Genomic DNA, 144,179 nt, shown 5'->3' on the forward strand with positions numbered 1-144,179 from the left:
TGGACGGGACAGACACGTCATGGGAAGGAACAGGGAAGGGCAAGGAGGACCCTCAGGAAATGCTGGGGACACGAGTCCCAGGAGAGTGGTGACGTGAGCTGGGCCATGCAGCACAGGAGAGCAAAGCAGAGGAGGACTGCACTGGTATTTTTGTTCCTGGAAGCCAGAGAAACTGACTTTTCCAGTGAAAATATTTTCCTGGGAAATAGGAAAGGGGATGCTTTTAGCATAATGCACCAGCCCCTTCTCCTCACCAGCTGATCCAAGGCAGAAGTGCTTTCCAGTTCCTTCAGCATGATTCATAAGATCAGAAATAGTGTGTAGGAGCAGCAGGGACAAGCAGAAGAGCCCCCCTTGTGCTTGCATCTCAGAGCTTTCCTTTCTGAGGCTGCTAAGCATCTAAAACATAAACAGCGCTCAGTCGGGTGAGCATGGGGAAGGTGTGTTAGTCTGTTTTTATTTTTATTTTGGTGATGGGAAAGATTCTTTTTGGACCTGTTCAGGAGTAATTCTCAAGGTATGACTTAAAACACACTTTTCAAATTAGAACTTACCTTTCTTCCAGAACATTCCTCCTTGTTTTGCCTAATAACTGGCTCTGATCTTGTCATTGTTCCCTATATAGGAGTAAAAACAAAGTCTTATCAACTCATTAAGCAAATGAAAACTTTTTTTTTTTTTTTGATACCAGGGATTGAAACCAGGGGCACTCAACCAGTGAGCCACATCCCCAATCCTCTGCTCCTGCTTTTCAAAAAATTTTTATTTTGAAATAGGGTCTCACTAAGTTGCTCACTAATTTGCTGAGTCTGGCCTAAACTTGTGATCCTCCTGCCTCAGCCTCCCCAGCTGCTAGCATTACCACCACACCCAACTAGAAACTTATTTTCTCTGTGTTCAGTTTCCAGAGTGAAAGGAAATCTGTACTTGTTCATAGAATCCGGGGCTCTCATCTTCACTGAGGGCAATCAGCTTGAGAGCTCGCTTCAGCCTTCACACAGGATGTTGCTCTCAGAGTTGTTGTCTTTCAACTTTGAATTCTTCAGTGTGTTGGCCAGTCGAGGAGCTGAGTGCCAGGCCATAACTGTGGTCCGCATCGGAGCCCCTCAGATCAACCCCTCCCCGGTCCAGCAGCAGCTCCTTATCACTCCCAGGTGCGAATCCAGGTACCAATCAGTGGCCTCTCTCTGCCACTGACACGGAGTCCCCATGCATCCCGGGGAGCAGTCATGAGAGGTGACGGAGGGTTCTGAGAGCTCTGGTCATGCCACAAAGGAGGGATGCACTTCTGCGGTGAAGATCAGAAACTGTTATCCAGGTGATTTCTGGCAAAGAATCCATGCTCAGCCCAACCCCGGCCACTGTCCTGCCTGGGCTTCAGTCTTCCTTGCAGGCAAATTCCAATGAAGGAGTTGATGCCTTTCCTGCCCTGGCAAGGACAGACCTCGGTGCCTAGATCAGACTTCCCAGGCACCTGTGAATACTGCCCTGTGAAACAGTCGGGGAAGCCATTTCTGTCAAAGAAATCTTAAGGAGAACCAGCATCCTCCATTGCAGGCTCGTAAAATGTGGCGAGGTGGCTTCCTGGTTGGCTGTGGTTCTTCTCGGAAGTGTCAGGTGGTGTCTCCAGGCAATGAAGAAAAGGAAAAATCAAGAAAAATTAGGTAAAAGTTGTTATGATAATGTTTTTTAAACAATTCGCCAGCACATTTTGGTGAAACATATATCTCAGACATCAAAGGTATCAAGGTGACTGTCAGAAAGAAACAGGGAAGGCGCAGGAAACCCTATCTGTGATTGCAACACAGCATGACGACCTTCCACCTTCTGTGGAAGTCAGGTCTGAACTTCTCCTGAGACATTCCTGCCACATTCCACCTGTCCCCTGAGGCAGGAGTTGCAGGGACGGCTGGCCTGGGCTGAGCTCCCACCCCACCTGTCTCCCAGGCGCTTCTCTGATTTGTTTTGTTCCTCGCCTGTGTTAACTGCGGTCTCTTTTTCACATATCTGGCTGTGTTGCCCTGTCTGAGGCAGCTGATGGCAGCTCCCGGGCCAACTGGCAGAGCTTGGCAGAGCAACCTGGTAATTGAAAGGCGCCCCGTCACCCAAGGCCCTCCGCTGCCTCCTCGGAATGGTTGGTGCTTCTGACAATGTTATCAGCCAAGGCTGCAGGCCCAGATTGGCAAACTGGGGACACGCAGACTCCCGTCTTCACTTTGGCAAGGGAGGCCTGGCATTTGTGGCAGTGCCAGCAGGTTGGCATGTGCCTGAGGCTACTGAAAATCTGGCATTTTCACGAACAATCCAACTCTGATAGCTTCCCTGGTCAAGGAGAGCACTTTGATTGCAAACTCTCTCCCCCCGCTGGATCGTGGACTGGAGCTGCGAGCTTGTCTACTTAGATAACTTAGGGAAAAGTTAAAAGAAGTTCTCCCGGCATTATTTGTCAGCTTCAACTCCTCTTTGACTTCTGAAAGAGCAGCTTTCAGGGGCCCCTCAAAGGCAAGGAGGGACGCAGCCTCCCCCACCGAGGGGAGATGCCCGCCCAGCACAAGGCAGGTCAGGGGGCGACTGCAGATAATGGAATTTCAAAGCACGGTCAAGGAGCTGTCAGGCCCAGACTCGCTGAGAGGGGAGTGAGCCGTGGTCCCAACAAGTTGATGTCCCGGAGTAATGAAATGATGAGTCTGTTTCACACAATGGGCCTGTCAAGTACAATAGTGTGGCCGCTGTAGAGGGACCTGGGAAAGCTCTCTTTAGTGGCCTTCAAGGTATCAATTTTCAGGTGCTAAGTGGTAATTAAGGCGAGCGGGTTATAGTAGCATTCATGAAATTAGATCATGTCAAGGACAGCAGAAGGGTCAGGATCAGTGTTCATTCCCATGTAGGGAGCACTCCAGCCCGCCCGTGGTCACCGTGCAGAGAATACTGTTAGGCCGAGAGGGGACACATTCTTTATTTAATCAAAATTCTCCATTGAGAGAAAGGTCTGGTTCATTTATCTTTAATACTTAGAGAAATAGTTCATTGTTATAACAAATTTTCCTCATTAATCTTTTTTAGTGTTTAATAGCAGAAGTTCCCCCCCCCCCAAATGGACCGGTGTGCTTCTTTTATTTAAGAAGATGGGAGGGGAGGGGAGGGGAGGGGGGATAGTAGGGGATAGGAAAGGCAGCAGAATACAACAGTCACTAATATGGCATTATGTAAAAAAGTGAATATGTAACAGATGTGACTCTGCAATCTGTATTTGGGGTGAAAATGGGAGTTCAAAACACAATTTGAGTCAAATGTATGAAAGATTATATATCATGAGTTATGTAATGCTTTAAATAATCAATAAAAAAAATTTAAAAAAAAAGAACTAGGTCATATAACTTGGCAATAGTGCCACCCTCTTCCTGTGGGTTTTTTGTTTGTTTGTTTGTTTTGTTTTGTTTTGTTTTCTATGAAGTGCAGAGCTCTCAGAAGCCCAGTTGAAATGACAGTGACCACAACATTACTTTTCTTTTTTTTGGGGGGGGGGTACAATTATTCCTATCTCCTTCATTAGTTGATTCTTCTTTGTTTCAATCACTTTATCATAACTGTACGTTTTCTGAAGATTTATTTCAGAAAATAATTGGAAATAGGCACCCTAAACCAATAAATTCAGTAACCAAATAGTAATCAACTGCTAGAAATGAGACTTTGGCCACACAGTGAGCTGTGCCAGGTTTTGCTTGTGATGCCCTTGCTCTGAGGCTGTACCCATGAGGGCAGGTCCCAGGGGCCAAGGGACAAAGATGGGTGCTCATGGGAAGGTTGTTTGTCTAATGAAGAGCTCTGGAAGGGCGATGACAGCCAGGGGCCTGCAGGGACCTGAGGTCACTGTCGGAGGGAAGGTGGCCCATGCATCAAACTGGAATGACAAGGAAAGGTATAAACAGAGATTAGACCAGGAGAGCAGTCGTAAAGGGACCTGAAGAAATGCAGTGAGCGTCCAGGGGCAGGGTGGGTGACATCTGACAGTGGGGAATACATCTCCCATTTAGGCCTCCAGTGGATGTTTCTTTTATGTGAACCATATTTTGTGTCTTGTGGCTGGTGGGGTGGGGGGAGAGTTTTTTAAAGGAGCCAACCTAAGCAGCTAACACCTGCATAGTGTCCTCATGATGACTCATCAGAGGACAGGCCCCTGGTGCTGACTAGGGGATCTATGACTAGGGGCAGGAGTGGCCGCTCGCACATTTGCCATGTGAGGAGGGCTGCGTGGACCCAGCAACATGCTCTCTATCCACTAGGCCCACTGCTTAACCCAGCCCACTGCGCCCTGTGGGAAGGGGATGCTAAGAAGTGTGAATTTTCATATGAAGGTTCCAACTCACTCCATGTGGCCTCCAATCTATGAAAATGTGCAGACCAAGAAAAATCCAAAACATATATATGTATGTATAAAAATAAAAACATGTCTGTGGACTATATGTGGGCTCTGAGCCACACATTTGTGAATTCTAAATGACAGAGACATGTTTTGAGTCTGAGAACAGACTCAAGCTCCACGTCTGTTCTCTGCCACTTTCTGATGGCCGGATCTTGGACAGGGCAACAGGAGCCCCAGTCGCCCAGGCCACGTCCCTCGGTCCAGTGCTGCTGATCTGCCTCTCGTGGTCCTTAGCTGGAGCGCTAGCGCTTTCCACATGCCTGTATCCAGTGTCCCACGTGTGTCTTAAGGTCTGGGAAGACAGGTGCTATGCATTACATTTTCTTGAGTCTCGCTTTCGTACAGCACCATAACCAGCAATTATGAAAGCCTCCCAAGTATTTATTGCTTCATGGATACCTGATTAAATTTCCAGAGCGCTGAGCTATTCATTCGCATATTCTTTGTTGTTTATCTTCTCCCACTTCCAGTACCAGACACGTAATTCCGAACAAATGGTCTATGTAATTTTTCCATGTTTCCAATTTCTCATGTTCTAATTAGGTTATTTTCTTAAATAACTCCAAGATGTACATTCGGATCCTTTTTATTTATCTATTTATTTTATTTTTAAAGGACTTCCAGTTCTTTATTTTGCCAAGTACCACACTAAAGGAAGTAACCAAAAATACCTTCATGATTACTACTTGCTGTTTCTGTTATTTTATAAATAAAAGATCTTTTAAAACTAAAAATTAAAAATAAGAATGACTTAGTGTTAGGAAAGGAATTCTGTTTTTAAAACCATACAATTGAAGTTTTATACCTACAGATACCAACCTTCAGGAGCATCTGTCCCTTCCCACACATCAAAACACACGTATATGGAGTTTCCAGAATTAATACCTAGAGCGATATTGACTCAAGATTGGGGACCCACGTGTTTAAAAAGTTCCTCAGGTATTCTGATCCTTTCTTAAGTGAAAAAAAAAAATGAAATGCTAAGTGACAAAACCTGTCCTAATTTTTATTAAAATGTTGGACACAATAAGGTATGTGTGACACGTAAAGATGAAAGAACTCTGAAATGTCTCCCCAGAACTGAAATCTCAGATTTTAACATGAAGAATTTTAAGAAGGAAAGTTTTTCAGGTATGAAGCTTATTTCTTAGTTTTCTCCTAACTTGGGAGGTTAGATTTTTTTCCTGCTTTCATCTGTTATGACAGATCATGAGGAATCATAGGCATTCTGCATTTTTTTTATAAAAAAGCAAAGCATTGATGAAATATGATGTCTCAGTCTTGCCCTCCAACACAACCTGCAGAGCCCCCAGCTGTTTACCTGCTCACCCACTGCTCTCACTCAGTTTCATCATGGTCATTGCTCATACTGCATCTCCTCTTCCTGAAAGTGTCTGTGTCAGTCAGCATGAGCAGAGTCATGCTGCAACAACAAATGGCCAGGCTACTGAGGTGCATTCCAGTGCCAGAAGCTCTTACTCCATTCTCGCTTTCTGTCCCTCCTGTTTTGACTGAATTTCTGCTCCCTGTTGCCTTCACGGAGACCTGCACTGAAATGTGCTTTTTCTGGAAAATTGCAGCACAGAGGTAATCAACACACATAGTGAGCCCAGAATGGCTCTTAAAACATTTGTTTAGAAGTGACACATCACCCCAGATGTGGTGGTTCATGCCTGTAATTCCAGCAACTCAGGAGGCTGAGGCCGGAGGATCACAAGTTCAAGGACAGCCTGGGCAACTTTGCAAGACCCTGTCTCATAATAAATAAAATAATAAAATAAAAAGGTCTGGGGATATGGCCCAATGGTAGAGCACTACTGGGTTCAACCTCCAACAGTACTAAAGAAAAAGAAAAAAAAAGACACATCATATTCTATTCCTATCTCATTGGCAAAAGTACACAGGACAGAGGACTCAAATCTTCCTCCATGACTATTACTGCAAGAGGCCCCTTGGAGAGGGTCATCAGAATATTTGACCAATGGAAATGGAATGAATGACAACTCCTGTGCTTTGTGAGCCTCTTTCTCATTCTGATCTGTCATTCATAAAATTCCTGACCTAAATTGTCAGGCAACCAAAAAGGTTTGGTGAACTGAATGGCCAATTCTTTTTGTTAGGAATCTCTAAAAACATGGGTTTTGCAGGAATTATAGATTGGTTCAATATATTCAGGAAGCAAATTGCCTCCTGTTGTTACATTCCAGATCTATAGTTCTACTTAGAGGCATAGATCCTGGTCAAATGTATGTTGGTCTGCAGTAGGAAGAAGCAGAGGCCCTCACGGCAGCAGGATATCATGGAGTAAAATGAATGTTCTGCAATTTAAGTGAGGGAACTAGAGGCACATTCACACTACGAAGCTGAAATAAGATCAATGTGTGTCACCAGGAACAGATATCAAAACAATATCAAAACCCAAATAGAAAGATGCAAAGCTATACAGTGCAGTACAACACAATTTATAGGAACAACTTTAAAAGCAGCAGTGTGTGTGTGTGTGTGTGTGTGTGTGTGCGCGCGCGCGCGCGCGCGCACATGTGCCTGCATGTGTGTGTAATGTGGTCCAGCCATATTACATTGAATTCCCAGAATGATTGTCTCTGAGCTCTAGAAAATTTCACTGGAGACAGAAAAGGAAAGGGACAGCTCGTTTTATCAAAGATGCTTCATATGGTTTCTTAAAAAAATTAAAACCCACCAGATATTGGCATATGTTCATTCTAGGTAGTAGTTTTACAGTTGTTACTTTGTTACTTTCTGGATTTCTCCATAGTTTTTCCAACACAAAGCATTATATTTGCAGATAATCCACATGTTCTTATAAGAGAGTTTCTCCTATGTGTTGCCTCTTCCAGCTCAGATTTTCTCAAAGTAGACAGCCGTGTTCATCTATGTCAGCGAGGTCACTATGTCAGTTCATCTGTGTCATCAGCGAGGTCACTGCTAGTCCCTGTCCAGGAGATGCCTCCTGCTTCCTTCCCACTGCCTGAAACTTCGGCTTCCACCTGGTCAGGCCTGCTGAGCACTCAGTGACCTCCTCTGCTCAGTACCTGCCAGTGGTACTTCCATCTCCAGTGGCATGAAGTTTATCCCTGAATCCAAGGCTACCTCTGGGGACTGAGGTGACATACACCAAGAGTTGTCAGATGTATTTATCTGTGGCCTGAGTGAAGAAATGATTTCATGCTCCTTTAACCCACCACACTTCCCAATGTGTAAGCTATACCACTTTTCCTACCTTCCTGCCAAGCGCATGGTCCAGGAGGATTCTGGGACTCAGGCTCAGAAAGCAGCCCCTCCCTGGACAAATAAGTCTTCCTCATTGCTTTTGAAGGTAGGTTAAGGGATACAGGAGTATAAAAACTGAGGCTTATATGCCCCTCACTACTTTAATAGAAATCAACGTTCCCCGTGTGTTGGGGTTGGTTAATAACGCTCCGTCTTTGATAAATCTCCCTGCTCCTAGCTCTGCACCCCCGGATGAATGTGTCCCATGATGCTCCACTCTCCTTAGCCTAATAAATGCCTCTTAGCAGCACATCAACCCATTAAAGTCAGCTTCTCAAACTTTTGGCTTTGTCATTACTATTGAAACCCCACAGGTAGTAACTTAAGCCTCACAGCAAGACTCCAGAGGGGGGAAAATACCAAAAAGAAGCTTCCTCCACATGTTGTCTAGCTATGGGGAGAAACAGGGTTAGAAATGTGAGCTCTTGGCAAATTCCAGATCATTTTTCCCCGTCTTCCCCTTTCCAATCAACCACAAAACCTGTCTGCAGCAGCCAAACTTTCACTCCACACAGGCTGCATCTTTGACAATCAGAAAACACCCCTGGAAGTCATCAGGACTGTGCTCTCACTGAATGCCACTTTGGGGTCATTCCTGCCATGGAGCCCCCAGCACCAAGTACCACAGAGAGCTCATGACTCCAGCCAGGTCTCTCGAGGACTTCAGCTTTCTCTAACTTCCCAAAGCAGGTCCAGGGATCTGTCCACCTCCAATTCAAGAAGGCAAAACGTCACCTGACCAGTTTTACACCATCAGCAACAAAAAGCCAAGTGAGACAAGCATACCAGGCTTCATTCTGCGTTCTCTCCCTAGCCAGCCTCCCAACTGGTGGTTCTCTCTCCCTGGCTCCCACATTCCACAAACACAGGACGGTTCTCCTTCCTGAAGACGAACCCACCCCTCACCTCAGGCACCCTCACCTCTTATGAAACTGACTCTTGAGCTGCCCTCCACCCCGCTGGTAACCATGGTGATTTCATTAAACTCACACCTGTCCACGGGCCCGTTCTCCTAGGGTCCCCACCGATCAGAGCTGGAGCTTGCGGTTGAAATGTCATGAAAATCCCCACAGCTTTCCTCTGTCTTAAGGCCTCACCTTTTCCAGGGTCTCCACAAACCTTCTGCACTAGGCCGAGTTACCTGGGTTTTTGTTTGTTTTTTCTTTTGGCTTCCTATAAGTGCACTCTAGCTCTCTGTTCTTCAGACTACAGCTCCCCATTTCTCTCCTCCATGTTGAAGTCTGGCGGTTGGCGCCCCTTCTTCCCTGTCTTCAATTCTCAGCACCTCCTCGTAGGGCTGCTGCCGGCTCCTTGAAACAGTGCTCCCCAGGTTCAGGAAATCCTACGTTCCTGGTTTCCTTTCTACTTCAATCTTTTTTTTTTTTTTTTTTTTGTCTTTCTCTCTTTTTTCTTTTCCAGTGCTGGGAATGGAACCCAGAGCCTCATGCATTTGAAGGGAGGGCTCGGCCACTGAGCCCAGCACCCGCCCACACTGCCATCTCCATTACTTCCCAGTCTCGTCTGCTGGCTCGTGATTCTTGGCTCAACCACTGAATGAAGGGAGTGTCCCATGATTTGATCATAAATTTTATCCTATTTTATACTCCTCATTTCCTCCCTGATTTAGAGAGAGAGGAAGAGACCATGTGTCTGCAGCCAATACCTCCCTGAGCTAGCCCCTCACTGCTGCACCCGCCTGTGCTCCTGAGCTTGGCGTCACTGTGACCAAAGTGCCTGATAAGAACAACTTAGAGTAGGAAAAGTTTATTTGGGTTCATGTTTCAGAGGTTCAGCCCATGGTCAGCCAACGCCATGGCTCTGGGTCTGAGGTGAGCAGGGCATCATGGTGGAAAGGCCTGGGGAGGAAAGTGGCTCAGCTCACGGCAGGAAGCTTAGCCAGGAAGCAGAGAAAGCTCCCTGGGATGTGTCAGCGACAAAGTGAAACCTCAAGGGAAAACCTCAGGGATCTACTTTCTTCAGTCACATCCTGCCTTTTGCCTACAGCTACCACCCAGTTCAGTAGTTCTTCCAAATGATCAATCCATCAAATGGATTAATCCACTGATGGGGTTACAGCTATCATTGTCTAATCATTTCTCCTCTCAGCATTCCTGTGCTGTCTCACCCATGAGCTTTCGGCGGACACTCGTATCCAAACCATAACGTCACCTGTTTGGCTTCTTTATGGACGTGATGGTTTGTCTTCGCTGTCTATGTGGCTGGGCTACAGGGCCTCGTTATCTAAGGAAATGAACTGCATGCTCAATTTTATCAGCAAGTTCTAGAGTCTACCCCCATAAATTAAACCCAAGCCCCACCCACTTCTCTTTACCTCTGCTATTCCTCTGGTCCATGAGAACCACCTCCTGTCAGGCTCTCGGGAGGGACTCTCCTACAGTCCTGCACCCCAACAACTTATCCTAACTCAGTGGCTCAATGGGACAGAGAAGATACTTTGACTCCTTCATTGAGATCTTCTAATAGCCTCTCATATATTTAGAAAAGATAAACCCCAAATTCTTACCTCCAAAGCCTCCACTGCTGTCTGTCTGACCAGCTTGAGGTCTTCACCTCCTTTCTCTCTTCCCTCCTTCTGCTCCAGCCACGGCCCCTGACTAGGGCCCAGTATATTCCCAGCACAGGGCTGTGTCTGGCTTTGGCCTCAGCCTAGAACACTCCTTCTCAAAATCTTGAATTGGCTGCTTCCCTCTTGCCCTTCAAGCCCATTCCAGGTACCACAGGTTATGGTTTGGATCTCAACCCCAATGTCCCTGTGGTCACTGAAGGCTGGGTCCCCGGCTGGTGGTGCTGTTGGGAGGTGGGCCTAGTTGAAGGATGTAGGTCACTAGGGCTTGTCCGTGGAGGGTGTATATCACCACAACCTCACCCCATCTCTGTTTCCTGGCTGCCATAAGCTGACAGCTCTCTTCACCCCCCAAATCCTCCATGATGCTCTGCCTTACCTCAGGCCCACAGTGATGGAGCCAGATGCCCATGGACTGATCCTCTGAAACCATGAGCCAAAATAAGTCTTTCTTCCTTTAGGTTGTTTTTCTCAGGCACTTTTTCCCACAGGGATGAAAAGCTAGCAGGATCTCTGTGGAAAGGCCTCTGTCCCTGGCCCTGCTGGCCAGTTCCTCCAGTACCCACCCCCTGCCTATGTTGAGATGGCTGTGAGATGTGCCTGTGGTCATGGGATGCCGTGGAGGTCTGGGGGAGCCCAGGGTGGTGGCCACATGCTACTCTTCCCACCCCTCCCCTCTGCCTCAAGCTTTGGCAGAGTGTCCTCTAGCTGTCAACCCCCTCTGACCCATGAACGAGTTAAACTTGGGGAGGACCATGGTACCATTGTTCTTTCACATATGGTTCAGCCTGCTCTCTCCCACAGCCATGAAAACATAAAAACAAAACAAAATTTTAAAAACCTACTGCTATTTACGGTGAGTTCCTCCAGAGGCAATAAGCTATTTCAATTTTGAGAGAGCTACCTGTTGCTGACCCCCGGCCCAGCCTAGCCTGACCACATCCTGTGTGCATGGATCCCATACATGCCTTCAGCCAGCACGGGGTTCTTGACATCCACTTATCAACCAAGCACCCCAGAGCAGCACAGCAGTCTGGAACATGGGAATCTGGCCTGGGTCAGCGTTCCTCACCCATGCCAACTCGACCCGAGCACACAAACAGCCAGCGAGAGTCCTCCCCGAGACCCCGATCAGGCCCCCACTAGGATGTACTCAGTCTTTTATTTTCTCAGACCTCCTTAGAATCCTGCAAAGTTTCATTTGTATTTTTTTTAAAGGGACAGAGAACATTTTCTTCCTTAATTTGGCTATAAATTAGGGCTGAAGAGCCAACTGACATCCAAGGAACTTTCCCTTCAGTGAACTGCTAGAGGGCCAGCCAGGGTGTGGCGAAGGCAGCACTGTGAGGAGCATGTTGACCTTGGGTGAGCAGAGGCGATAGGTGAGCTCCTAGACTCCATGGGCTCCTTCTCCTATCTGTTTTTCTACTCCTGGGTAATATGCATCTAATGCCATGAGCCATGGATAGGTTTAGAAGGGAAGGCTGTGTAGCGACATGGACCCTCACCTGTTGGGTCCCTGAAGCCACACCTATGCACATGAACTAGCCCCTGAACCCTGGGCTGCATTCAGTGGGGAGGGGATTGGAGCATCATGCTGCTTGGATGCTAGGGTGCTAGAGGACTGTGAGGGCATCAAGAGCAACCTCCACTGCAAGAGGTGGGTGGCCAACCATGTGGCATGGCTTTCAGAAGCTCAGGTTCCACCCCAAAGCCCTCTCCTGCTTCCTGCTGCAGAAACTGTCATTCCGCCACAGGGTTTCACACCATTGGGCTAAACTCCTCATTTTCCAAAATTCTAATATGAATGAATTTCAGGTTGTTTCCTCTACAAGATGTGGACAAAGTTAGGGAATTGAAAGTGCACACAGGAAATACAATTTGTGGACTTTAATAAAGTCAGGAGGTGGAGAGTAGTTACCTCTTCTCATGATTTGTAGCAAACTTGTTCAGAACCAGCCCTTCTGGAGTAGATCCTCATCAGGGAGTTTATCTGCTTGTCTTCGTTGTATTTGTTGCTACTGCTGACACCATCCAGGTTGTTGTCACTGTTGTTCAGGAATTGTTCTGAAACAGGAATTCTTTTGAAGGACAGGCACTTCCAATGAGGGAAGCCAGTGTGAGGGGTGCAGCTGTGTCCTCCTGTAAGACAGGCCCACAGCTTGGCCTCTGGTTCAGCGCAGGCAGCTGTATTTGAAAGGAGAGTCTTTGTAGATGTCACCATGTCAAGGTGGGGTTTTTAAGGACAGTGTGAATCTAAAGTGACTGGTGTCCCTTGTTCAAAGAGCAAAACGCCAGGTGAAGGCAGGGTCACAGGGAGGATACCAGGTGACAGCAGAGGTGGCAATTGAAGAGACACACCCAGAAGTCCAGGAATACCTTGGAGGGGTTGAGGAGACACCCTGCTCATGTTTGCTTTCTTCACAGACGTGAAATAATAGCTAGGCAGTTGAGGCGGAATGGGAAGAATGAAGTAAGAAGTTACCTTGGTTTCCATTCATTCATTCAGCAAATGCACTCAGTGGGCAAACTTATGCCAGACACTGTGGACATCATTCTCCCTCTCTGCTTGACTCTCTTCTGGGAGCGCAGGCAGCTGGGGATAGAGCTAGTGTGAAAGGTAAAGGAAGGAACTTGGGCATGTGAGGTGTGGATGGCTGAAATCCTTCCACAGGGGGAGACAGCAAGATAAGCCCACCACCAAGGACGGTGTGGTCAGCAGGAACAGCGGGACTCAGAAAATCCAGTATTTCAAGACATGCAGCTTTAAGAAAGAACTTTCTGGAAACATTCAGAAAAAAAAGACAGGAGGAAAAACAAACTTCTAGCTGTTCCAACTCAGACAGTTATTTGTATTAATGTCCTTTGAAAAACAGAAAGATGGGTTAAAATGTTTGCACACACAGGTTTTAAGTTATATAATGGACATAATATGTTAAAAAGTTTTGAAAATCTTTATTGTTTAGAGTAGTTTTAGACTCACTGTCAAGCTGATGGGGAGGCACAGAGATTGGCCGTCCTTTCTGCCCCACCTGTGCACAGCCTCTGCAGAGTCAACTGGCCCCACTGCAGTGCATGACCTGTAGGACACAGGAATGTGCCCAGGGGCATGGTGCACATTCAGCTTCCCCGTGTGGTGTGGAGCGGGTTTTGACAATGTGTAAAGATGTATGTGCATCATTACAGTAACGCAGAGGGGTTTCACTGCCCAAAGAACCTGCTGCCTCTGAGGATCCCCAAGCCCTGGCACCACTGATCTTTTCATTGCATCTATGGTTTTGCCTTCTGAAACATATATTCAGACTTTACATAAGGTAGCAGGGGAAGCAGTGCCAATCCCCAGAGCAAAGGGGAATTTTTCAACATTTGGTGTAATACTGAATAACGATATTTCTCTGCTCTACTCATAATAAGTCTTTTTTTTTTTTTTTGTAAGAAAAGACAACAGGGCTGGGGATGTGGCTCAAGTGGTAGCACGCTTGCCTGGCATGCATGCTGCCCAGGTTGGATCCTCAGCACCACATACAAAAAAACAAAGATGTTGTGTCCACCGAGAACTAAAAAATAAATATTAAAATTCTCTCTCTCTCTCTCCCTCTCTCGCTCTCTCTTTAAAAAAAAAAAAAAAGACAATGGAAATGTAACTGATGTGACACAGCAATCTGTATACGGGGTAAAAATGGGAGTTCATAACCCACTTGAATCAATCTGTGAAATATGGTATATTAAGAACTATGTAATGTTTTGAACAACCAACAATAAAATAAAAAAAAACAAAAAAAAAAGAAAAGACAACAACTTAAAAACAGCATGTGAGAAACAGAGTGTAACTAATTTGTAAATGTGCATGTGTGTTTATGGGGCCAATAAGTATGTTTTCTTTCTAATTGTTTAGTGCAAACTCATTTAGAAAGATCAAAGAAATGTTAAGCTTTCTACAACATCTGAATATCTAGCTTCAAACTCTTGGGAGTTGATTCAAGATATCTGTACATGTGGTTCCTTTAGATTCCTCATGTAATATTAGTTAACCTGATTGTTTCCTGGGTTTCTGCTCCATATTTATTTTCAGATACCTACACAGATATTCTTGCTTCCGTAAATGCATTATGAAAATTAAATTTAAAATTTGCATACCATAGTAGTCTCATCTACCAAAAAAATGTGAAGGAAATGTAAATCCGTGAAAGAAATGCTGACATTAATGAAGTCAAAATAAAATCTTTCTTGTTAATGGTGGCTAAGCATGACCACCTTCATAGTAATATTTTTTAAATGGATAAATACCACTAGAAAATAATTATTTTGAATTTCTTTTCCTAATTTAAGTGTTTAAAAAAATGGTATCTTCAGTTCTAACATTTGCATTCCCTTTCTTGGGAGAAAGTTTACTGTATCACATAGACTTAATAAGATGCAGTTGTGTTACTAGCTATATCCTAAAAATTAGCTATGAAGTGGCATGGAAATGAGTGTTATTTGTAGATGGAATGTGCTTAAAACCCAAGCTGTAACTGAACACTTGTTTTGAAGATTTATGCACTTTTTGCAGTTCTAAGCACTTCATGACCCTGATCTCCAAACTCTGGACATGAATTCTATGATGACTTTTATGGAGAAATGAAGCAGGTTAAGGGTTTTGCAGATTGTGTTAAGTGTTGGGATCAGGCTATGAGGCTTTATTTTTGCACTGTTGCTTCAAAACATTATCCACATGGTGTTTCTTCGAGTTTCTGCTCAAAATGTGTACACAGTATACCTACAACTTCTGAATATGAGCCATTTGTCACGGACATATTGTAGCTCCAAAAAGCTAAATATCATGTTTTTATGCTAGAGGACTCATCTTACTAAAAACTGCTCCTACATTCCTTAATTGTTATATTTTCCCATCTCCTATTAATGTGTTTAATGGAACATTATCAAATTAGAATGTTATCATAGGGTTTGGCTAAAAAAATAAGTAAAATAATAAACATCCAAGCATTTAGTCATAAGGATATTTTCCAGCTTTTCAGCTGATAAAACAAGTAAACCTGGAAAGTAGATTAAGAAAATAATCAAAAGGGTAAAAATAACAATACGCAGATGAGAAGAATTAAACATTCCTGGGCCATTACAGACTTTGATTTTAACAACTACCCAGCTTGAAAGAAAAATTGTAAGCTGATGAAGGATGTGAATTGCTATTTCATCGTGGCCAAGTTCAGCTCTGTAGTCTGTTGCAACAAAATTATTACACCTTGAAAAACAAGCCTGTCATTTTCCAGGGTAAACTAGCACTTCAGTGTAGCCTCGCTCAGTATGTCTAACAGGGAGGCCCAGGTGCCTGGGGCGAGACGGTTTAATTATTCTTTAATTATCCCGAGTTCAGAACTTTGGTAAACCACCACTTCCTAAGCGACTCTGAAAAAATACTAATGACCATTGAAATGATTATACTCTACAAAATGCTTTTACACTTGGAAGGAATTTTATAGCCTTCTATTATTTCCCAGCAGCCCTACGGTGTTGAGAGAAACTTCCACTTCTGTGGCAATTTTGAGAACTTCAAGTGCAAAGAATTCACTCTGGGCTCTGATCCTGAGTTGGGAGCTTCATGGTTGAAGAGATGGAGACACGGGGCCTGAATCCCAGGGAGACACACAGGGTGGGTCCAGAGGGTGCTGCCGGGCTCCTGGGAAGGATCTGTCACATCCCAGCATGTTGAGTGGCCCAGAGGCCCCTGGGACCTCCTACCCCACAGGGCACCCTGAAGGCAGCCGAGGTGTAGTGGCTGACAGTCTGCATGGAGGTGACAAAGCCAACAGTGCATCACACACCCATAGGAACAGGGCAGGGCGCAGCAGCATTGTTGGACAAGACCCTTCCTGTCGGTTCCAATTTTTATGCTGACTCGTTCCTCCAAAATCATCACCGTAAGTAGCTTCAGAGACTCTTATACTGACACCCAGGAATGCAGATGAGCCTCAGCTTCCCTTCTGGCTTTGGCAAACAGAACCTCAAACCCTGGAGGATTTGGGAGGAGAAATTTGCTTTTCTTCAAGCTTTCTGTGTAGCTGCTATAGTCTGCATGCTGGGGTCGCCCCCAAATTCATATGCAATTCTCACCCTCAGTGTGATGGCTTTTCCAAGGTGATTTCCATGGGCAGAGTCCTCAGCAGGGGAAGAGTGCTCCTGTGAAAGCGGCCAGGCAGAACCCCCGGCCTCCACGACAGGACAGTTACCCATGAGCAGAACCTGTCTGTGCCTAGTCTTGGACATCCATCCTCCAGAACTGTGAGAAATAAATGTCTGCTCTTTGTAATCCACCCAGACTCTGTGTTCTGTTCTACCAGACAGTACACTATGGGTTGGAGAAAGGTTCACCAGTCCATGCCAGCACCCCAGACAGGTGGGCCACTGTGACCCCATCTGGCCAGTCCCTGGAGAGAGCATCTTCGCTTCCTTTGGTGTCCTGCCCACGTGGGTGTGAATACACGAGTAACCCAGCGCTTCAACGCTTCCCTGTGCAGAGTTACAAACCGGCTTGAAAACAACTACCTGCTGTCTCCCTCCAGGATGTCTGGCCAACTTCACTGACACTCCTCCAACCTCTAACCGACCTTCACAGAGAGCTGACTATGTAAAGCATTTTTCTAGGTCATGTGGGGACCGAGTGGATTGAAAGGAAGGATCCTGCCCTTAAGAAATTTCTGTATTGATCAGGAGAAGTGGGTGTCCATAAAATCCACAAGAAGCAAAAAAGATGAATACGAAGTGTTGATCAGAAGGTCGTGACCCACACAGAAATGGACCAGGGAGTGATGTGTAGCTGGGCCCTTCCCAGCTCCATGGAGTTCGTCACGTGCTTCTTGGCAGCTCCTTGCTCCAGCAGTGGACAATAGTCTTATTTGCAGAAATCTCATAAAGAAAAATTTTACAAAGACAAAGAAGGCTAATATGGGCTTTGGTTCAAGGGAGAGGCATGAAAAAGTGTAATTTCCCTTCCTCTTTCCTCATTTGCCCTTCCAAAGCCAGAGGGAAGACCTGCTCATGGCATACCCGGATGGTGGTAGGAAAGACACTCGCATTCTCCTTGGCTGTCTCGAGGACCCTTCATGCTCAGTGCATCCCAAACAGTCCACACTCACGGTGCATGAGACGAGTGAACGGTGAGGTGTTCCTCCTACGACTCAGAGACCACAGCTGCCCTGCCCGTCTCCCTGGGCTTCCCCATATGTAGCTCATCTCCAATTCCTATTGAGCTCAGCTTCTGGAAAACTTGCCCGTATTTCCTTCTCTCCCCCCATGGCCACTGCTGTGGTCCGTGCTGTCATCCTCTCTTGCCTGGGTCACCCTGATAGACCTCCAGCTCACCTCGCGGTAGGCCATTTCCTCTGCTTCTGCATGTCGTGGGCACAGAGCTGTCCGCTCACTCTCCTGCTCACCCACTCCGTGGTCTCCCGTCACTCCTCAGAATGCCCGGCCAGGCTCTCGGTCTCCTGCCTGCTTCCCGGGCCTCATCTTCCTCCCTTCCCTTTGCTCGTCATGCCTGGGCATTCTCCATCTCAGGCACCTTGTAACGTGCTTCTCCTGCAAACCCTGTCCCTCAGCCCAGACCGCCTGCCTAACTCGACTTCATCCTTCCTTGCTAGGTTGATTGACATGTTTCCAGGAAAACATCTTCACTCTTCCTAGACCAGATCGAGACTTCCTTTTCCGTGTATTCAATATAAATATTGTTCATTGCAATTCTCGTGTTTACAGAGTGAAAAGTTGATTTAAAAAAGTGTGTGTGTGTGTGTGTGTGGGGGGGAGATGCTATGGGAGCAAAGAGAAGAAAAAGCCCAATATTTTAGGTAAATAAAAGGGAAAATATCCCAAAGAAGGTTGATTTGAGCTTCGGATGAGGTCAAAGATGACGTGGAGGGAGGCAGGGGGAAGGGAAGGAATCCAGGCAGCCCTCTGTAGCAGGAGTATAGAAGCCAGAACTAAGGACCAGCCGTCTTCAAATGCCTCTGTTGTTCCTCACAACTGGAGCCGACAGCAGGCGGGTCAGGCTGAACCCCTTGCCAGGAACTTTGGGCTGGTGATTCTCATATATGCTGGATCCCAGAAGTCCTGCTGTGTTTTGGGAAACTATGTAAAGTATCCCTATATTAAGCTTCAAACAAATATATAATTTAGTGGTAAAGCAGATGCCATTTGTATTTTTAAAATCCTGAGAAAGACAAGTGTTAGCATGTTCTCGAGGCTTAAGCACTGTTTATCCTAGAAATGCCTGCACCCGGGTTCTTCTCCCTGGATGGGGAAGGACAGTGCCACCTTGTTAGCAGGGAGCCTTCAACTTGGCTGGCCCCAGGTGCCTCAGTGAGAGGCCGGCTCCAGGCTGACCCCGGGCCAGCAGCTGCAGGGGGAAGAGTTCCTCCTCAGTCTGTGGCTCAGAACCTTCTCTGTGACTCAGGTCTGGTCGCTGAGTGGCTTTCAAAGCCCTCTGACGTCCAGGGAAGCAGCCCCCTCTCCCTGTGACAGCTGCATTGCTTACTGAGGGGTGTTGCTCTCGCACCCGGAGGAGGGTGCCCAGGAAGGCCCACTGTCAAGTGCCCTTTCCAGTGTGGAAACATCTCATGCCTGAGATGGAGAAAAAAAGAAAAAAGAAAGAAAAGCCTGAGTGACCTCAGCCATTCTCAAAGGACCAGAGAGAGTCACATTGCTTAGGAGTGGGGGGCGACAAATGTGTTTTTTACTTTATTGGGTTTTTTTCTCCTGATTATAAAAGAAGCACATGCCCATTATAAAAAATTAATACAATTCAGAAATCTCTAACATGAAAAAGTGAAATTTTCTCGTACCTTTCTCCACAGAGAAACCCACTATTAACAGGCTTTTTTTCCCTCAAATTATAGACTGTTACTAACCCATAAATATAATAATCTCTTAACTAAAATGGAATCCTTCAATTGTTTCCCCCACCCCCCTTTTTCTTAATGAAATATTTGGACAACTTTACACATCCCCAAGCAAGTCTTGTTAAGTTCTTTTAGAAACATTGTCTTGTCTAAGTACTTGGAATTTTATTTGATTTTCAAAAATGCAGTAAATCAGTAACTGGCGGGTGTGTGTGTGTGTGTGTGTGTGTGTGTGTGTGTGTGTGTATAGAATACACATTGTATAATTTATCTTTCAATTTTTTTTGCATTAACTCAGTGGTAAGGATTGTTTTAAAAATGAAAAATCATTTAATGTTCTATGTAACAAGATGACCCCAAATAGAAGAGGTGATAAACAAGTTTATGTTTATTTTCCAAGGAAAAGCCACTTTTAAAAATTTATTCTGATTTGTTATACATGCTGGCAGAATGCAATTCATGTCATATTACACATATAGGGCACAATCTTTCAAGACACTGATTGTACACAGAGTATTTTCAAACCATTCTTGACTTATACATGTACTTAGGGTAATGATGAACAAATATATGTTTATTTTCCAAGGAAAAGCCACTTTTTGATGATAAATGATCCTAATACTTCATAGGTTTGTTCTTGTTCCTGCAGTTGCCTCCTAAAATTAAAACAAATAGGTAAATGAGTTTGCCGGTCCTGGGGTATCTTAGGAGACCTCACTGTGTTGGCATCCTGGAGGCATCCTGAAGGGCAGGCCAGGGCAGGGCTGCGTGGTACCTGCCCAGCTGGACACAGCGTCTGTGGTGTTAATAAAGTACTTCGGGGAAGGTTGTGGAGCACAAAGTGAGGAACAGAGGACAGTGCTGGAAGATGTCACTTCTGAGGAGCAGTAAGCCTTTCTGAATGGCATACAGCCTGCACGAGATGTTCTTTTATGGGGACTTTAATAGGGCAGCGTTTTGGTGAAACAAAAGCTAAGCCACAAGACAACAATAATGATCAGACTGCCCGCTCATTGGGGCTGTCACAAAAAGAACACAACTGGGCGTCTCACGAACACCAGAAGCTTCTTTCTCATGGCTCTAGAAGTTGAAAACCCTAGATAAGGTACCGGCAGATTTGTTGTCTAGCAAGGACTCCCTGTTAGTTTCCAGCACCTTCTCATTGTGTCTTCTTGTGGTGGAAGGGATGAGGGGACTCATGGGGAGTCCTTTTATAAAGGCACTCGTCTTGTACACAGCCCAGTAGCACCAGGGCAGTGGTGCAGGTTGTTGATAGGGCAAAGAAAATACCTGGGACAGCATGGGAGACTCATGGTTTATTGGGAGAGCTTCCAAGCGATCAGTGGCTGCTCCAAGATGTGCTCAGGGTAATGGGCCAGTCTCAGGGAGCACCAGTCTCTCACAGTGCTTTGCTTAGTTTGCCTGGGTGCCAGTGTCCCAAGGAGCAACTGTCCTGGTGTACGTGCAAGAAAGTAGCTTTCTACAGATAGCACTCACCTGACCTAGTTCCCAGGGTGCACAAGAGCAAACCATTGTCCCTCAAGATACTGTGTATCTGACTTTCCCACCCAGGCCTGCTCTCAGTGTCCTTTAACTTGGCTAGGTTTTGGGGACAGAAAGAGGGCACACAGGGACATGGTGTTTGACTGTCCCTCTATGCTTTAGGGCTGGTACAGCACTAACTACATTCCTGAAGGCTACCCCCTCATTACTGTCACCTCCCAAAGACTCCATGTCCAATACCATCATGGCAGGGACTAGGATTCAATATGTGTCCAGGGGGGTGGGTGCATAAGCCTTTCGTGTACAGCACTAGCAAAAGACCAAATCACAAATTTGTACGTTGTGCTGAATGAAGCAGAGAGAAAGAATCTGGAATGCAGGGGTGAAGATGTGCGGACTGAGGTCTGGCCTCTATCTCTTTACTAGAGGTCCCCAAAAGCCAGAGGCCCCTGTCCCTTACACCTAAGTACACACCTTCCCTCTTCCTGCCGCCTCTTTCTGTCCACTCAGCTGAGATTTCCATGGTCAGTCTTTCCAACAGCCCCAGGAAGAGCTCTTCCCTCCTGGGTCTGGGTTTCTGCCTTTTCACAGTGAGACTCGGCTCCTCCTGCAGATGACAAGCTGCTCAGAGAGCACGGCGTCTGCCCACAGTCTTCCCAAGCTGTGCAGCCAAGCCCTGGGGACGGAGGGGCTGCACAGAGGATTCTTGTTCAGGGCAAGAATGACCATGGTGGATAGTGCAGGGGAGGTGTTTCCCTCCTCATCCAAAATGAGGGTGAGGATGCCCATCTTTACTGCCTCTTGAACTTCACAAAGTCCATTCAATTCTTTGGACCAAATAAATAAATAAGATACTAACATGGAACACGTTTCATCTCGACCATGCAATCAAGTGGGGCCAATGTCTCCCTGTTTCCTTATCAGGTGCTCTGCAGCTTCTCAACAGTTTTAAGATCTTCTTTCATGGCTTGCTGTCAACATCCGCTTTTTAGGGACTCTAATGCCCTAAAACTGCCTCCTCATTACCTGTTACCTCCCAACATTGGCATTGGAGTGCCAAGTTGAGGCCCAGAACTACTTTGGTGAGGGTATGTGGATGTCTTTCTCTGCCATTGCTATTTTGATGTGTATTTGGTGTGGTATCAGGTTTATACTTCTGCATTAAATTGTATCTTGAATGCAAATTCTGTGTCTTTTCGTCTGTTCCAAGCGTTGGCCAGCACATACAATGCGCTCTCCCTGGAACTGCACGTTCTGCCGGTCTTCCATGCTACTTAGAACATAGCAAGTCAACAGGATGGTGTTTTACATGGGGAGGAGGTTGGGCACAGCAGAGTCAGAGCCAAACATCTGCAGTTCAGCCCGTGAAGAGGTGATTTACTTTGTACTTCTGTTGATAACAAGAGTTGGTGCCCTGAGTGCCAATGTCGAGGCCTAGAACTGCCCTGGTGAGGACGTGCTGGATGTCTTTCTCTGTCATTGCTCCTGCTTTACTGCATCATGGATGTTAAGCCTTGTCCTGAGGTGCCTGGGAGGCTGGGGTTGAAGGTCACAGAAGCGGAGAAGACATAAGAGGCGGCCTGTGCAGTGGTTAAATGAGAGGAGAGACCTGCAGGAAGAGTGCGGCCCGAATCCAGTTCCAAGGATGTCAGCATTGCCTGCCTGTTTTTTCTTGGGCAAACTCACTATACTTTCTCCAGTGTAAAATGGACACAATTCTTCCTATCTCACATAATTGGTGTGTTAGAAGATTTATGTTGGTGTGACCAAAACAACTGACAGAAATAATTAAGAGGAGGGAAAGTTTATTTTGGCTCAGAGTTGCAGAGGTTCAGTCCATGGTCAGCCAACTCCATCGCTCTGGGTCTGAGATGAGGCAGAATATCATGGAGGAAGGACAGGGTGGAGGAAATCTGCTCAACTCATGGGAGGAAGAAAGGAGAGAGAAAGAGAGAGAGAGAGAGAGAGAGAGAGAGAGAGAGAGAGAGAGAGAACACAGGAGAGATGCAGGGATGAAATACAGACCCCAAGGCCAACTCCCAGTGACCTACTTCCTCAAGCCATACCCCATCTGCCTACAGTTACCACCTGTTAATCCATTAAAATTATTAACCTATCTAAGGGATCAATCCACTGATCAGGTTACAGCTCTCATAATATAATCAACTTGCCCTGAACATTCCTGTGTTAACACAGGAGCTTTTGGGGACACCTCATATTCAAACCATAAACAGGTGTTGTGACAATGGAAGTGAACACTGGGGCTTAGGAACTTACCTGGTCCTAGTAACTGGAAATGCTAATGTAATTGAAGATGGCGTGCTGTCCTCCACTCTGTGGACACCATTTTGGTGCCAGCCCCATATGCAAGACCATCAGGCCTTCTATGCGGAGCAGCCTGGGGGTACCCCAAGAAGCCTGGCCCATTCATTCCTTGGTAGTTCTCTTCCCAGACTGTGGGTTGGACCTAGTAATTCACTTTTAACAAGAAGAAAACATTACTGAATGTCACTTCTGAGATGAGATTACAAGGATATGGGGCTCCTGCCTTGGGTGGCTCGCCCAGGAAGCCTGCTCCATTCCTGTGGAGAGGCCTGCGCAGGTGAGCTTGGAGGTAGTTCTTCTACGACTCCTGATGCCCCTTCAGCTCTAAGCCTTCTGCAGCTGTGGGACATAGGCAGGTAGCTGAGCCACACCTGGATTCCTGACCCCAGACACTGGGAGATCAGCGTGCATGCTGTTTAGCACGCAGGTTTCTGGGTGTTGGTTTTGCAGCAATGCATCACTAATCAGTGTCACAGCTGGAGCTGTCCTGGGACTCTCTATTGCTTGCCTGGCCAGCACTTCAGGTACAAAACTAACAAAGCGTGTTAGGAAAGGCTCACTGTGGTTTCAAGGGGGATGCGGGCCAAGCTCCCAGGTGCAGCTCTGGCTGCTGAGTCACACTGCCCATCTCATTCCCTGTGCTTTGTGCATGTGCTGTTCTCTCTGCATGGGATTGTCACCTACTTTCTCTGCAGGGAACAGCAAACCTCATGTGAGCTTCCCTCAGCTCTGCCTCTTATTCCCATGGCAGGCTGCACATCTCTTGTTGGTATTTGGGTGACTGTTGCTAGTTTAGCATGACCGGCATTTGCTTCCCTCCATGAGCTGTGCGTTTATTCAAAGACTGTGTTTCTTCAAGTCACCTAAGCCCTTGAATAAATCATGGCTGGCCAATAGGTGCTCACTGTGTGTTTTCTCAGTGAATGAGGGAAGGACTCCAACTTTCACATGGCAGTATTGTTTTCTGAATGAAACCTCTTATGAAGTGCAAATATGCTTTCCTTTATGTTCTCTTAATATGTGACATGGATTGTATTGCAATATAAATAGATCTAAAAGGAAAGGAAAGAGCCACTCATAGTTACCTGACTTGTAAACAGGCTGAAACAGACCAGTTTGGTTTGTGCAGATCTGTCAGAGGTGCTAAGTGAGGAGGCACGTTGTCATCATGCCAGCAGTGTGCAGGGGCTGCTGGGAAATTCAGTGGTCAGAATCACCTACATTTAGTTTGTGAATGGGGATGGAGAAATGGCCATTTCTGTGCACTTGTTTTTTTCTCTTACATTACCCCAGGATCTTGACATTTCCCTTCATTGAGTTTGGAAATTTAGGGAATGACGACAACATTTGTCTCTGGGTTGACTGGGTCTTACTCTAGAGATGTACTGGAGAGAGCCTGTGGCAGCGTCAGGGCCAGGACTCACTCTTGGCAGTTGCCACATTCATTCAGCTCTACTATAAAGACTTAGTGCCTTGCTCAGTTCTAGGTTCCAAGTCTCTTCCTAAGCACAGCAGGCCAAGGGACTTCTTTTGGTCTAACTGCAGAGTTCTGGTAAACTCAGTGGCACGTGGATGGAAGTGCCTGGAAGTGCTCCAACACTCCAGGGGCCTTATTTTCTAGAGCAAGACACCCCCAAAATGCTGAAGTCAATTTTTCAAGATGGAAAAGTGTGCGACAATGTTGACCTCTATTTCTGAAAGGAACTTGGAAATGTGGTAAATGTATGTCTATTTTGCATGAGATCTGGTTATGGATTTTATATTGATCAAAGCAATGGAAACAAAATACCAACTTTATTTTGCAGCTAGACAGTTTCAAATAAATGCAGAGAGCTAACTTTGAGTTTCTAGTGGAAGTATTGGGAGTGGGAGAGGAAAAGAACTTCAGGAACTCTGACTTACTCATCTTCACGTGCCGGGCTTGGTAGGTCACCAGGAAGTTGTCTGGATGAACACAGTCCAACGGCAAGCTCTATCTATATTCACTTCCAAGTAATTTATAATTTAGATCACACACTTAACAAATCTCCTTTAGAATATCATTTGCAATTTATATCTTATGAAAGTATGACATCAGATTTCACGGTCTTATCCTGTTCTTGTGAGTGTTGTTCAGTTGCCGTAGTAACCGGGTTGCCATGGATTACGCTGCAGGAGTTGTAAGGGTCAGCAAAGACTAGAGGCCTGTCATTCTTCATTCAAAGGCAATTGTCCCTGAAAAATGTGACTTGCTTCAATATTTAAGACCTGGGCGCTAATATTAAACGAGAATGATACTTCGGTTAAAAACCAATAATTAACCTTGTCTTCAACTCTAGGTCACACTTTAACAGCAATTTCATAAAGTGGACATTCCTGTGTCTTTCATTCTTGAAGTCCCTAGATAGGTTTTAAATAATATGATCCTGGAAAAGCACACGGGTAATCGTTGCAATTTATTTTATGTCATTATCTAAGCTCTTGAGACCTCACAATTCCAGTTCTTCTCTCAGAGGTATTTGCACATATCTTGGGAATAATGTGAGATGATGGTAGCATTCTGGCACCATCCCTTGAAAGAACTCACAGCCCGCAGTGCTGCTCTGTCTTCATGCCCTCCTCAAAATTTATCTTTAGAGAAGTATGGCTTTTCCTTCCCAGAGAACAATTGTCCTCAAACTCACAGTCTTCCAAGCCCCGGACGTGCAATACTCATCCTGCATGGCAGTTTGGCCGTCAACGTGGGGATTACGCAGCCTGATGTTGCTTATGATAAAGCCCCTTCAGATTACAAAGGAAGACCACCTTACAATTATGTAAGATGCTGTTCTTCTTTTAACATATCTCACTCTTTTTTTCCTCACTGAATTGTCTTAAATTACTGAAGAGCGGAGTGCAGGGCAGCAGAGAACGTGCTTCTGTGGTTCCTTGCATTTTTTTAAAAAATATTTTTTTTTTTTAGTTGCAGATGGACACGATACCTTTACTTTATTTGTTTATTTTTATGCAGTGCTGAGGACCGAACCTAGTGCCTCACACATGTTAGGCAAGCACTGTACCACTGAGACACAACCCCAGCCCTTACTTGCCTTTTTTAACACCAGTCATATGAAATTCTGGCACTCACATAAGGAACCTGTGAAATGGTACTCTCTTCCAACATAGAAATTTAATGTTTTTCCAGATTTCAGAAAATGTTGAAAAAGTTATCTGAAAAAGTTACATCTTACAAAGTCATGTCTTGAAAAATTTATCTTATTTGGAAAAGCCATCTCAAAAAGTAGGCATGTAAGGTTAAGTACACTATTTACAAACAAAGACAAAATTGAAATATATATACATGTATATATAAATTCCAATAGCATTACCTCTATAACATATTTAGAACTTTTTTCACATTAAAAAGTAGATTAACTATAAGAACTTTGATTATTTAAAATCTAAGGAGTATCTCCCTATTTCCTAATAACAAAAAAGTCTTAGGAAAGTGTTAATATGTTGTGCTCACATTCTTTCTGTATTCATTTTTTTAAAGGACAAAAATGATTTTTCTCACCTACCATTTTTGCTGCTAGTGATCAATAAAATTTTATGTGATGCCACATTCATTAGAGTCAGATGAATAACACTATTGATGTTAGGAAAGGAAATGATTCCAATTTACTCCGTTATTAAATACATTGATTATCTGACAGAGCATTATTTTCTTTGAGAAAAAGAAATTTTCTTCTTTTGGTAGAATTCAGAGGAACCCTAGGCAAGATATTTGATTTACTTTAGTGTCTAATTATAGTCATAATTGAAAATGCTGCAAGTGAGTTCCACTGTGATTTATCTAACTTTTGAGTTTGAATCCATATTTCAGCAGGAGTAAGGACACAGATCCACTCTAGAAAGTACATCTCAAATTCACTATAAAAGATCATTTTCCCTGCCCCTCTCCCAGTGATCCCTCCCTATTCAACAAGTTGGAAGTCAAGCAGATGAGGGAATTCTGATGGATCATCTAAAGACCTGACCCTTGGAATTGTCAAAATTGCTCTCCTTTTCATTCATTTGTTTTCAGAGAATAATAATAATTTTTTAAAATCCACACTTTCTAATGAGTATATGCTAATATCACTCCCTACTCCCTTGAAACACCAAGCTTGGGTAGATCTAGCCTTTATGAATTAAGGACTGAAGGATTGTGGTATTTCTCCATGATTATTATGTATTTGCCTTAGATACGTATCCATACTGTGTGTGAATTCTTTAAAAATTAGCTCCAACAAATGTGGTCTCTGCGGGTCTAACCCTGTCTGCTTGGGTCCTCCTGGAGTCTCCTCTGCATACTCCACACTACCTTTGATGTCCAGGAGATCTGGGCCTCAGAGGAGGATGACTTAGAGGCATAAAGAGTAATAAGAAAATCAAACTGAAAGTTCACATAAATGAGTTGAAAACAAAATTGGAGTGCACCAACATGACATCCACCTGTTTACCAAGTGAATGTTGGCTCTTATTTTAATTATGGACATTATTATTTATTACTGCTCCTCCTCTTCTTTCTAGGTACAAATCAGCCTGCCATATGATGCAATCTCATTTCCAACATGTTAGTGAAGAAGGAAGAAGGTCACATGCATTTTCATAAAAAAAAATAGTCATTCTTTAAAATCTTTGTTTTTAGATAAAATCTTTGTTTGGAGATGACTTGATTGGAATCCATGTCAAACTTTTCAGGATCCACCAACCACTAACTAAGAGGCTCCTAATGAAACATCAGTCTTTTTTAGGTGTGTGCTTTTATTTTCTCACTGTCTCTGCTCCTCTGACGGTCCTTTCTCTTTCTGCCAGGCCGCTGGAGTGCGACGTCCTGAGTGACATTTCAAGAGAACTCCCAAATGCAGCGTAACAGAGGTCAAGGCCCTCTGGGAGGCTAGAGCAGGTTTTTCAAAAACAAAATGAAGAGTTTTAATTATGTCCTTTCTGCCTACTTCACGCAGCTTCCCACCCTCCCATCCTAGGGCAGCAGACATAAAAACAGCAAGAGCATTTCTTCACACCTTTCCACCAGCAAGATTTAAAATCAGTTAGGCCTTCAAGCAGGGGCATTGTTCCGGCTCATTGCTGGAGAGACAAGCAGACCTCCTACAGCTCAATTATGATCTTGTTTTCAGTCATGCCCCCAGGATCTAGAGAAATGCCAGCAACAGCTTGAAAAATAGACCTGTTTTCAAAGAAGAGCGGCTGGGCTGTGACTGATGCCGCTGAGACCTCCAGCCACTCAGGTTTTCCTCCGAGACGGCCACCCCTTCACTCCCAGCCAGACTTTGCAGAACCGGAAAACAGCGAGAAGCAGTAGTGTCAATCACATTTCTGAGTGCTGCAAGGACAGTGGTGAGGAAAAAGCAATCATCTCCTAGGTACGGCACCCGCACCCTGCCAGTGGGCCCTTTGAGAAATCCTAAATCAAGGTCTTTCAAACGTCCAAGTTATTTCAATTCAGAGAAAGCACATTTGGTTCAGAGTGTCAAGTCCTGGTGTGTGGCTTGAAATGCTGGATTTTAAAATTAAAACTATGTCCCCTTGTCCACTTGATTGGTACAGGAGTAGCCCCTAGCAAAAAAAATCAACCCTCAGGAAGCAAACTCTCGGGAGTCCACGAACTTTTAATGGAAATAAATATTTGATGAAAAAAATGACAAGTTATTTTTTTTCAGTTAATTTTTTAGGGGGGTAAAATTCCAAAAAATATTTTTAATTCTACTGTCCTTTCCAGAATTATTTCAGCTCCTTCTTCTTGAGTTGGAACTTCTTGGGACACACGTAGCGTGTTTCTGTGCAGTGGGCAACTGCTTCAGGCTCTCTCCAGCGCTCCCTTGATAGTACAACCAATTTGGTGTTTTAAAACCCACTAATTCTACTACTTGCTACTTGGTGTGAGGCCATAGGACTCTCTGGGACTCACTGTCACATAGCTCAGATACCCTGTTAACCTAAGCTTGCCCTCAGATTTACCCCAAACACTACATGAACCACTCAAATCCATTGATGGAACAATTTTGTGAATTCAGTAAATATTAAGTTTAATGATAGGCTAAAGAGACAAGGCATGCATTTAAAATAGGAAGATGTTAATTTAAATTACAAATGGGTCACCATCCCTGAATCCTCACATTATAATGTACTGGTGGTGCCTCATGGGAGCACAAAAGATAAAGAATGGTGCTGTTTGCCCCTCTCACCACCTCTGAATGCTACTGCTTCACTCCGCATCTGCTCCCCCCCAACACACACACACCCTCATGCAGACACAGGCACGCGCTCTCTATTCCAGTTCCAGTGTCTTGTGGCCTGGAGATATTGTTTTTAAAATTGCCCGAGATGAACCCAACTCTTTTGTTACAGAGAAAAGGATATAATTATAGAAACGAGTAGGTCACAGGCACCTTGAGAGGGCTGTAAAACCTGATTCTACGCCAGACCGTGGAGTAATGCCCACACCACACTGTAGAGGTCACCTGGGAGGACGGCTTCTGTGCCCATCTCTCCTTGTACCTCTGCTGCTGGGACTCTACATAGGACCAGGCTGCCTTGCCACACCCTCAGCTGAGGCCACCAGCATGGTTTCTGGACCCATCTCCAGCAAGATGCAGAACCCGTTGCCTGGTGTAGAACAGTTCTCCAGTTTCAAGTCTCTCATGACATTTCCGTGACACCCTATGTTCTGGTGCCATGGGCGACTGGAGAAAATCCAGTCTCCAGCTTGTGGTTTGTGGGGTCAGAACGCTCCACATAGAATGTTTCCAGATCATAGCAAGAGTCCTCACGAAGGTTGTGGGCCTGACACCTCTCTGCAGGTGTGGATAGCTGTCCCAATGCCATCTCATGCTCCGTCACTCCTCTGTCCATCCGCGGATTCGTTCGTCTGTCTATTCTTTATTTTGAGAAATATTCATGGAGGATCTACAACGTGACAGAGAAGCTGTAGGGGTTTGGGGTACAACACCAGGCACTACTTTAAAGCACTCTTCATCTAAGGAGGAGGAAAGACAGGTGACAGGTGATTGCCTTGGGGGTGGTGGCCTTGGTGGTGACAGAGGCGGAGGGAAGTTGGCCTCCAGTGACTTGTGCTGACCGATGAATGGCAGGAGTGCAGAGATGTGCACCAGGGCCTTCTACGTCCCTTCCGTCCTTTATGGTGGACAGTGGAGGCCCTTGCTGCAGCTGATGTGAACAGAAAAGGAGGCCAGTCCCCAGACCCACGGAGCTTCTTAGGAGCAAGAGTTGGTACTTCCTGTTAAAACTTTGACAATGCAGGGTTTTTCAGTTGTCACAGCCAGCATTATTCACCATTAAAATCCAGGCCCTGTGATAAATCAGGAAAGCAGAATTATCCAGAGAAGAAAACTAGAAAATATCCTCTTCAAATCATTCAGTGCGGCTGGAATCAGACAGATGAGTCTGGAGCGGAAGTCAGAGGCCAGCTCTCGGGGGGCTTGGGTCTGTCTTGCTCAGAAGTTGGTTTTCTTCTTGAGACTCTGGGGAGACACTGAAGAATTTTAATACCTTTTCCACCTCTCCACCTGGGGAATGACTTACCAATACCCTTTCCAGGACTCAGCTAATCTGATACACAAAAATCTGCTCTGGCTAATAAAAAGATCGATCCTTCAGCCTTCCTGACTTCACGGGTTCGAATGTGCGATATTTTAAATATTGCACAATTGGTCTGCGAGTGTCAGGCCTGGGCAGGCTGAAGGACAGCTGTGCTGGATCCTGAGTGCTCTTCACAGCAGACATAGCATCTCATTTATGAGTCAGCCTGCACACAGGGCCAGCCCTGAGAAGGCTGAGCTGCAGACAGATTTATAGACCTGTAAAAACAATGCTGAAGAAGCGCGGCCGAGTCTCCGCGGTGTTCACCCAGGTCTTAAACCATTTCATAAGGTCTGATGTTTTTCACATCCAACACACGATCAGGAGGGGATGGCTTTCCATTCTTGGTGGGGTAGGTGGGGGACCAGTAGTAAGCTTGCATTTTATTTTACAGAAAATACATAAATCTTCAAAATTTGGGGTGCATTTTAGAGGAAAAGATACAGTTTGTAGTACTGCATTTACTATGGCAAAAAATCATAGAATAAAACACTTATTTGAGCATAAATTAATATCTTGTTGATTTAACAACTTCTACCCAATGTTTCAAATCTTTTGTTTTATTATATCTTTCCCCAACAAGTTAAGGTCACTCATTTTAAAGCAAGTTTGATGTCCTAAGAATTTTCTCTTTAGCTTTTTTTAGGACTATCAGTAACTCAACTAAAGGGTTAAATTTGGAAAGTTCTTCAAAATTGAGTTCCATATAATAATATCTATCTTCTTATTGATGTTATATGATTGTGGATGAATGAATGTGCACATTAGTTTTCTGGGGATGCCAGAAGAGAATGCCACAAACTGGGTGACTGAGAACAGCAGAAACTATTGTCTCAGAAATCAGACACTGAGGACTCAGCTGGACCATGTTCCCTCTGATAGCACAGGACGGTCGGTCTGTTCCAGGCCTCTCCCCTGGTAAATCCCTAGAATGTGGGAGGTCATTCTTTTTCCTTATGACTCTGCACATCATCTTCTCTTTGTGTGGTTCCCTATGTCCTACTTTCCCCCTTTTAAAAATATAATAATATTAGATTAGAGTTCACTCTATTGATTTCATCTTAACTTGATCATCTGCAAAGACCAGACCCTTTTTCCAAATAAGACCATATTCACAATTATTAGGATTTGAACTTCAGCATCTGCCTGGAGACACAATCCAACTCATAACCATGTTGTATCAGTTGACTCTCAGTAGATTATGCTTGGTAACAAGCAACCCCAGCATGTTAAGGACTTAAACACAGTCTTCCTTCTAGCTCACACTGGGTATGACTGGATAGACTGTGGCAATGCTGGGTTCTTCTCTGACTATCTTCTTCATTGTAGATTGCATTCTCTGGGACATAAGCAAGTCAGGTCAAATGGCCAAGACTGGATGTCAGTGAGGTAGGGGTACCTTCTTTCCAGGGAAGCAGAAAGTCAATGGAAAACATAGCCTACCATATTGTACAAAGACACTTTAAAAATGTGAAATAAAATAGTACCTTTCTTCTATCTGTGCTCCTCCCTAGGATTCATTAGCCAATTCCTCTTCTACTTTGGAGGCCAAGTTAGGAATCTGACCTCGATCTATAGAGATACACCAAACACTGCTTACGTTTAGCACTCACTGGATGGTGCCCCTGAGACACTAGGATTCTGCAGGAATGTAAGTACCTTCCCTGCAAAGCTCCTGGAGATAGCAGGCGAGTGTTACTTTACATCACTGGCTACATAGACAAGACTGGTAAAGAACTGGTAAAGAGGACGCCCTAGCGTTAGATTCCTAGGAACCATCAAGTTCTAGTTGAATGGCCTTAGTCTCTATTTTCTCATCTGCAAATAGGATTAATGGTAGTACCTGCCTGGAATAAAAATCCAGGTGGAATAAGAATCCAGGTGAGCAGCTTAGCTTGGTGCTCCGCAAATGCAGGTACCACTGTGGTGACGGTTTTCTTCTAGTTGTTCTTCTGGCAAAGGCTCAGAGTCTCCTTTGTGCCAGGTGCTGCAGCCAGCATGAGGGTGCTAGTGTGGAAGTCCTGGGCTTGGCCTCGGGGCATTTCCAGCTAATGAAAGGAAGCAGGGTGGGTGGCTGTGGCCTGATGGGCAGGCGATGCAGGCTGGGAATGTGGAAGGATCTGCTTACCAAGTGGAAAAGAAAATGAGGGTGGAATTTTGAGGGCCTTTAAAGCAGAAGAAAGAAAAGCGTCTCCAGGATGAAAACGAAAATGTTTATGGACCAAGGGAAATACATTAGTAGAGAGAGGAATTCACGACGTCATCGTGTTTCATGCTCTGAGAAGCATGGGGAGTGGGGTATTAGTGTTTAATGGGCACAGAGTTTCTGTCTGGGATGAAAAGTCCCTGAGATGCCTGTTGGTGACGGTTCCACAACATTGTGAATTACTTAATGCCACTGAGTTGTACACTTACAAATGTTCAAAATGGTTAATTTTACATTTATGTATTTCACCACATTAAAATTAAAAAAAATATATACACACACACAGACACACACACACAGACACACACACACACAGACACACACACACACAAGGAGGGACAATCAGCCATGAAAAGGAAAGGCAGATATACTCTGAACAGATGGAAAGTAAAAAAATGATTTTTTGAGGCAACCTGGAAGGAGTTTGAGTCCAGTGCCAGTATTCGTTTATCTAAAAGACGTGTGCTCGCTGATGGATGATGGAAGGATGGCTGTAGGGTCCAGGGTGTGGAAGGGCAAGGGTCCAGGGTGTGGAAGGGCAGGGCAAGTGAGATTCCCTGAAGATCCAGTTGATGTCCAGGATGATCTGGGGTCTCCCCAGGTCCTGTCTCTGATGAGAGAGAGAGCGGTCTTCAGTGTGGCAACATGGAGACAAAAATCTGTCAGGACCTGCATCTCCATATGCCTGAGGCAGAAACAGTGCACGGCCAGCCCTCTTCCTGCGAAAGCCCTGTGGTGGCGCCACATGGGTGACACACTCTTCCTCGTCCCAGGACTGAAAAAAAGCACAGCCTAGCAAGAGATGATGGCACCAATGGGCACCCGGGGACCAAGTTCAAGGGGGTGTTCTGTGTGCACATGAGTGTGTCTATACATTGGTTTTCTGAGACAGGGTCCCACAGTGTTGCCGAGGCTGCCTGTCCTCATGACATCCTCCTGCCTCAGCTCCCCAACAGCCAGTACCACAGGCACATGTCACCATGCCCAACAAATGAGGGGCTTTTTCAACAACGGAGTCACTGTGACTGAGGTGCTTACACTGTGAGAGGTCAAAGGAGCTGTGGCTGAAGGGGAAAAGGCACACTTACCTGCTTGCTTCCCCCTCCAAGGGGATTGTTGGCGTAAAGTTACATCAATTAGCATTTAGGTTATATTAGTCTTGCCTGAGCTGGTGCCTCCACTGCGTGGTAATGGAATGTCTGAATTACACAGCTCCCACGTAACCATGTAACATACCAAAGATATGTTTTTAGAGTCAAGTGATCTTAAAAGAGAAAATGTCTCTCTTTTTGTTTTTGGTGGGTGGGGTAAGTGCTGTAGTTTGAAGAGTCAGAAAGCCCTAGACAAACTTGTTGAGAATGACTAGGATCTGTGGGCCTGCTGATATCTTAAGGAGGAGAGGGGTGGGTCAAGCATAGGAACCATCAGGACAGGGAAAGTCAGTGGAGGGAGCAACATGGGTGGGGAAGAGCTAACTGATAGTGGACTTCAAAAGAGGGCAATAGTGAAAGAGGCTGGATCAGGAGTCAACAGGCACAGTTTTCCAAAATGGCGCCCTCTGAATTCCATTCAAGTCAGTAGGACAATAGAATATCCATTTTCCCTTGGAAAAGGATAATGTAGTTCCAGGAGTTGAGAATAGAATGAGGATTCCCAAGGGGAGATGCTAGAGGAATAATAAATGGAAACAGATGTAGGAGGCAGGGAGTTGGGTTAGATCTAGTCAGACATCTGAGAATGAGTGGCTTCCATGTTGGGTAAACCAAGTTCTGGCTACTGCACTCAAGAACCCACGTTCTTGCCACACTCTCTCCTGTTACCGCCACTCTTCAGTTCGCTTCCACGTTAATTCTCCTCACCCAACCAAAAGGACAATTGTGTTGAAAGCACCCAGGAATTTTGGGAGGCCACATCCAAAAGAGAGAGGAGAGTGTCCCTCCTGGTAACCTACATCACAGGAAAGCATTTCCCAGGTGCCTTTAGGTTTCTTCTGGTGTCACTGTTGGTTGGTCAACATTACATGCCTGTTCTAAGCCAGGAGAGTGGGATGGGCCCTCTGGCTTGCAGAACAGTCTCCCTGGTACACTACCTGTTCTAAGAATGGCTGACGTCCTATTAATAAGAGGGAGCCAATGGCATCTGCTGAAGCAACTGTTAAACAGAACCAATGCACAGAGTTGAAATCCGACTACACATATGTGAGCATCTCCAATCGTATAAAGGAAAACATAATTCAAATCTACCTCAGCAAGCACTGTGTTCCCACTGAGCCACCAAAATCACTCTTCCTGCAGTCACTAATGATCCTGATGTTAGAACGACTGGCTCTTGCCAGTGCCATTCTTCCTTGATTTCCTGCAGCAATTTGGGTGCCTGGTGCTCTTGTGCTCTGCTTCCGGCCTCTGGAGCTGCTCTTTGTACTTTTACTTGGCTTGTTTATTCTTCACCAGTGATTCTCAAGCACAGGCAACTTTGGCCCCTGTGGGAAGTTGGTGATGTCTGGAGACGCCTTCAGTTGTCATAATTGGAGGGATTATTTGAACACCTAGGGAGTAGGGGCTGGGATGCTGTTAAACCTCACACAAAAAACAGGGCAGTCCCCGGAATGATCTGACCCCAAATATCACAGAGCCAAATCCTGAAATGAGCTGCCTCTGATAAAGGTTTCTCAGGAGTCACTTTGGGGCCTCCTTCTCTTCCATCTTACCCCCTGGAGAGCTTGCTTCTCCCCACAGTTTTTAAAGAACATTTCTACACCAGCAATTTTTTTTTTCAGACAGATCTCTTTTCTGAGTTCCAAATCTAGATATTTGTTATCTCTCTACCTAAAAGTTACACCTGGATATCTCACAGGTATCTCAATTTAGTGTTTCCAAAGACTATCTGAGCAGTCCTCCTCAATGTTCTCCTCTTCCTCTGTCCTTCATTTCAGAAGCTGATACCCTTCACCCAGCTGTTCAAATGACAGGTCTCTAAGTCCTTCCTGAAGCCGCAGTTTCTACAACTCCAAACCCTGCCTCTGGTCTATAGTGAGACCTGTTGTGCAGATCTCCAGAATAATCCTGACTCAGGCCACTTTTCTCCACTGATGGCCACCACCCTAGCTGCACCTCTTGCTGGATTCCTGTAGTTGCCTTCTAACTGGTCCCCTGTCCAGTTTGTTCTCCAGGGCGGTTTGCTGGACTCTGTGGAAGCCTCAGCAGGCCACATCATCCCATTGTCCTGTAATAAGGGTTTGAAAGTGCTCAGCTTGGCCTACAGCAGTCCTCTCTAGTTTCCTTTCCTGATATTCTCTATATTTGTTTCCTAGGCTGAAACACAGTACCACAAACTCTGTGGCTTCCACAACAGGAGTGTACTGGGTCACTGTTCCAGTGGTTCGATATCTAAGTTCATGGCATCGGGAGGGCTGGTCACCAGGAGGCTGAGAGGATGGGGTTGCTTCCAGGCCTCTGTCCTTAGCTCAGAGCTGGTCACCTTTGTGTTCTCCTTGTTATTGCATCTGTCTGAGAATTTCCCCTTCTTATAGAGACACCAGTCCTACTAGATTAGAGCCCATCCTCATGACAACATTTTAATTTGATCATCATCGTGAAGGCTCTGTTTCCAAATAAGGTCACTTGCACAGGCTCCAGAGGTTAGGGCCTTGGCATTTGAATTCTGGGGAGACACAACCCAACCCAGCACACCCTTTTGACCATGCAGGATTTTCTCTCTGTTTCCTCTGTCTGGAAGGCTCCATTCCTTATTCTGTGCTTGCTTCACGTCTGTTCTACTCATCCTGAAAGTCTCTGGCCACATTAGACAGGCCATTCTTGATGCTTGCCATATTGAAGGGCCTTGGGACCCTCACTCACAGCATGTGTTTTTACTTCCTACTCATGTAACACTGTTTGTAGGTGATTTTGTTGTTGTTGTTGTTCAGTGCTTTGCTCCCTGCATAGAACGGTAAGTTCCACAGAGACTGAGACAGGGTGTAATTTGTACCTTGGTCGGTAGAACATCCCTAAGAAAATTTATTGAATGGACATGAAGAAATTAAAAATCACCCTCTTCTCAATTCTCTTTTGTTTCCTCTCCACTTCTGGTGCCATTTATTCCAAAAAGAACATCGTTTTCTCACCAGTGTTTCTAGGTAAGCAAACAGCAGAGATGCCAAGGCTGTCGAAGTGGGAAATGGCCTTGGTTGGGGACTCAGAGAAGACTCTTCATTACCAGCAGTGCGTGATTCATGTCTGTTCTTCAGAAAGATCACTAATGACTCTATGCCATGAACACTCACAGTGGTTTCTTATTCATGGACAAAGGTTATCTCTGAATGCCAAGGTTCTTTCAAATAAAAGTTTCATGAAAATTGCACATTTGCCTGAAATAAAGGCCAAAATGTGTGTAGACTGAATAAAGGCATGGTAGTTTTTTGGTTTTTGCTTTTTCTTGGCGAATTATGTCAGTTCAGTTTGGTGATGTAAGTTATTTCACTGATTAGAAGAGACTCTCATAGGAAAACAAAATATTAATTGATAAACTCCAGTGACTTAGTGTGAAATATTTTCAATACATGAAGTCCATGAAGGGTGGTTTTTTATTTAGGGGTGGGGGTGAAATGGCATGTTCAGCATCTATACAGTATTACAACCACATCTTCATTTGGGCTGGAAAAGTCAATGAGAAATAGTTGTACCAGTCTTTCAATAGCTTCCTCTGATCCATTAAACTTAAAACAGATTAATCTCTAGAGACAGTCAACTTACCGGACACAGCAATTACAGTGAAAGATGGCAGGCCCAGGACATCCATTTAGTGGAAACCTACCGCCCAATAGAGCTGCCTCCATAATTCTAGTTCTCATCTGTGCAGGCTGTATCTCCATCCCTGCTGCCAATCCATTCCATGCCAACTCATTTTTAGCCTTAAGAGGCAGAGAAGCATGAATTTCTGAACTTTGCAAGATGCTCATCTGAAAATGAGGTGGACTTAGGACACCCTGAAAAATAGTTAGCCAACTTTAAAAGAAAACAGAAAAATAAATAGAGTTCAGGTGACGCGTACCAAGATTGACCCATGGATGATTCAAAGGTGCTGGAACAATGTTTACACCGAGTTGCTACAGTTTACTCAAGGAATCAAAGCCAAGAAATATGATTACATATTTTTTAAAGCTTGTATTATCAGGAAAATGTTCTGGTGTCTTATGGAGAAATCCATCAGATTTGATAAGGGGAGTTAAAATGGGATTCATACTTAAGTTGTAGACTTCAAAGAAACTCTTCTCTGCACATAGAGAACGGTAACTATAATAAATTCATTCATTCTTAAAACCAATATTTATGGAGAGTTGCTTGTAAGGCAAGTCATTATCCAAAGATTTGAGTAACATCAGAACTGAAGTGGATACATAGAGCTGATCAGGTCCTGTCTCCCTCCCTGAAGACACTGAGATCCAGAGAGAAACAGTTCTCTGTCAGACCAAGTCAGAGCAGCTTCTAAAGTACACTGTTATCCCTGAAAACATCCACAAAGTTCCTAATCTAGGTAGCAGCACCATCTCAGAGAATCTGGCCCCTCTTCAAAGCCCTTTCATTTCGGGTGTGCTGTCTTCAGACAGCGAGCTCTTCTGGAACCTGTCAGTTTGTTATTCCACAGGGCCAGGGTGAGTCCCTTATTCAGGCTCCTAAATGGGTGTGCACAGCTTGGAATTCTCTGCTTGCTATAAAAGGGTGTGTGTGTGTGTGTGTGTGTGTGTGTGTGTGTTTTGGTTCAATCTCCTTTTAGTAGTTGGAGACCTGGTGAAAAAGGAAAATATTCTAAAGTTATGTATGTGAATATTGCAAAATTATATATAATAGGTGGTTGTAAGTAAGATAAATTTTAAAAAGTGCTTGACAACCAAATCTAAGATAAATAAAATGCTTACCCTTCTTCCCAATTTATGATGCTGTTCTCTCCCAATTCCTTATTCACAAGCCAAGTCCTTCACTGTTAGCCAATAATTTTGTATTTTATATTCAATATATTTAATTTTGCTAGAGCAATGAAATACCATTTGCAGCTTTGTACAACTCACTGAATGGTTTCCTATTGATTTTTGGTCCTAATTGCTGTGCATGCCTCTTGGTTATCAGTCTGTCTAACGGGCAGACTGCATGGGCTCTTGGGTCATTGTGGAGTTCATGCACTTACATGGTCTGGGTGCCGGGATTTCCATGTGGATGCTCTAGATCAGCTTCCTTTGTTTCCCGAGTGCTTTCTCTTTCTTTTTAACCTCACTGTTTTAGCTTTTTTTTTTTTTTTTTTTTTCTGCTGAGACCAAAGGATCTGAGCAGAACAATTTTGGAGGAGGAAGAGTTTATTTGAAGGCTCTTGGTTTCAGAGGTCTTAGTTCATACCAGGCCAGCTCCCTTCCTCAGGACTCGAGGTGAGGCTGAACATTATGGCAAGAGAGGGTGGCAGAGGGAAGCAGCTCACTCCATGGTGATCAGGAAGCAGAGAGAGACTCCATGTTCAGATTCAGAACATACACTCCAAAGCCATGCCCCAATTCCCGCCTCCACCAGTCACACCCTACCACTTCAGTTACCACTTAGTTAATCCCTACCAGGGGATTAATTCACTGTTAAGGTTAAGGCTATACCCCAATCATTTCTCCTCTGAGCCTTCTTGCATTGTCTCACACTGAGCTCACATTCACACCATAACATTACTAAAGAGAAAAAAATTCCAAAGTTGTGGCTCTAATTGTTATGATTTCCATTGGCAAGCCAAGGAACATCATACCTCAAGTGTTTTGAGAGCTTAGTACTGTTCTAAGCTTGTTTAGTATATGTGCTCACAAAAATCTTTGACATAGATACAATTATTATCTCCATTTTACAGATAAGAAAACTGAGCCCCAGAAAAGTAGAGTAACTTGCTCCAGGTCACAGTTAGTAAAGAGCAGTGTTAGCAACCAGATATAAGCAATCCAACTCTAGAGCCAGCCCTCTAAACTACCAAACTCATAGACAGTAACTTGCAATGATTTTAAAATAGTTATTTTTAATGAAATTATTGTTACCATTTTCTTAAGTCATTTACATTTCCTTATATCTAGGTAGCACATGTGGGCAGAAGAAAAATCAGTTTAGAATTCTGCTCCTTGGCCTCCAGGCCTAGGGTAGACTGATTCACGTCAGCTTGTGACACTATTGTTAGTATTCTCCTTCTCAAGAAATGCCCAAGCAAATTCCAAGTCCTTGGGTCTCTAAAAATGATTTTTTTTTCCTGAGGTATAATTTTGTGCCATAAAATGCAGCTTTTGTTTGTTTTTAAATCAAGTTTCAAACCTATTGCCCCACTACCACCTCTCACCCAAATGCCCTCTTCTCCCTGTCAGGCAGGCTCAGAATAGCTTCTTTCCTGTTTTACAAACTTGGCACTTTCTGGGCTTCCTGGGTGTCCATATGCAAACCCAGTAAGTGCCACGTCCCAGGTGGGAATGTGGATCATCCCCACAAGCTGGGAGTGGTTCCCAGGGAACAGCACCATCATGGTCCCTGTTGATGTGTCTTATTTATGTGATAAGCCTGTGTACTTCGTGCTGTGCAGATGGCTCTTGGGTTAGCTGTACCTTTGTGTTTACCTCCTAATCCAGTCTGTGTGGGGAATTGTCCGTATTGCACACTAAATTAGTTTAGGTATTTGTCAGTTTTATTGTCACCATCAGCTGCAAAAAGGGAAAGGAGGCATATTCTTCTAGAAACTATCACTAAATATTTATTACTACCAATCGATGGCTGGGGTTTTTCTACTGCTTGCAACTCAACTGAAGGAGCAGGGAGTTTGGGCATCTTCGTTTGCTCCTTCGAGCTCAGTGAGTTATCTCCGGTCCTGTGGCGGATGCTGGGTGCACAGGCCTGTGCCACCAACTCTTGGGTTGCAATCTCTCAAAGGGGCTCACAGTGTGCCAGGGGCCTGTTCTCATCCTACTGTCAGCAAAGAGGAGGCTCAGGGCCTGGCGAAGGCGCACACAGCCGTCAGCAGCTGGTGTGACTTGGGACTAGAGAAAGCTCAACCTCGGGCAACCATCCTCCGTGTTGCCCAAATGAAGGCGGCCTGCTTCTTGGACACCAGTTATGTGTTGTGCTTGTTGAGGGGACTTCCGTAATGGGCCCCACAGGAGGGGCCATATACAGGGCACTCATTCTCTTCAGCTCTGGGGACTAGATGGTCCTTTAAGCCAACTAAAAGTCTCAGGGGGTGGTTTCTTCTGAGGTCTCTTTTCCAGGCTCAGATGGCAGTCTTCCCTGTGTGTGTCCAGCTCCTCACGGCGGTGACAAGACACCAGAGAAAGTCAACCTAAAGGAAGAAAGATTTATTTTGGCTCATAGCTTCAAAGGTTTCAGTCCATTGCTTCTAGGTCTGAGATGAGGCAGAAACATCATGGCGGAAGGGCATGGCGGAACAGAGCTGCTCAGCTTTTCGCAGCCAGGAATGGAAAGGACAGGAGGAGGGAGGGGGAGGGAGAAAGAAGGGAGAGGGGAGGGAGAGAGGAGTGACAGGGGGAGGGGGGAGATGGGGAGAAAGATGAGAAGGGGGAGGGGGAGGGAAGAAGGGGCCAGGGAGAGATAGTCCCCAAGGGCATGCCCCCAGTGACCTACTTCCTCCAGCTAATTTCTGCCCCCTATAATTTTGGCCACCTTCCAGTAAAGCCATCAGATTATGACTCCCTCAATAGACTAATTCACCAATGAGTTCAGAGCCCTCATGATCCAATCACCCTTCCAAAGACCCCATCTCTGAACATTGCTGCATTGAGAACCAGCCACCAACACGTGAGCCTTTGGGGTATTTACCAGATCCAAACTGTAACAGTGTGCTTGTCTTGATGTCTTAAGCAGTCAGTCCTTTTGGTTTGGGGCTCACCTGTATGACTTCATTTTTCCTTCATCATCTCTCCACACCATCACATTCTGAAGCAGGAGGTTAGGACTTCTACAGGTGAATTTTGGGAGGACATAATTTATCCCATAAACTCTGCCAAGCCATGTATATATGTATGGTATTCTATACAGAAATCCTCTCATGGAAATATAGGCTTTTGCAGGTAAACACCTTGGGAAATGGAAAAGTGGAAGCATCTGGGACTTTCTGATTCTGTTTTCTAACCTAAGCACTTGCATGTGACGTTGGCTAACTTAAGCTCTGTTCTCAGGAGGGGGTGGAGTGTTCAAGAGCTGGCCCTCCCTAGTTACACAACACTACCTGTCTAAGGTGAGGCAACAGATCTGAACCCTCATAGTCAAGGACTCCTTACTGTTTTACTCTCTGGGATAGACCCACTATGGCTTCAATGGGTCCCCAAAGTTCATGTGTCAAAAACTTGACCTTGATCAATAGCTGTGAAGACCCCTTAAGGGGTGATTAGGTCAGCAGGGTTCTGACCCCGGAGATGGACTGATGTGGTCTGGGGATGGGTTCCTGATAAAGGTTTCTGCCCCCTCCCCTGCTCTCTCTCCTGAGCACTCTCTCCATGTGACACCTCTCACCACGTCATGGTGGCAGGAAGTCCTGTCCACCTTAGCCTTCCAGCCTCCAGAACCATGAGCCACATGATCTTCAGTTCTTGATAAATTACTCAGTCTGTGCCATTCTGTTTTGGCAGCACAAAATTGGATAAGACCACACTGGTTCACTTGATAAATCTGAAATGTTTTACTGGACGAACATCGAGACTCATCTAAAATCTATGTTGTCAGCCTCCCTTTCAAAAAGCCTTCTTGACCTTCAGTGACTTATTAACACGAGATCTGTTCTCCTCTCCTCGTGAGGTCTCCTTGCATATCTGAGCCACGAGACAGATCCTTGTTTGTTAGGCACATGCAGTTACTTCCCGGAGGGAATACGTAGTTGACCTCGTATGTAAGAGAAAGCCAGAAACTTTGATGAGGAGACTCTCATGATGAGGAGTCTGAGGAAGGATCACCCCCAGGTCCTAATTCTCCCTCCTTCCCTCTTCCACTGTGTCTGTTTTTCTTAAGATAAACTTAGTTTATTTCTGAGTGTGTGGGCTTATTATACTCCAGATATTCTACTTTTTTGGATGGTTGTACTGACTAAATGATATAATATGTATGGAGCAGACTGCCCAGGACACTGGTGTAAGGCATGGTGGTGGAGGGAACAGCCGTGTGCTGGGACCCAAACTCTTGGGTGTCGATGAGCATCCTTGTGCCACAGAGCCAAGGGCCTGCAGCAGCTGCTGTTGCTAGGATTCCACTCCTTCTGAGACACAGCCAAAGGAGAGGAGCTCTTTGATGTGATAATCCTGTTTTCTAATAAATACTGGACACAAAAAAAATTGATTCATAACAAGACTCATTATTACCTACACTTTTAAGCCTCTGATTCCAAAAACTAAGGTATCATGAAGTGAGTACTTCCTGCAAAACACGGGAGCCTGACTTGTACGTAAGGGAGGAATCACTACTTTTTTTCCTGGCATCCACTTTATAAAAACGGGTTGTAATATTTATGTGTAAACACCTTTTCCAAAATTAAATTTCTTCAACTGGCTTGTTAATTGCAACAATTATCTCCAGGGATTACCGCCGATGGTGTCAGGGATGGCTGAGGATCAGGGACCTGCTGGCTGCTCCTTGCACTCCTCTGGAGTGGATGAGACTCCACGCTTGCTGGCTAGACTCTCTCCCCAACCCTGTGGGAGGACAGGCAACAGGACAGGCAGTGGAGCGGGCAAGGCCTCCTCTTTGGTGAAGCTACCAGCTCTTGCAAAAATGCAGTCTAAGGGCAGGCACCTTTCAGAGTGTGGGTTTCTTCATTTTCACTATCAAGAATGAAAAGGCCAATTTTCCCTTTGGTGCAGGTGCCTTGAGCACGCCATAAGAAATGCCCTCTTGAGTGACTGCCCAAGCCCTGGGGACAGGGCTGGGGGGCAGACGGAGTTAGCAATGCCCCTGAAGAATCTCCCATCCCTGCCCCTTTGGAGGGCTAGGCAGGCCCTGGCTTGCTTCAGGCTGAGAAACCCCTGCAGGCCTTTTCTCTGTCTCACTGTGTGATTTGGGCCCTGAATATTAGAGAACGCGCTTGTTCCATTGATCTGTATCTGAGTCTTTGTTGTTCAGTGTCCTTGAGCATGAAATAACAGCTAGTAGAACTCAGGGCTACCACTTAGAGAGAATGTTCCAGAGATGCCAGGCATCCTTCTGAGAAGGTAGCAGGTAGCAACTTCGTAACTGAAATCCCAGGTCTCCAATTCCAGTATCTTCCATATTTTAAATTCAATGGCTGCAGGTAAAAGGCTCCCACTGCCAAGCCCAGCAGCCCAGCAGAGGCGGTCGGAGTGGCTACCTTGCTGAGCTCCCAGCACCAGCAGCTTGGTAACCTGAGGTTAAAGGTAAGTGTATCACAAGGCTTTGATGAAAACACAAATAGAGCCCTGAGAGGGCTTCACAGGAAGGCACTGGGATGCGAGAGTGTGCCTCAGGGAGGCCACCTGTGGGCAGAGCTTTGGGCAGCAGAGCTTCCTTTGCAGAGAAGGAATGCAGCATGTTTTCAGGGGCTGGAGAAGAATGAGCCCAGGGCATATTCTGAGGAAAAGCACAGGATGTATTTTAGGGACAGCGAGTACCTAACTCCTGATGTGGAGAGTAGGCTGCAATGACTCTTGGTGGCAGTATTAGGTCCCTGGGGACCTACGGGTAAAAAAGTGAGGAGCTGCTTGCACTCCATGTCAGGGAGGGTTAGAGAGTGGAAGGAAAAAGAAGAGTCTGGAAGAAGAGAGAGGAGGCCACTGCAACCATTGAGCAGCAGGGTAACACACTGGGGTGCTCAGGAGAGCGCAGAGGTGAGCTTGTGCGGGTCACATCTCTTCGTGGGAGAGGGAAAAGCAAGGGTCAACCCTAGTCACAGAGATCTGAAGGGGGGCCTGATGGTGGCTTTATTCGTAGAAGTCATGAAATCGGGAGTCGTGTGTAGGCGTGATTCTGCTATGGGATATGCAGAGTTTGAGGCCCTTCTATGACATTAATTTAGCAAAGACACACCAAAAAGGCCAAGCTGGGTCTTGGCCAATGAGAATCTTATTGCAAAGTAAAGGCACAGAGTTAATAGTCACCTAGCTCTATGGTATTTTTACCATTCACCATGTCAGAACAGTTTTTTTTAAAAATATTTTTTAGTTGTAGATGAACACAATATCTTTATTTATTTTTTAAATGTGGTACTGAGGATCAAACTCAGTGCTTCACATGTGAGGGGTAAGTGCTCTACCATTCTGCTATAGCCCCTGCCCCAGAACAGGTTTCTAAAAGGTCTGTAGCTTGACCTTACCTTCAATCTTCCTGCAGCATATAGATATTCAAATGTTTTATGTCATCTACCTTGGAGTACTTAACATGTAAATAAAAGTTACATATAATGTGTGTATACATATGTATATGTATATATTTATACTACTAAATACAGAAAAGATAAAGTACAAAGAGGCAAAAACTTAAAACCAAAATAAAACTGCATATCAACTCACTGTCCAAAGGTAACACCATTAACATTTTAGTATTTTCACTCTTTTGTAGTCTTTCAATGTGTAAGATTTCCCCCACATACCTGCAATCATACTATAGTTACATTTTCTTGTTAAACCTAATTCTGATCTGCATTTTGGAGGGGGGTGCTGGGGATTGAACCCAGGGCCTTGGGCATGCAAGGCAAACACTCTACCAACCAAGCCATATCCCCAACCTCTGATCTGCTTTTAAATCAGCTTTGTGTACCCTTCCTGTGCAATTATCTCCTAGTGAATATTTTAGAGAATTCAGAAAAAAAAATTATAATAAAAATTAAATAGAATTGGTAGAATTTCACCTGTGCTTTGGGCAATCCCCATAGCAAAATTTTATTCGCTAGTTTGCAATTTTCTGATATTTGTACCTCCTTTCAATTCAGGGGAAGATAACAATACCCTCTTTTATTTGTTTGTCTTTGGGCATTTATCTTCAGAATCCTCAGTAAATTTATATTGTTTATGAAAGCAGAATGTGGCCCCAGACACTAACTACTGTGTGTTTTGGTATAATTCCACACTCATTGCTAATGCACATTGGAAAATAAATTTTTCACCCAGCTTGTATAAAAATCTAAAGAGTGCAGCTGCCATCATTAAGGTAGATCCAATTAAAAAATAAGTCAACAAAACTCTTCTTGAATGCTTTGAAGTTGTTAGGGGAAACAAAAGCCCTTTCCCCTACCCTTTCTCCTCACAGTTGAGAAAACACCCTCAGCCTGGTTCCTGCTCCGGGATGCTGCCCCTCCCCCACGGTGCCTGCGAGGGGGCAGTGGGGGTGCTGGGCCAAGCCCCACACACCGGCCAGGCCCCTCCTTGGACTTTCACCTCAAGGTGGAGCTGCTCTGGGGTTCATCTCCCCTCCTGTCTGCAGACTCAGCTGCCTGCTGCAGACTGGGCTTCCTGTGTAGGAAGCCCTTCAACAGACCACCAGAAAACACCCCCTGGGACTCCAGGAAGGGACACCCCTTTGAGAATAACTAGAAAGCAAAAAGGCTGAATCCATTTGAAAATTTTTATGTTGTCAGTTCACTCCTAGCTTAGGGAAGCAGAGAGTTTGTAAGTTAGGTTTGTTTAATTTAAATCCATAGTCTAGTTTTGTATCAATATTGTATCCATTCATCTATGGAAACCTGGTGCCATTATGTATAAACTAAGGATGGGATGGACTCTAGTAGGAATAACACTTACAAATTATATACTGAGAATCGCAGATAAGGCTATGACTCTTGAATTTTATAATAACCAAGTAATTAGCTTATTTCAAATGGCAAAGGCTTCCAAATCCTTTTTTGTAATAAAATGCTTTTTTGTGAAATTTCTGAATATAATTCTAGGAACCTTTTTCTTGACTTGAAAGTACTGAGGTTTAAACAATATTCTCATCTAGGATTAGAGCCAAAACTTTTTAAAAAGCAGGATGTAAAATACCGCAGTGTCTCGTTATGGGGCTGAGGTCCACTTCTAATTTGTGCTGGTGGACTTGGGAATGCAGTACAGGGAGCCAGAAGGCTGTCTGTGCAGGACCCTTGAGAGGGGAGCAGGGGGGGTGCAGCAGGGGTGCAGGGCCAGGGCCTGGGCTGGGAGGAGGGCAGAGCCCAAGGCTGGGTCTTGGGAAGCACACTCACCATTTGTTTTGTTTGTTTGTACTTTCTAGATGGGGTTTTAGCATGTGACCCAGGCTAGTCTTGAACTCCTGGGCTTAGGCAATCCTCCTGCCTCAGCCTCTCAAGAAGCTGGGATACCATCAGGCCCCAGCTGTTCTTCAAAAAAATTAGAAGTTGCTCTGTGCATTGAAAAGAGAATGTCACTTGTGCACTTGGCTTGAGGCCACCCTAAATGGGGAGGTGGCTCAATTCTCTGGTTCATTGCTGCCTCACCAAAGGACGACTCTTTAAGACTAGGAGAACAGGAAAATGTGTCTGTTTTCACTCAACTCTCAAAGAAAACCACCCAGAGAAAGAAGCCTAGGGGCCGAGCTCACTTGTTCCTTGACAAGAAACAAGACACCCAATTGTAGCTATGTAGTGATATTGTGAAAGGAGTCGGACATTCAGAGATCCTTGGATAAAAAAGAGGAAGAGCTACTTTTTACTGAACATCTTTTTACTAGCATCATCTAATTTAATTTTCATTACATCTGCACGTGGTAGGATTCCTTGTCAACATTGTGGAGTTGAGAAAATGGACCCAGATGTTTGATGAGTTGCCTAGAGTTCTTCAGCTAGTTAAGGAGGACAGCCTCGTACCCTGGGTGGCTCCTCACCACGAGGCCCTCCCTTCCCTGTCTTTATTCTCATTCTTTGTGCTTTGGGATTTGACATTGTGAATGATTTAATCACCACCTCCAAGAAACGATATTGGACCCAAAAGTAACAGGTAGAATTCTGTATACTAGATTTTTAAGAAGCAAACTCTTAAAAAGTTGACTAAAAACTGTATTTTTCAAACATGAGGATATAATAAATATCCTCATGTTATTTAATCCATTATCCAAATCACAACCAAGAGTCTTAAACTTAGGATTAAAAGGAGGACACTTGTAGTCTTTCTCCTGGAGAAAATGCTGCTTTATGGCAGCAGTTAGATAGACACAATTGTGGCAGTGGGAGTGGCAGGGGCTTCTGTATGGTCTGTCACATTTGGCCAGTTCTGCAGGGCTGGGCTTTTCAGCTGGAAGCCAGCATGGGATGGTGATCTGTCAGCCTCTTTACCAAGCAAGCTGATTCCGGATCTGAAAGGTCCTGGGGTCTTAATGACACTCATTTGTTATCACCTTCAGCCTAAGCAGCTGAGGACAGTGCCTGTTGTTTTAGCCCTTCTTCAGTCTGGGGCATGTGGCCACAGCAGGAAGGACACCACAGGAGGCCACAGGACATGTCTCCATCAGCAACCCCATTCTGCATGTGATCAAGGAGACATGAATCCATGTGGGGCTAGAAAGCTCAGTGGAGCCAAAACTGCTGGCAACTTTCAGTGCTTTTTAAATAGACAATCACATTTACAAAACAACATCCTTGTAATGGCTCTCAGAAGCCCATCATTGTCTTTATGTAGAGAGTGATTTAGAGTAATTAAATATAGTAGTCAGTGGGACAGAAAGTGGAAAATTACTAGAATAAATTGAATACTTTTTTTCCCATTTGGAAAAGAAAACAGACACCTTTGGTGATTAGGACCCACTCTCTTCAAGAAGAGACAATTAACTCTTTTTCAATTTGTTTCCAAAAAAAGATGTTTAATGATGTAGTGCCTGTGTTGCAATTCAGCATAGAGCATTTTGTCAATCACTTGATTTAGTGACAGATGTTTAAACTTAATGACATTGCAGAACAAACTTTAAGAGGGCTACAAGCCAGATGTTCTCTATATTGTTATTTTGAAAGGCAAAAAAAAAAAAGTTTATTTTCACATTACTATGGACAAAAAGAAAATCTGTGGAAGAACCTAAAGGATGAAGCTCGAGAAAGGACCCAAATTGCACTGGTGTTCTGAAATGGAAAGGGAGCCCGGCATAAGTGAAGGTTTTCTGCAAATTCAAAAGATAGAGTTCACTTTTCTTATGACCCCAGCAATATTTTGAGCATGTGAAATCTGAAATCTGAGTGTCCCTGTGGTGGGAACAGGGAGATGGTAAAGAGCTCTGCACTCACAGCTGTGAGGGCAGGAGGCACCAGAGCCTAGGCTCCTACCTCTTCATCTCCAGCCACACCTGCTTCTCCTGCAGTCCCCAGGGCAAACCAGTCACAGCGACCCGGCTGGCTGTCCCGTAATCTGTTTCCCTGGCCAGCATGCAATAGGTGGAGGAAATGTAAAGTTGCAGCTGTTACTTTAAGAAAGAAAAAATAAATCAAAGTTCTGAGATTCATATACACATAACGAGTATATAAATAGCAGGTACTTTTCCCGATCTCCAGACTCTAGCTGTGTGTTTCGTCTCCACCCCCCTCTTCCTCTTCAAAGCAACTTGTGAAGTTCATTCTAACCAGACTTTTCTTGTAAAACTAAAGGGAGTTGGGGACAGGCACCTCTCAGCCCTGGCCCTTGTCACATCGGCACCCGAAGGTGTTTCCAGTCCTCTAATCTAGAAGAAAGGATGGCCTTCCTGGCCACTGTCCTTTCTACTGTTCTTCTCTGCTTTCTGTCCCCTCATCATTGTACACTAACTCCCCACTGGACGCTGTCTTCGATGCAGACAAACATCTTTCTTAAAGCAAAATGAAGAATCAGTGCAACCACTGCAAACTATTATTTTTTAAAAATCTGTCAGGCCAGGCGGTGGCGCATGCCTATAATCCCAGCGGCTCAGGAGGTTGAGGCAGGAGGATCACGAGTTCAAAGCCAGCCTCAGCAAAAGTGAGGTGCTAAGCAACTCAGTGAGACCCTGTCTCTAAATAAAATACAAAATAGGGCTGGGGATGCGGCTCAGTGGTTGAGTGCCCCTGAGTTCAATCCCCCCCCCCACCCCGTACCAAAACCAAACCAAATCAAACCAAAACAACAACAAAAACAAAAACAAAACCCAAGCTGTCAGGAAAAAAATAGGTGATGCTGTCGTATGAAACAATCCCCGAATGTCAGTAGCTTCAAACAACAAAGATTTAGGTCTACCTGGGCGACAGAATTGTCCCTGCATCAGCCAGAGAGGTGGAGTAGCCACCATCCTGAACAGGCGGTCCTACCAGAGAGAACAAGGTGGCTCAGCAGAAACTTGTCCCAGGAGTGAGAAGCAGGGTTCAGAAGGTCCCAGTATTCTCACTTCCGACACATGGTTCAGAACCAATCACACGGTCCCACCAGGAAGCAGAAGAACAAAACACCTTCCGCAGATGGAGGTAAGGGGAGTCCGTGAGCTCGGGCCACTCCCCAAGCTCCGCCCCCATGCTGTCTTTGATTGACAGAGGCCTCCATGCAGCGGTTATTCTGAGAAACGTTGATCTTTATTTTGGTAAGCATGTATGATCGTTAGACCTTTCGTTTTCCTTTATTCAACAGTAAAAGAGAGAGAGAGAAAGGCACAGGGTGTGCATTACTGAGGGCTTAAGGCACTGTCTTACGGCATCTCAGTGGCTGGGTTGACAGGACTCTACTTCCTCTGCTCTCTGGGTGTTCAGATCAAACCGAGTGTCAGAGAGCTGCAACGATTTTTCAAGTCTGGCATTTTTGTGATCTTTTTCCTGAAGAACGTTGGCAATCTTGTTTCATTTCCTCCTTTCTTCAAACTGGTATGAACTCCACACACAGCATCTAGAGGAAAGCAGAATTAACATTAGCATGTTGTTCTAGGAAAACTGGCTCAGCTCTCCTGCATGGCTCCTGTTGGGTTAAAATGCGGACTGTGTTTTCACTTTGGAGAACTTTAGAAAGATTCCTTTTGTGCGACTGTTGCCAGAAATCCAGTGCGAGGGGGCGTTCCCTCCCGCTCTGTGCTTTGTCCTGCGAGCAGCGGGGAGGCCCGCGAGCTGTGCTGAGTCCAGTTTTGCTTCACTAACTACATCCCAGTGAGGGCACATAGCAATTGCAACATAACAGAAGCTTTATGTTCCAACATCATGATTAAAGAATATCAATAATGCAGGCTCCAAGGAGGACACCTGACAGCGCCACTTCCTTTCAGTGTGGAGGAAGCCAAGAGGAACTGTCAATGAGGGCTGAGGTCCCTCCGCCTGGAGATCGATAGACAAACAGGTCCTTGCCTAGCACGAGAGTCACTCAAATGGCAGGGGTCTTTATGACATCTCTGGGAGCAGGGATAGATCTTTCTAGCGTACTTTGACTAAAATGCTTTTAGGGTACCAGACAGCAAAACTGTGCTTTGTCCAAGGGCTTCTGATATCAGAGCAGCCACTAAGTTAGGTGTTTGAAGTCTATTTTATTAGTACTAAGCCAACCGCAGAATAGATAAAACAGCTTTATGGCTTACATCTGGTTGAACAAGAAAACATATGGCTGTACCTTCCAGAAGGTGCAGCTGTAAGTTACTGTAAATGCCAACTCACGATTGGGACAGAGAGAAGCTCTTGGCACTCAGTGAGGCCTCTCGCAGTACCACCAGAGGCCGGTATTTATGGTGCCCAGACGTGTAGGGGTGGCGATTTGCTAATGACCCATGTTCTTCTGTTATTATTTTATTTTATTGAATCTAAAGCTATTGTGAGTTCAGGAAGGAGTTCCCATAAACTCTTCTATGCCTTATTTTATATTCATTCCTGTTCTGTCCAGCTGTTCTCCAGCTAAATCTTCCTGTTGACTTCAGAGGGATATTCTAAGGCAAGAGAAAAATTCAACCCGGATTTCTTCATATTTTAAGAGAGTGACTGTGTTGATGAGTAATAGATAAGTGACTTGAGGCGTGGCAGAGAGGAAGCTCTGAAACCAAGAGGTTCCAGAGCAGAAGAAGAAATAGGAAAGTCACGTCCTTACATCCAGTAAATTACTCCTGACGTCGCGGGCACTGAGCACCTGTCAAAAGCCGCCCCCTGCTCATTTATCTATCTGAAAAACAGGAGCACTAAACAAAATTTATGCCCAGGTCCAGCGTATATAAAAATGAGATATTTGCATAGCACATGACTGTACTGTACTCCTTTATTCCCATGGACTGTCTCCAGTCTGAGGGAGCAAAAAGGTTCCGAGGGGTGCTGGGTCTGTCACTTATGGAGTGAAGAACCGCAGAGTGGCCTCCTCGATTCTTGGTGGTGGTGCTGCTGGTAGGGACATGTGGCCTCCAAGCTGGTTGGAAAGTGGGGATCAGGGGGCCCCTTCTGCGCCACTCTGCCTGCCCAAGGTGAGAAGACCACAGAAGGCTGGTCTTGGCACAGGGTAGGCGCTGAGGGTGTGTCGGTGAGCAAGGCAGGGCTCTGTGGTTGTGGGGTTTGCTTCCTGCAGGAGGGGATGGGATGGAAAATGAGCAGCTGACCCGGGAGATAAGTGCACAGTGTATGAGGGTTCACGGGCGCCACGGAGAAGGGGGAAAGAGGGGTGGGCAGGGGAAAGAGGATCCAGAAAGAGGATGTTACGATTTCAAATAGAGTGGTCAGGGTAGGTCACCAAGACAGAGCCACTAGGTAGGGCTTTAAGAAGGCCAAGGAACAGACTCTGCGGACGTGTCAAGAAGGTCATTCTGGCAGGAGGCACAGACAGGCAAAGTCCTTACAGAAGCAACGTGGGGCCTGCAGAGGAATTGGGGGAACTCTGAGGAGTGAGCAGCTAGTGGGGAGCCGTCAGAGCAGGCTGGTGTAGACACTGGAGGCACCATGGCCTCAATTCCTGGTGGAACACAGCCATTGGATGAGTTTCAGGAGAGTGACGTGAAGTCCCTCACGTTTTGAAAGGATCCCTCGGCTGTTGTTGAGGAAACTCCAGGGCTAGGACTGTCAGACCCACCCGACGGCTGTCACAGGGATCCAGGCAGGAGAGGTTGATGCTCGGACCAGGTGAGGCTGCAAAAGTTAGAAGTACCGGACTCTGGCTGTATTTTGAAGGTAGAATCAGCAAGATTTTCTGGCCAATTGGACTTGTGACAGAAAGAGTGGAGGATGACCCCGAGGCAGGTGTAGTTTGCTGGCTTTTGACTTTAACCTTAACTTTCAGAAGGACGGTGTTGCTGCCAGCTGAGGTGGGAAAGCTGACCCCGGAGCGGACTCTGTAGGAAGATCAGTACTCTAGCTTACGTTGCTGGAAGTGAGATGTTGTATATTACTGAAATACAGATTTCTATTCAAATGCATTTGAATGAGTTGATTTAATAAACACTCTAATACTGGCACTAAGATATACCAAGTGTCACAACCGCTGTAAGTGAATGGGTATCATTTGGGAAACACGACAGGTGTTATGCAGCCCCGTAGGGTCAGAGCTGGTCTCTGGCAGCTCCAGGCTGTCTTCCACCAAACATGTCACTATGCAGGAAGCCAACCATGTTCAAGTGAGCTTTTTCTTTGACCGTTGCACAGTATGAATCTGGAACCAGGTCTTCCCATCCTTGTTGGCTGGAAAAGGTGATTTAGGTTACCTTAGTAGAAGTGTGAAGAAACCATTTGGAAGTTGTTTGGTCTTTTGGGGATTAATTAGCCCAGAGCCACAGAATGACCATTCACAGTGTGCAGAGAGCCTTGGCGGAGCACAAGTGTCCACAGTGAGACCGTCAGGACAAAGAAGAATGTGAGGATCCCATCCTGTGAAGAAAGAGTGGAAGAATGTGGAGGTCACGGAAGATAGGGACAAGGTTCCTTGATGTTTGGAGAAACACAGTGCGGTGCCATGTGCTCAGGAGAGGGACACAGTTCCAGAGGGCTAAGCTGGTGGACGATTGCCTGGAGGTGAGTGGGTCTGCACAGAAGCAGGCCCTTCTCACCAGGGAACACCTAGAAGGGAACAGGCTCACCTCATGAGCAAAGGGGTTCAGCCCAGGGGACCCAGCAGGCACTGGGTGACCACCAGTGATTTTCATGAAAACATTAAATTTTAGTTTTAAGAAGAATCTTTCAAACCTAGCATAGGAATTCCACTGAGAGAAGCTAGGGTAGGAAACCAGTGAAGTCTGATTCCCAGATTCTGGTACTGGCGAAGCTCTCTAAGTGCGTCCTCTCCATCTGTGCCATGGAACACAAGACTTAGGCCTTCCTCATGCTGACCGTGGACGGCTGCTTGGCTCTTCTCACCTGGCCTGTTTCTGCAGACTTCTCTGCTTACCAAGAGTCACTTACCCAGGTACGTTTATGCCCGTTTAAATTTGCTATTCTGATTACATAACTTAATTAAACGTAAAGCAAACCAATGGCATCTGGACTGAGAAGCGGATTGTTATTACTATGAATTCAAGAGATTGCTTCCAAAGATTGCCATAGGAGAATAGTAAAAATTGCTGTTGAATTAGATGTGGGAGAGAAAAGTCTTAAAGACCAAGGGACGATGTGAACATCTAGAAGGATTCTCCATTTAAACTGCCTTTTTTTTTTTTTTTTTTTTTTTGGTAGTGGGGATTTAACCCAGGGGAGCTTAACCACTGAGAAACATTTTCAGCTTTTTTATTTTATTTTTTTAGTTGCAGGTGGACACAATAACCTTTATTTTCTTTTATCTTTATGTGGTGCTGTCTCATGCATGCTAGGTGAGTGCTCTACTGCTGAGCCAAAACCCCAGCCACCATAGCCCTTTTTAATATTTTATTTACAGACAGGGTTTCGCTGAGTTGCTTATGGCCCCACTGAGTTGCTGAAGCTGGCTTTGAACTTGTGATCCTCCTGCCTCAGCCACCCCAGCTGCTGGATTACAGGCATGAGCCACCACTCCTGGCTTCAAACTATACATCTTGATGATTCATTTTAAAACAAATGGAACTTGAAAATTGTACCTGACGTTGTTATGGGCTGAATTGTGTCATCCCCCACCCCCAAAACATTCACATTGAAGTCCCCACCACTGTATTCGGAATGCAGCCATATTTAAAGAAAGGTAATTAGGTAAAGAGGTAATTAAATTACAATGAGGTCATTAGATTAGGCCTGGATCCAAAATGACTGGTGTCCTCATAGGAGGGAAAGAACCCCAGGGATGTTCCCTTGCAGCCAGCAGAGGAGGGAGGACTCAGCAGCCACCAACCCCGCTGACCTCTTGATCCTGGGTGTACACTCAGCGTGGAGCAATGAGTGTCTGCTGTTGAAGTGGGTGTGCAGTGTGTGCCATTTTGTTGGGTCTGACTGTCTTAGGCAGCTCTTCATCACTGTGACCAAAAGACAGACAAGAACAACTTCGAGGAAGAAAAGTTTATTTGGGGTTCATGGTTTCAGAGGTCTCAGTGCATAGTCGGCCAACTCCATTGCTCTGGGTCTGAGGAAGGCGGATCACCATGGTGAAAGGGCTCGGAGGAGGAGAGCAGCTCACTCCATGACAGCCAGGAGGCAGAGAGAGCATCAGGCACCAGGGACAACGTAAGAACCCCAGAGGCACACCCCACCTGCCTACAGTTACCACTCATCCAGCCCAGCCAATGGGTCAGTCCACTGACTGGGTCACACTTCTCCCGTCCCCCCTTGTTGGGTTACCATCTACCTATCAGAGAGAACACTTGACCTTTGGTTTGGGGGGGACTGTCGTATTTCACTTGGCATGATAGTCTCCAGATCCATCCACTTACTGGTGAAGGTCATAAAGTTGTTCTTCTTTCTGGGGGAGTAATATTCCACTGTGTATACACAAATGAAGTATACACAGTGGATTAGTGTTTTCTGTGGATTAGTTAGATAAAGGGGAATGAAGAGAAGGGAGCGGGAGGGGGATAGGAAAGGCAGTAGAATGAAGGGGACGTAACTTACTTATGTTCATATATGAATCCAGCCAGCACAGTGAATCTCCTCACCACGTACATGGGATCCTAATGAGAATAAGACCTACTTCGTGTTTGTATAAATATGTCAAAACATACTCCATTGTCATGTGTAACTAAGAAGAATTTTAAAAAATTAGAAAATGAACTCAGCTCAGGTGTTGGTTCCCTGTAGAAGTTTCCCGTTTCCCATAACAACCCTCACAAAGGATCACAAACCAAATGGCTTAAAACCACAGATTCCTTTTCTTGCAGTTTCATGGCCTAGAGGTGGGAACGCAGCCTCCCTGCTTCAATCAAGGCGTGGCAGGGCTACCTCCCGTTAGGAGGGAGGCTCGCGGAGATTCAGTTTCCTTGCCTTTTTCACTCCTAGAGGTTTCCACACCCGCAGCCCACGGCCACTTCCTCATCTCACCAGCACGACTGTCCCGCCCTCACGTCCCCTTCCCCGTCTCTTCCTCTGCCTTCCTGTTTCATTTTGGGGGGCGCACTGGAGGGTGAACACAGGGGTGCTTAACCACCAAGCCACCTCCCCAGCCCTTTTTATTATTTATTTTGAGACAGGGTCTCACTAAGTTGCTGAGGCTGGTCTTGAACTTGCGGCCCTCCTGCCTCAGCCTCCTGAGTAGCGAGGATTACAGGCATGCACCACTGTGCCGGCTTCCTGTCGCACTTTAAGGAGTACCATGATCACCTTGGGTCTCACCTGGATGATCCAGGGAGATCTTTGCAGCAGAGTGTCTAAAGTCCATCTTCAGCCTCACTTTCCCTTTGCCACGTGACCTCATATGGCCACAGGTTGGGTGCGAGGACATGGACGCCTCTTGGGGCCTTATTCTGTCTGCCCCAGAGAACTCCCTCGTCTTTTGATCAGCATGCCACTTCTTGCCTGCATCCGTCTCAAGCTACACCCTTACCAAGAGTCTTTTAAACTGTTTTAAACACGTTCATGATATTTTGCTGCCAGTTCTCTTCCACTGTACTTTCTGAGGGAAGATGCTGTCCTTTGTCTTACACTGCTTTTTTGTTCCTAATACCTAGGGCATAGTAGCTGCACAGTAAAGAAGGTAAAAGGGGTGGAAGAATTCTGTGCCTGGCACATTGACAGGGAATTTATCAATTGATGAAGATGTTTCTTAACTTATTTATTTGCAAAGTTTTGAGAGAGGAGACCGCTGACTCCCAGTATTTAGGAGAGAATTCTTTATGCACTGCAGGTAGTGAGTCTGAAAATGCGGTGCCAAGCCTACTGGTAATGAGAGAGAGTACAGGGAGTGTGGACTTCTGTTTTTGCCTTAACCTTCCACGTTTTACTTTTTCTCTGCAAGGGCAGAAGGAGAAGGTTGGTGAGGAAACCTCCTGATGTTGGGAGGCCAAGTTGAGCTGAGCTGGACGGGGGCGGGGGCACGGGGTACGACTTCACCAAGCCATCCTGTCTTACTTATTGCTGAATTCCACCTCCTTCCTCCTCTGATGATCATGGGGCTCATGTTGGCTGGAATTTCTGATACTACCTATCGTTTTCTAGGTACCTACTTTGTGTCCAGGTGTTGCAGAGTCATTATTTATACCTAAAAGTTCCTGCAAATTTATTCCAATTTTGTAGCTAAACAAATAAACACCCTCCTCAAAGTGCCAGTTGGTAAGCCACTGAGCTCTGTCATGTGGATCTAATCCAAACCTGGTTTTCCTCTTCCAGTTACTCGAGTGGGTATGTGCAGAGGTGGGAGAGATGCCAGAGCCAGGCAGCAGGGTGGGGCCAGGGTGAGAGGTGATTCAGGTAGGGAGACACCACCTTGAACACGCTGCTGTTCTTGATTTCTTTGAAAAGGTAGGCTCCTGCTCAGGTGTGTTAGGAACATCCTTAAAACTGTACACAAGGATGTCTTAGGTGACATCTGAGACAGGTTGCTGGACTTTTCAGGAATTTCTTTTCCCTCCCTTCATTTTGGATGATGGAGAAAATTAATATATTTAAAACATGCCACCGGACTCTGTCTGGTGGGACCCATAGTGGTCCGCAGCACCAGAAGCCGGCCAGCCAGGGACAGGCTAGCACATGCTCCCCTCCACCTGGCACCAAGGCCATGTTCGCCTTGGCCCCATCTCTCTGCTGAGCATAACTTGTCAATGTGGGGCTTTTAGGACTGGATGCTCTCAGAATAGGCAGGGTGTTTTCTCAATCTTTCTCATCATTGTCTGTGATGGGGAATTTGAGGAGGGTGTGGAGGCTGAGATTGCTTTTCCATGCAGAATTCTCCCAAAGGCATGCTGGCTCCTGGCGCCATCCCAGGGGTCCTGCCTTGGGAGGGTGAGGGACTGTGGGTCTTCTGAAGCTGAGAAGGCCTTTCAGCACAGGCTCCTTGACCTTCAAAGAGGCTGAGGCTTTGATTTGCGGAGGCGGGCTCAGTGTCAGGGGTTTCCTTCTTCGCTTTCAACGCTGTCTTCATGAAAGGACCTCTCAGTTCCAGATTTTTATATCGTTTCGCATCTGTCGTCCCGAGCACAGTCAACAGAAATGAGGAAGGAGGTTGACATGTTCAGAAGCAGCACAAACTCTTAAGAAAAATATAGATCTTCAAAATGTAGTGAGTCGCAAACCCAAGAAGAAAGCAAATGCTTACAATGAGAGTCGCTGGGTGTGGCTGGTCCTGGCTTCCCCCTCCCTGTAGGAGACCCACTGGCTCACTAATTGCTCACTAATTGCTCAAGATTGATCGGCATCTAATTCCCAGGAAGATGACAAAAATGGCTTATCAATAAGCTCCTGCGAAGCAAGGAAAACAAATGAAATGCAGATCTGACAAATTAGCCTTGAGATTTCTGCACAGCGGGAACACTTCAGGCGCTTGGCTTCGCCTCTTGCCCAGATCAAATCCTACTGGGGATTGCCACTGCTTCAGCATTTGCGGGATTCATGACAGAAGTCACAGCCTTTGCTTTCAAAGCCATGTTTGAAAAAATAAATTTGTGTGTTAAACATTAAGATGAAGTTTAATACCTACTTGTTAGAAACCTTTGAAGAGAGAAAATGGGATACTTTGTTCTGGAATCGATCACTAGCTTGAGTTTGACATTACTTTTATCATGTTTCCTTTGAAAGATGCGTCTGACTTAACACTTGACCTCTCTGAGAAGATAAAAGTCCAATATCCTATTGACAAAAATGTGTTTGTGTAAATTAAATACATTCCGTCATCACAGAAATACAGTTCAATGGCTTCAAGATTATAGGATGTAAAACAAACTTTAAGAGCTCAAGTTTGATATTCTACAATTATAAACATGTTTACAAGTCTATCATACAGGTAGCATACATAAACAGTGTCATTACATAGTAAGTTATATTATAACTTCTTTGCCTTAAAAATTTTAGGATAAAACAAACCATTCTGAATGTATAGTGATGTTCTATTTTGTGTGTCTGTATGTGTGTGTGTGGGGGGAGGGCAAGGAAACCAGAGACCAAGAGTAGTATATTTCTAACCCTTTTAAAATTTGAATGAAACACTAGCATAATGAAATAAATCAGAAGAAATACTTAAAACACTGATATCTGAGCCGGGCATGGCAATGTACTCAGAAAGCTGAGGCAGGAGGATCACAAGTTCCATGCAACTGAGCCACAGGCTATCTCAAAGAATAAATATCTCAAAGAACTGGGGATGTAGCTCAGTGGTAAAGCACCCCTGGGTTCAATACCTGATACAACACACAAAACAGCATAAACAATCCTCCCCACCTTCGTACCTGGGTTCTTCTTCCAGAAATTATGGTGTAAGTTGGTCTGTAGTGCGATCCTGGGCCTCAAGAAGTTTGGCCACATCCCAGATGATTCACACGGGGTGGCCAAGCTGAGCATCAGTGTTCGAGCTGTACATTTTTATTAAACTAAGTTCTCAAACTTGAGTAATCATCAATGCATTTAAGAATACCTTTGCACTCCAAGCCAGCGGTTCTCAAGATTTAGGGTGTAACCAACACCTGGAGGGCTTGCTGCTCCCATCCAGAGATTAGGATTCAGAAAGCAGAGGAAGGACCTGAGAATCTGGTAGTTCCTGGGGATCCTGATGCAATTGTCCCAGGGAACACATTTTGGGAACCACTGTCTGAAGCAGAACTGTCACCGAATCATCTGAACATCCTGGTTACAAACACCATCCAAAGCAAATCATCCAAGGAAATCCTATCTTGGCTGGAGTGGGGCACATCCATTTCCATCTACTCCTCTGGTACTCTGCTGCTTGCTAGTTTTAGGAAATACTGCAATAGTGAAATCAAATTCACACTGTTGACAGAAGTATGGAGTTCCCATCAGCCCCAAATCAAACATCAAGTCAGTGATATTCAAAGGAAAGGTGAGGTGTGCAGGACCTCTCTTTGTCTTCTCCATCGAGGTTTGCATTCAAATAAGAAATGCTGGTATATCTCTGCAGAATGTGTCAAGGTCTTGGTGATCAGGGCATACCTGCTCTTCATAAAAGATCTCTCCTGGGGCTAGGCCTTGGCCCATCTTCCACATGATCCCAGCCACCGACAGAATGTCTGGGACATGGCCGGTGCTGTGTAAATGGCACCCATGACAGTGTGACTGGCTCATACTGTGCGCTACCTTCATAGACTGGGCTTCCTCACCATTCACACACGAAGAAAGAGCCTTGCCAATGTGTGGCATCTAGGACTGCCCGTGCTGGATCTGTGTCCTGCACTGGGTTTCTGCACCACATAGTGATGCCTTGTCATTGTGAAGGCTAAGCTTTCAGGAGTGTCTCTTTGCAGTGCCAAGTGATGTGGCTTTGTTTAGGAGATTTCGATTGTAATGAAAAATCACCTTACATGAATGTTTCACAAGTTATGGTTTATGTAGTGTATCATACTCATCCATACCGACTGTTTAAACAATTCAGATGCATTACAAAAACTGTAAGTCTACTTAAGGTAACCATATTAAGAAACAATAATATAGGTATTACTCTTATACAACAAAAAACATGTCAATGTTTGGGGAGCATTGCTTTGCACTATAAAGAGTAGTGCTTTAGAGTATAAACATTCCTTGGAAAACTTGGAATGGAACCACCATTTGACCTAGCTATCCCACTCCTCAGTCCATATCTAAAGGACTTAAAAACAGCATACTACAGGGACACAGCCATATCAATGTTTATAGCAGCACAATTCATAACAGCTAAATTGTGGAACCAACCCAGATGCCCTTCAGTAGATAAATGGATAGGGAAACTTTGGTGTATATACACAATGGAACATCACTCAGCATTAAAAGAGAATAAAATCATGACATTTGCAGGTAAATGGATGGAGTTGGAGAATATAATGCCAAGTGAAATAAGCCAATCCCCCCAAACCAAAGGCTGAATGTTTTCTTTGATATGAGGATGCTGACTCATAATGGCTATGGGATGGGGGGGGGCATGGGAGGGATGGAGGAACTTTAGATAGGATAAAGGGGAGGGAGAGAAAAGGAGGGGGCTAGGGGGTAGGAATGATGGTGGAATAAATTAGACATTATTATCCTAAATACATGTATGAAGACACAAATGGTGTGAAAATACTTTGTGTACAGAGACTTGAAAAATTGTGCTCTATATGTGTAATATGAAATGGATTGCATTCTGCCATCATGCGTAACAAGTTAGAATAAATAATTTTAAAAAGAGTAGTGCTTTATTTAGATAATATGGTCTTTAATACACTTACAATGTTGGGACAGGCAAGGGATTTATGTGTGTGGCAGTTCTTTATGAGGGAAGATCCAGATGTCCCCATTTCTCCCCGACTTTCCTGTATGTGTGTGTGTATATAATTCCTCTATCACTCTAAAGTTTAAGAAGCTTCATGAAATAGCCATGATCCATTGCGGATCTTTGTATGAAAAATATTTCAAAGACAATAAAGAAAGTTTTCTTTTCTTCTTTTCTATTTTTTAGGGATGAGGTCTTGCTTTTTAATCAAGACAAAATATTCTTTTAAAGCAGTATCCTTGACATTTACAGTGTTGGTGACAAGGTCATAATTTCTGATGTAATGAGGTGCTTTTTAAATAATGCATGGCCCCTAATGGAGGAAATGGCACAGTGGCTCACAAGCTATGCTCATGGCCAATACTTCCTGTTAAGTTCTGGTGACTCTGAGCAGGTCACTTTTTTTTTTCTGCTTTTATTTCAGAGAATGGTCAGCTGTGAATACAAGCTCTCAGCACAGTCTCAGGAGTTTTTCACGGGCACAGATGAGAATGAGTAGGAGGTGATAGGATTTTGATTTTGGAAACATTTTTGGATTTTTTCCAGTTTTTCAATAATGTCACATGCAAAGGCACTGCCACTGCTCTGAGGAGGGAAAGAGCGCCCCCCCCCCACTAGTTGGTATACACTGGTTAGAATCTAACATATACACATACATATAAGAGAAATTCTGCAAAACATTAAATGTTTAGGAAGGAATAGAGCACTACCCTGGTTCTTCTGTGACCATGTGAGGGTCTGTGCGTGCTCTTGTGTGTCCTCTATAAACTTGTTGTCACTACACTTACACCTAACTCTATATTATGAGAACTGTATTCTATGTCGTTAAATATTCTTAAGAAATGGGATTTAAAAATTTTCCAGGTAGGAAACTAAGTGTTAATGTGGATTTTTAAAAGCCATTTGAACGTATAATTGACTTTGGGTGGGTAAAACCACTGAGATAACATTCACCCGTCTTAAACACATGCAGAACACATAAAAAGGGTGACTTGGAAGTGTCCAGGAAAATGAATGGCCCATCATAGGCCTCAATCCATACTTATTACACAAGCCAGAAAAAAAAATTCATCTTTAACTAAAGGCTGAGTTCTGAGATCTGCTTTTTGCCAGCTTCAGGCCAGGAAAACCCTGAGCGTAGCCATAGGCCACACGGGAAGGATGGAGGGAGGACACGGAGAGCCAAGCATCCAAGTCCGGTCTGCGTCTGAAGACCTGAGAACCTGGGGTGGACTGGTACCCCTGCCTGTGAAGTACTGTTTCAGACAAGCACCTCCCCAGGAGCACAGGCGTCTCTCCAGGGTGACCCTCGTGGCCAGGTCCTTGGCTGCTCAGGTTCTCGGGCCCTGCCATCAGAGGCTGTGTGTATCTTCGTGGCTTCCCGTCTCGTGTCTCTTGTATCTCTGAAAGATCTGCATCACGCAATAAACTTGGCAAAATCGCTCTAGTCTCTCCCACCTACAGTTGTACTTTCATGTTTGCTGGCTTTGAAACATGAATCATAAGACGCAAACGATGTTGCCAAATGTCTGCCTCAATTTATCGGTTTAAATGCTCAGTTAATTACGGACGTTGTGCAGTCAGTATTTCGCAGTCCCGGAAAGAACTACACAGTTTTATCAGCATTAAAAAAAAAAAAAAAAACTTTCTGTTTTCCTTATGGATTTGTTAAATAGACCTGAGACTGAATTACTTTACTCAGTTTCTGTGTTAAACGTAAACATATACATATTTTACAAGAATATTAAAATCATCTGGAAGGCTTATTCTTGAGACCACTCAGTGTAAAAACAACAACAACAACAACAAAACTTCCTTAAGGATTTGTTAAATAGTCCCTCTCGTTGGTGGAATCGCTTGTGGCCTGTTGGTGTGAAATGCGGTGCTTTTTCAGCTGTCCCTTATTCGGGTGGATGGACACCTGAGCTCTTGCAGATATCTGTGCGCTCCTATTGACTCTCAGGCAGATGGTCATTTCCTGACCAGAGTGAAGGGGAAAGACTGCAGGAGGCCAGGTCGCCTTCCCTCCAGGATGTGGCTGGCTCCCAGCCGCCCCTTTCTGATGCAGCAGTGATTAACTTGAAGGCACGCAGCTGCCCAGAGCCTTTTGATGTTTCCTGCTTTACATGGTAATGACTCTTCTTACTTCTCTTTGGAGACATTTAAGCAAGACCTGCCATGGAGGCAGCATTGTGTCATATGATTCATGTTGGGGTATTGTTCTCACCTGTCTGGAAATAACCCCGCAGACTTTTAATCAAAGTGGTTACTGACTTCCAGGAAATAACCAAAGGTCAGGGTTATGGTTGCTATTCTAGAAACATATGTAAGGAAAAACAAGTCGATTACCATTTTGGGTTCAAGCTAATTTGATTCACATATTATTCTGGATAATGGTATAAAAACAAGCGAAAGGGGTGTTCATCCTTCACCTTCTCTGGATTTATATTCCTCTTCATTGTCACTTTTCTGAGCACTTAGAACATTGGCACCTAAGACTGAAAACACCAAACTACAAACAAGCTGAGTTTTTTATATTGATTTTAGCAACTTTGACCTGAGACTAAATAACTTTATTCAGTTTCTTCCTGTGTTAACAGTAGTCATATACATATTTTACAAGAATATTAAAATCATCGAGAAGGCTTATTCTTGAGACCTCTCTGAAGCTTCAAAGTTCTGTTGTACAAATATTTGCATTTATCATGTGCATGATTTTAAGCCTTTACAGAAGGAACAAAAATGTAAACATATATTGACTTGAAATTCCAGGTGTTCTGGAAAAAAAAATATTACTTGACATTTTCTAAGTAGAAAGCACTCTTTCTGATGGTTTGCAGTTTGAAAGTCACACTATTGAGTCCTTTTTGAACTGCTTTCTGGACAGAGCGCTGCCTGGCATCCTTCATCACCAACAGAGCCATGATGTTTTCACAAGTTAGTCCACTTGACACATCGTCCCTCCTCATGCCAATGGGGAAGTTCATGGATACAAGCCATTGGCTGAAGCCTGGACGAGGGTGGATCACCCAGGAGATCTTTGCAGTCTTACCTGGCTGCACGTGTTGCTAGTGGTTGAGCAATTCTGCATGACTTTGCCTTCTGCAGCTGGGAATACTGATTTCCTTGATAATAATAGGACATGGGACCCCAGAACATGAAGGTTGTTGTCAGATAGCATTTTAACTTTGCATCTATTTTATGAAAAGATACAGACAGACTGAACATATTTCCACAGGGTTTGTTTCTATTGCTTCTAGTGCAGCACCGTCAAATTTAAGCTAGGGAATTCTTGTGTATAATTCCAAGATATGGAGTCCCATGCACAGCATAGGACTATTTCTGAGGTCTTTCCTCTGTGGGCCTTACTGTTCCAGGGCTTAAATCTTGGTCTCTATGGTGACCACTCTAGGAAAAATCTTCCTTAGCAGAGCCAGCTCTCTCCAACTTTACATATCTAGCAATGGAAGTGCTTTATGTTGCTGAAATGATGTTTTCAACTACATTAAACTATGATAGTTATGGGAGTGATTAACAATGTATTTATCAATCTTTTCTGTGCTAAATATCAGCATCAAAAGAACTGTCAGTTTAGTGGGGCTGGTTTTGGTCAAGAAAGCATGAAAAGTATCCTTGGCTTACTCAGGACTGGAAGATATTCTGTGACTAGTACTTGAGCCCATGATAATTATTCCAACGAAGTTCATCCTAAGTATTCTAGCTTATTTCTCAAATATTCTTCTGAAATGATTTAGTGCAAGAGTCTCATTTAACAGTGAAGGTAAGGAATAAGAGCAATGCTAACCTATTAGTAATCTCAGTGTAAATTTCTTAGATGGTGCAACTCAGGTGCAAAGCCATTTTCTGCTCTGGACTCTAAGAATTACATTTCTTACTATTCACAAAAGAACATGGTTACATAGAAAGTGGTAGCTTAGATCTCCAAAGGACACTGAAATTGTGGAAGAGGAGTGGTTTTATGTTTGGGAGGACACAACCATGCAAAAAGAGCACAGAGGATTTGGAGGTTGTGATGTGAGCTGGAAGATCATCTGTTATTCCCTGCAGCTTTATTTTTTCAACTTTCCCGGCACGTGGGCTGCATCTTTGTGTGGCTGCAGACATGGCAGTTCTGTGCCTTTTCTGATCTAGTCCCCAGGTGACTGTTGCTCTGACTTCCTGGGTCCTGCTTGGTCTACCACATGTGGGAGGAGCAGGCAGAATCTTCCCTGGTTGAAACTGCATTCCCTCTGCCCCAGGACATAACAGAAAGATACATCTTCTGGCTGCTGTGCAATTACGGACTACCCCCCTGGCCTGTATTTTTGCCATGAAGAGAAATTTGTTTCCCGATGAAATGAGTCCGCAGTTCTTGTAGGCTCTAAAGAAATACTGAGGTCAATCTAAGCACCCTCTACTGAGATAGAGCTTCAGAGATCACCAGAATTAGGTGAGATTTATTAGTTTTGTTGTGAGGAGTCATTTACCAAATGAGGTTTGTGGGTCTGGAAAAGTCCATTTGGTTATTTTCATAATTTGGGGGAAATGTGTTTGGCTCACTGTCTGGAATAAAAGCTCTCCTGACTTGTATGTGCAGTGGCTGAGCACTATATTTTGCTGGAAAGAAGAACACACCGTCTCTACCTGTCTAGTTTTCTTTTCATGACTTTTATATTGATTTATATTTTAATGAAACTTTGGCCCATCTACTAAATGTAAGTTTCTCAGAGACAAGATGTTAATCTGTATTTAATGCATGTATCATAAGGTTAAATCTGGCATGAAAGGCAATTGAGATTACCACACTTTTTGGTTCAGTGCTTTATGGGAAAGAACAGGAGCACAAATCTAATTTTACAAGGAAATTGCTGAATTGATGTAATAGAATGGATATAATAGAACAAGGTATTTAAAATTTGCATGCTCAGGTGAGTAATAAGCACTTAGAAATTATCTCTGACCACTGAAAAACGCACATTTGCAAAAACGATACTACTGTTTTTTGATAGCCATGAGTCAGGTTATTAACTTTGCCTTTTTTGAATTGGATATTTTACTATTAAGGTGACTTTACCTTGAACATATTTTATTGTGGAAGTTCCAAGTGGAGCGAATGTGTGCATGCATGTATTTGAATATATGTGAAATAAATACACGTGAGAGAGGAGAGGATTGGTCTTGCAGTTGTAAGGAGGAAAACGCCGGAGTGCTAGTGTGGAGAGATGGGGCCCTGCTCTGTGACGTCAGGGGGCAGGCTGTAGGGGCAGAAAGGACCGGAAGTTTAATCACCTCTGCCAATGCACATGTGTGTCTGTGTGTTTGCTTAAAGGGAAACAAATGTGAATATACAGTTTATTACAACATCAGAGAGGGAGCACACTGGCATTCTTGGGATTTGGTGCTTCATTTTAGAATACATTTTTGAAAAGAAGAGTAATTTTCAAACTAAAAAAAGTGAAAGTGATTTCCAAATTAAAAAAAAAAAAAGAATCTTATGGGGCTTTGATTCTTGTTGCCAGAGAGTGTGATGAACTTGGTTTGAGGGTCAGCGGAACTGGTGTCACCATCTGTAACAAAGGACAGGGAAGCAGGGCCGGGTGGGTCTTGTGGGAGGCATGGCACGAACAGCCTGTGATTCTGAAGCCAGCTGCATGTGGGCCACTTGCTGTAGTGATTTTTTAGTTTCTAGGAAACAAGCTGCAAGGTAAGCAATGACCTTGGTGAGTCCTGGGGACTGCAGGGTGATGCAGAGCAAGAAAATGGTGAACTGCAGTTCTGACGAGTGTTGGCAACCTGTGGGCCCTGTGGAGGGACTTGTTCTGTGAACTTCTGGATGGCCCAAAAAGCAAGGGCGATCATGCTGATTATAGATTAGAGACAACACACAAACCTCCACTGCTGTCTCTGATGGAGCAGACTGGGGTTGGCTCTGAGCATTAATGCTACATTTATGGTGGTGATGTCTGGTGTCATCTTTTAAAAATAGCATAAGCTCTAAAATAACATTTACAGAAGGATGTGCTATTTTAAAGTACAGTTGTTCAATAGCACTGCAAGGACACATGAAACATCAAGAAATACAACATTCCCAACAATTTAGAGAATGCTCAGTGGGAAATGCACAAAAAGGACAATTTTTTTTTTGGTCATCTCCTCCTCTCACTGATAAGATGACCTTTTAAACAACTATTCCATTTCCTTGTTGATTGTAGGTGGTTACACAGGAGGTGCTGGGTAAGAATGTTTGTGTCCTTCCTAGATTTGTGTTGTGACTTTATCCCCAATGTCAGAGCAAGAGGATGGGTGCCTTCAGGAGGCCATTAGGGGGTTAGTTCCTGTTAAAGGGACCTGAGGTGGTCTGTCCCTTCTGTCCTTTTGCCTTGAGGGGACAGCTGCCTAATGCCATCAGTGAGGCCCTGGTCTGGGGCTTCCCAGCCTCCGGATTTGTGACACTATGTTCCTGTGGTTTATAAGCCACCTGTGCAAGGCCTTTGGTTATGGCAACAGGAATAGACTAAGGCAGGACTTCCACTATTCTGTGAACCTGACATTCTGAAGTGAACAAAGTGACAGTGAATACAGCGATTCTGTTTAGTAGATGACCCCTTTAAGTGCTAAGGCTGAAATTCTGTTTGTACATTCGAGGTTCTGAGTCCTAAAGGCAGAGTGACTGACTGTTCAGAACCTGTCCCCAAAGCAAATCAGTTGAACACGCACAGTGCTGGGCTGCCCACTGCCCTCTGCTTAGGTGCACGTGGGCACTCTGCCCTCTGTGGGCACTCCTGTACGGGCTCCTTCAGCCAGTGTCAGCCAATGGAGGACCCGAGTCAGGTTGTCACGGTGGTTTCCACCAGTTACCACCCAGTGAAGGAGATGCCTCCATGTGCCTGATGACCCGCAGCCTTAGTAGGAGGCTGAGTGTATCCCGAATACCTTACGGTGGGGATTCTTAGAGGTTGACCAGTTCTCCAGTCAGGTGGGCTCTAAGGGAGTCTCTGGCCAACCTACGGGAAAGCTGGGCACATGGAAGGCACCAAGGATGACTTAACAACTTTAGTAGGGATGAAATGAGCACCACATACAATGTCCACGGTGGGAAAAGTGGAGGAGAGCGTCCAACCACACCTGGAGCAGGTGCCATGAGGAGGCTGTGGCCTCGGCCTGTGGGTCAAAGGCAGAGGAAAACTTGCTCACTCCTTCCCAGATTTCCCAGCAGCTAGACACTCACCTGCAGTTAAGGAAGCAGGGAGGACAAGTTTAACTCTAAGCTGTCTTGATAACAGATGCCCTTGGCTATCAGAGGGCAGAGCTATGGAAAGCAGGTTCCAACATGTTGGGGATAGACAGCGAGATGCAGAGAATCAAGTCCTGCGCACGAGGACAGGCCCCAGGGATGCTGGGAACTGTGGAGGTGAAATTGACGTCTCTCTCTTAGTGCCACAAAGGGTGAGGAAAGGATGTTGTGTCTTATGAGTTGGATTGTATCCTCCCAATTTCAATGTTGAAGGCCTGACGCCCACCACCTCACACTGGGACCTGATTAGGAAATCAGGTCCTTGCAAGATGCAATTAGCTAAGATGAGGTCAGACTGAAGTAGGGAGCCACTCTGATCCAGTATGACTGCTTTGTTCATGTAAAGTGGGGAGAGCTGGGTGCAGGCATGGCTGTGGAAAGAACGCTGTGTGGACATCAGGACACAGCCTTCTGCAAGCCCTGGAGTGCCAAAGATTGGCAGTACACCTCCAGAAACGGGGAGAAAGGCTGTGACAGATTCTCACTCCAGCCCTGAAGGAGGGGACCGTGCAGACTTCCAGCCTCCAGAATCAGGAGAGAATTCATTTCTGTTGTTCAAACCACCCAATCTGTGGTGGTTTATTACAACAGCCCCACAGATACAGTATGTTATTCAAATTCAAAGTGATGCAGTTTTTCTGGAAAAGTCCAGGGTTCAAACCTTTCTTCTCATGAGCTATGCATCCCACCTGAGACATAAAGGTGACCATATGTTTGCCTTATGGGGTCCTTGCAAAGACGAGATGAGGTCATGGCCTTGGAGCTCTCTTAGAGAAACATAAAAGGTTTGTAACGGGCTGTCTCCATTCAAAGTTTTGCAATGAGTATTGAGCTCTAAAATTTGGAATAGTTGGAGCAGGAGCTCTTTGGATTTCAAAAGGTAAGATGTGTGCATAAAGAAGAGGGCCAAGTGAGATGGCTGATCTGAAACCCAGGTTTGTCAATCACGTGCCTAGCAGTGGTAAATTCACCGTGTGCTGTGAGTAGTGTGTGAGTAGTGACTTGCCTGTTTAACAACATCAGTGTGGCTTTAAGTAGCTGTCCGCAGTTAAAATGCAGAGTGGCCAATTTTCATATGTGATTGTGATTGACAAAGACTATGACTAGAGGCAGCCAGAAGAATCCCCACAAAGGAGGCTCCAGAAAGCCCCATGTAGGGGTGGTGCTTGCTGGGTGCCATTGGGCACCCTCCTTTGATAACCTCACCATGCAGGTCAGGAAGTAGATCCTGGTCTTCCATCAAGCCAGTGCTGGCTGACCAATGGCTCTTTGCAGTTGAACATTACCATTTTCGTGGAAAATACTGTTCTAGAAGATATTGGGGGGTTGCACACCAAATATGTGCTCAGTAATATTCAGATGTACCTTTTTCCACTAATCAATCTAAAGATCTTTTTCTGTTTTTGTGAAGAAGAGAAAGGAGGAGGAAGAGGAAGAAGAGAAGGGGAAGACGAAAGAGGAAAAGCTGGGTAGGGGTGAAAGATCTGAGCTCTTGTTTAGTTTGGAAAGGAAAGACTGGGCAAGTGTGAGTCTGGGGGATCCAGGCATCTCTCTGTGGAGTCTGCAAGAGCCAGAATAAGAGAGGATGTCTCCAGAGCTCACTGTGACTCACCACCCCCCAGGCCAGGCCCAACTCCGGCTCTCAGGTACCTGGCTGAAAGGCCTCATGGGTCAGGGGGATCACAAGAGAGCCTGTCATGACCAGCTCATCAACTGCACAGAGGGTGATGTCGATCTGAGAACAGATGAAGGCTCAAGAGGGTGAAAGGTTAACCTCCCTCCAGTTACCTAAATGCTTCTCAGATCAAGATAAAGATGGAAAGATGTGCTGACAACCACACACACACACACACACACACACACACACACACACCTCTCCTCTCGAGTTCTATAAAATAATGCAAAGATGACAGCTCTGAATGACATGTCTGTGTCCAGGGAGGTGGACACTGCTGACTGCCCCTTTTGCTGACGTTTACCTCCATTAGTGGCAACCTCATCTTTCCTGTAACTAGGTGCATCTGGAAATATCAGCAGGAGACGTCTGGAGTGCGGCTAGCCACAGCTGAGTGCCTTTCTCCAGGTAAGTGGTCAGAGCTGTAACAAATAGGAAAGGAAGGGGAACGTTCAAATACACAGATGCATGTCATTTTTCCCCCCATTTAATATTAGGGACCATGATAGAGAAGGAAATTTGCAGATGGAACCTGAAGGAGTAGACTTCAGGGAGGCCGTGGCTTTTGAAATGAGTCAAGGAGGTTCTTTGTGTTCTGAAAAATATCTATGGACAGCAATCTACTGTCTGCCCAGGGGCAAGACGAAAAGCATTCAGAAATAGTTCTTGCCTCATGAGATAGCTGGGACAAGATCCTCAGGACTTCCTTATCTTTTGGAAATGCTGTAAAGGCACAGGTGCAGGGAATCATTATTATACTGCATCTGATACCCTAGGTTTATTTGTCCAGTGAAATCTTTTTTTTAATGACAAAAATGAAATAAACCAATTTTATTGTTATGTGCTAAGACTTAATGAAATTTGAAATTGAGTTTGAAAAATATCTTACATGGGGAAAGAAAACTTATTTTTTTTAAATAATGTCCATATCATTCTACCATCTTCCCTCCCATACCGTTCTCCTTCCCTCCCCCTCCCTTCTGCTGAATCCAAAGTTCCCCACCCCCTCTGCCCATTGTGGATCAGCATCCACTTATCAGAGAAATAATTTATTTGGCCTTTTTTTTTTTTTTTTGGTTGGGGGGAGACTGGCTTACCTCGCTTAACATGATATTCTCCAATTCTGTCCACTTAACCGAAAATGCCAAAATTTCATTCTTCTTTAAGGCTGAGTAGTATTCTATTGTGTATATACACCACAGTTGTTTTTTTTTTTTAACGCATTCATCTATTGAAGGGCATCTAGGCAGCTTCCACAGTTTAGCTATTGTGAATTGACTGCTATAAACATTGAGGTGGCTGCATCACTGTGATGTGCTGCTTTTAAGTCTTTTATGTATAGACAGAGTGGAATAGCTGGGTCAAATGGTGGCTCCATTCCCAGTTTTCTAAGGTATCTCCATACTGCAGTGAAATCTTGCAAAGTTTTAAGCCTAAGTGTAAAAATGGTAGTTTGCTAACCTCTTGCCACCTACATTTTTCTTCTCTTTTTGTTAATTCAACTCACTTTCTTCAGGCAATGGCTTTGTTTATTGTTTCAATGTTTGTCTGGGATTTGCATTATTCTTATCTTGAAGGGAGTTGTTCCAAACCTGGGTTTCTGCCTGGAGGCTGTTTCTCCAGGGCTCCTGACCCAAGTACACAGACTTCCACCTTGAGCTCAAGGGTTTCCAGATCCTTCTTTCCTTGACAGCCCTTTCTTGAGCATCTGCAGAGCGGGGTCTCACTTTGCTTGTCATTCCTTCTAATCCAAGCGCTGGCGGTGCGGGGAGGTGGCAGGGTGCTGCGTGCACTGGGGACGAGCTCCTCAGCTCGGCAGACCTGGCTGAGACCCTCGGGAAGGTTCTCGGCGAGGCTGAAGGTAACAGAACTGAGTTCAGGTTCGAGTTGAAGGAGGCAGCCTAGAGGAATGAATGGTTCCCCTGGCAGACAGAGGGGGTGCGCTCCTGAGGACGGCGGAGACGCCTGGGGTTACGGAAGTAACAGTGTTGAAGTCGCTCAGATCACAGACGTGCATAAATACACGGTGACAGGCAGGGCCCGGAGCAGATGCAAAGAGACGTTTATAATTGTGTTGGATTATTTCTTCATCGTGGAGGAAAGAATGTTAAGGGGGGAAAAAAAACAGAGCTCCTGAGACTTTCTCAGTCCTTAATGATTGGAGTCTGTGAGAGGGCGACGCGCACCCTCACCCACAGGGTCAAATGGATCGATCCGCTGCTCAGAAACTTCCCTTAAAGATTTTTCTCAGCCTTTAGAAAGAGAGCAGTGAGGACCCACCGTGTCTGCGTTTCCCGTAAGGCACGAGCGCAGGCTCCGCAGGTCAGAAGCAAGATGCGCCAGTGCGGGGCCCTCTAATGAGTGTTCCCCGAGACAGACCGTGGGAGAGGAGGGGGGCTAGAGAGAGGGGAACTTATGCTCTCTATTAGGATAACTGTGTACGTCATCTCCCAAACTCATTCATGTTTTAAAACAACTTCACATTGAGAGGAACTTAAGAGAAGATGAGTTTCCTTGGGTCGGGTGGTGGGTGAATGAGTTCCCCCACAGACATCCAGGTCCTAACCCTGGAACCTGGGAGCACTTCCCTACACACAGAGGGCTTTGCAGATTGTGCAAAGGTCATTGAGGTGGGGAGATGATGCTGGTCAGCAGGGTGGACCCCAAATCTGGCTGCAATTGTCCTCATAGGAGGGAGAAAGGAGGCTGGAGGACAGGAGGGAGGAATGGCAGAGGCTGTCCTTGGAAGGCAAGGCAAGGACCCAGGGCCAAGGGAAGCAGGAGCCCCGAGCTCTGGGGAAGGGAAGAGATTCTCCCCAGACCTGCAGCAGCCCAGCTGGCCGGGCCTTTGCTTGGTGGCCTGGAATCAGCTTCAGAGTTCTCACCTCCAGGACAGGAAGGAGTAGCACTGTGTGAGCCAGGCCTCAGCATAAGCGGTGATCTGTTTCAGGACAATGGGAAAAGAACACTCAGATTCACCAGTCGTCACACTGTGATACATTTTCCCATTCTCTCTCTTCCTGTCTCTCTGTATCCATTAGCATCATCATGGTAAACGTATTATTATCAGGAACTGTTTAGAGGTGTAAGCCAGGACACTCCTAGTGAAGGCAGAAATGGCAGTAAGTAGAAGCCAGGGCCATCCTGGGAAAGCCAGGGCCATCCTGGGAAAGCCAGGGCCTTCCTGGGGAAGCCAGGAGCATCCTGGGAAAGCCAGGGCCTTCCTGGGAAACCCAGGAGCATCCTGGGAAAGCCAGGGCCTTCCTGGGAAAGCCAGGAGCATCCTGGGAAAGCCAGGGCCTTCCTGGGAAAGCCAGGGCCATCCTGGGAAAGCCAGGGCCTTCCTGGGGAAGCCAGGAGCATCCTGGGAAAGCCAGGAGCATCCTGGGAAAGCCAGGGCCATCCTGGGAAAGCCAGGGCCTTCCTGGGAAACCCAGGAGCATCCTGGGAAAGCCAGGAGCATCCTGGGAAAGCCAGGGCCTTCCTGGGAAAGCCAGGAGCATCCTGGGAAAGCCAGGAGCATCCTGGGAAAGCCAGGGCCTTCCTGGGGAAGCCAGGGCCTTCCTGGGAAACCCAGGAGCATCCTGGGAAAGCCAGGGCCTTCCTGGGAAAGCCAGGAGCATCCTGGGAAAGCCAGGAGCATCCTGGGAAAGCCAGGGCCTTCCTGGGAAAGCCAGGAGCATCCTGGGAAAGCCAGGGCCTTCCTGGGGAAGCCAGGGCCTTCCTGGGAAAGCCAGGAACATCCTGGGAAAGCCAGGAGCATCCTGGGGAAGCCAGGAGCATCCTGGGGAAGCCAGGGCCTTCCTGGGGAAGACAGATTTTGGTGACCCTGTGATGCTGTCCTTCTGTTTCTCCTACTGCTCTGCAGCCTCTGCCAGCACAGCCCGTGCCTGGTGTCTCTTCCCTCCTGGGTTGCAGGTGGCTGCCCTCCTTGCTGGCCTGCTGGGTGCATCCTTGACACCGTGGGCTCTGGTGGGTCTCAGGCTGATGCACGTGGCACCATCTGGAGCATCCTGGGAAAGCCAGGGCCTTCCTGGGAAACCCAGGAGCATCCTGGGAAAGCCAGGGCCTTCCTGGGAAACCCAGGAGCATCCTGGGAAAGCCAGGGCCTTCCTGGGAAAGCCAGGAGCATCCTGGGAAAGCCAGGGCCTTCCTGGGAAAGCCTACACCTGTTGGCGCCTTCTGCCTGCTGCCCCATGCGTACCTGGCCCTCGGTGGCCTTCTGTCTTCTGGTCACTTGCCTGTGGGGCATAGAGAACCTTCCTCTGCACCATGTCCCACACCAGCAGCCCACAGGGTCGGTCCCCTGTTTTACGCATTCACCTCATTTGGCGCTTTTGTGCTTCGCACCTGTTACAATCACGATTCCCTGATCACTGGTGTTTGGAGCAGGCTGGAGAGATGGGACTTTAAGCAAATGCGAATTTCCTAAAAACCTGGGTGTGGGTGGCAGGTCGCCATGAAGCAGGTTTTGCTCATTATGGGAGGAACCTGGCTTGCCTCCTTCCTGTGGCCATGTGGTAGTGACGCAAGTGCCTGGCAGAGCGGGCACGTGAGGGGAGCCCACTCACTGAGTCATCTTTCATTTGTTTTCTGTCTTCCCGAAGGCCCTTCTTTCCTCTGCAATCTACAGTGTGGGAAACGGAGGCAGAGGTTTTCTCGAGGGACACAGGAGAAGACACCAGCAGTCCCCTCGGCTTTCCAAGTGAGACACTGGAATGACTCAGGATGGGCTAAAGGGGCCGATGGGCAGGAGAGAAGAGGGCAGGCCCTGAGCTGGCATCATTTAAAACACTGTCACTGTTTCCCTGAGGCTGGCGCCACCCTGGGACTGGATTGAGGATCTGGATCTGGGCATATGAGTGTGAAATGGGAGAGCGTTGAGACCTGGGGGCCAGGGGCTGTGGCTCACTGGGCGGGAGAGAGTACCAGATTCAGTGTGTAAAAATAGCTCACGTGGATGCACATCTTCAGCAGGAAGGTGAGAGCACCCAGTGCAGGCAGACCACCTCCAGGAGATGAGACCACAGCACACAGATGCCATCACCTGTCTGGAAGTCAGCCTCCCACAGTGGACTGACCATGTCAGGGCAGTGGTCCTTTGACTTGAGTGAGATGCCTACAGCCCTGGTCCTGCCTGGGAAGGGACTGTGTTAAGAGGATGAATAAAATGACACTTATGAACTAAAAAGTCGACATTCAGCCATCAGCTTCTCCTTAGGACTTCACGAATAATATCACTTTCTCCCTTCAGTTTAGTGAAGGTCTGGGATCTCTGTCTGCCTGTCCATCTGTCCATCCATTCCTCTGGCCACCTGTGTCTCTTTATAGGTAAATAGTGCATACATGTATGATATCTATTCCAGTATGACTGCGAAGGACTGCACATTTTATTTTCTATTTTTCTTCTGTCATTGACCTACGTGTCCAACTACCAGTTCCTCGATGGACCAGGTTGTTCCTCCTCCCTCCCTCTCTCCCTCCCTCCCTCTCTCCCTCCTTCCCTTCCTTCCTTGCATTGCTTCACATTTTGAAGTACAACACTCTTCTTTTAATGTGAAAACTGAAAGTTCCAGATGGACCTCCCTTCTTCCCTCATGATAGGAACTACATTTGCTGTATCCTTTAACAAAGGAGGCAGAAGCGCGAGGTTCTGGGGGCTCAGAGGAATGCATTGTATACTTCTCTCCACTGAGACCAGCCTTTGTTTGACAACAGCTTGAGGATCTGCGGCTGGGTACCTGGGGACTCCACCCCCAATACCTACTTAGTTTTCTGTTACTGTAACGAATACCTGAGGCAATCAGCTTATACAGAGAAAAGGGTTGTTTTGGTTCACAGATTTAAAGATATCCGTCCTCACTGCTTTTGGACCTGTGACAAGGCAGCACATCATAGCGGGAACACATGACAGAGCAGCACTGCTCACCTCATGGCCAGGAACAAAGGAGAAAGAGGAAGAGACAGGTCTCACAGTCTCCTTCCAGGGCATGCTGGCAATTGCCTACGACTTCCTATTGGGCTCCTCCTCTTCAAAGTGCCATAGTGCCAAGCCTTCAGCACATGAGGCACAGGGCACATTCCAGATGCAAGTGACAGCAGTTTCCCTTCAGGTGGCAGAAAATCTTTTGTGCCATAATTAGAAAAAAGTTCCCAGTTTACATGCACTGTCTGTTGTAGGTCATTGCTGTGCTGTTTTGTCACAGTAGAGCCGCTAGCTGGGGCACAGGGACACCGTCATGAACAAAGACATAGAACCCTGAGATGAGGAAGAACTGAGCTTCACGAGCACTGTGTAACTGCTTTTGGCCACCGCGGTGGAGGTTTGCATCAGATAGGATTATTTAATAAGGACCGACCTTGATCCTTTTCCAGGACCACAGTGGAAATTTTCAATAGGAGAAAGTCTGTTTAATAAATATACTTTGTAAACATTAAATCAAATTCACTAAAAGTTTCTTTTACTTTTATGTAGCTTTACACAATATGTTCCATCTGGGAAAACCCACATTTTCCGGGGGTGGGAGTGGAGTTCTATTTTATTCCCAGGAAATGCTGTGAATTCACCAACCTCTCCCATTCTTTTGACCACCAACACTAATCTTCATCCAGTGACTTGGGGGTGGGGGTGAGGCTGCCCATTAAGACTCAGCAGCTGTTTCTGCATTACTGTTCAATATTTAATGCTGTGACCGACTTTTCAGCCAGAAAGGGTCTTCTGGAAACCACACAGCTCTATAGGGTGCCAGCTGTGGGGAGATGCGCGCCACCCCCACCCCCAACAGCATCTCCTCCTCTGTGTGTCAAGGAAGTGGTAGCCTTTGTCTGGGACGGGCCAAGTATCTTTTCAACAGGACAAGAGGCACATCAGATACGGGGAGGGGCATGGAATCATGAAAAATTATCCAAGAAGCTGGGCTCTTCTGTGGGAAAATTATAAGTCCAAAAGTAAAATAAAATAAAATAACTCTTCCCAGGAACTCGTGGACAGCGAGGCTTGGAGGAGTGGGTGTTATTTCTGGGTTCTTACTTGCACTGTGTTGGTAAACAGATTCCTTTTGAGTCTCAGTAATTCCAAGTAATTCTCTTAATTTGTTTTCCCAGTGACAGAAATATATTCATATCCATATCCAAACTCACAAATTGAATCCAGAAATTAGCAGAAGCCTAGGAAAATGCTCCGTGGAGTATCCAAGCCTCCAGTCGTGGAAAATCCAAGACTCAAGCACATGAGAGGAGACTGCTCCGTGCTGTTGGCAGCAGATCTGTCCCACCCTTTCCTGTCCATCCTGGGGCCCTTGTGCTCCTGAGGGGGCAGGCAGGCCCCCTGGCCCCCTGAAAGTCCACCCCTGAATCCTGGTACACTCGTTGTTCTGCAGGGACTGTGCTGGTCCCATGTGGGAAAGCCCCTGGTGTCTGATGTCTGTCCATGTTGTAGAAGTTGATTTGCAGACTTGGAAACCATGTGCCTGATCACCTCATCCTCAAGAGACTGTATCTCTGATCCAAACTCACCCCCCAAGGTGCCCTCAACGTGTCAGGCTTCAGCAATCCGACCCAGAGGGTGTCTGAGCCCTGGATCTTGTTCAGGAAGTGTGAAGGGAAGACCCACAAGAGGGATTAGGAAATTTGAATATCACAAGAAATACTTAGAGAGGCTCGGGCTGTGTGAGCCCTGGTCCCGAGGCTATAGGATCGCTTTTCTTCAAAAACATTTTTTTAACCTTTCTGTGTATTCTGCCTACTGTTATATATTAACCTGTGTCAAAATTTAATGGTTTCGAGTAATGTGACTTCTCAGGATTCTATGGGTAAAGAATTTGGGCAGAGGTCAGGTGCTACCCCACGTGTTGTTACCAGCTGTGTTCACCATTAATGGCACTCTGCCGACGCTGGACCCAGGAAGGTCTAAACAGGCCCAACTCCTAGGCCTGGTTCCTCTCCAAGTGGCCTGGTCAGCTCTCACGGCTCCCCCGGTCAGGGTAGTCCTTTTTTTGCTTGGTGGTTGGCTTCTTCAAAGGACAAGAAATCTTCAATGTAGTCTGGAGATGGGCACAACAGGACTTCTGCCACAAGTCGTCACTCAGAGTAAGAAACAAGACCAGTCAAAACGTAAAGACGGAGGATGAAGGCCATGCTCCTGGACATGAGGAAGAGTGTGTGCACACAGGAGGTGAGGGGTGCGTGGCTGCCATCTTGGTTGTGCATCTACCACACTGTACACTACAGGTGGCATCCAGAGCACATCTCCATTCCTTACAAACTGGCAAAGCTTCCTTGACTGGTGGCTGCTTGCTATTTCTTGGAGTTCTAATGCATAAAAGGATTTGGGGCTGGGGGTGGGGGGACGGACCTACAAACATCACTGGTCAAAGGGAAATTTTTCTCTCCTTGGGAATACATGTGCACAAAGATGAAAAAATAACATGAGCTAGCTTTTGAAATTAGCAAGTCTAAAATTTGGAACGGAATGAACAAAAGATGAATATAATTTGAGAAGTATCAGAAGAGGAGTGAGAGGTTTGAAAGGGAGAAGGCTTGGAGCCTATTTTCACGTATCTCTTCTGTGTGTATTAGAGAAGTTCTTCTTGAAGTGGATGGGTTTCTTACAGACTAGGAGCCAGGACTTATTTCTCTTGAGGCTGATCAATAGAGTCTCACAGATTCCATCTGTCACGAAGGCGGAGGGTGATGTCTGTGGCTGGGCACTGTTGGTGGCAGTGGCAGTGTGGACGGGGGTGAGCGGCGTAAGATGGATAAGGGCGTTTCACCAAGATTGCCTTGTGAGTTCTGGAGGTGAGCCCTTTCCTTCTGAGCCAAGGTCTTGGCAAAATCCACAGAGACTCTCAGGCATCCTCCTCCTTCCTCTCCTCCCCCTGCTTCCTGCAGCATCCCTACACTCACACCCCCAGCACACACAGGCAGAGATGAAAGCAGCCCTGGTGGAGCCTCCCTGGCCCCTGCCCCCCCCCCCCCCCCCCCCGCCCTCACTTGTCACCAGCTACTTCCAGCTGAAATGCGCAGAGCTGCTCAGCAGGTACGTTAGTCTGGCTTTATTTGAGGGTGAGGGCTTCTTGGTTTATTTTGTTTTTGTTTTGAAGACCAGCTCCCGTCTGGTGGCCATATGTAGTCACACAGGCTTCCCATAAACCACCCTAATGACACGGCAGGGCTCACAGCACCATTTTGTTTTCCCTAGCTAGGCTAATTTGAATTTACAGTTTGTGCAGCAGGTTGAGAAGATAGGACCCTCAAGTCAGGTTAATCTACTAGTACATTTTTTCCTGCCGTTCACATCCAGTGGGGGTCTTGCTGCTCCTGAGCCTTTCAGCACCTCCCTCCACCCAGAAGCCCTCACCCTGGGGCAGGCCTTGGCTCCTCCAATCCACCTGTCAATCATCTTTGCTCCTTATGTAAACACAGACAGTTTTGTCATTATTCTAAAAATAGGAGCTTTCAGGAAGGCTGGTAACTGGTTTATCTTGTTCTTTTCTGTAGCTGTTTGACTTGTAGCAGCAATATCAGACATGCCCACTCTTTTTCAGTGCAGTAATACAGTTCTCTCGCTGAAATAAACAACTCACCTTTTGGCCTTGTAGTTTACTCACTGGGGAGTACGATTATTTTTTTTTATTGGCTTGTAAAATAGCTTGCCTGTCACATTGTAGCTTAATTGGGAACACAAAATAATAAATAATTTAAAATAAGGAATATTGCCTTTCTATGGAGGTGAGCAAAACAGAGCCCCAGACTCTGTCCTCCCGCCCCCCAGCACAGGGCTTTCAGTTGTATTTGGTGACAGGATTTCTTGAAACGTGGCTGGATTTGTTCTTGCCTCAATATCTCCATAAAAATGATTTGAGTTGTTTTGTTTTTCCATAAGCAGATTAGACATCTCTTGCCATCAATTTGCCCAACAGGAGGATGTTATCTCTCTGCACCTCTGCTGACTTGAACATTGGCAGTGATAATAGGACCTTCCTGTTGAGCTACTGGAAGTGCTTATGCAGATAGCCATGCAAAGTGCTTATCAGAGGGCTTGGCCCAGAGGACAGACTGAGTGACTGTCAGGAAGAAAGTCCAGTGCACTTTGCAACCTTAAACAGAACCAATACCCTACCCTGTGAGGCTGGGTTTGGCCACTTCAAATACACATCCCTGGAGAGAGGACATGGACTGGGACATGGTCCCTTTCTGTGATCTGCCCCAGGTTGGCTGATTTTATGTGTCAGCTGGGCTGTTGGGGAACCCATTTGTCAGTCTGTTACTAGGGTGTTTCTGTGCAGGGGCTTTGTAGGTATGGAGGTAAGTGTCCTCAGTTGACCTTAGTAAAGCAGAGGACCCTCCAAGGCTGAGGCCTCATGCAACTTGCTGAAGGCTTGGGAACAAACATGGAGGCTTCCTGGAGGAGAAGTTTTGCTTTGGGCATACAACTTAGAAACCCCGCCTGAGTCTCCCGCCTGCTGTCTGCTTGCAGATGTGGACTCCAGACTGCAGTGTCAGCTCTGACCTGGATATCCAGCTGCTGGCTGGACGAGTCAGCAACCGACTGCAGACTTGCTGGCCCCTCGACTGCCTGAGATGATTCTTTAAAATAAATCTCTCTCTCTTAATAGATACACATCTAATTTGTTCTGTTTTCCTGGAGAGCTCTCACTAATGCACTACTCTCTTGTTGTATTTATTTTAATCCATATGCATGAATTACTTTCATAAAAGCAGATATTGGATTTCAGGGTGCAGATGGATGTGAGGTGAAGACTCTGAAGCTGTCTTCCAATCCCTGAGTTGTGTGGTCATGGGAAATGCCAGTCACAGAGATGCTTCAGAAGTCAGCAGGTAGGGCCTGTGTTACCTTGTGGCTTCCGGCTGGGCATGTGCTAACTAGACTTCAACTCCAGAAGTTGCTGTTAGCTTTCACAGTGTCAGCTGTCGAAATGTAAAATGGCTTTTAGTGATAATCTGAGACCCATCATATAGCAACAGGAAATCATTAAGTTGCTAGAGTGGAATATTTGATATTGTCTACACAAGTGTTTGATCTTTTGAAGTGTGAGGATGATTTGGGGGGTATTACAAGTGACCATTTACATCTGAGTAATGGGGGTGGTGGTGTCTGGCTTCTTAAGTAACTGTGCAGCCCTGGAACGTCCCCCAACTTTTCTGGACCTCATTCTTTCTTAAAAAGAAAAGGGTAGAAGTAAATAATCTTTGAAATTCATTGATTTCTACAAAATGAAAAGTGCAGGGCACAGTGTCCCGCCCAGCTCTCTGCTGCCTTGCCCTCCGTGTCCCAGAACCACTCCCTTTCCTGGAGTTTCTACTCGTGTGACTGTGCTAAGAAGCTTGGGCAATGGTTTCAGTTTCTAGGTCAACTCTCTCTACCTGGGCTGAGGAGGAAGTGAGGTAGTTTGATGAAATAGTTAGTCCAAGGTCAAGTGGAAAACTAGAAAGCTCTGAGGTTAGAGAACTCAGGGAAACACCCAGAAGTTGGACATGGGTCAAGCAGAGACGAAGAGCAGAGCTTCATGTAAGAGAAGAATAGATTTTTACATCAAAGGGCAGCATCATTCGTGGTCTGTGCTCTGACCTTTGCCTGATGCAACTCACTGGTGGACACCAGTGTCGGATTCCGTGGCAAAGTGCTGGCCTCTGTCCAGTGGCTATTTGATCCAGAAACTTACATACATGCATAATTGAATACTTATAAGCAATCTTGAGTTTGGTATTATTTCCCAATTTTTATAAGCAATGATAATGAGAGTCAGGTTGTTAAGAAGCTTTACTGGGATCAGAATATTAATATTATTAATAAGGGTCTAGGGGTTTAGGTTAGTCGTGGAGCACGGGCTAGCCAGCACAAGACCTGGGTTCAATCCCCAGCACCGCCAGAGGGGAAAGACAAAGAGGAGGAGGGGAATAGTGAAATTGGTAAGCAGTGGCACTAAGATTATGACTGTGGTCTTTCTGACTCCCAAATTCATGGGCAACTTGATACACACCTGTGTTATGAAATGAATGGATGAAAAATACATATTTGACTGGCTTGTTGGATAATTTACGGCAGTAATTTATACCACACTGCATAACACATCTCAAAATTTTTTCCAGAAGAGTGCTTATGAGGAGGGGAGGTGCCGGGTGGGGCTTGGGTCTTGTTGGTTCTCCAAGTCAGCAAGCATGCAGGACCAATGCTGTCTTCTCCTGTCTGAGAATCTGGTAGAGCTGGCGTACAGGAGCCAAGAAAGGGTGGAGAGGTGATGCTGTCAAGGACTCACAGGGCCACCCACATGTTAGTGTTCACCACGCTAAATTCTTTGTCCTGGGAATTGGCAGTGAAAACCTCCCCCTTCAGCGTCAAGTTGACATGCTGGGTAGATGAGATAAGTCACATAAACTTGCATCATTGGATTCATCTCATGGTTAGTCATGCATGCTTGCTTTTATGAATAGTTACCTGGAGAAAGAACTCATGACCACAGGGCCTGACTCGGGAGTTTGGGGGAGGGCTAGATTATGGCCCAGGTGCACTCCAAACAGAGGGGCCCCATAGCTGGGCCATTGGGAACAAACAGAGCCCTCTGTCCCAATTTTTAGGGGAAAAGCAAACTTGGGAACTCTTCTACTGAGAAGGCCTTTCTCTGAGAAACAGGGGGGACACTGTCTCTAGAGAGTCACTGTCAAATTGCATATTTTACCCAGAATAACCTGGGATTGTGAGGCATGAGCTGGGTGTCCTCTTACCTGCCATGTGCTGTTCTTAACAGAAAACCACACACTGGGTGATTTCTAAGGGACAGAAATTCGTTCATTCCCACTTCTGGAGACTGGAAATCCAATATAGGGTTCTCCAGTCTGGCAGGGTCTTCTACCTGCATCGTCACATGACAGGAGGAGAAGGAGAGAGAGAGGGAACAAGAGCATGCCCTGGAGGGGTCTAACTTGTCTGTTTATAACAGCACCATTTCCATCTGTGAGGGCAGAGCCCCCATGCCTCCCCACCTCTTCAAGGTCCTCCTGCTGCTATTACAGTGGCGGTTGTGTCAGTCAGCTCTCCATCACTATAACAAATAACTCTGACAATCAGCTTATAGAGAAAAGGGTTTCTTTGTCTCACTGTTTTGGAGGACCAAGCCCATGATGACTGGCCCTCTTGCTTTGGGGCCTGTGTTGGGGCAGTTCCTTATGGTGGGCAGTGCAGGGCAAAGCAAAATCTCACATTTCTTGGCTGGGAAGCAAAAGAGGAAGAGGAGAGGCTGGGCCATTGGCTCTTCTTAAAGGGCACATCCCAATGGCCTGGAGACCCCCCCAGTGGGCTACATATTCCAAAAGCTCCACATCTTCTGGGGGACAGGCCCACATGGTCCTTTGGTCACACTGCAGATCTAAACCATAACAGTAACTAAGTTTCAGCATGAGAGTGAGTGGGGACCAGCACTGGGACCATGGTAGGCCCCTTCCATTCTAGGACTTATGTCAGAACAGATCATTTTAGTAGATTGTATTAGTAAATAATACAGAGGAAGGCCCCAATGATTAATCAGGCTCAAGGTGGCAGGTCCAGTGGGACATTGGAGCCTGGCAGCCCACCTGAGGCTGCCTGGGCTGGAGCCGGTGCCCAGGTTGGGCACTGGGCACAGATCAGCCAGACCACTAGCAGACATTTATGTTTTCCAAATAGGGAATGTGGGCAGTCAACACTTTGAATATTTTTTAGGGGAAAAGCAAACTTGGGCAAAATATGCTAAAAATTTAAACTTAACAACATAAACAACGTGATCCTAGTTTTGAAGAATTTCAATAAACATAATTCAGATTTTTATTTATGTATTTTTCAGTGTTGGGGATGGAACCCAGGGCCTCTGGCATGGCAGCCAAGTGCTCTTACCACTGAGCTCATCCTCAGCTAATTCAGATTTTTAAGCAAGTTACAGAAGCCCCTTTGCTAAATGAATAGGACTGGACATGGCACGGACACAGCCACCGCACACCTCCTCTCCCCCTGTTGGCTTGCTCCCTCTGCAGAGTGATGGTGGGGGACAGCCAGGGACTGGCTTGGGCCGTGACACCCGTGGTGCACGGTATGGTCTTGGGTGGCTGCACTGCTCTGCGCCTCAACGCGCTCCTCTATCGAGGGGAGGGTTGTGCTAGGTGCTCTTGCAGTTTCTTTCTGGATTTGAAAAGCTGCAATTTTTTCATAACCTTCATTTATGTCTTTGCTTTCTGCTCTGTACCTAATTTCAATAGAAGACGGGGAAGAGAAAAACCAGAGAAAGAGAATGAGAGAGAGAGAGAGGAGAGAGAGAGAAATATTCAAATATTCAAGAAGCATAGATCAAGTACTAGCCGCATAGACCAGTTATTGTATTTAATCCTAAAATATATGTAGGGAATAATGTTGTTGTCACCATTTTACAGGTGTGAGTGCAGAAATTAAATGCTTGTCCAGGTGTACAAGGAGCAAGCTGTTGTCTTGGCCCATTTGAGCAACTACTGCAGAGTACCAAAGACTGGGCGGGGTTCCTAACAACAGGAATTTATCCCGCACAGTGCTGGAGACTGGGAGGCCCAGATCAGGTACCAGCACAGTGGGTCTGGTGAGGCCTGCATCCTGCTCCACCACGGTGGTCTCCTCACTGTGCCCTCCATGAAGGAAGAGGCATGGGGTCTGTGACCCTTCATAGGGACACCAACCCCCCTAGGAGTGCCCTGCCCTTGTACCTATTCACCTCCCGAGGCACCTCTTCTTGACACCGTCACTCTAGGGCTAGGCTTCAACATCTGGATTCTGAGGGGACACAGCCACTTAGTCCATGGTGGGACTCCAGGGCATCATACCCACCCAGGTCTGGGAGACTTCAGATGAATGACTTTCCCAGGCTCTGTCTGCTTAGCAGGCTCACTGTCTCCCAAGAGGGGGAGAAAAGGAAAGTCAGAAGGAAGAGGGGAGGTGGCAAAGGATCAGGGGAGACACCTGCGTTGCAGACAGGTGATTGCCAGCACAGCAGGGGCCGCAAGAGGCCTCCAGGGACCTGGCCACTCCCCTGCTCTCCCCTCCTACCTGGTGGGCGGTGACACGCACCTCAGTGGCCAAGGGGGTCACCCATAACAGGCTTGTGCTCCGGGCCTCGGGAACTCTCCAGGGAGATGTGTGGCATTTCTTAACACCTTCTTGGTACCTCTGGGGTGCTGCTGGAGAGGATCCAGGGAGAGAGGAAGCTCTGAGGGAAGAGGGAGAGTGTCCACCTGTCCTCCCCTGCCCCGTGGAATCAGCATGATAAGAACTGTTCCAAGAGGCAATCCTAGCCTGAGGCGTGGCCCTCACAGGTTGCTCAGGTGCACACTGAAGCTCAGCTGCTTCCTGCTTCCTGCTCGCTCAGGACAAGATGTCATTACAACCATCCTGAGGTGTCTGGTCTCCGCCCTTCTCAGTTCCCCAGGTGTGAGAGGCGCCCGTGGCTGGGCGCTCCTGGCAGGGCCTTGGGATCTCTGCGGGACGTGGTCCTGCCCAGACACGGCTTGGCCCTGTTCCTTTGAGTCAGTCAGGAGCCCATTTCCAGAGGGCTGGGGTGTGCTGGAGGCGGAGTCTGAAGGGGTCATCGTAGTTTTAATTACCTTTCAGGTATCCCTGTGGGTTCAACTGGATGCAGCGTCTCCACCGCCTGCCTGTAATTCAAACGCATCCCTGTTGCTAAGTGGAAAATCTTGTCACACTCTCCAGATGTAGCCTCCTGTCCAACCCACAGCCCCTGGCCTTTCCTCCTGACCTCTCCCCAGAGCCCTCTGTAACTTCCGTCAACATGGGTGGGTGTCGTGTGCACCCCTTCATGAGTCGCCCTTGCCTTCTCTTGGCTCCTGAAGAGAACGAGACAGAGGTGACTCTGAGGCCCAAAGTGCGGGCAGAGGCCGCACCCTGGTCTCCTCCCTGTCCACGGAGGCTGGGGGCTGTGTCAGGGATCTGCAGTGAGAGGCGTTCCCAGGTCAGGGCCTGGGAATGGGAGGGCACTCGGTCCCCTCTCAAAGCTGGAATCAGGCCTCCCCCTCTCGGGTCTCCTGGGAATGCAGCACCAAGGACAGTGAGAACACTCCTGCCACCTGTAGGGACGCTCTCAGGCCGATGAGGTCCTGGGTGGGGGGAGGGCGGGGGAGCCAGGCCGGCAGGGAGAGAGGAGTGGAGAGGGCAGCAGCTGGCCCGGAGAGCGACACAAGGAGCGTGCAGTGTGTTGGCAGAGGAGCCCCGAGAGAGTCCCTGGCCATGACTCAGCCTCTGAGACAGCTCTTCCTTCATTTTTTAGGGGTGAAATATAGACCAGGCTTTCTCAGCCTTGGCGTATCCAGAGCTGGATGCTCCTTTGTGGTAGGGACTGCCCTGAGCCTTGAGGGATGTTCAGCACCTGCCCAGCAGACGCCACGAGCAACGCCCCTCCCACCTACATACTGTGACACCAAAAGTGTCTTGGACTTTGCCAAATGCCTCCTGGAGGTAAAGCTCACCTGGTGAGAGGCGCAGGAGGCCCAGTGCTTTCTCTTCAGACCACGTGGATGGACTTGTGCGAAGCAGAGGTGGCCCTCCAAACCCCTCCTCACTCAGCCATGGAGAGATGAGCTGCTTTCAGCAGAGGCCATTCCAGACCCTGGCCACCGTGCTGGTCAACCAGGAGACTCCTGCCTCTTGTCTCCCACTGCAGAAGGGTCATCATGGCTCTATCAAGAAAGGACTCTGGGTGTCAGGGCCCCGAGCTTAGCCTAGGCAAGAACTTTGAATCCCGGGCCATGGCCCAGAGACACCCCTCGGAGACTGGCCACCGTCCTGAGGTGTCTGGACTGGCCTGTGAGCACCGGCAGCACCCTGCATAGGCAAACGGGCAGCTGGTGGCAGTGGAGTCTCTCAGACCTGCCATTCAAGCAGCTCCCACTGTTCACTGTCATTTGGACTTGGAGACACAGGGGCTGCCCCAGTTCCAGAAGGCAGGCAGCGCTCGGGGCCAGCGTTTTGCTGGCCTGGAGAGCAATGGACGTTCTAGGCCTGCGGCCACCACTGGTCCTTTTCTTCAGGGTATCTGAGAGTTGCTGAGAGATGAGATCAGCTGAGCCTTCAGATGAGAGGTGGGCAGCCCTTGAGCTCCTGCCAAGACGACACCCAATATCTGTTCATGCTGTGACCCAGGGTGGCTCCCGTGGGTGCATGGGGCCTTCCCCTGGAGCCCAGGCTGGTGTGTGGGGATGCCAACTGTGCCTGTGTCTGTGTCACATGCCACAGGTGAGGGGCGGATCCCTGGCCCTGGGTCTTGCCGAAGCTGTGGCTGGGAGGTCCCCTGGGCTCGTGCGCTGCTGTGGCACTTCCCACCAGGAGCACTTTGGTGGCTTGTGTCCTCCCTACCCTTCTGCAGTTTTTGTTTGTCTTCAATGAAAGCTTTCCTAGAGTCTTTAAATTCTGAAGGAAAAAGTATTCTTCTCCAAGGGGAAACGATGATTTTTTTCCTTCCCTGAAATTATGTAGATGGAGATGTGTCTGCACTTGGTTAGTCGCATGTCTACCAAGATGTCATTACTTACAGAGGAGCCGGGGATTTTCAAGAATAGTAACATGGTAATTTGTCTTTCAAATACTGTTTTACTTATAGCAGCAATAACAGGAAATGTATACTGTTTTTCAGTGTTATAATCTGATTCACTCTTTGATATAAACAGCTTTATCTCATCTCATTGTTTATTTCACATTCCTATTCCTCTGGAAAGAATGATATTTTTCCCCTGAAAAGTAATATATTCTTGTCTAAGGGTGGCTTAAATAAGTAACAGATGGCCTCTTTTTGGTGTATCGCCTGCCTCTACTGCTCTCCACATTTGATGGGATATTAAAATCAGTGTCTTTGGAGTGTTGCACGTGCCCAAACTTAGAGATTTGTTACCAACTGGCTTCTGTTATTTACGGGATGCTGGTGATACTTGGATAGGTTTAGGATAGAGGCAATTTAATCAATTTATTTCTGCTTGTCAAATAGAAGGTGCTTTCACAAGTCTCTTTCCTGGTTTCCAGTTTCCCAGGACAGTGCTGGGAAGAGATACTGGAGCATACCATGTGCCACGCCACATTGGTGACAAAATGGAACACACCGTGCATCTCTGCATGGATCCCACCAATCCACTTATGTACATCTCAGTTCTAATATTAAAACTTGTTCTGGGACCCAGACAGAATCTTTCTCATCATGAAGAAGTTTGGTTTGGTTTGGTTTGGTTTGGGGAGAAGATAGAAGCTTAGAAGCTGGAGATGCTCTTTGTGGTCTTGCCAGCTTGCCAAGTTGGGAATGTCATAGGGTTACCTCCACTCAGGGTTCCTCACAGAATATGATGGCTCACCTATTGCAAGGGTAGTATCAGGTAATAGTTTTGCAAATGCTTTAAAAATCCAACGCAACTAAGCTATTTAATTTTAACATTAAAATCAAGCAATTAACTAAATATGTTGCATAATGAAAGGCTTTTCTCTATAACACTGCAGTTAGTAGATTAGCCTTATAGTCAAAAGGCATTCTTTCAAAAGGTATCTTTTGTTTACAATGAGAACTTTGAGAAAAAAAAAAAACACCACAAATATGTAATAGGTCATTACTGTAAACTGTCACACTGGGGCAGGGATTGAGACAAACTCATTTCTACTTAAACACTACAGCCCTTTGAGCTATATAGGTGCTTGAATGTATATTGAACAAAAATGTGAATATTGTTGTGGAAAAGTCATTCTAAGGTTTGGTTTCAAAAAATCTTTAAACTTTGAAGTTATATAATTTTGTACTCTTGATTTATCCTTTTCTATAATCATTGAAATTGTTTTTTTCCCCTTACTAGATAGAAAGCTGAGGACATGATTATTATAGAAAAGTTGAAGAATACAGAAATACAAAAAAGAAATCACCATCTTGCTGTCTCCACAGATATTACAGGGACAGATCTCCAACATACATCAGTATATAAAAAAGCAAGTCACAAAACAATATTTATATATAACAGCAATTACATAAAGTGTATGTGTACATATGCATATGGGTGTTGGTGTGTCTATATAGTATGTCTGTGCAGATGGATGGATAGCAGAAAGACAGGAAGGACACATTGCAACGCACAGGGTAAGTCTGCAGAGAAAGTACCCTGGGGAAAATCAGAGGGAAGAGGAAGCTGTGAGCAGGAGTGTTTGGGTGCAGACTGATGGAAGGGGGTGGGTTTGAGATGAGCCTTGGAGGACAGCACCATCTTGAAACACAGAGAGGAAAGAGAAGCAGATTCCTGGTGAGGGTTGGCACAGGAACCAGGTGTCACACATCGCTTTCGTGCGGTATGTTTAAGTGCAGGTGAGAAGTCTGGTCTCCTACCACACCGTTGTGAGGTGAGAGAGGTGTCTGGAAAGCTGGATGTGGACACTGTGGAAGGAGGTCAGGGGCAGCTCGAGGCAGTGGGAACCAACCAGTGAAAGCTAAGAGCAGGGGAGTGAGATACAAAATTAAGATTTCCTGAAGCCAATCTGGGGTGTTTAGTAGAATGTGTTGGAGGGGAGAGGAGGGAGAGGCTGGTTACCCAGGTGAGAAATGGCGTTCACTGCGGAGGCCAAGGCCACAGCACATGAAGCAGTGGACCACGTGGATTACCTTTTGAGGCATCATAGGACTCGGCGCCTGATAAGATGGGGGCGGACGGGAGAAAGAAGATTCTAAGGTACAAGCTGCAAAGTGTTAAGCCTGAGTGACTGAAATGATGGGGCTGTTGCCAGAAGTGGGGAGACGGAAACTGTGTTGTAGGGAGGAGAATTGATTATTATATTTTTTACTGGAAAAGATCTAAATGTCAGGAGTTGTTATGTGGTTTAAATTGTCAAGATTTGAGACTGCTGGTTCTTGGAAGTGTGATATAAAATGCTGTAATGTGGTATGCTGCTGCAAATTAGCTTTATTGATTTGGTATTGTCAAGAAATATAATACCTCAAAAATAGGCAGACTAGCTAAGGAAAAGATACCCCACCGGCAGGTGCGGGTACCATTGTATGGTTTTCCAGCAACAATATCCACAAAGAGTTGGCAGTGTTGCTGCTGGTGCAAATGATATTGAAAGCACCCTTACCTTTCCCCAAGTCCACTGGATGGGAAGTGTGTCCATCTGCCATTCCACCCTGACTCACAGGTTCGCAATGCAATGCATATGGCAGCCCTTAGTGGCAGATGGGAGAGGAACAGATGACCTGTTCCACTGTTTTGTCAACAGGGTTTTGCAGGTATGCACTAAGACCCTGATTCATTTTTGACCCAGAAAAAAGGAGATAACTACAGGCTGTAATTTGAGGGCTGAGGACAAAAGGGCAGCCCCAGGGAGAATGAGTCAGAAATGACCAAGAGCGATCTGGAAATGTATTTATTGGCTTCCTGGAGGGCTTGTGACTTTTGTTGCTCACAGCCCCACCCCAGGTAGTCTTCAGACTAACACAGCTGTCCTTTAATGGCAAGTGGGGTGTTGGAAGATCTGTTTTTGCAGTATGTTTAAATGTTTTTTTTTTCAGCATATTTGTGTTGTTTATGGCTTTTACACTTTTCTATCATTTATTTAGCTGGGAGAGTGCTGTGAAAGATCTTTCACAGATTAAATTAATATACATCATGGAAAAATGCAAATTTAACATATTTACCTAAAGTGTAGCTTTGCAGTATCTCGAACAAACCATAAGTTAGAACAGTTATGATCACAATAAGAACTCTTTTATAGTAAGAAGAACTTTATTTTTCAGTAAGAAGAACTAGTACATTTATTGTTATTATCATCCTTGCCTGAACATAGTTACTGGCACTTTGAAAACTAGAAAGTCATTTAGAGGCAAGTGAATTTTCTATGTTTCCGTGTTAATTAGAGAGTATTTCTAGTATTATGAGTAAAACTAGGCAAATAATGTGTTTCAATTTCAATTTTTAAAGTAAAATTGTCCTGTCTCCTTCATACCTTTGTATTGGACATTATTTACCTACCAAAATGTATTGTTTTGCTCTTTTCTAACATTGCCATTTTCACAAGATGGTAACCCTCTAAATTCTACCTGAAACAAGCTGCAGTTGATAAGTTGAAGCCTCATGAAGGGCACAGGATCAGGAGCTAACGTTACTTTGAGCCCTGATCTCTCCAGGCGCAGCAGCCCATTGACTAATTTCCTTCATTGAGCCCAAGGACAGGCCAGGCTTCAGGCTGACCTGGAGACCCTTGTCCTGTGGCCACTTCTCTTCAAAGCGACGCCGGCAGAGAGGCTGTTGGCCTCAGTGACTCCCAGCACCAGAGCTCTCTCTGGAGTTTTGTGTCTCCTCTGGGTAGAGTTGGCTCTAGGTTGGGGCCTTGGGGAAATACCCAAGCTCTCCTCTTGCTGACCTGGACCAGGGGTACCTCCTTTCCCTGCAGAACAGGTGTGTGGGGCATGAATGTGTAGAGCACACTCCGAAGAGGGAGCTAGGCCTTGTGAGACAGGAGCATCCCTGTGGGAAATGCAGGCAGCCATCCTCACAGAACTGTCTTCCTTCCCGTTGACCTCAGCAAGAACCTGGGCCCAGCAAGATCCTCAGGGGGTCAAGGCCACCTGGTCCAGAGCAGAGAGGAAAAGAGGTCTTGAAAGGTTGGTCCTGGCCACTCCCTCCCCTGGGGTCCTGAGACTAGGCCTCTGAAGGGAAAGACCTTCTAATGCTCCTCATTCCTGTCCCCAGGCCACTTGCTGCTCTGGCCAAGACATCTGCAGTGCTCCTGTTCCTGAGGCCTGGAGATTCCAAGACATGTCCAAGACATGTTAAGACACTTCTTGAATCCAAAGCAGCCCCTGCCTGAGGAGCACCAAACATCACAGCTGAGGGGTGCCCAGCTTTGGGGCACCCCTCCCTAGGCCCAAAGACGTCCTCAAAGCTTTGAAGGCTATTCTGGTCATGCCCCATGTAATGTCGGTGTCTACAGAAAAACGTGCAGGGCAAGAGTATAAATATCTGCTTGTTTTGATCACATATTAAACTATTTAAAGGTATACAGGATTAATATGTAGTTCTAAATAGATGTTCTTAAAAGATAAACTAAAATAAATCCAATTAATCCAAGGTTCTAACCCAGACTTATCACAGCTAATGGAATGCACTTGGTATTCATTATAATTTAGCAGTAGGTAGAGCCACCATTAAATTCACTAATAGCTTTAGTTTTGAGCTACAAATTACATGTGTTCAAACTAATTAGGTACACAGCCTTTTCTTTTTTTTCATATTTCTTCCTTGTTGATTGCTAATTTTTCATCCTAAGAATTAAAATAACAGCATCACTCATTTGCATTGGTTTCCTTTTTAGATAAATGATTTTCTGATATCACCTCAAACAACTTTAATGCCTTTGCTCTTAGTGCTCCTTTTCAAATAAACATGGGGCGTCTCCAGTCTTTCTCTGTGCTGAGAAGCGACTGCCGAATCCCTTAGAATGTTCTCTTTGGACATCATCGACCTAACATCTTTTTTTTTTTCATTATTCATTTTTTTAGTTGTTGGTGGACATAATATCTTTATTTCATTTTTATGTGGTGCTGAGGTTTGAACTCAGTGTCTCATGTGTGCTAGGTGAGCGCTTGACCACTGAGCCCCAGCCCCAGCCCTGGCCTGACATCTTACTGTTCATCTTTCCTAAGAAAAATAGACCTTTCTTCTTACAAGTTTGGGACTTTAAAAATAACAACTACAAAGTGTTTTTCTATGGTAAATGCTCATCATAACTCATTATTTTTCTTGAATCCCTCTGCTCATTTCTTAAGGAAGAGAAGGGGGAGAAGCTTGGATTGTGGTCCACCCAGGACGTCACATTTGCTGGGGGTGAGGGTGGGGGGAGTTGCTCACTTCCTGCCAAGTAACCTGGTTCCTTCTGCTGTTCTTAATACACAGACCTCCTGTGGGAGAGCCACCCCCGCTAGGCCGAAGCAGGAAGGAGAAGCCAAACTCTGTGTAAAATCTGGGCCCTTCGACCCGTGGACTTTAAGTTTTTTCCTGTGAGGTTCCCTAAAGGCCCTGAAGACGGAGCTGAGTCCCATTGCCAAGCGGGAACCGAGCAGCTGCACCTGGGGAGACCAGAACAAATGCTCTGGTACTCAGAGGAAGCTCGTGGGATGGCTGTCAGCGGCTCCACTGTTCCTGTGCAGCTTACTCTTTTGACCTTTCAAGGATCTTCTTGCAATTAAAAGCTCCCTGGAAACCAGAAAGAGCTGAAGTGGAAAACACAGAGATGCCCCCCGCACTCAGCACTGGCACACGCCCAGGCGGACCCCAGGTAGCAGTGGTAAAATGAGCCTCGCCCCCTGCGCTATTTCCAAGGCTGTGAACTTCATGCCAAGGGCAGGAGTGGCCTGCAGCTGGTCAAAGCCCATTCACTGGGCTCTCCAGAGCAGGAGTGCTGGCCTATTGAAAGAGGGCACCAGGCACACGCACATGCTCCCTCAGGATCGAGGTGCGTCCATTTGGTCTGTGGATGTCACAGTCCAGTGGTTACATCAGCTGACCTGTAGAATATCTACTCTCTTGTCGACTCCAGATGCCGGAGACTGAGCCAGGGTCAAGGCTGAGACTCCTGGACAGGAGCTGGGAAGCCTCTGTGGTGTCGATCGCTTTCAAGCCTGCACTCTGAACTGAAAGACAAAAACAAAGTCCAGCCAAGCAGCTTGATTGTTACTCGATTTGCTAGTTTTGTGCTCCAGGTTCTGGCGACAACTGTACCCAAGTCAGGATCTGAGGGTTTTTGAGGTGTGTGCACGCCAGGATGCTCACACCATGGAAACGGGCGCTTCCCGTTGCTCTGGGGAAACAGTTGAGTTAGGAAAACATTTTAAACCAGACATCAGGCCTTGAAGCCATAAAAGAAGTGATCAGTTAGACTCACCGAAAAGTGAACTTTCGTGTCAAAAGACTACCACCACGTCAAAACAAAAGACACACTGGAAACAAACTCTGCAACACGATGGGGAAGTTTACTGTTTAAATTTAGAATTAGAATTTTACTGTTAAAATTCTATTATTATATATGATTTGGAAAGACATTCTGAAAGTCTGTGATTAAGATGGCAACAGGAAAAAAAGGGCAAATGACATGAACAGGCATGTGGAATAAAAACTGCACATATGCAGTACGAGACCTGTAACCCTCATGAACCGCAAGCCATGCCAATGGCATATTTTGACTTGGAAAGGCACATATAAATCCAAATGTTTGATTTTTGCTATCGGGGAATTGGGTAAACAGGTATTCCATATACTCTTACTATATATGCAAATTAGTTTGAGACTTGCCTATAATAATTTCAAATCTTCCTCTCAACTGTTCTGGTAAGTCCGATTCTAGGAATGAGCTTTAGAAACTCACACGACTGCATTAACAAGAAAATATAAGCTGTAGCAATTGTTTGTAATGGTAAAAGGTTAGAATTGACCCAAATATCTATTATTGCATAATTATAGTAAAAATAAATATTGTGAAACTAGTCATTTACCTAAGAGACAGACTTCCACTTACTGACATGAAAAGGCTTAAGTGACTTTCAGAGTGGCAGAGATCCCACTTTTTCCATAAGAACATACTTTTACATATTTTACCCATGAAACAATTTTGGAGTAGGTTTCCCTAGACTTCTTGTATGGCTGCCACCAAGGTGGGAGGAAAGTGTGTGGAGTGGATGAGGGATTTTACTGTTAAAATTCTATATTTCTTTTTTTATATCAAGAGCATATTATTTTTCAAATCAGAAAAATAATGCTATAAAAAGTGAAGACAAAATGGGTGGCAAAGTCAGGATTACCCGCAGCCGGCCACCCATTGTCGGTACACTATTCAATATCTAATGGCAATCTTCATGGTCTCTGAGTTCTTCCAACCTGTCAGAGTCGCTGGAGGAGATGATCGGATGGTGAAGCACTTGGCTCCTCCCATCTTCCTTTTTTCCTCCGCGTTGAAGAGGAGTCTAATTCTGCTCATCTTGGTGGCCCGTTTCTCTGCTGACCTGTGGGTGGTTCTGACAAAGGCCAGGTCACAGACCCTAAAAAGCCATGTGGTCTAGTCCACTGCTTGGTATTTGTAAACTCCCTGGCGTTGGCTGGTGATGCTGGTGGCATTTGGCCCCTCCCAGGGAAGGCTAGGACCCCTTGATCTCAGGTATCTCCAAGTGGTTCTCTCGGGCTTGTGGCCAGGGCCCTGGAGTGCCTTCTTTTGTCCTGTTTCCCCGTCAGGATTTTGATAGCCAAGCACCATTCTGTCCTCACTCTCCTTTGCCTCAGGTTCTGGGATTTTTTTTTTCATCTCCTTAATAAAATTTATTGCTATTCTGCTAGTAAGAATAATCATTTAATTCTTCCTATTCAAGGTAAGTGACTGCTGATATTTTAAAATGTCCCTCCTTTCTGGGGGGTATGGGCACAGAGCTAAATCAAATGCATCAATTATTTAAAATATTTTAAAAGCAGATACATTAATTTGCACAGGTGATACAGCTACAATCCGTGAAGGAGGGAGAATGCATGGTGGGAGGGTGGAGCGGCAGGAAGGAGGAGGGCTACCTCCCAGGTAAGCCGCATCTCCACCTGGGCTTTGCTACTCCTCTCCGTGTGTGCCGGGACCCTTAAGTATGCATCTATGGCTGATCTTTAGAATATCATTTTAAAGCTCATACATGGAGTGGGCATTTCAAGTTTTGGTGTCTGAATCTCAGCATAGGTACACGTCTGCACCCGTCACCATGACACGGATATGGGAGACCAGTGGCCCACAGGTTGGCCATGTGGCATGTGTGGTTCACCCATCGCCCTGGCATCCACTGCCTGGACACGTGCCCTGAGGCAAGGTTTGGTTTTTGGAGGATGCCGTGAAAGTGGAATAATAATACAGTGTGCAACCTCTGTGCAGCTTACCCACTGGGGTTTACAGAGCTGTGCGCTATGGTTTCTTTTATTTCCTGGCCAAGTTGGGTGGAGGGGAAACCCGGAGTTTGTTACCCACTGGGGAACATTGGAGTGCTCCGGTACTTGGTGATTATGAACCCACCTGCTATAAACCTTTGGTTCACATTTCTGGGTGAAGTAAGTTTTTATTTCTTTAGGGAAAATAACCAGGTGTGGGATTGCTGGGTTCTAGATATGTACGTGTTTAATGTCATGAAACACTGGATCTTTATACATAATATTGCGTTTTTAAATTTAATTTTTCCAATTGTTTGTTGCTATCTCTGGAAATGGAATTGATTTTTGTATTATTGATATTTTATTCTATAATCCTGCAAAATCATTTATTGGTACTTAGGAGGAGGTTTTTATTTATTTTATTTTTTTAAATCTTTGGGATTACTTAAAGACAGTCACATCCTCTGAGTGTAGGGATGGCTTTTATTTCTTCATTTTCAATCTGTATGCTCTGAATTTCTTCTTCTTGCCCATTGAACAGGGCAGGGGTTCCAGTCTGATGTGAAACAGGAGTGAGGAGAGATGATATCTTTGCTTTCTTCTTCCTCTTGGGGGAGTAGCAAGCCGTTCACTGATAAGTACTCAGCTGAAATTTTGTTCTTTTGATCTGTTTGCAAATGTCCTTGATCACGTGTTCCTTTCTGTTGTTCAGTTTGCTAAGAGTTTTTTTCCTCTTTCTTTCATATCCATTTATAGTAGATGTGAAGTTTCATTAAGTATTTTTTTTCCCATCAATTGATGTGATCATGAGCTTGAGCCTCTTCAGACTGTTAATCTTAATGGTTCATTTTCAGATATTGGCCAACCTTGCATTCCTGGGATAAATCCCACCCCGCTCTGGTTCTTTTTTCATGCCACTGTGTTTGAAAGGCTAACACTTTGCCCTGCAGCGTTCTTTTCTTGCACCCTCTCTGTCTGCTTTTGGAGTCTGGCAATGCTGGCTTGTCGAAGGGCTTCCAGGTGTGGCTATTACTGATGGTCCTGCCATGAACTGGTTTTATGTCTCTGGGGCACAAACGTGCAGATCCACAGAGGAAGTTTGAATGACTGCTCTGAAGAAACTTGACCACAACATCATGTGTGGCGGATACTGCTGGTGCCCAGCTGCTGGTCCCTATGCCTTTCCTCCTTTGGAGGAATGCATGGACCCACACCCCTTCAGCGGGAGGTGACCAGATGGTCTGGTGCTGGCCAATGAGATTCAGATGGAAGTCTTTGGAGTTGATTTTCTAGAAAAGCGTTAGTGATGCTGATTAAAGTGACAGACTCCACTGGAAATAGCTTGTTTCCCTCCTGCCTTCTCTCTGGAATCCCTGCTGATGTCTGGGCGTGGAGGGTCACCTTTAACCATGAGCATGAATGCCCCTCTCCCAGGACGAGGCAGGGGAGCTCCTGGCTCGCTCGTGGTGGCCTGGGACTGTCTTTCTCTGGACTGGTGACCTGGGACAGTGGTCTCCATTTCATTTGCTCACCCGCCTGCCACCAGGTGCTGCTCCCTGAGGCCAAAGGCAGAATCCAGAGAGCTGGCCCACCTGGCTCCACTGTTTCTCTGAATATCTCCTGGGACAGTGTTCTGCAGCAGAGAGGAATTTGTTCAGAAAGGAATGTGAAGGCCATCTTGTACCTGACCATCTCTAACAAAGATACCAGTGCTGAGAGGGGCTCAGGGTGGCATGGCATCGGCTCCAGGACCTGCAGGACTAGGCCTGTACATGCTGATGCATCCCATCCACCTCCAGAGATCTCGCCAACCCCAATTACATCGCATTGAAGAGAAATCTATCTCCGTCCTCATAAGGTTAATGTGAGGGTATGCAAAAGCTTATCTTCCTCCGTTTCATAAGCCTTATTTCAGTGGAAAATCAATATGTTGTGACTTGAATTGGTATTAATTATCCTCATTGGAAAATGGTAAATTTAGCAAAATACATTGGCTTTATGTTTAAAAATATTGCCTGAAGTTCTGCCATGTGGCAAACACCAAGCTTAAAGGGGCCAGACAGTCCGGCCCTGCCCGCCCTCACAGCCTCACAGCCCAGAGGTGGACACACAGGGGACCCAGCATGCTGAGCCAAGGAGAACTGAGTCGAGATCGTGGAAAACAAAAGATTATGTCTTACACTGTTGTCTCCCTGGAGACTCCTGTGCAAAGCAGCCTACATGCACAGACGGAGTCTGCTCTGGGCCCAACAGACACAAAGCTACTTCTCAACATCATTTTAAAGATACAGAGAACCCAGTGGAGAAATGATAATACTAGGAAAATCTGAGAAATGCCACGAAGTCTCTGGAAATCATGTTTCAACCTTAGAAAGGAAGCACATATTCTCGGAGCACTTGCTAAATGTGGGTTTATCCTCACAGTCCTAAGTGCATTTGAAAAATGGAAATATCCTGGTTGATTTTTGTTCCAACTTTGTTTTCTCCACATCCTGACATTTTCTTCTGATTTCTAGAAATGTGGGTGCTGGCTGCAAACCCAGATATTTCTTCTGCTCAATGAATGCTCATCTTTTTTCCTCCTAAAGAATTGATATTGAAATGTACACCATCAGGGGTGATGGGATTAAAGAATTTAATGAATTACAGAAGTATTCTATTAAGGACTAGAGATCATTCTTATAAACCATGAATTAATTTTTATGAATTAGGTCCAAAGAGCTTAAGTAAAATACAGCTAATATTTCATAAGTAATTTCAGCCCTCTTTAATAGTACAAGTCTCTGGTGTGTAATATTTAGGTAATGATTATCATAAAATAGACATCTTTTGAGGGCAATTATGTGTTCTCTGTACCTCTTTGTGAAGGAGCTGGGAGGAGGATGTCATTACATTTGACAGTATATTTATCTCCCCTAATATGCATGATATTCGGATGGAAATGTGGTTATCTTCCTCTCTAGGAGGGTAATTCTGGGAGCCCTGAATACCAATCATGTCCCCAAACCTGCTCAGACGTGAAAAACAGCTCAACCAGACTCCCAAAGTACAGCCTGTTCCTGGGGATAGGGAGTCGCTGGTTTGGTTGATGAACACAGAGGGCTGTCTTCCTGGGGAGGGGGTAGGCCCCAGCAAGGGGAGAGATGGCTCAAAGAGATGGCTTACATCAGGGAAATGGTAAACACATTTCAAGGTGAAGGTGAGACTCCTCTGGGTTTGTGTTTTCAAGGAGAGTAGGATGACTGAAACAGGCCCCCAGGGAGGCCGTGAGCTCCATCCCCTGCACCTGCTCTGTCATTTTTGTTCTAGAACTGATGGTCATGGTAGTGGTGGTGGGGGTGGGGGTGGTAGAGGTGGTAGAGGTGGAGGTGGAGGTGAAGGTGGAGGTGGTGGAAGTGGTGGTGGAGGTGGTGGAAGTGGTGATGGAGGTGGAGGTGGAAGTGGTGGTGGAGGTGGTGGAAGTGGTGATGGAGGTGGAGGTGGAGGTGGAGGTGGAGGTGGTGGAGGTGGTGGTGGAGGTGGAGGTAGTGGAAGTGGTGGTAGAGGTGGTGGAGGTGGAAGTGGTGGTAGTGAAGGTGGTGGTAGAGGTGGTAGAGGTGGTGAAGGTGGTGGTAGAGGTGGTGAAGGTGGTGGTAGAGGTGGTGAAGGTGGAAGTGGTGGTGGTGATGGTAGCGGTGGAGGTAGAGGTGGTGGTGGTGGAGGTGGTAGAGGTGGTGGAGGTGGAGGTGGTAGTGGAGGTAGAGGTGGAGGTGGTGGAGGTGGTAGAGGTGGAGGTGGAGGTGGAGGAGGTGGAGGTGGAGGTGGAGGTGATGGTGGAGGTGGAGGTGGAGGTGGAGGTGGTGGAAGTGGTGGTAGAGGAGGTGGAGGTGGAGGTGGAGGTAGTGGAAGTGGTGGTAGAGGTGGTGGAGGTGGAAGTGGTGGTGGTAGAGGTGGTGGTAGAGGTGGTAGAGGTGGTGAAGGTGGTGATAGAGGTGGTGAAGGTGGAAGTGGTGGTGGTTATGGTAGAGGTGGAGGTAGAGGTGGTTGTGGTAGAGGTGGAGGTGGTGGTGGAGGTGGTAGAGGTAGTGGAGGTGGAGGTGGTAGTGGAGGTGGAGGTAGAGGTGATGGAGGTGGTGGTGGAGGTGGAGGTGGAGGTGGAAGTGGAGGTGGTGGAAGTGGTGGTAGAGGTGATGGAGGTGGTGGTGGAGGTGGAGGTGGAGGTGGTGGAAGTGGTGGAGGTGGTGGTGGTTGTGGTGGTGGAGGTGGAAGTGGTGGTGGTAGAGGTGGTGGTAGAGGTGGTAGAGGTGGTGAAGGTGGTGGTAGAGGTGGTGAAGGTGGAAGTGGTGGTGGTTATGGTAGAGGTGGAGGTATAGGTGGTTGTGGTGGTGGAGGTGGAGGTGGTGGTGGAGGTGGTAGAGGTGGTGGAGGTGGAGGTGGTGTTGGTGGTGATTTGTAGTGGAGATGGAGGTGATGGTAGAGGTGGTGGTAGTAGTGGTGATGGAGTTGGTGGTGGTGGTGGTTGTAGTGGAGATGGAGGTGTTGGTAGAGGAGGAGGTGGTGGTGGTGGTGGTGGTGGTGGTGATAGCAATTTGCATTGCTGTTGTGTCTTTCACACCAGCCTTGGAATATTTTATCTGTACCTTCTAATATTCCAATGGGACAAAGATACTCTGTTTTTTTTTCTCTCATTAATGGAGAGAAAAATCAAAGCATAAAGCATAATTCAGTTAGTGTATGATGAAATCAGAACCCTGAACCCAAATCCATAGTATAAATCAGATGTGGGGACTGTGTCTGAAACATGATTTCAACTCCAGGGATCGACTCTGTGTGTGTCCTGGGTTCTGTTGCTCCCAATTCAGCTGTCATGTTCAAGAGGCCTGTACATAAAAGTATCAGGCCATCTCGTGGCTCAGAAATGTTCTGATTTCGGCTAATGGGATCATGAAGTCAGTTATCCAGGTGTGAAAACATGGGAGTAGAAAAAAATCAAGTAAATTTTTGTTTGTTTGTTTTGTTGGTATGTTGTTTTTTCGAAATTCAGAAGAGAAGGCCTACAGAGTCTGCAAAGCTGAATAATTCACTTTCTAGACTTTGGTAGTCAGGAGAAGCATTAGGACATAGTGTGGACCAGTGAGACGCAAGAGTCGGTCTCTGGCAACGATTTTCCATCCCTTATAAAGAGTAGAAGCCCAAAGAAAACAAAGTCCTTCACCCTTCATCTTTCTTCCTGTCTAGCATTTGGACCTCATGGCTGGAAGTGCAACCACCATCTTGTGACTATGAGGCAGTGAACTGTAGGACAAGGTCTATGGAGGTAGAGAGACACTGGCCAAGTTGCTGAACCCAGACCAGTGGCCACTGACCTCTGCCTGTCCAAACCCGTTCATTGAGGTTCTTACTAAGCCGGTGTTCTGAACTGATGTAGTGTACATAACACCATTTCCTAGCCTTTTTTTTTTTTTTTTTGATGACAGAGTAAGGGTGATATGCCAGATATGAAGGAAGACATTGCAAAAGGCGCTAAGTGTAATTCCTTGTCTTAATTCAAAAAAATTATTTAAAATTCACTTCTATTTCTCCTGCCATCGGATTTGTTTCTTCAGCATGTGAATACCTGCCGCCTACATGGTGGTGATGTGCCTTGTCCAGTGTTTGATCCACAATGCCACCAGAGGGGAGGGTGGAACTTTCTGTCCTAGGTGGCCCAGACCAAATGACACATCCCTCCGCCCTTGTGTATATTGAGTGTGCTCTGTACCTACTTTTACACTGTAACCCGAGTCCCCCTCAGGCCCCATGAGTCTGGGGTATTAAGGAGGCCCCGTTAATAGTGAAGATTCGGTTCCATGAGCTCGTGGTGCAGCACCCCCTACATCCCACCCCCCCCCCACAGCCCCCACACCCCATTCCTGGGAGTTGCTGGGGTGTTTCTCAGGGGGTCTGGAGCAGTCCTTTTGCCCCTTAAGCTCCACCCCTTGACTGTAATAATGCCGGCCGCTCCGCCCCGCCCCGCTCCGTGTGCTGGCAGGGCCACTGTGAGCCCAGGCTGGCTCCTGGGGCTGCCGGGCCAGGCCAGGCTGAGCCACAGGTGCACACAGAGAGTGCCCTTTGTCACCTCTACCCAACACCAAGTGTAGACTCAGCTGGGGACCTGTATGAACCCTAAAAATGAACACATGCACATAGTGGGCAGCAAAGCAGATAAAATTTCAAATACATTTTAAAACCATGGTACAAAATGATGGAACTAATGAATGCCTCGTCGGATACCAGGAGCTCCGCTCCTCTTTCCCGTCCCAGAAGCGCTCCAACCCCACCCTGTGTGGGCCCAGGGCGGCAGGGCCTGTCCCCATCCTGGGGTGAGTCCGGGTGGCGAAGCCAGTTAGGTGGGTCACTCACGATATGTGTGAGTGACAGAACCTGCCCGGGAGGCGGAGCTTCAGCAGGGAAGACCGTGGGAAGCCAGTCAGGGCAGGCGGCAGGCAACAAGTCCTCAGATGTATCAGGAGTGTCAGGTGGCCCACGGACAGCAGGGTACCTGGCACCCCCACACAGGCACTGGACACCAGGTTTCCTGCTCCAAACGTAATGATCACTTATCACCATTGTGTCATGGATTAGTTTTGAAGCAGTTAATGATTTAAAAAAATAAGTTCCCATTTTAATAATATTCAGTTTCAGTAAAATTGTCTGGGAACTGCAGTTTGCACTTATCAAATAAAAAATCTATGAGTTTGCACTCAATTCCACATCTCTAGGAGGGTGCTCTTGAAGCTGCAGGGTAGTAATTCTGGGTGTTGCAGGGCTCCATGCGTGTGTTAACCCACAGGGGATACAGTGTGCTAAACCGAGGTTCACAGACACTGCTGTGCTCCACTGTCCTACAGTGACCACCGAGGACTGGTAGAGCCAAGGTCTTGTTGGGAGGGGTGTTATTGTCCTGCTTTTCTTGCAGACAGTGGCCACAGGAAGCAGACTGCAGTTGGTTTTATTATTGCCTCCACATTGACCACAAAAAGCACAGCCTTGTATCTGCCACTGGGTGGGCAGCTCCACCTCTTGGCCCTCGACTGGACCTGGTGATCCACTGGCCACTTCGAGGTCCTGGGAGCAGCTGTCCTGAGGTCAAGGCCACTGTGACTGGGGGAGAGTGGGAAGGAGCGTGGTATCCTGAGGATTCTGGAAGCCTCACAAGGACTCAGTCCTGTCTTGGGTGTGTCCAAGAGATACTGTCTGTCCCTTCTTGGGGAAGTCAGGGTGCTCAAGTGCTTCTGAAACATCAGAGAGCACCAGGGTGGGACAGAGAGAGGGACAAGAAAAGCCTCCTGGCCCAGTAAGCTGGTGCACCTGCATTCTTCTCACCAGACCTGTTATAGGATCCTAATAAAACTACAGAAGCAGCGGGCATGGTGGCCCACGTCTGTAATCCCAGCGACTTGGAGAGAGGCGGACAATTGTAAGTTTGAGGTCAGCCTCTGAAACTTAGTGAGACCTTGTTTCAAAATAAAATATAAAAAGGGCTGGGAATGTAGCTCAGTAGTTAATGGCCCTGGGTCAGTCCCCAGTACTACCCCCACCCCTCCGGGGGGAAAAAAAATCCTGCTTTGACAGAAGCAGAATGTTTGCACAAGATGAAATTGTTACCAGGGAGGAAGTTAAATAAACCCTCTATAGGCTGGGGCTGGGGCTCAGTGGTAGAGCACTTGTCTGGCATGCGTGAGGCACTGGGTTTGATTCTCAGCACCGCTTATAAATAAAATAAAGGCCCATCGACAACTAAAACAGTGAAAATAAACCCTCTAGCTTCATTTTCTTTGTCCATTTAAGAGTCAGCAAGGTTTGGAGATCCCAGCTGCACAGTACATTGTCACCTCTGACGTGGGAGTATGAGGACGGTCACCCGGTTACTCTCAGAGACTCGGGCTGCTTGGATGAAGACGCCCTCTTCACTTGTGCCTGTGGCTGTCCACTGGGAAGGTGGAATGGGACAAAAGGTGTGGCACCTCTGTCTTCATACTCTGCCTGTGCCCTTTGCTGCCTTAGCGTAGGTCAGAGTCACTGAGCTCCACATGTGGACATGCTGCCTGCCGTGGGAGCTGGTGTGTTCCTTCTACCCCACCCTGTGCCTTCCCGGCACCCACAGCAGCCCAGGCACCGACAGTCCTTCCACCCTGTCACCAGGCCCCGGTGGAGCCATGAGGACAGGAGGTTTGTACAGGACAGTGGTGCCAGCTGTAAGAGTCACTCAGTGGACCCCAGGACACATTGACTGTGCACACTTGGTGGTCTGAGACTGTTGCAAAAGAAACATCTTTTGAAACTCTGCCCCTGGCCAGTGGGAAAGGACGGAACTCTACTACCCCAGCAAGTGAGCCAAAGCCCCACCTGCCTTTGCTCAGGGAGCAGCCTGCCCCCATCAGTGCTGCCTCCCTTCCACTGAAACCCCCGTGCAAACCTTGCCTGTAATTTGTGCCAGTGGCTGGGTCTCATTTCTCCCTCGGTGGGTCAGAAGCCATCCTCTGCAGCAGCGCCTGTCTTCCCACCATGCTAGTGCCGAGATCCCAGGCCTGTCTGCGTCCACACTCCGCCTGCTCTCACCTGGGAGGCCCACCTCTTAGGTGGAAGCAGCAGGCTCTCTTGCCCTCTGGCTTCTGGTGGGGCTGGCAGTGGGAGCCTGGGCACGATTTGGGAGGATGTAGTAATTCCCCAGTGCTGCAACTCCTACCCTGCGTGGGGCACTTCAGGGGGGCTCAGCTCTTGCCTCCCCAAGCCAGCATCATCCTGTCCCCTGGTCCCTTTAGACATGGGTGGTGACATAACCATCTTGCTCCTGGTGGTATTGGCACCCCTGGTATTGCCCTTAGCCCTGCTCCTCTTCCAAGTGACCTCCCCATGAAGGTGCTGCATGGGGACATTGGCCAGGGAGCCATCATTCTGCCACCCTGCCTGATAAAATAGTCAACTATTTCTCCTGGGTTGCTTCAGTGCCTCCTTTGTTAGCAGGTGCTCTCCCTAACCTTACTCAAAGACGCTAATTAGAATATCAATGACTTTCTAAATCTTTGTGGATTTTATCATAATGTTAGATTCCTTGGAAGCTCCACTTTTCTCTCCCCTGACAAGTTACTGCCAAATTCTACTACAGGTCTTATGCTGAGCTCATCACTTCTGAAATGCCCCCTTCTCTATCCTGTCCTGATGGAATCTCCCCTCCGACTTGGAGGCGATAGATAGCCCTGGTGTGACAGTCCCTCCTCACTCTTAAAACCTGAGGCCACCTCTGGTCTTCCGTTTCTCCTGAAGGCCTCTGGTATGAGATAATCCTCTGCTCTGGGGGCCCTTGCTCCTGCTGAACTCCTCTCCTCAGCCTGTGGCAGAGCCTGAGCCAGGCACTCTCCTCTGCCCAAAGGTCCACATCACCAGCAACAGCTCCTGTCCTGGCAGCAGGTGACTGCAGGTGTAGACAGTTTTAACCCAAATATTTAACAAGGAGAGGGTTAGAGATAAGACATTCTAGAACAAATTAGTCACAGCTCTTGAGTCTTCAAATAAAATTGCTTTGTGTGTGGTTCTCTCTAGACTCTATGGGCTTACCGATGGTAGCACGGGTCTTGACCAGAGAGCAGGTTCACAGTGCGCTCCAGGGACACTGAATCAACCCCAGGTAGGGGTGCCCATGGCTGAGTCTGGGGGCAGCCAACGTATTTAGCATAGCTCCCTTGCTCACTGTTGGCCGACCTTGGCTGGGCAGCATGTGAGTATGCGCGGGGCTGGCCTTTGGTCTCCACGCTGTGCTGTTCTTGGAGTCCATTCCCAGCTGGTGTCTGGAAGTACCCACCTTTTGAAAGCTACTTTAGTTGGTTTGTGCTGCTATAAAAGACAAGACCACAACTGGGTGGCCTGCCACAGGAAAGTGCTTCCTCCCTCATAGCCCTGGGGGCTGCAAGCCCTCGGCCCAGGTGTGGGCAGGGCTGGTCCCTCCTGAGGTCTTGCCAGGGTGGCCTCCTCACTGTGTGTTCACATGACTTTTTGTCTCTGCACATGAAACCTTGGTGTCGCCTTATGACAACAGTCCTGTTGGATTACAACCCCACCCTAAAGGTTTCATTTCATTTAATTACCTCCTTAAAGGCCTCATACAAGAATAGTCACATGAGGTTTGGGGTTTAGCATATGAATTTGTGGGAGACACAATTCAGGCGATCATAAAAGTTTATGCTTGCTGTTCTTGCTGGTCAGGTTGGGCCCTATAGGTTCGGCCTCAGCAGCCAGCAGCACCGCAACCTCAGATTCACCACAGAGTAAAGCGTGCTTTTCCCTCACTGTGTTTGGATAGTTCTGGATGTTTCTGGATGATTTGGCTGGTTCTGGATGCTTTGGTTGGTGTGGTTGACTCACCAGGGCAGCTCTCTCACCAGGCCACACTGACTTAGTGTAGGGAGGTCTCTGCAGCAGCCCAAGCCCCTGGTCAGGGCAGGGGGGATGTGAAGGTGCACACTGGCCCTCTACCCTCTGGCCCAGAAGCCATGCATCCAGCTGTGCTCACTCTCCACGGGCCATAACTGGTCTTGTGGTACTGCCCACCCGCAGAGCGCTGAACAGTGGTCACTGCAGCATCTCAAAGGAAAGAGCAGAATGTTGGTTTGGGCAGGAAAGCCTGTCACTGTGTCCCGCACGAGGACAACAGCTGTATTGTCGTCCTTCCTGGGCATCCAGTGGCAGGCACTATAGTAAAAAATGTACATACACTATTCGGAGTTCAGTCAGCACTAAAACTCTAGAAGAAATGATTGGTTCCTCATGGTGAAGAACTGTTATCCCCAAGTTCTGGAAAAACAAGTTTTCCCAGGAGGAACAGAAGGAATGCCAGTCTGTGACACACGAGGAATCGGGTTTTGGAGGTGACTGTGGTCATTTTGCAGAGGAAGCTCAGGCTGTCCTCAGGAGCTGGAGGATGGGGGGCCACTTTCCAGGACTTGGAATGTGGGGAGCTGGCGACCATCACACTGGTGGCTGGTGGTTGGTCAGGAGTTCCCAGGGGTGGACGGTGGCACATGCATCTCTGGCTTGCATTCGGTTTTGTGATTTTCCATGCCAGCAGGGCAGCTCCCTGAGGTTCTACCCGATCTCCAGCCGAGGTCCTTTTTAGTGGACAGAAAAGCTCTGTGTCAGTTTTGTGGGTGGCAGACAGGCGTGGCAGGCAGGCAGTCACACAGGGAAGCCAGACTGGGAGTGACGCGTTGGGCTGACTCCCAACTGAGGAAAACAAAGGAGTAGAGGGGAGAGAAACGAAAACCATCCACTTCAAATAAATTAGAAGGGTGGCCCTCATCGGGGTTGTGTGCCCCCGGCCCTCAGGAACATGTTGAACTTCTGCTATGCTGTGGGATTTGGCGCTGACCATTGTGTGTGTACCAGAAATCTGGGGGGTTCTGGGTCTTCAGGCAGGAGGTCCGGGCTGTATGAACGTAAGTAACCAATGTGGCGTGTCCTTGGGGATGAAGATGGTCGTTCCTTTCAGTTACATATATTTTTCTGAGATGGATAAATGGTGTGAATAGGTTTTCTCTATTCAGAGTGTCTTAGTTGACTTTTTCAACTAAAGTAGTGGACCTGAGATTGGGTCATTTGTTTATTTTTTATGTTTTTTAATTTAATTGATTTTATTATTTTTTAAATACATGACAGTGGAATGCATTACAATTCTTATTACACATACAGAGCAGAATTTTTCATATCTTTTTTAATTGTTATCTTTTTTTATTGTTGGTCATTCAAAACATTACAAAGTTCTTAATATATCATATTTCACAATTTGATTCAAGTGGGTTATGAACTCCCATTTCATATCTTTGTATATAAAGCATGTAAAGTATGTTCATGCCAATTCATGTCTTTATACATGTACTTTGGTTTTTTTGCATTACAATTCTTTTTACACATATATACCACAATTTTTCACATCTTTTTGTATATAAAGTATGTTGACACTCAATTCGTGTCTTCATACATGTACTTTGGATAATGATGTCCATCACATTCCACCATCCTTGCTAATCCCCTGCCCCCTCCCTTTCCCTCCCATCTCTCTTTTTTGTTTTTTTGGGGGATTGGCTAACTTCACTTAGCATTATCCTCTCCAGTGCCATCCATTTACCTGAAAATGCCATGATTTTATTCTCTTTTATTGCTGAGTAAAATTCCATTGTGTATATATGCCACATTTTTTTAATCTATTCATCCACTGAAGGGCATCTAGGTTGGCTCCACAGTTTAGCTATTGTGAATTGTGCTGCCTTAAATATTGATGTGGCTGTGTCCCTGTAGTATGCTGTGTTTAAGTTTTTTGGTATATACTGAGGAATGGGATAGCTGGGTCAAATGGTCGTCCCATTCCCAGATTTCCAAGGAATTTCCATACTGCTTTCCATATTGGCTTCAAGAGATTGGGTCATTTGTAATGAATAGAAATTTATTTCTCACAGTTCCTAAGGTGGGGAAGTCCAAAGTCAAGGGAGGGTGGCATCTGGCAAGGGCTTTCTTGTTGACTCATCCTGTGGCAGAAGGTGGAGGGAGAGTGAAGTGGGGGTGCAGGCTGGACCCCCATTTCTTCACAAACCCATTCCTGTGGTAATTAATTCCTTCACTCTGCCTTTAAGGTGGAATCACTTCTCTTCAGGTGTCACCTCTCAACACCATGGCTTTGGGGTTGAGCTTACAACACAGTGTTTTTGGGAACAATTCAAACCACAGCACACGAAGAGGCTCCCCCTCATTGCGGCTGTCCAATCTTCAATAACAGACTTTTGCAACTACAATAGTGGACCTGAGATTGGGTCATTTGTCGCCCCCCTTATCGAGCATCCTGCCTTTTTCCGGAGAGGTGCCTACTGCTGCTTCTGCTCCAGTGTGTCACCTTTCTTGGTAGGTGTAGCCACTCTAACTTCAGTTATTGTTATATTTATTTTAAAGAGCGTTTTCCCTTACTAGCAAAAGAAACATTTTCAACAGCAAATTAAAGAAAAATTCAAACAACTTCATTATGATAAAGCAGATAAAATGGTCTATACCAGTGGTTTTTCAAAAAGCATTTTGGCTTTGGAGTCTTCTTGCCATGCCCCCCCCCCTCCAATCCCCTTGTAAGAGAAATTTTACCTGGAACTTCAACAAGGACAACAGAAAAGGGCCTCTGGCCTGAGCACTCTTCCTTCTGTTTCCCATGTGGGGTGGAGGTGGCCAGTGGCACACCTACAGAGGAGGGTCCTGAGGTCCCTTTGTGGCTCCCTGGCTTCAGGAACAAGCCGCTGGGTTCTGGCTCCATGGTGTTCTCGAACGTTCTGGCAGCAGGTCAGACCACTCTGGGACACACTGATGAAGGGTAAGGAGAGGTCAGCCTGGGAGAGCGGGGATGATCCATCACTGAAGGGGATGATGGGGTTAAGAGCATTCTTGGTGAGGTTGTGTCTACAAAGTAATAAGCTGTCAGAGCGGGTCTGATTTAGGAGGGGTGTGTGGAAAGATCTTGTTTTGCCAGGGTTAGACCCGTGAAGTGAGGAGGGATAGTGAAACATGTTTCTCCTTTTTTTTTTTTTAATTATAACAATGAAAAGTTTTAGAGTCTGAATTATGTATCTCCCCTTTACTAGTAATTAAGCAATTCATTAGTGAAGGAAAAGAGTTAATCTCCAATCTGAACAACATATACTAAAACCACTCTGCTGTTGAAGGCGTGTTTGAGGAGAGACATTCATTTCAATAACATTTTACATTATTCGTTTGTATTTTTTTAAAGTAAATAGGACTTATTTTTAAAGCAGATTTGGGTTTATAGAAAACTGGTGTGTACAGAGCTCCCCACACCCCCTCCCTTCCCCACCCTGACTCACTTCCCCTGTTATTAACATCCTGCATAGTAGAGGACAGCTGTTAACAATTGATGAGACAAAAACCGATGGTTGCTATTAACTAAAATGCATACCTAAGTTAGTGTTCCCCCTGTGTTGTCACAGTCTATGGGTTTTGACAAAGGTATTGCGTCATGTATCTACCATGTTTCATAGGGAATGTTTCACTGCCCTATAAACCCCTATACTCTCGCTTCTCATCCTTTACCCATCCCTTACCCCCATGGAGAAACTGATTTTTTTTTTTTTTAATTCTCTTAGCTGTCTCCTCCATAGTCTGCCTTTTCCAGAATGCCCTGCAGTTGGGAGCAGGCAGGACTCGTCTTCTCATCTTGCCTTCTTGCAGTCAGCAATAAGCATTCAAAGCTCCTTATGTGGTTCTGTGGCCTGAGAACTCGTGTCTTTTTATCACTGAAGAATATTCCACTGCATGTGATAGCTCTGCTGCTTATCCATTCACCCGCCCCAGGGCATCTTGGTTACTTCCACATTTCAGTGGTTATGAATAAAGCTGATGTAAATATTCAGGTTCAGGCTTTGTGAGGATATAAGTTTTCAACTCCTTAGGGTAAATAACAAGGAGCACAAAAGCTAGGTTGTATGGTGAGAATTTGTTTAATTTTTTAAGAAACTGCCAAACTAGACTTCAAAATGGCTATTTTTCTTTTTGTAATATTTTTTTGTTGTTGTTGTTTTCCTGCTTACAACACTGGTCTCCATCTTTTTTGGTAGTTAATTGCTTGTTACACTTATCTTCTTTTAATAGAATCTTCTATTAATTCTCTTACCTATATTCTGCTTTCTTAAAAATATATATTTTTAATTTTAAAAGTAACAAGTAAGTTAAGATGGGAAAAACTGAGAATTCAATTTTTTTGTACATACTAATTTATTTTTAAATAAATCTAAAATTTAATTTTAAAATTCAATTTTTAAGATGCTGTTTCACAAGAGCTTTCCAGGACGCTGGGCAGCACTTCCTATTCATATTTTTTGCTTTGTCTTAGCTTATGTACCTTGTTAGGGAAAGACCACAATAGTAGAAATGTCCAGCTCTCTGTGCATAACAAGATTGTCACAACCAAGTCCCCAGAGTCACATTTTGGCGGCTAAAACTATGTCTAGACTTCAGGGCTCCAGTTTGGTTTTTTGGTACTTTATCAATTAAACGCCCTGGCTTTCCAAAAGGGAGGCTATCAAAGGTATGTATATATTTTGTTGAATGCCTGATTCCAGATCAGAGCGAAGTTCCATTTCAGTCTGATAAAGTCTTATCAGGCAGAGAGAAACAGAGCAAGCAGGAAATTTGAATGATGAGATTAGTTCACTTCTGAGGGCTTCCTAATGATTAGCCTCCTCTTTGAAAAGTGTTGGTGATGGGGCTCGACCCTCCTTGATCAGTGGCTGTGATCTGCTCTGCTGCCAGCAGGCATGGCTTGCACTGGGAGACCCGCACGTAGGTGCTCAGCCTTCAGGGCCTGCGGGCCTCCTTTGGAACTCTTTCGGGATTGAGTCTTTTTTTTTTTTTAAGGCAAGTTTGGGCCTGGTGGTGAATACATACAAAGAACGTTCAGCTAATTGTTCGATTGAGGGAAAATAATAAAAACTATGGATTTTATATCATCAGGTCTCAATGAGCTAAATCAGCGAAGTCAGAAAATAGACCAGAGTGCACCCACAGAATTGGAGCTTTTGAGGAGTCTAGTTCTGAGGACAAAGCCAGGCAGCCAGGCGACAGGTGGCCTGAGGAGCTCACAGAATGATGTGACATTGGGAAAATGGAACTGGAAAATTCCCTCCGGTGGCTGAATTTTGTTTCTGGGACTCCAAGGCGATCTGCCTTGCGCATTTCATATCGGTGGAGAGCCATGGGCGAGGACTCGGTGGGTGTCACCTCCTCACCCCTTGACTGCCCCGAGTGACCCTTCTGTCAGTGCCGGGGATCCGAGAGTGTGCCCCAAGACGGTTTCCGGCCACCACCCGGACCTGTGGAAGAATCCATGGTCCCTCCCGGGAAGTGCGCTCCGCAGCCTGCCAGGAGCAGAACTGCTGGGCGCGCAGCCCCGCGCGGCCACGGCCTCGCCTGCGGGTCCTGATGCTCCGGGGAGGCAGACTCGGCGTCGGGTGTGCGTGGCACACCTGGGGGAGAGGCTCCCGTTCAGGTGCTTTTCAGGCAGCCTGGGGGCGGGGAGGGGAGGCGACCCAGCGTCCGTGCGGCAGTGGCCCCAGTAGTCCTGGCCCCGCGCCTCGCAGAGCCGGAGCGAGGGTGGGTTCCGCCTCCTAGGACAAGCGTTTTGCCACCAAGCTGCAGGTGTGGCCCGAAGAGCTGATTTCTACGTGTGGAGAGCGGCGACGTGCTCTCTCCTGCCTTCCAGGCTGTCACCCAAGGTATTTTTTGGAGGTCTATGACCCAAAGGAGACGAGATGAGGCAGGAATCTTAGAACTGCGACGCCCGAACACCCTGACAACGCGGGAGCGCTAATTAAAGACCCCTCACTCTGCTGACTTGAACACTTAATGCTTTTTCCCCCTTAGAAAAATTGGAAGGAGGCGTGTGACCCGTGTCGCCTGGGGACAGGCAGGGGTCCGACGGGGACGCGGGCGCCGGGGTCCCCGGGGTGCCCCCCTCTGCGGCCCTGGTGCGGCGTCGGGGTGCGAGGGGGGTGCCTGCGGGTGTCAGGCCGTGTCACTAGATCTTCCACGGGGGCACCGTCGGCGGGTGCCCAAGATTTAGAGCGTAATGGAGAAGTTCTCGCTCGGGCTTCTGCCGGCCCGGGACTGGACACTCACAGAGGCGCCCTGGCGCTGCTTTGCACGACAACAAAGGGGAGACGACAAAGGCAGCCCGTTCTGCTCCGGTTGGGCGCAGGCGGTGGCTTTGGAGTCACGTGAGCCAGGCGGAGGGCGGGGGCTGACGACAGCCGCGCGCTCCCGCGCAGCTCTGGCCTCCGGGTTGGCGGTGACTTGCGCGCGGCTGAGTCACTTCGCCTCCCGGTGCTGACCGCGGTTGCGGGCTGCGGGAACCGGGTCCCCTGTGGCCAGCGAGCCTCTTCCAGGTAGCGCCCGGCTCCCCGGGGGCGCCGGTGTGTGTCCGGTCACCCTCCGTCGCCGGGCAGGTCGGAGCGCGCGGCAGCCCTGGGTCGTCTAGGCTGGCGGCGAGCCCCGGGGCCGCGGGACAGCGAGCGCGGGCCTGGTGGCTGTTTTGACAAACGGCGGGTGTTTTTCTGTCTGAGTATCTGGCGGCGCAGGTGAAGCGCTGGCCGCTGGTATCTTGGCTCGCCGCTGGCTCTCAGGCTCTGCAGGGAGTGGCGGGCCATCCCTGCCAAACGTTCCAGCAAAGCTGTGAAAACAAACCGGGCAGATTAGCTGGACCCGCTGGCCAGCTCCCGAGTGTTAACTGCCCTGGCTGCCCTCGCTTCGCAGCCCTTTTCCATTCTTTCATTTAGCAGTGCCCTTATCAATTAGCACACGGGTTTGCAGGTATTTTTCTTCTTCTTCTTGGAGTTCCACTGTGTTTGGCAGGATCTCTCATCCTTGGGCCCGACACTAATGCTGACTCTCAGATTTTAATCTCCAAATACAATACATCATTTATTTATTTATTTATCTTTTAAATAAAGGCAACTTTCATGATTCGAAAAAGCAACGCCTGTTCATTAAAGAGACAGTAGAGGATGCAGATGAACCACGGGGAAAGTTCAGAAGTGTGCCTACCTCTGCCTGCATTACTTCCCTGGGTGCAAGCCCTGTGCGATCTGTGTTGCACCACGTTGAACTCAAATCCTCTGGACTTAGGCCATGGCAGATAAAGGCTGTCAACTTCATTTCTAAAAGATACAGTTCAGCACGTGTAAACACCACTGCCATTAGGTGCCTTAGGGAGGGGCTCTTCAAACTGCAGACTGGACTTTTTCGAGTCCGCCTCTGGTTTGAAAACAGAGCCAATCTGGGATAAAGCGAGCTTGGGTCCCTTTTGAGGTGAAATCAGAGTGAATTAAAAAGAGTGATTACGCCCTTCTTTAATCAAAAGCTCCAGAGATGATGTTTCTTTTAAAAAAGGAACATCAAGGAACGGGCCTTGAAAACGACTTTCGTCTTTTCTGGAGCGTTTCAGAGCTGGAGTGCATTTTAAGAGTTGCCATTTGTTCTTAAATATCAGACTCTAATATCACCCTTTTGTCCATGCCTGTCCTTCAGTGTATCAGAAAGGGCTGAGCTGGCTCTGGCTTTGTTGTGAATAGCAGAAGCTGTCAGATGACTAATTCTCTCGAAAGCTCACTGAGACATTTATTTTGCCTCTGTTGCTATGAATCCTGTGTTCTTTTGTGTCATGTAACAATACAGGTTACATATCTAAAGTATGGCCCTGACATGAGGGGACTTGGTCATAGCATCTACATTTTGCTTAAAATAATAATAATAAAATGATTCAATATACTACTTAACAAATCTGCTGTATGCCCTTGAATAGGTTGTGCACTGTGCCATGAAAAGAGATCCATTCTTTTATTACTATCCAAACAAGTTTAAAAGCAGCAGTGCCTGTTTGTATTAGTCATATGGCTCAATTAACTTGAAATAGTGTTAAGTGGTAAAATAAAAACACACTGAAATTCACAGGAAAATGTTTGTTCAAACATTTTGCAACTACTTCAGGAAAACACTATTTCTTTAGGTAGAAAAATAAAAACAATCTATACACAATCATTTAAAGAATTGACATTCATGTTAAAATCTTCCTTTGCATTACTTAAAAGTAGATAGCCCATTTATTTTAGATAAAAGCTTCATCAGAACACAAACATTTTTGACTGATAAGCAAATTTAAAAAGATAAACATTACTTGTCTCCTTCCAAGAACTTGATTTGTCGGATTCTTCCCAAAATGCCTGGTTGGGGACCTCAGATTGGTGAATATTTTAAAAAAATAAAGAAAGAAAAGGTGTTTTTGTCAGAAAGTAAATGTGTGCTTGTTTTTTTAACCTGAGACATTTAAAAATCAGTAGAGCCAGAATTAATTAGTGCCAGACTTCTCTCACATTTTTTGGCTTTTATTTTACTTGTTGGTGCCCATTTTACAATCACACTATTAACTTTACCTGGCAGGCTGCATTCCAACTGTCCTGCTGGCATCTGTGAAAAGTGGGACTGGATTTTTTTTTCCTGTAATAACTCTTCAAGATTTAAAATCTAAAATTAAAGACTAAAAATTATATTACTTTTTGATTCCATACATAATTACCATCTTAAGTATTTAGATTTTAGAGAAAACTTGAGATTCAGTCTAAAATTTTTACATCTTATGAAACTATGAGAAACTTGAAGTTGAAATAGGATCCTTTGATTTTTTTTATGTTACTCTATTCACTGACCAACTTTTAAATTTAAGCATTTAAAACATAAACCTAATATTCCCAATTTTGTCATAGTTCTTGGGAAATTGTGCGAATGATCATAGATAGCATTTTAACATCACTCATTTTTTTTTTTTTAAAGAGAGAGTGAGAGAGAGGAGAGACAGAGAGAGAGAGAATTTTTAATATTTATTTTTAGTTCTCAGCGGACACAACATCTTTGTTGGTATGTGGTGCTGAGGATCGAACCTGGGCCGCACGCATGCGAGGCGAGCGCGCTACTGCTTGAGCCACATCCCCAGCCCAACATCACTCATTTTATTGAGTCATATTGGGCATACTTGCTAAGATGAAGCTAATTTTTAAAAATTGCAAAAATAAAAAATTTGTATTAGACCCAAATTTGAATTAAATTAGTTTTGAGACATCAATAGTACCTCAGAACTGACCTAACTTATCATTTTTATTCATATTGCTGTTATTTCTTACAATTTTTGACTTCTCTTCAGGTCATCCTTTACTATTTCTAGAATTGAAACTAAAAGTTTTACTAAAAGAGAGATGTGAAGTCCCCTTATTTCATTCTCTGAAGATAATGTGCTCTGTATGTCTTCCAATTAGTCTCATATAGATTACATTATGCTCTATAAGCAAAAGCAGTGCAGTAACATGAGAATGCACACATAAAGCTGTTAACAAAGTAACTTTACTGGTTAGTGTTTAATTAGACGTAGCTTAATTTTTTTTTTTTTTTACCATTAGTAATAACATGAGTACTTTTGCATCTGATTCGTACGCAAAACACGTGTTAAGTCTGTTGGAAGGACTGCTCCCTGGTCCCCAAGCTCATTTCCTGGGAAGGTGGAGGGGGAGATCCACTACATACAGTGTTCAGTCTTTTACAAAAGAGTAAGCCTGAGTGTCAGCTGCCACTGCAGAATTTTCTTCACTGGGCAACTTGTATGTGAGGTTAAATTGTGTATTTTTTTTTCTTTGGGGAATTGAACCCAAGAACATTTTACCACTGAGCTACACCCCAGCCCTTTTTATTCTTATTTTTAATTTTGAACAGGGTCTCAAAACATTACTGAGGCTGCCTTCGAACTTGAGATCTTCATGCCTCAGCTTCCTGAGTCACGGGTATTAAAAGCATGTGCCCTGGGGCCTGGGAGCTGCCTTTCCACAGAAAGCATGAGACACTGACTTCTAAAACGAAGGTGTGCAGACTGAAGACACTGCTCAGAGATGGAGTCCTTGCTTAGCATGTGGAGGCCTGGGTTCTATCCCCAGAACCCTCAGAAATAAAATAAAATCTTAGTATGGCTTTTCCTAAGTCAGTAATTACATTATACTTTCAAATGGATGCAGAATTTGGATCCGGACAATATTGATACTAGTCTTTTAATGACTTATTTTATTATTTCTTAAAACTAAAATTTAGGTAAAACAAAGAAATAGAGCGTTTGCCATCTCTGGCAGTCTCTTTAATCAAATGCAAGACATTGCAGAGAAGGAGTCAGCGCTGAGATTCTTGGACATCACACAGTTTTCCTTGGCCTCTTTCTTCGCTGCCATTGCATGAAGGGCTACAGTGAGGCTTGGTTTTTATGTGCAGCAACAAAGCCTGCCTGGATAAGTGGCTTTGATTGGAGCAGTTATCATGCATATTTCTATAGAACGCTCATAATTACCTATTTTTCTTGGCAAAAGCATTACATATTTGAACACATTACATACCAAAATATCCCTCGTTTGTGTGAAACTTAATTCGTTATTTTAAAATATACTCCTTGCATATATAATAACTTGACAAAGAAACTTCTTAAATTGGGGCTAGTTTGACATCTCTGGTTATCAATTAGGGTTATTTTTATGAGATAAGGCCACTGCGTGACCTCACATGTCAGCTCTTCACTGAAGGACCTGGAAGCAAGCTAAAGGGCAATTCCTAGACTGCACCTAGTGTAAACAAATGATCGCTCTACCTGCCTGTGGGGACGCGCAGGTGATGTTGGCACAGTCCCCACCTCCCGGAACCAGTCTTTCTGCACTCCACATTTATTTCCCATGATTGAATTAAAACGGCAGCCTCATGCTAGAAATGATGAGGCTGGTCCCTAGAACTGCTTCATTCCACCCTTTCTTCTTTTCCCTATCAGCAAGCATTAGGCAAACAGTGCAGGATTTTTCATTAGGTTTGGCTTGCTTATTTATTTATTTATTTTTTTATACATACCAAAAAAGAAGGTCTTGTCAGGTTTTTGGTGATAACCTCAGCAGACATTATTAATGTGGTTGCTGCCCAAATAGACTCTCCAGACCTCTCAGCCTTGAGGTATCTCAAGGTGTGTTAACAATCAATATTATATTTAATGTTTGATTTTTTAAAAGTTTATTTTAAAAATTTAATGGTTGTATTTCTTCCAGGGATAAATATGCCCTCATTATATAACTTCTGAGTTAGTGATTTAGTAATGTTTTATTGGCTGCACAGGGAAATTTCCAAGGAGGTGAAACCATAAACTTCTAAGAAAAGATCCTTCAGAAATTATCTTGCTCCAGAAAATACAATTCCAGATTTCAGGAAGCAGCAACTTGGAGCAGCGGCAAAGAACATTCAGGCTGCTCTTCTGATGGTCTTTCTATGAAAATGAACTCAAGTGATGGTGAGGTCAGGGCCAGATACTTCGGGCTTTGTTTGGACAATTGCTTTTCCTGCTAAGGGGGCAGTTAGCTGTTCCCTCCGGCAGATTCACTGCACTCTCTCTTATGCTCCTTTATAACATTTAGATTTTTCCCACTTCATAAGACTGGTGCAGTTTTAAAGAAGCAGTTCAGTGTTGAGGACATGCACTGGGTTTTGGCGGTGTTTCTCAGAAGGCTCCCTGGTCCCCAAGCTCATCTCCTGGGAAGGTGGAGGGGGAGATCCACTACATACACGAGAGCATTTAGTCTTTTACAAAATGAAATAAGCCTTATTTATAGTTTCAAAATCCCTGGCTGTTTCCGCATCTCTGAATGCCAACTTTCTTGTAGAATTCCCTGCTTACAAATCAGAACCAGCATTCTTACTTGAGAAATCCTAGAAGCCCTCAGCCAACCCCAAAGCCTTGTGGGTCTCTGTTTTCCTTTACCCAGTGTTAAGTTTTTATGGTCTTGGGTGATAACTTTAAAGGCCTATCATGAGATCAAATTTTTGTCATTCTGATTTGCTTCTCTTCAGAGGAAATGCAGTGTATTTCCCTTTTAATGTAAACGGAAAAAGCAAGTGAGAGCCCTGTAGGTCCCAGGGAGTTAACTCCCTGGCTGGATCTGAGTATGCCTCAGATTAGGAGAAGTTTTTCACCGGCCCTGTATATTCTGCAGTGACAGCTTGATGTTTTGATTCTGAGGCAGAAAGAAAAGACCGAGGTTCCACCACAACCACTGTTCTTCTACTTCCCCAGTTTACAGCCAGCTTTTGGATACCTGGGGCTCCCTGGGACCAGACCCCTAGAGTTCTGCAGAGTAAAGCAGGTCCTGCAGCCTCAGAAGTCTTATCTTCACCCAGGTCAGGGAGCCATATCTAGCCTACATAGCTAGGATCTGTGGTTGGGGTTTAGTGGCTTGGCCCTATCTTTATTTCTTGTACCTGGATATCAGTTGCCTGTAAGTTGGGCAAAAGGCTGCAATCTCCTTTGATAAGGGGATTTTGGACGTCAAGCTTCAGAATGCAGGAGTAGATAGATATCGGTTTCAGGGGTATCCTTGAGGGAGTAGATAATGGGACATATCTCCATTTAAAGCAAAAGGCCATGTTTAAAGTCAATAGGATAAGTGGAACTTAAGCAGGAAAAGTTAGCATCTGAAGCGGTTTAGGATATTGGCATCTTTGTTGGGGGATGGGGAACTGCGGCTGCCTGTCTGTGCAGAGCACAGCCTGGATTCTGTATCTCCTCTCCCAGAGATCAAAGTCAACTTGAATATCAACTTATGGAAACGGATTTATGATCAGGATTGCTGTCGGTTTCTTCTGGTCCCTTATCACCTTCCAACCTTCAAATCTGGGGGTAAAAAAAAAATGCATCTTAAGGAGGTGAAGCCTTGGCTCATCTGGTACCACTGTATGCTTCAGTGTGAGCCTGCAACATGCCTGTGGGTTCAGGAGCCTGGAGAGCTGTGTGATCCTGGACAAGGTGACTACTGACTCTGTGCCTCCTTTTCTTCTCTGTAAAGTAGATGATGGCGGCGCCTACCTTGCAGTTAGGAGGCCCATGCCTGTTAGTTTATACAGCCCTTGGAGCAATGCCTAGGACACAGTAAGTTATGTAAATCATCTTTTATTTCTTACCTGCCCTGTGCAGTGAGAGGCATGCTTAACACCTACCTGAGCCTTGGTTCCTCTGAAAGCAAAGCCTGTGGCACATAGGTGACCTCAGAGAGCAGGAGAAAGGTACTAGGGAGGCAGATGGCGGGAGGCATCGCACCAAGGCAAGGACGCTTCCGGGGGGTCCTCCAGCCTGCACACACTTGAGAAGTCTTCCTGGAACCCACTGGGCTGCACAGTGGGGCGAAGTTTCCATTCACTTCTGTCCTGTCCATAGGGGTTGGTTTGGCAGAGATTTGGTCCTGCCCCTCCCGTCCCCATTGCACCTGGGTTAGTGTGTTCCCTGGGTATCTCACACTGGGGTGTTAGAGAAACCCTAAAATACTGCCCCTGTGGGCCTGCTCAATGCTGGCGAGAGTCAGGTGGAGCTGTGCTCTGGAGCAGTGACCGGGGCCAGGGGTCGCTGGGTTATCTAATGTCAAGTGCAAGTACATCTCCACCATGCAAACCCCGAACCATGCCTAAGAGAGTAACCCAGAGCAGGGGTGGCTCAGGAGGAGTGCTTGCCCAGCACACACAGGCCAAGGTCCTTCTATCCCCCAACACACACACACACACACACACACACACACACACACACACGAGTAACCCAAGCCACCTCATTGTTAGCTGCCAACCCCAGGTTTTGAATCCCAGGACCACCCAGTTTGGAAGCTTGCTGTTTGCCTTCTACCATTCCATCTCTAATGGTGTGCAAATCTCTCCTACCATTTGAGGCTTTATTTCTGCTTAAATCTGTGATTTTTAGCACACCTTTTGATGATTGGGTAAAAAAAAAATAGTCAAATGATTGAAAAAAGGCTGAGGTTCAAAAAGAAAAAGAAACTTATATTGCAGAGGGATTCCAAATGTAAAAACTTTAGCACAGGATGAACACCTCCATATCTTAGCTAACATTTTAATTTCTGTTGAAGCTTCATTTTTAAAAAAATGATATTTAATATGAGTAGAGATGAAAGTAAGTTCAATGGAAAATGGAGATATTGCCAGTGGTTAATTTTTAGTCTGAATTTATAATTCCTGAAAAGTTTTATTTTTTTCTCTCTTTTCTCTTATAAGCAGGTGTGTGTGTGTGTGTGTGTGTGTGTGTGTGTGTGTGTGTGTATTTGTTTGTTTTATATTTAATAGGGGGTGTGAATGTTTCCCAAGGAAAGAATACAATTATGATGACGTTTTCAAAAAACATGAACAGAAACCAATGGCTTAATTCTTGAGCCATACTGATAAAATTGATAATTCTATGGCAATTGTATTAGCAGTAGAGTTATGATCCCAAATGCAATCTGAGCAATATTTAAGATAGGATATGACGAACTCTGGATGGGATATGTCATTTTCTCTCAGAAAATTGCATATGAGAAAGTTCTAGAATTTTCAGTGACAGTGTCTCTGACTGGGAAGAGTACATACAAATGTGATTCTTCAATCAGGGCTGATTCTTCCTTTGTCCCCCAGGTATTTTTTTGTGCTGGTGCTGAAGATGGAAAGATGGTTCTCAGCCCACAGATGCTCATCGTGTCATTCAACAGTAAACAGCTGTGGAGTTGCGAGGCTCATCCTGTCTGGGTGCTACCGTGGCACTTCCTGGGTCTTTCTACTTCTCACATCCCTACCTGCCCTTGAACCTCTTCTTGCCATCTGCAGCCGCTGCTCCCTGCCCTGACCTGTTATCCCACCCCTGCCCTTTACCAGACCCATCTGTACCTGCTGCAGGAAGGTGTTGGCCTTTGTCATGCTGTTTGTTGCCCAGAATTCTTCAGCAGCCCCACTTGGGGTTCAGGATGGAGGATGCGGCTCTTTGGCAGGACACCTGGCTACTGGTTCTGTCTCTGGCTTTCTCTCTCCAAACCTCTGGCAGTGATTCCTGTTGTTCTTAAGCTTCTGCATCTTCTCATTTCTGCCTAGAAGTGTGTGTTTTGATGGTGGGTGCATTTGCTGATCTTGACGTGGAATTAAATAATTGCTCTTGATCTTCATGTGCTTTTGCGTGATTTCATTTGCTGTTCTTGTTTACAGTTTGTTGGCCCCTTGGATGTATAGGTTTCTCACAGCCAGTCCAGCTGTGCTATGGTCAGCAAGGCATGTCTCTTTACATCTGTCACGTCTCCACCTACTTGTGTGTTATGTTCAAGGTAGTTTAATTGAAGGTAGCATTGGATCTTGCATTTTTATCTAATTCAACAATTATCTAATTGATGTGTTTAGACCCTTTATATTTAATGTGATTATCATTATGGTTAGATTTAAATCTATGTCACAATTTTATTTTCCTTTTGTCTTATTTGTTGTTTGTTTTTGGCAACTCCCCTTTATCTCTTTTCAGCTCTTTGTCTTGATGGTTTGTGTGTCTTTAATTCAGTGCAATCTTCATGAATAGGCCAAGAACCTTATAACTATAGACTCCCATGACTCCTGTTCCGATCTTTGTGCTTCTGGTTTAGCACATTTTACTTTTCTCTATATCATAAACTCCTCAAAACAGTGTTATTATTTTTGCTTCAGTTTATTACCTTTTAAGATTTTAATTGTTTTTCTTTTCTTCCATTATTTGAAAGCTATTGCTCCACTGTTTTCTGATTGGCAAGACTTTTCATTGAAGAATCCACAGTCAGTGATCTTTGGTTCTCTGTATTTAATGTGTCTCTTTTCAGGATTCTTGTAGAAATGTCTTTTTTTTGGTCACTGATTTTGAGCAATTTGATTTGGACATAACCTTGTATGGTTTTATTTTTCGTGTTTCCTTTGCTTGGAGCGTGCTTGGACATGTGGGTGTGTGGATTTCATCAGATCTTAAAGGCTGTGTGTGGGTCATTGCTTCTTCCTTACTTTTCATCCTCCTTCTCCTTCCCTCTTTTCGTGGGGACTCCAGCTGCACTTTATTAGGACTCCTGACGCCGTCCCACAATCCTGCAAACTCTTGCTCCTGTGGCGTCTCCAAGGGCTTCTAGTTCTGCCTCCTTAACCCACAGAGACTGCCAGGCCCTGCCTAGGTTGGCTCTTCTCCCTGTGGCTCGGCCTGGAAACTTCCTCCTGAGATAAGCCACATGGTCCTACTAGCCTCCTCAGGCAGCGTCAGCCCCTGCTGTCTGACGTCCAGGGTCCTGCAAGCCATTGCTTCACAGGAACGTCTCTGGTGTGCAGGTTTGTGGGTGAGAGGAGAAGGGTAGTGTCTCTCTGTTGCCTCTGGATTGAATTGTGCTTCTTCCTGTATCTGTCAAAGTTTTAGGCTGTGGGGGCTGGGGATGTGGCTCAAGCGGTAGCGCGCTCGCCTCGCATGCGTGCGGCCCGGGTTCGATCCTCAGCACCACATACCAACAAAGATGTTGTGTCCGCCGAGAACTAAAAAATAAATATTAAAAATTCTCTCTCTCTCTCTCTCCTTTCTCTCCTCTCTCACTCTCTCTTTAAAAAAAAAAAAGTTTTAGGCTGTGGACAGACTTTTGCTAAAACTTTAGTAGGTAGAGAAAAAAGCTTAAACTAGAGAAGAAGTCTGAATGACAGCTTCAAAACCAGCAAATAATTGGGATTATTACTTGCTCAGATGGTTTAGCCTGTGTGGAAGACGGCGATGGGAAGATGGCTGCAAAAGGAGGAAGAGATGAGGTCACATTTCAGCTTTTGCAGCTTGATGACAGGTTTTCAAAAACTTCAATATTTAGTGAGGAACATAAAAAATGTATGCTCATGAAGTGATTGGGTTGAACCTGTGCTGACGAACACTAAACCAATGCACAGCACAGCGAGTTTCCTGAGAGCGTGACTCGGGATGAAACTGCCTAGATGCACCTCTACCGGTCATGTGATCTGAGCCCAGTCATTTAACTTTCAGACATGTGAATTCCTTCCTCCATAAAGCCTGGCTGCTGTGGGTATTAAATGTGTCCATGTCTGTAAGATATTCGGACAAGTGCCTGGCTTGTGGCTAGTGTTCTAAAATGTTACCCAACACCAGCAAACAAAAGCAAAGAACACATAAGTAAAGACATAATGTCCTCAGGAAAATGTTCTTGGGAACACTGGAGACGAGTGCAGGTCCAGGCAATGACTGCAGCAGACAGGCTGGAGGTAAGACGGCTGCTCCAGCGTGGGGACTGGGAATGCAAGAGAGAACCTTTTTGGAAAGACTTTGCTGAGGGTAAGGGCCCAGATACAGGTTTGCCACAGTCCGGCTGGGCAAAATAACCAGGAGGTGACAAGCAACTTGAAGGTTGAAGCGGGAACTGCTTTATTACAGAACAGCAGAGGTATCTATACCCAACTGATCACACACAGCCAATAAGGAATCCTCATCATCTTAATGGCCTGGTGGCGTTGCCTCACAAACCACTCCTCCTGGCAAACTGCCAGGCGCCCTCTTGATTTGATTCGCGGCCCTCAACACCGGATGTATTTGGAGCAGTATGAGAGGGAGAGGGGAGGGGTTGAGGGAGAATTCAGGAGAATGTCAGCAAGGCTGGTGGTGCCAGGGCCAGAACCAGGGATTCATCCTGCTTGCAGCTGCGGATCTGGAAGAGCGTCTGGAGGAATGCTCATGGGCGGGAGCGGAGCTCAGGCGGAGGATCCTGGCTGGGAGATGCCTGCACAGAGGTGGCCAGACAGGTGGCAGAGAGGAGGCCCTGAGAATGCCTTGTCACTCTGCAACGAGGCAGAGAGTTCTGGAGACATAAAGGAGCACAGGTTGAAGGACTTCAGGACAGCACAGTGTCGCATAATTCCTGGGACAGGAGTTTCGAGAAGGATAGAGTCAATAGGCCCAGGAGTGAGAATAGGCCTGTGTGTGGAGCTTCTGAATGATCATCGGTGACTCAGGAAAATCATTTCAGCTAAGTGTTAGGCATCCAAACCAATGGTGCTGGGCAGGAGGGATGGCGTCCTGGAGGCTTTGCAAGCCGGCTCTCTAGGAGGACTCTGTGTGATTGGAGCCCAGGAGGGGGTGCGGCCTTTCCACCCACCTCATCTCTACAGGGACGCCCCAGGGCAGATGCCTAACAGCAGAATTTCAGGCTCCAGAGCAGGTGGCTGAGGGAGGTCCCCTGGGAAGCAGGTAGTTTCTCAGCATTCTTTCTTTGACCTGACTGCCTTGATGTGGGGCCCTCTGTGTTTACCTTCTGCAGGACATTCTTGCTCATTGGCATGCACCTCAGACTTGCCCTGGGAGCTTGTTAAAATGAAGGTGCTGGGACCCACTGGAGAGATTTTCTTTCAGAAGCCCTGGGGGCCAGGAGACAGCACATGGAGATGGTGAGTTTTGAACAGGTAACACATTCACAAGGCTCAGATGGTGTAAGAGGGGTAGAGTGGACCTGGCCCTCAGTCACTCAGGCCCCTGGCCCCCTTTCTAACCTCAGGGAATTAAAAAAAAATCTCTTATTTTTCGTGAATGGGGAAACTTGGGAGGTACAGTACATGTGAGAGCAGAAGACCCGTGGGTCTGACTCAGAGATGGGAATCACAGGTCGTGTGAACCTCACCGAAAATCTCTCCTCTCCAGGCTTCTCGGGGTTTCAAACTGCAAACAGCAGTGCACAGACCTGGAGGAGGTGACTCGCCTTCACCAGCACCAGCTGCAGGCTTGCCCATATGTGGAGAGACCCTGCTCAATTGTGAGTGTGTTTCTTCTTTACTATTTTTTTTTTAATTCCAAGCTGGACTAAGAGAGAGATTGAAAACTTGCCCCTGGTCTGTGAAAATGTGCCTGCCTTCCATCTCTCTGGAGGTCTAGGCCTGTGGTGGACTGGAAGGTACGACCTCGGGCACCGGGAACAGTGTAACAAATGAAGACAAGCGCGAGTGGCGGGCTTTCCTCCGTTCTGTCATGTTCTATTTATCTTCCTCACCTCCACATCCTAAATAATCCTCTGTCAGCACTGGGTGTGCACGTTTCAAATGTCCCGTGAAGGTCGATAGCCGCCTCGCTGATAAGATTTTCCAGTTCTTGACATATTTTGGGTAAAAGAGAGTTATAAATATGTATCCATCATAAAGGGTGAAGAGTCTGAGAAGCTTGGTGTAGTTCTGCTTTGAGCCACAGTTAAGTTTCTTCAAACACATTTCTCATTTTGTGAAGGTTTTTTTTTTTTTAATAGACTTTAGAGAGTCCAGCTCCAATGATGAGTTTAGAGAGAACATTCCCTCCCGGCTCTCAGGCTATAGCTCAGGATGCTACCAGCTCAGTTAAGACAGGTTCCAATGAGGCAGGGCAAAATCTACCCTGCTTCTCAGCCCTGGAGCAAAATTACAGAATCAGTCCTGGAGATGTGCTGGGATACAGATGCGGCCTGAAGGGCATTTAAAATCTCAACAGTGACTGGGTGTTTCAGAGAAGAATAAGAGGGTTCAGGTAAGATCAAATGTGAAGGAAAAAAAAATCAGTTTTCAAGATTTCTCAACAATTAGTTTGTTGAGAGTGTGGTGATGGGTGTGGGTTTTTCTCATCAAGAAAATCAATTTGTGTTTCAAAATCTGAACATATCCTTTAGGGGAAAGTCAATTTTAGTTGAAGTGAAGGACACTATTTCAGCTTAACTGGGGAGACATTAAAAGAATGTGGTGATTCTTATAGCACCAGAAAGTGAAAGGAACATTTCTTATTGTGTCTTTGTATTCATGTTGATGATATTTTTACTAATAGTAGTCATATAAAATATTTCAGGGACATAATAGAAAATGGATATAATTTGTTTTATGGCTTTTTATGTTGATATCTATGGGTAATATTCATAAATAGGAAAATTTGAAATGGGCATTGTATAGTACTTTCAAAAGAGATTCAAAATCCTAGCTTTAAATAAGATGTGAACATAACATTATTCTATTTTATTTCCTATAAATAACAAATGCATAAGCATTATAGATTATTTAATGAACTATAAAATAATTTTAGATAATTTTGAGAAAACAAATAGTAGATATATTGAAAAGTAACATTTCCAATGTATTAATAAAACATCAAGGCAAATTTGAGGCTGTATCTATCTTATGTTAAAACATGGGCAGCAAATATACATTATAAAAAAGTCTGTACTTCTAAAATTTATGTATGTATTTACTATCAAAGTTAATGAAAGCTTTGAGAAATAATTACAGTGTGTAATAAATGTTTACATGTAAATGTATATATCACATGTATTAAATATGTGTATATATACATATTTAGGAAGTAGAGGGAAGAACATCAAGTTTTGATCAAAACTGTTCTCTCAACTTGCCAATGTTAACAAGTCATGAACTTCTCATATGAATAGTGTGTAACTGTGGAAAATTGAAATTACGGAGGTGGCTTACCACATTTAGTCCAGAACACAAAATAGCAAAATCCTCACCTATAAATAGAATTGATAAGGGAAGTAATGAAAACATACTAGATTTCAATCCCCTGGCAATCCTTGAGGGTGGACACGAGTGACCTCTTCTGCATTTGGGATCAGTTGTTATTTCCAGTGTGCCTGGAAGGTGGTGATTGCCTCTATACCCAGACACCGTTACCCACTCCATGTCCCCAGTGGAAAACCACAGAGGAATGTGAATTAAAAACTTAATTTTGCTAGGCCAAGTGATGATCTGTTTTGTGTATTTTAATCATCATCCATAAGTTTTAATTTGATCTGAGGTATTAAAAAAATCTGTACTTTTTTCCTTGAAAAAAAATATTTTTGCGTGTACAGTTTTTGATTCCATTGTATGCAAAAGGCCAAAGTTTTGCTACTTGAAAGAGGCTGCATTTGTAGCCCCTAGGGCAGCCCCTAGCATCTCCTCTTACCCTCGCTTGTGGCCCATAGTTCACAAGAGCCCAAGGGATGGCATAGGGCCACACCGTCCAGGAGATGTGATTCCTCCAGGAGATGGGAGAGGACTCACCGCAGAAAACTCTAGAAACGTTACACTTAGAAGAGCACATTTTAGTGTCATGTGGGCCTCTGTCTTTAGACTTCTCTCAACACGCAGTTCAGGAATGGGAATTTCGTGATGCTCCTGCCTCGTCGTGTCTGTGGATCTAGGAGCCCCAAGTGGGATCTCCTGGACCGAAGGCAGAATTCACAGGGCAGCCGGAGCCTCCAGGGTTCTTGGCACTTGGAGGTCCTTGAATTCCACGGTGGGCACCGTCTCCAAAACGTTCATCGCTTTTCCCACCAGCAGGAGATGTTCCTTGAGGTCTTTGTGCGTGGAGACTGGACATGAGGGGAAACTCACCCGTGACCCCAAGGGTCTCTATTGTCAAGCCTGTTTTAAAACCAGAGGCAGAGTTGCCAGACTTCATGATCAGAAATGGGTGGTTGTATATAACAAGGTAACACTTTCTAAGAAACGATCTTAAAGTTTTCCATTACAGTGTAATAGAAAATTTGTCATAGATATTGTTCTAGAGGATCATTATTAACCTGTTTAGATTTGTTTTACCGTGAATGGCAGTAAAATGTGAAATAGTTAGAAAAATGTATGTTTATAAATATCTTAAAAGCACCATTCTTTAAAAAGGAAATTCGAGAGTCACTAGCATTTTTTGAAAGCGTCACCCATTTCTCAGTGGAGACCCATGGTGTATTCCGTATAAGCAAACTTTCATCGTTCAGGCCGCTGAAAAATATTAAAATCATTTTTGCTTTTCATTTATCTGAATAAAAAATGGAAAAAGTGCATCTGAAGTCACTTTTGAAGACACATGACTTACTAGTAGAGGAGGTGGCCTAATTTGGGCATGCGTGGACTATTCATATTTTACTCTTTTTCTTTGATGTGCAAGTTCTAAGGGGTCATCTTTCAGTAGTTGAAAAGGCAGCTTGCTGTGAGGTGGGGAGAGGTGCTGATGCGGGCTGAGCCGGGACTGTTCTGTTAAGAGGGGCTCTGCTGACTGGGGGAGTCACCACTGCCTCTGACTCAGGGACGGTCATTTCCCCGTGTACCCTTCTCCCTCATCTTGGACGAGTGCCTCCCAGGGACTTGTCATGCAGGACAGAAATTACAAAAAGCTCTGAACTGCACCACTGGTTTCTTCCTCCTTTTTCCTCTTAGTTTTCATTCTGATGAAAGTAAAACAGAGTCCCTCCTCTGCCAAAAAAAAAAAAAAAAAAAAAGCAAAACAAAAAACCCTAATTAAACAAACCGTATGAACAACTCAACTTTTGCACTATTCAAGAAGTCTTCCCCTGGTGAATGGCTTGGAATGACCAATTTGCATTAGAATGAGGCCCGTTTGTCTTTTTTTGTATAACGGTAAAATCACAGTATTTCCTTCACGGAAGCTCAGACAGTGTATGGCTTGTAAAATCACCACAGTTTGTACAACTGGGTCTTTACTTCCATGTGAATTGGTCTCTCAGAATAGCTCTAGCAAAGGAAAGGAGGACGTGTCCCCAGTGTGTGCGTGTGTCCCCCCACAGAGCTTTATTAGTGGAGCTCCAGAACGTTCCATGGGGATGGTGGATGGTTGGGCCTGCTGAGTGCTTCGGTCGTAGGGGATGACAGCTCAAAGAATGTCATAAAATTAAGTGTGAACCTGTCACGCAGGGAACCTTTTTCTCGACATAGATGGCACATGCTTGGCTGTTGTATGCGTCAGAAGTTGACTTTTTGAAAAGATTGCGGAGAAATATAAATAGCATATTTGTCATTTCAGTTGTTTGGAACTGTAAATTCAGTGGCGTTAGATACGTGCACAATGTCCGGTAACTGTCATCTCTATCGCTATCCCAAACTTTTCCATCATCCCCAGCAGAAGCTCTACGCATGAAGCAGGAATTTCCCTCTTCCTGCCTTCCCCAACTCTGCTAGCTTCCATTTTACTTCCTGTCTATGAATTGGCCTGTTCCAGGAAGCTCATGTCAGTGGAATGATACACTCAGCATGTTTTCAAATCTATCATGTTTTACACATGTCAAATTGCATTTCTTTATAACTGAACAATGCCCCGCTGTGTGTGCATACTATGTGTTGTTCATCGACGTGTCTTCTGGCTCTTTGAGTGACACCGTCTTGAATATGGATGCACAAGAACCTGCTGGAGTTCCTGCTTTCAGTTCTTTTGGATCAGGATGTTGGAGGGCAAGTGCTGTGTCACGTGGCTATTTGTGTTTATATTTTTTAACAGCTCAACAAACTCTTTCCCAGGGTGGCTGCACCTTTTTCTAAAGCATGAAAATGTAGGTTCAGAACCTGGTCAAGTTCCATAGTGCATCTCGTCATTGCCAAGAGAGCAATCATTTTATTTCCTCTGAAGTCCTCTTATTTACCATGCTGACGTTAATGGAAATGTTCTGATTGGAGCAGAGTCTCCTGTTTTCTGGAAAATTCACTTAGATTGCTGCCCAGATAAAAATGATTTTAATTAGATTATTCTATGGAGAACATCAGACACAGAAGTATAATTGTCTGAGTCTCAGCACTTTCCTGGACACATTCTCTCTGCTCTCAGTCCCTGTTACCTCTTGTGATCCACTTTTCTCTTTGCCTCACTGACAGACAAAAGTTACTTTTAGTGATTCTTCATTTTCTGCAAAACTGAACTCAAACCCGAGGGCATTGTGCCTTGTCCTGCCCCAGTCCTCAAAAAATGAAATATTTCTCCCACCTGCTTCCTACCTCCAACCCTACCTGCATCCAGAGCTGAAGGGTGACTTAGCCCCGAGAGCACACCTCTTCCCTGCCTCTCGGATCTCAGCCCTCCGGCTGTCTCCTTCCTTAAACCTTTGGTTCAGGCCTCCATTGGCCCCCTCCACCCTTCTCAGTGACTCAGGATGCTGAGCTCAGGGCCTCTGTGGAGGGTTCCCAGGCCAGAGGCTTTGGTTGCCGAGGGGCGGGAGGCCCCAGGCAGGAACTCAGAGGTAGGCAGGGAGAGGGAAGTCGGGGAACTGAGCCCTGGGCTCCTGCTGTGAGGGCACCCCACTGCCTGTCTTCTCTGACAGAGGCCTGCTGCTTCTCCACGGGGCTCCTTCCTCTCCTGCCCCCTGCAGACTGGTTATTGCTGTCTTCACTTGGCCCTTTGACCTTAGGGTGGCAACAGCTCCTGCTGAGACTAGCTCCAGGTGGCCTTGTTGTGGTTTCCCAAATCCCTATTGACAGAGGTCCCTCTGAAGTTGTCCCTCCTGGGAGCCCCCTCAGGAAGTACCCCAGAAGCAGTGGGCTTCCTCCGGGACCTTTCCTGACACATCTTCTGCGGTCACACGGGGTGGAAATCAATGTCTCCTGCCCCCAAGTCCCTGTAGGGGGTTGCACTTCTTTTATGGAGCTTAACACATAACAGATTTTAGCAATTTATGCATATATATATTCTAACTCCCATTTTTAGTTTATCAAATTCCTCCTGGAGGACATTGTGTTTTCCTTTTTTTTCCTTTTTTTTTATTCTTCTCATGAAATATGATTTTTGAATGAATACTATAGATACTATACTAAAATGAATAACTTTGGCTTTAGGTAAAGGATTTTGACAGCTCTTATGGATCCAGTGTGACCGCAGTGTAGATTAGAAGGTGTATTCTAAAAGGTCATCCAAGAAAGAAAAACATTGAAATTTATTAAAAGCAAATGAAACTCATATAACTGAAATAGTTGTAATGAACTTAATTAAATTGAGAATTTGCAAATTAATAGCTGCTTCTGCACAAAATCATCAATTTTGAAGAATGTTGAGGTTGTGTTGTTTTAGGCCATAGCAAATTTATAATTAAATCCAGAGCAGAATATTTCTTTCATGTAATGTATAGGTGCACATAAATTCCAGGAGCGGTTTTAGGCAGCAACACCATGGAGGTATCTGAGTTTAAACTGGGAATTCCAGTTGCTTGCAAACACTGTTCCTCTCCACAGTATTATTTCTGGCAGCACACAGCCTGTGGTGTCAAACACACAGCTCTTTTTCAGCTTATGTCCCTGTAGAGACAGCTCCGTGCTGGCCACTCACTGTCACCAAACCCCACCTCCCATTTACCCTTTCATAAATTCATTTTTACCAAGTTTAGTCCCTGCTCCCTTCTCTAAGATAGTTCTGGTTAAAATCACCCAGGAATACAAAGCCCCATCTAGAGATCAGTTTTTGGTACTCTCATTTGATAACTCAGACTGGGTGGACCAGATTTTCCTTCTCAAAACCTGGTGTCCAGCGTGCTCTGTAACAGCTCCCCTTCCTCTTCCTCTGTAGGATCTATACTGTGGGAGTGCCTACCTTCTCTGCCTGTGAGTGCGTACTCCCAGAGGCACCAGGCACCTGCTGGATGCTCACGATGGAGACCCTAGCTCTAGAGCTCCGCCCTGATCTGCTCACAGCTCCGTGAGAATGTCAGGCTGACTGTGTGCACCACAGTTCTTATTTGTTCCTCCACTTGTTTTTGGCTCCTTCCTGGGCAACTTTGTCTCCATTGATCCTCTCAATTAATACCCAAGTCACTGGGTCTGGTGACTTATGCCTGTAATACCAGTGGATCAGGAGGTGACACAGGTTCTCACAAGTTCAAAGCCAGTCTTTGCAACTTAGCAAGGTCCTACGCAACTTAGTGAGACTCTGACTTGGAATAAAACATAAAAAGGGCCGGGGATGTGCTCAGTGGTTAAGCACCCCTGGTTCAATCCTCAGTGATAAAAAAACAAAACAAAACAAAAAAACCATTACCCAAGGCTAATATGCCTCATTCAGGCCTTCCTTTTTCTTTTCTTTCAAAATAACTTTAAAAATGTTTTCCCCCTGTACTGAGGATTAAAGCAGGATCTTGCTCATGCTCAGAAAGTTCTCTTCTAAAGAACTAAATCTTAGCCCCCTTTTATTTTGACACAGGTTCTCACTAGATTTCCCAGGCTGGCCTCAAACTCGTAATCGTCCTGTCTCTGTCTCCCAAGTATCTGGGATTACAGGTGTGCACCACATTGCCTGGCACACTGTCAAAATAATTTTACTTAGTCACTTGAAATTTATTTTGTGTATTGGTAAATGATGAATATCTTTCTTGTACATCTTATTTCACGCACTCAGTTCAATCTCTTTGTAGGTAACCACTGCTACCTATTTATCTGTGCTTCTGGAAATATGTGTGTGTGTGTGTGTGTGTGTGTGTGTGTGTGTGTGTGTGTGTGTGTGGTGTGTGTGTGCTGAGGACTGGGCCTTGAACCCAGGTCCTATGCTATATGACCTGTTAAGCACAAGGTCTACCACTGGGCTACACCCCCAGAACTCCAGGGCCATGAATCCCTTTATGAAGTCAGAACCTCCCTGGCCCAAGCACCTCATAGCAATCACCTTACAACAATGTTACATTGGGGGCCAACTTTCAACATGGATTTTGGAAGATAAAAACCATATCCAAACCAATGTGCAGTTATTTGTTTATTTGCTAATGATTTGTGCCCCCACCATAAAGAAGCTCCATGTTTTATATTTTATCTCCATCACTATGAGCCTTGCCTGACAGTTAGTAGATGCTGCATAATTATTTGCATAGCAAATAGATGTGTTTTAGGACTAATGAAAATGGCAGGTTGGATGTATGTGGCATACGCTGAGCAAGGCTTGGTGAACATATGACTTTTCTTTGTACTGGCCAAGGTCCAAGATGGGAACTGTGAGAACACGAGACAGCGTTTCTACATCCTGGATGAAGCAATATTTCACAGGACTACAGGGTATTATTAAATTCATACATTTGATTCTGAGTGGCTTGGGAGTTAAATGTGAAATTTCATCCATGTCCTCAAATGTTATCATTGGTTTGATCATAAACCTCTTGGTAGTAACAAATTTGGAGGCATATTGAAGAGCAAAAGTGTAACTAATTTCTTATTAGACAAACAGGGCACCCTGGCTGGGGATCAAGGAGAGTGGTTACTGCAAAGACCAAACAGGTGACCAAAGAGGACAAGTTTGTTAATAATAAAATGTTCTTTTGGAACTTTTTACATGTTTCAGGCACTGAAGATGAAAGGAATTCTATATTTTTGATGGCTGTGTTGTTCCTGTAGGGCACCACAGGCAAATACATGCTTGTGTGCGTTTCTCCCTTTTCTTTTTTTTTAATGATCGTGATGATTCACGTTTCTTTACAGGCGTCTGTCCACATCTGCGACAACGAGAGTGGGCGTTCCACTCCCACCAGGAAACCTTTGGGTGAATGATAACTCATCCTTCCTCTTCCTTGTTTTTCTTTTCTTTTCTTTCTTTCTTTCTTTTTTTTTTTTTTTTGGAGTCAGCAGAAGAGAAGCCAGAAAAATGATTGAGACTAAACAATGAACCCAACTAATTGCAAATTTCAGTTACACTTTTTCCTGGGATTGCAGAAATTTTTATTTGTTAAAATATTTCTGACCCATTATTATATTGTTATTTCAGACTTTTGAACATTTCCGTAATATCTAGTAGTTTTCACAAATATTTTACATTTAAATATGTTCATTAAAATTTAGTCTTTTTTGGCTGAAGTTTATAAGCTTATCTCTAAAAAATGTCATCTCCGCCTGTTGCCCCAGGAATCCTCCTGAATTTGAGGATGGAGAACTTGTCTGGACTTATAATAAATAAAGTTAGTTTGGATTAAGTAGAACACATTTTATATTTTTCTAATAAATTAAGTCATCCCCAAAATGAGATAAAGAAAGTAACAATGAAGTTGACTCCTGGGAAATTGTGTATTTAAATTTATTCCTTCTGCAAATGATGTAAATAAATCTGTTTGTTGCCTCTCTCTTAAAAATGGAATGAAGTTAAATCTAATAATTCAGAAAAGCAGAAAAAATAGGTCCATCAAGTGTGAATGTCATCTTTGAGGGGTGAGACCTGAATATTTTATAAGAATTTTTTATTCTTTTTCAAAAGGAGTCCTCTCTTTCTTATGTGTGAGCACTGTGCTATTCTCTTCTCATAGTTTGGAACCTGGAATTACGTGCAGATACATGCTTAATCAGGAACTTCCATTGTAAAAAGATGACATAAAGTTATTGAAAGTGAACAAGTTAGAATAACTGGGTTAAGAAGAAAACTGAGGAATGATGCAGGAGGCATCACTTTTTGAACTCTTTCTGTGGTCAATTACCTTAGGATGCCTCCAAGTCTAAATGGCTTTGGCTGGGCTGAGTCAATGAAATATTTATGGATCAAAGGGCCCTGGAGATGCTTCCTATGGGAATGTGTATAATAATACAGTATTTATACAGTGCTGTCTTTGATGTGCTCAAAGCGTTTTGCAGACATTATAGACTTCATCCTCACCACCCATGAAGCAGGTTGGGGGTAGGAATGAGTCTTGTTTACAAATGGGTAAAAGGAGTAGAGGGCAGGCCTCCACCGAGTGTCACAGTGGGGCAGTGACTGAGCAGGAACCCCCTGTCTCTTCAAAGGTGCAAGGAAAGAGATTAATTTCATAATGTCTGCAGGGATTTTTAACCTCTAAACTTCTGATTTCCCTGGACACCCAATACCTTGTGCTTCATGACCTTCCAGCTCCCTTCCGGTTATCGAATTCCACCACCGAACCCAGGATCGGCCTGTGTGATGGAGGGAGGAATCAGCCGTAGGATGCAGTTCTGGCCTTGCTGCCATTTGGGAGGAAGCTTTAAGCAAACCAGTTAATTTTGTCGAGCTTCGGTTTCTTCCTCCACCAGATGCAGTTAACATCTGCCCCTTGGGGTTGTATTGATGACCAAGTGAGATAATGTAATATGTCCTCAGGCAGGATCCAGCACACAGTAGGTCATCAGTGACAGATGCGAGTTAGAGTAACCATTTGAAGGTTCCAGAGAAGTTTCTTTGCTGCCCACCCTCCTTCATCAAGTTGGAAGGGCCTGGCCATCTGGGAGGTTTCTAAGGAATCCAATCCAGGGCAGCAGAGGAGTGGGATTCGGTCCTTTTTTTGTTACAAAGTCGGAAGTCAGTTACTATTTTAGGCAGAGTCGTTACAGGGATGGCTTAAGTGAGTACTTAACTTTTGAATCAAGCGCGTACCAAGAAAGACTGGCGGGGTTTGGGGCTCATAGGGCAGGGCTGGTGGACAGTTTGTGTGCAGGCAGTGGCTAGAAGCAGCAGCCACTGTAGCTTTTCAATGTCCCCTGGGTAACATGGAGCTGGAGATTGACAGGGTGAGAGGTGCGAGGACTCCTGTGACGACAGGGAAGGACGCACTGTTTACAAGGTGATGAAACCCACAGCCCATCATGCTGGACAGAGCCGTGGGGGCCTGCTGTCCAGTGCCCTCCCAGAACGCACTCCTGGGTGACAGGTGTAGCTTCCTCCTCTGATAACACATAGTTACCCCAGAGAACGTCAGTGGCACCTAATTGATAGAGCAGTTAATATCTGTTGTGTCAAAATCTGAAGGCAGTCACTATACTAACTTGAGATATCAAATTTTGTATTAGTAATTTTAACTGTTATCATTGACTTAGTGCTATATTTAGTGATATAATGTTAAGTAAAAGTTATTCTTTGACTTCATTTCTCATTTTTTTTGTACATTCTCTTGTGCAACATGTATGTTTTTATGTGAGAAACTCATGACCTTTGTTTTTCTGTACATATTATTATCATCAACAACATTTGATAGACACATATCATATCATTTGTCAGTGAGCACCAGGAATAAATGTACACATTGCTAACAGATGAGGTGAAAAAAAAAAGATTTCTAAAGAGAAAAACAAAAAGTTCTCACAGAATTTTTGCATTATAGTACCTACATCGTAAGTAGGTACTAGATCTTTGAGAAGTCATCGCATGTCTTATGAGCAAATTCTAAGGGGGCAGGTCCAGGGCAAAGGGTCTAGGTGAGGGCGTGCTGAAAAAGTGGACTCTCAAAAGTGCAAAGAAATCCTCCTTTGTCCCCTTAGCTGAATTCCAGTGTGTAAACACTGCCCCAGCCTCCGTGGTCTATTTCAGGTAACCAGGTACGACCACTGGGTGTGGAGAATGGAAGAGCAACCCTCCATCAGCCTGCAATGGGCCATGAGGTCTGCGCCTGCCCTCCCCTGGGCAGACTTCTACATGGACAATAGCAAGATTGGACCACACGGGGGAGGACACAGGAAATAGTAAAACCTGGCAAGAAGCCACAAAAAAAACCCCTCAGCATTCTGGATTTGTTTGATGGAGGAGCAAACAGAGCTGTTCTCCTCAGCACAAATACAGCATGGTCATTTATAAACTTGGTGATGCCCTGAATAAAAAGCAAGGCTAGTGCAGTGCTGAGATTGAGAGCAGCAACTCCCGTGCGGTCTCTGGCCCAGTCCATCACCAGTGAGCTGGTAACTGCTGGTTCCTGGCCTCTTGGGGCCACGGCTTCCTTCTCTGAGATTTGGGTGCTCATTGTGTCCACCTCAAACAGCTGTTGAGAATTTGCAGGAGCATTTGGAAAGCATCTGACACATGTTTCAGGGCTGGTTTTTTCCTCCCCAAATTTATATTTTGAAGTTCAGAAATGCAGCATCTCAGAATGTAAGCATATTTGGAAATGGGTGGGATTAAGTTAATTGAGGCTCTTGGGGTACACACAAATCCAAAGGGACTCATGTGATTAGAAGAAATGGACTAGGGATGTGCCTGTGTCCAGGGAGTCAGCCATGCAGCTAGGTGGCTCTCTGCAAGCCCAGGACAGAGGCCTTGGAGGACTTCAACCCTGCTGGCACCCGATTTTGGACTCCAGCCTCCAGAACTATGAGAAATCAGCTACTCAGTGTATGGCATTGTGTTAAAGGCAGCCCTAGCAAATAACACACATTGCAAGATCAAGACCTTGATGACATTGTATTATTACAAGTAAACAATGTTTCTGTTGTCTTCCAGAATCAAAAGGAGTGAAAAATTGCAAGGGAGGAAAATAAAAATTATAAGGTGGTTTGCAATATAAGTAAAGTTAAAATGTAGATGTTTCCACCTTCTGTGAATAATCCAACTATTGTGTATCAGATTGAAAAAATAAGATATGCCCTAGTAACAAAAATGCCTTCTTAGAAGAAAGGGTGGAGGGTGTTGTTGGTATGGTGGTGTGCTGTGTATGTGTGTGTTGAAGCGTGCAACCAGGTGTGCTTGAGCGTGTGCAGCCGGGTGGGGGTTCTGGCGAGGGGTTCACAGGCTCAGTCAATCCCCTGCTTTTAAAGTATCCTCAAAGGCCCCACGGTTAAAATAGCATCACAAACCTGGTCTTGCTTTGCAGTGTGTTTCTATTACACTGATTTTCTTGACTTCTTTTTCCTCATTTCAGGATTAAAGAAACTATAGCAGATTGAAAACACTCTGACCTCTTTAGGGATGAGTTCCCAGGTTAAAAGCCATTTCTTCAAGGATGAGATAAATGCATCTGCAACTCCCAAGAGAAAGAAAGAAAGAAAGAAAGAAAGAAAAAAAAAGGTCTCTCTTGCCTCCAGGCACTCCTGTGATGCCCCAGGCACATGCTGACTGTGCTGGAAGGAGGGACAGTCTCTTTTTTGCTCACCACTTCCTGCAGGACAAACTCAGGAGGCCTAGGAGTGTGCACTGTGAGCCGAGGCTACAGAGGAACCCAAACCCGCCATCAGGTGCAGCTAGAAGGGCTCCCCGGCATCCCCGCAGAGGACCGTGGGATCTGCCCTTTGCACGCTCTTCATTAGAGCCATTAAAATGTGTCCTGCACTCTGACAAATGACCTGAACTTAAGAGGAAAGGATTGTGATTCAACTCTGTTACCTTTTAGAAATACTTCAAAACAGAAACAGACCCGTGCAGATCAAGACAGCCAGCTGCACAGGCTCAGGTAGGTACTCCGAAGAGTTGATGAGAAACACTTCATGACAGTATAAATAACAAAGAATAATGAAAGCACTCTGCTTTAGAGAAGTAAGGTATATGTTTTAATTGAGGCCAAGATTTCACAACAGTTAAGGTGCTGACGAATCGAATCGTTGGTGGTTCTCATTAAAATGCTCATTCTGGGGGCTGGGGTTGGTGCTCAATGATAGCGCTTGCCTAGCATGTGTGAGGTACTGGGTTCAATTCTCAGCACTGCATATAAATAAATAATATAAAGGTCCATCAACAACTAATAAAAATATTTTTTAAAAATGCTGATTCTGATTCATAGGCCTGGGTTCTTAGTGGGGCTGAGAATTTGCATTTCCAACAAGCTCCCTGGTACAGTTGCTGCTTTCCAAGGACCCCACTTTGAGTGCCTGAAAACCATCTTTATTAATCTTTGTGTGTCCAGCATTATAGTCTAGCAACCACTGCAGATTAGCTGACCTGATGGCAGATGTGTGCACGATGGGTGGGTGGGTGGGTGGATGAACATGGGTGTACATGTGATTGCAAAATGTAAAAGGGATATAAGTGCATTTCAGTCTCACTCTGTTCCCGGGGTCTCCTGGGATGCTAGGCATGCAAAAACCTCAGCAGTTACCAACTCCTCATGGGTGGAACAAGAACCAACAGTTGGGGGCAAGGGGGAATTTTCTTTTTATTCAGAATAAGAAAACTCATTTCTAAGAATAAGAGCTTTCAAATTATGAATCATGAATGGCCTGAGGTCGTGAGTTTTCTACCTGAGAACTGCCCCCAAAGAGGAGGACTACCACTTTGAGGCTTATTATAATGCAGACTGAGCCATGGCTGGATGGGCTAGAGAACATTTAAGATTTCATCAATCCCAACATCCTGGGGAGAGGATGGTGCGGGCAGGAGGTTAGCAAGGTAAAGGTGAAAACTAGCTAACAGTTTACAATGCTTCATGCAGTCGTTTAAATTCTGCAAAGTTACCTCTCTACTTCTGGGTTTGCTTCCCTGAAAAAAAAAAAAGTGTTTTATTTGCGGTGTTGCCATTAGAATTAAGTGTAACTGTTTTCCTATGCAAGTAAACCACACATGCCACATGGCAAACACTCCTTTCTTCAGTGTAGAGCCTTGCCAGTCACAGTGGCTGGTGACAAGTGATCTCCCTTCCCTGATTTGAAGTGTGTTCTGATTTCCACGGTGTGGGTATTTTCCTTGTATCCAAATTCGAGCCAGCAATGGTAACAGTCTGTCTGCAACATTTCTGGGAGTTTAATTGCTGGCTCTTGTAAGCCTCTGATGTGAGTCAGCTCCAGTGCAGGACTGTCTCCACCGCCACCTCCTCGTAACCTTTTGTGATCCGCAAAAAAAGGCATCACTTCATCCACTCGTACCCCTCACCATGAACCCACAGGCACAGCATTTTAATAATGTCTGTCTTGTCAAGCAAGGAAATGCAAGGACAGAGGAGGCTTGCCAAGGAGAGGCTCGTGGAGGCTGATTTGATACAATGGGGCGGATGAGACAAATGTCCTTACCGAGCTCGGTGGCTGCACAGATTTGGGGATGAAGGACATTGAAAGATAATGAGAGCCAAAAGGAAAATTGGGATTGAAACCAACCAAATAGTGGGCAGGTGTATTAACACAGATGGCTTTTTTGAATGTGTGCTCCTAAAATTTTCAATGTTTAAAACTCCCTTATGTGTTTCTCAGATTAAATTGCTATATTCATGAGCATAATTACTCAATGGTTCTTTGTTAAATGAATTTTGAATTTTAAAACCTTATTCTTCCAAATTAGCCATTAAATATATGAGCATTTCTATTTGAATTTAATTCCATTACCTGACAAGTGTTAGTTCTTCATAATAATGACAAAAGTGTGATTAGATCATTAAGTTCAACGCATCAGAACAATTTTCAAATGATACGCGCTTCATGCATTTGTATTAAGATGTGGTCTAATCCAAGACCAGAAATCGAATACATTTCCATCTTTGCTAAGTGAATGACATTCTCTGGCCAGGTTGATGTCAAACCATTTGAGTAGTTTCACTCTTCCATCTATAAAATGAGGTGGTAATGGTTAATGAGAGTGTTGAACAAGTTAATTGTTTAATACAGAAAAAAAGTCTCTTATAATGAAAAACACCACTCACCTGGCCTCAACAACCTAGTGTCAGTTTTCTCAGACTTTAATTAGTCATCCTGGCTTTACAAAAAATAAGCTTGTACAATTATGAAGTTGCTCAGATTGACTTAATCAGAAGTTAAGAGAAATTGTTTTGTCCAATCTCAAATCATGCCCAAATGGATAGCTGTGAATTATACTTAAGCTTTCTTCATTGAGGCTATTTATGAATCATAACTTTTTTGAAGGTAATTGCTGAACTTAAATAGCTGAAAGAAATTACACCATGGTAGTTTTGATGTCTTGGATACTCATTATGGCCTTTAAAAAAATACACACAAGTCCAGTTGTTTCTTGAAATTGTATGGCTGGCAAAAGAGGTGACATTCACACATGGAGATGGTTCCGCTAAACCCATTCTCTCCAGATGGGGCTCTACTTTGTGTTTTTAACCTGCCCCTAGGATGTGATGGAAGTTGAGCTGATATTTCATTGTAATATCCATCTAGCTTCTTCTAACTTGAGGTCTCTAAGCAAAACAAAAGGATTCATTGAGAAGAACTGAATTCTCTGGGATACACAGAGCTTCATATGGTGTTTAAAGCAAAATCATGTGCAAATGCTTGAAAAAAAAAAGACACATAATTTAGGGCAAAATTGACGCACGAATTGTGGGCTGACTAAATCGTTCTCTTCCCTTGGGTGCTGATGCAGGGCTCAGTGGGCCTGGCTGGGAGTGTGAGCCTGGGTGGCCTCTCTTCTTTTGTCCTGGCTCCGGGTCTTCAGCGAGTTTCCTCCGTGGTGCCTGGCTGCCGAGGACCCCATCTTGGCCTTTGAACAAATCTGTTCCTCTAGACCATGCGGTTTTGTTTTCTTTCTCATGGGAGTTTTCAAAAGCAACAGTCGTGGTATCAGCCCCCTTGGTGATGATCTAAAAACAGGTCCATAGCATTTCTGAAATACCTGCCACTGTGAGGGGGTGCCTGACACTCCTCGGCTTAAATCTGAGCGGGCCTGTGTGGTGCTCTGTAGCAGTGAGGCCCATGACCTCCGGAGGCCAAGCCAGCAATGGCTAGATGGCTTTAGCCAGTTTGCTGTGGGACACATGCAGGAAGTCCAGTGCTCCTGAACCCTGCATGGCTTGAAGGAGTTGCCAGGCCCCTGGCTGTGTGAGTCCTCCCTCCTGCCACACGAGCAAAGGTCTTGGAGGTGGCCCAAGCCTCAGGCTCTCCTAGCTGTCTTTGGGGGAATGACCTGAAGCAAGCACTGCCTGAGGGAGCCCTGTCAGCCCCCAGATTGGACAGCAAAATAAAGGAGTGTTGTTGATTTAAGGGACTGCGTTGGAGTGTTTTGTTTACTGCTCTGAAGGAGCACAGCCTGTTGCTTCAGGATGATGATGGATCCCATATGCTGCAGTTCATCATCTGACCTCCGTCAGGAAGGATCACTGAGAAGCCCATGTTCCGATGATGGGGCTGTTTACAGACAGGCAGTGTCTGTCCATAACCATCCACGTGAGCCCAGCGCTCGGGTCTGCTGTGCTGTATTTTCGGAACCAGTCGTATGTCACTCCAAATGAATGTGACAAAATTCTTTGGTGACTTCAACTTGATAAAGTAGTTTCTTGGTTTTCAATGACCAAGGGGATTTGGGAAGGTCAAGGATTTGCAGACCTCATCAGGAGGAAATTTCTGGATTTGGATAATGATGCTTGAGCACTGGTGTCAAAGGAGACCTATGTCTCAAGGTTATTTCAGCTTCGAGGAGTGAACAGGCCTAGCCCCCACTACACTCTGCTTCTCTCTTTTCTGACTTCAGATTGGTTTCCTCTTTGTGTGAAAGAAAACACAATTTTCTTCTTTGTTTTTAATTATGAAAGTCCAGGATTAAGAGCAGAAATTCTTTGCCACAAATATAGAACACAGCCAACTTAATTTCTATCACTGTGACTAACGTTCCTATTCCCTGTGACACACACTGTGGATGAGTGGAGAGAGGCGAGTCTATTTGCCTTGGAATGCAAAGCTTTCCCAGAGTGATTTCATGAAGCCTCAGAGGCCGTGGCCTAAGGCCTGAATCTATTACCTATCTCCTTGCCAGGGCTCCTGAAGGATCTTGGCCTACAATGTCAGGTCTCTGAGGGCCTTGTTGTCTGGCTGTTTCCTATCTCTAAGAATTGGTCATTCCTGTTGGTTTACAACTGCTGTGTCAATACAAAACACTCAGCAAACCTTATCTGGAGAGTTCTGTAAGTGTGATTGATGGTTGGGTAAATGGGATTGGGGTTCCATTGTGTGTTAGTCCCACACTTTCATCTCATATCTTAATTGATTACAGCCAAAGGTACCACTCATCACCCGTGAGGATGAACTCCTGTCTCCCCCTCCGTGGCCCCAGTCCTGGGGTGGAGGCATTCCTGAAGACCTGTACTACTTGCAGCCAGGATGTTTTACACTCAGATGCTGAACTGTGATGTTGGGTATGTAATGAAGGGAATATTTAAAAAATCATTTAACAAGCTCTTCTCTTATTATTGCCACAGTGAATACGATGCCTGAGCTCGCCTGACCCAAAACATCCTGCTAAGATGGCTACTGGAGAAGCTACCAAAGGGCCACAGTTCCTGAGGTCTGAAGTTGAATTGTTTAGAGGCACCATGGCATTGTGAGCCTTGGGGCTAGGGTCTTAAGGATGGATTTCCAAATCCATTTATTTCTACATTGGCCATATTAGCAACTGGGCTTGGAGGCATTGGCTGAGTGCCCTGCTGGTTAGACAGGCTACACAGTTTCTCTGCACATGAGAAGGAGGGCATGATATAAATTTATTTTTAAGATTTATAAGGCTTTCCGATAGTGATGAACTCATGAACTCAAGGTTACGTATCATATATTGAGTATAAAGTAATTGGAACCATTTCACAACATAGCAACCATGATATGCATTTTGAGGGCTTTCCCAGAATAAAGAGGGCACTTCAGGCTCTGTCTCTTCCTTCTATTGGCACAACTTCTACCTATCCTGGAACCCATAGGCCCGTTGCAAAGAAACTTCAGGTCAGAAAAAAAAAAGGCAGCATCAATTTTGTATCTGGCTGTTACAAACCACCAGGACCACAGGTAGAAATAGAATTCTCTCAGAACCGGTGGTGAGGCTTTAGTCACCTGAAAAGGACAGGTGTCAGATGAAGGAATGAAGGGAACCCCCAGGCGTGGTGGTACCTGAGACCCTCTGCAGAGGGAAGGGCTCCCTGGCTCAGGGCCCAGAATATGAGGCAAGGAAACGGTGCCTGGTGAGACTCTGAGGAGGAGGCCCACTGGGGACAGCTGCCATTGCAGACAGCA

The 144,179-nt window shown here is 45.5% G+C and overlaps 1 pseudogene across 1 annotated transcript; it reads left to right on the forward strand.

Moving 5' to 3' along the window:
- Positions 1-1,002: 1,002 nt before the first annotated feature.
- On the forward strand, positions 1,003-112,834 carry LOC308652573 (annotated as a pseudogene). Its single transcript has 4 exons — positions 1,003-1,154; positions 100,026-100,270; positions 100,424-100,946; positions 112,812-112,834. The product of its transcript is annotated as an uncharacterized misc_RNA (transcript).
- Positions 112,835-144,179: the final 31,345 nt, after the last annotated feature.

The sequence above is a fragment of the Spermophilus citellus genome (assembly GCF_964194105.1).
Source record: "Spermophilus citellus genome assembly, chromosome: 1".
NCBI classification, from domain to species: domain Eukaryota; kingdom Metazoa; phylum Chordata; class Mammalia; order Rodentia; family Sciuridae; genus Spermophilus; species Spermophilus citellus.